This window comes from Mesoplodon mirus (genome assembly GCF_964341445.2).
Source record: "Mesoplodon mirus genome assembly, chromosome: 3".
Taxonomy (NCBI): Eukaryota; Metazoa; Chordata; class Mammalia; order Artiodactyla; family Ziphiidae; genus Mesoplodon; species Mesoplodon mirus.
The window spans coordinates 124,981,349-125,125,527 of record NC_138978.1 but is presented as its reverse complement, the minus strand read 5'-3'; the positions used below and the strand labels follow the sequence as shown (position 1 = coordinate 125,125,527).

Here is a 144,179-nt window from a genome sequence, read left to right as displayed (position 1 = left end):
TCCTCAACTGTGAGGGAATGTATCAGTATCCAAAGAAGCCAATTCCATTTTTGGGCAGGAACATCCTCCTTGTATTTGGCAGGCACCACCTCTCCATACTTCATCCATCCGGAAAGCCCCTGACTGCAGCAACTTTTTTGGCAACCACATCATACTTTGACATTGTTTCCACTTGATGTCACTAAAGACCCTAAAACCGTTTTCACACCTGCCATCAAGCCAGGTCTCCCCTTTTACTCGTCCGACTAGTTTTGAGATGAAAGAGCCAACAGTCTTGAAGAAATATGTCATTTCTCTGGAATGGAGTTTCTCAGAAATGAGACCACTTACAGGTCAATGAGTTCTACTCCACAGTCAAAGGCATTAACTCCTTACCCTAGCTACGCCCGGGTCACCACGGAGGAGCTCACTGCAAAACCGTGCCCACCACTGGCTAGGCAACCCTGCCCTTTCCATTGGCTTCCACGTCCTCTCCTGTATTCTCTTTCTGTTCCCCAAACATACCAAGCCAGCTCCCACTACAGGACTTAATTTTCACTTGTTCCCTCTGTCTACTCAAGTCCTAACTAACCTCAGAGAAGCCCCCTGACCAGCCTAAAACAGCACCCAAGTCACACTCTTAAGACGTTCTGTGTCACATTGCCCAGTTTTATTTCCTCATCATTGCCTAGAAATATCTTGTTTACGGTCTGTCTCACCCCACTAGTTTTAAGTTGTTTAAGGACAAAAGAGTGTGTCTGTCTTGTTCACAACTGTATGCCTGGTGTCTGAAAAGTACCTGGCATGGAGTAGGTGCTCAATAAATATCTGTTAATTGAATGAGTTAATGAAAATCAGTGAATGAATCAATAGTTAGAGCAGGCCCTGGCATCAGACACATCTGGGTTCAAATCCTGGCTCAGCTCTTTAACAGTGCTGTGAACTTCGGAAAGTATTTAATCTTATCCAAGATCCCAAAGCTAGTAAAATTTTATTATGTATGCCACAGGGTTTGTATTAGAATTAAATTTTATTGTTTTTAAACATGAGGACTCCAGTTGCCAACCATGCCTGACACACAGTAAGTCCAAAATTGACTGTAGCAGTAATTATTACTCATTTAATAATGATGGTGGTGGTGGTGGTGGTGACAGTGACAGGAACAGCCTATGCCATAATAATGACAGGCCAATGGCATCATCTGACGATATCATACATTACTATTTTCAACTTTTGCCAAATGAAAAGGGCAGTGTGACAAAGAAGAGACAGCATGGAGTCTGGAGTCAGCAGACCCTGACTGCAGTCTCTGACTTGACAAGCCTTTCCATCACTGATAAGAGCAGGTGTGGTGAAGAGGAACAAATGAGATGGTGTATTTATGTGAAACACTTTCCAAACTCTAAAGCACTATATTTATGAGTACTATCAATATTAAAAATGTTCTTGTCCCCAGTTTAATATTCCTCAGACCCTGGAGACTGTGCTCATTTCCTTGGGCATGTTAAAAGTTATTTGGCTACTGAAAGGTACCCTGAAAGGCACAGTGGTCTATAAATTACTCAGGGCAAAACTGCTCTCAAACAGCACATTGGAGGTTCAGCAAAGAAGAATACAGGCACCCTTAATCACATGAGGAAACATGCAGAATTTAACCTACCAAATAAGAGCAAAGTATACAGTACAGGGCAGTGGGAGTCCAGAGACAGGTTCGAATCCCAGCTATCCTACTAATTGGCCAAGTGACATTGGGAGGTCACAGAACATCCCTAGGTTGCTGCGTTTTCAAAGGGCCCTTGAACACTTGGGACTAGGGAAACATTCTTTTCCATTCACAGAGATAGTACAGTCTGCAGGTGGCTGGAGGTGATGATGAGAGAAGACAGAGCCAGATTAAAGGAGAATCATAGTCCACACTAAGAAGTCTTCTTATGAACGGTCTTCCAAGGGAGCAAACGTGGGCTGTCTCCCTTAGCAATCATGGGCTTAGAGGGCTTGGTGAGCAGCTGAATCACTGAATTAAAACCAGAACTAATTCCAGATACCCAGTGTGTGTTCTGTTTCCCTCTAGGAATTTCTAATGTACAAAGACAAAATGAAAATGAGGTTTAACATAGAGTCCCATTTTACATAACTTTTCAGAAATTCACCTCTTCTGAGCCATATTTATGTTAAGAATTCTATTCATTTAAGGCTTTACCACTGAAAACCTTAAACATACACAAAAGTAGAGAGAATAGTACAATAATGAACCCCTATGAATCCCAGTTTCAATCACCACCAACTCAGGGCCATCCTGGTTTCATCCATACCCACCCACTTCCTTGTCAGCCTTTTATTTTAAAGCAAATCCCAGCCATCATATTATTTCGAAAGCAAATGATGCAGCAAAACCTGTTCTAAAGGGGAAGTTTATAGTGATACAAGCTTACCTCAGGAAATAAGAAAGATCTCAAATAAACAACCTAACCTTACACCTAAAGGAACCAGAGAAAGAAGAAGAAACAAAATCCAGAGTTAGTAGAAGGAAAGAAATTCTAAAGATCAGAGCAGATATAAATGAAATAGAGACTAAAAAAATGATAGAAAAGATCAATGAAACTAAAAGCTGGAAACTAAAGCTTGGAAAAGATAAGCACGTGATAAACCTTTAGCCAGACTCATCAAGAAAAAAAGGGAGAGAGCCCAAATCAATAAAGTCAGAAATAAAAAAGAAGTTACAGGGTTTCCCTGGTGGCGCAGTGGTTGAGAATCTGCCTGCTAATGCACAGGACATGGGTTCGAGCCCTGGTCTGGGAGGATCCCACGTGCCGCGGAGCAACTAGGCCCGTGAGCAACAACTACTGAGCCTGCGCGTCTGGAGCCTGTGCTCCGCAACAAGAGAGGCCACGACAGTGAGAGGCCTACGCACCGTGATGAAGAGTGGCCCCCTGCTTGCCACAACTAGAGAAAGCCCTCGCACAGAAACGAAGACCCAACACAGCCAAAATAAATAAATTAATAAACTCCTACCCCCAACATCTTCTTTGAAAAAAAAATAAAGGTTACAATTGACACCACAGAAATACAAAAGTATTGATCATAAGACACTAATGTGGACTCAGTATGAATTTTTAAAAGATAAAGACGTTTCTTCAAACATAACTGCAACAACATTATCTCACCTGAAAAGAATTAACCATTTCTTTCATTAAATAGCCAGTATTCAAGTTTTCCCTGGCTACCTCAAAAGTTTTTTGAAAAGTTTGTTCTAATTAAAATCCAAACAAGGTCTAAACACTGCAACTTGTTAATATGTCTATTCTAATCTACAGGTTTACCTAGCATTTTTTTTTCATAACTTAATATTGGTAATTATTTTAAAACCCAGATTATTTTCCTATGGCATTTCCAATAGTTTGGATTTTGCTGATTGCATTCCCATGGTACTGTTTAATACCTCTGCTCCTTGTGTATCGTTAAAAAACATTTGTTAAATCTAGAGGCTTGATCGTATTAGGGTTCAATTTTTTGGGCAAGGCTACATCAGAAGGCACATCATGTCTGGTTGTCTTTTATGCTGTCAGCAGTCCTTGTTCAATGCCTAGATCCATGAGTTTATTAGGTATTACAAAATGGTAATGATTTTATCATTCCCTCTATTTCTCGGCTGCACTACTTCTAAAGAGAAGCTTCCCTTTTCCCTTTATCAGCTCTTTGATCATCCTAAAGTACATTTGTAAAATGTTTCTTTTCCTTTGCTTACCAGTTTTCAAAATAACGAGTTAATTTCATCCTACAAAAGTGACTGATTTTCTTTTTTTGAATATCATTGTGAACTCAAGCATTTAAACCTGTGTAATGTTTCAAACCACTGTAGTAATATCCTTAATGATGCTCAAACTGTCAACTCTTTGGCCAACAGAAGCCTCTTCAAGTTGGTCCTTTTGGGACATGACCTTGGAAGTCCTTCCCTGCTTTCTCGTGTGCTATAATGCTCCAGGCACATTCTGTGTATCTCCTGCCCCATATCTGAGAGCAGACATTTCTCCAAAGAGCGCTGGTTCCTTTTATATGGAAATGGTATTTGGCAATCACTCTATGGACACTAGGAATACTCACTGTCATTGTTTCTGGGCCTTGCCAGTGAACAGAGCTAGAACATTTTTTTTTTAAATAATGAAATGCTTCATGAGTTCATACATATGTCCAATTCAAATTCATGACTGTGGGGATTTTGATCTCACTGTTCTTATGTTGGTTTTCCTTTCTCCTACGAGTGTAATTAGTTGTTTACTCTTTCCCACAATACACATAAGGATTTCAGAATAACAATACCAACACTACCAACAATATTAAAAAACAGTCTACAATTTTTCTGCATTTTTGATATCTTTATGGTATATGTCACCAGGAATATACAATCAAATCACTCTGTTTTAAAGCCAGTTGGCAAAATTCCTCCCTGTGGGTTATACCAACCAGCTCAATACACAGATTTACCTGGTTTTCTCAGGGATTGTTTGTTTCTTTATTTAGTTTTAAAATTATGTTTAAAATGTATGTTTCAAAGCCAAACTAACAAAACAAGGTATCTTCAGAGAAGATAAAGTTTTATTCCTTTTCCCTCCAGCCTACTACCTCTCTTCTCCTGAAGATAACCATTTTCTAAATAATTATTTTATGGCTTATTCTTTTTTTATGTAAAAACATATTCTTTCCTTTCTTAAATAAATATTATATTGCTCTTTCACTTAGTATATCCAAGCTATCACTCCATTACAGATATATCCTCCATTCCTTTTTTCAGCCTCATAGTTCTCCATCATGTGAAGGCACCAGAGATTATCCAATCAGTGCTCAAGTGAAGAATATGTGGGTCATGTTCAGCCTTTTGTTACTCCAGATCATGCTTCAATGAATAGCAAAATGCATACTTTCAAAAAATATTTTTGCCAGTAAGGCTTTGGAATAGAATTATAGAAGTAGGATTGCTAGATCAAAGAGTAAATGCATATGTAATTGTACTAGCTACTGCCCATTCCCCTTACAAAGATGGGTATTATATTATTTTGCATTCCCCCCGCCAGCAGGTGGGAATATATATTTCCTCCACGGCCTTATCAAGAGTATGTAGTCAAACTTTTGAAATTTTGCCAATCTTTTCAGTGAGAAATGCTATCTCAGTATAGTCTGCATTACTCTTACGAGTCAAGTTGAGCATTCTCTCATATGGTTATGAGCCATTTGGATTAATAATTCTTCCTATTTCTGATAAGCTCAAAGGTCTATTGTTGAACAGCCTAAGCAAGAGAAATCATAGACATGTGGTACAGAGAAGATGAGAAACACTTAAGGTGGCCTAGTGGGAAAAGAGCCATGAAATGCAAGCAAAGAATACAAGCCCCCAACCATTAGAAAATGTCTCTCTGCAACAGATATCACTTATTGCAGCAACCAAAACTATAAGACACCTGCAAACCAATAAAAGGTGGATAAAAATTTAAGAAACTATAAAATTTTATTGAAAGACATTAGTAATGTCTAAATAAAAGATATAAACCATATTCATCGATTGGAAGATTAAATATCATAAAGGTGTCAATTATCTACAAAATTATTCTATAAATTCAATGCAATTCTGATTAAAATTTTCAACCCAAAAAGACAAATCAGTAAAGAAACTGATAAACACAAAGGTCTCTATTTTAAAGAACTTACTAAACTGCTTCTAAAATGTTTATGAAAAATCAAAGGCCCGAGAATAATCAAGACCATAAGGTTGGGAATTGTCCTACTAAATCAAAAGACTTACAATAAAACTATAATTAAGACAGATGCTCTGAAGGAATGAGAGACAACAGACCAATGGAACAGAAAGCCCTGAAACAAACCTCCACATATACAGACAACTTGATATATGACAAAAGTGGCATAGAAAAAGTAGTGAATGGACAGATGAAAACAGTGCCAGGACAACTGGTTATCTACACAGAGGAAAAAATACAACTAGACTTCTATTTCAGACCATACATAAATATAAATTCCTGAGCTAAATGTGAAAAGCAAATCTTAAAAACTTTTAGAAGATTTTTTTTAAATCCCCTTTGTGATCTCAGATTACAGAAAAATTAAGAGGCAAAAACACCAAGGAAAAGGAAAAGAGTGATACATCTTATGTTAAAATCTAAAACTTTTATGTATCAGAAGATAAACCATAAAGATAGTGAAAAAACAGGCCCCAGAGTGGAAAAAGACAGTTGTAATACACACAACCAAACTCAGCATTCAGATAAAACTTCTATAAATCAACAAGGAAAAGACAAAAGACTCAATTGAAAAAAGGAGAAGAAATACAAACAATTCCCATATGAGGAAAAAAAACTAATAAGAAATAAAGAACTGACACTCTAACTCAGTAGTAATGAGGGAAATGCAAATTCTAAAAAAAAGATATTTCACATCCATCATTATTGGCAAAAAAAATGTTAAAGCTAACAAAACTAAGTATTAGCATGGGTATGGAGCAAAGGAACACGTAAGTACTGCTTATCAATTTACATCCCTCCAGCAACCTTACAGTATCTAAAAAGTGGAGGATATGCTCAGCCCTTCAAGTCTACCCTTAACAAATTTACAACTGTGCTCAAGGAGACGTGGAGATTTGTACAAGAATGTTCACTACAACACTGTCTATAATTTCAAAAACCTGGAACTAACCTAAATACCAATTAACAGAAGAACGGATAGATTGTGCTATATCCATAAAATGGAATACTACTACTTAGCAGTGAAAATTTAATAAACTAAAGCTACATGGCTATATCTCAGAAGCATAATGTTAAGTGGAGGGGGAAAAAAGCAAAGTGTAGAAAAATAAGCAAGGATGCCCTCTCTCACTACTTTTATTCAGCATAACATTGGAAGTCCTAGCCAGAGCAATCAGGCAAAAGAAATAAAGGCATCCCCATTGAAAAGGAAGACGTAAACTTTCACTATTTGCAGATGACAAGATATCGTATATAGAAAACCCTAAAGACACCACCAAAAACCTGTTAGAACTAGTAAATGAATTCAGTAAAGTTGCAGGATATAAAACCAATATACAAAAATGTACTTCATTTCTATACACTAACAATGAACTATCAGAAAGCAAAATTAAGAAAACAATCCCATTTACAACTGCATCAAAAATAAAAAAAGACGGCTTCTCTGGTGGTGCGGTGCTTGAGAGTCCACCAGCCGATGCAGGGGACACAGGTTCGTGCCCTGGTCCGGGAGGATCCCACATGCCACAGAGCGGCTGGATCCGTGAGCCAAGGTCACTGAGCCTGCGCATCCAGAGCCTGTGCTCCACAACGGGAGAGGCCACAGCAGTGAGAGGCCCGCATACCACAAAAAAAAAAAAAAAAGAAAAAAGAAAAGAAAACCCTAGGAATAAATTTAACCGAAGAGGTAAAAGCCCTATACATTGAAAACTATAAGATGTTGATGAAAGAAATTAAAGATGACACAAGTAAGTGGAAAGACATTCCATGCTCCTAGATCAGAAGAATATTGTTAAAATGTCCTTACTACTCAAAGCAATCCATAGATTCAATGCAATCCCTATCAAAATTCCAATGGCGGGCTTCCCTGGTGGTACAGTGGTTGAGAGCCTGCCTGCCAATGCAGGGGACGCGGGTTTGTGCCCCGGTCCAGGAAGATCCCACATGCCGCGGCGCGGCTAGGCCCATAAGCCATGGCCGCTGGGCCTGGGCGTCCAGAGCCTGTGCTCCGCAACGGGAGAGGCAACAACAGTGAGAGGCCCGTGTACCTCAAAAAAAAAAAAAAAAAAAAATTCCAATGGCATTTTTCACAGTAATAGAACAAACAATCCTAAAATTTGTATGGACCCACAAAAGATCCTGTATAGCCAAAGCAATATTGAGAAAGAACAAAGCTGGAGGCATCACACTTCCTGATTTCAAACTATATTAGAAAGCTACAGTAATCACAACAGTATGGTACTGGCATAAAACAGACACAGATCAATAGAATAGAGAGGCCAGGAGTATAACCATAGATATATGTTCAATTAGTTCACAATAAAAAAGCCAAAAATATACAATGGGGAAAGGACAGTCTATTCAATAAATGGTGTTGGAAAAACTGGACAGCCACATACAAAAGAATGAATCTGGACCACTATCTTACAACATACACAAAAAGTAACTCAAAATGGATTAAAGACTTGAGCATAAGACCTAAAACCCTAAAACTTCTAGAAGAAAACACAGACAGTAAGCTCCTTGACATCAGTCTTGGCTATGATTTTTTGGATCTGACACCAAAAGCAAAGGCAACAAAAGCAAAAAACAAGTGCAATTACATCAAACTAAAAAGCTTCTGCACAGCAAAGAAACCAACAAACTAAAAAGGCAACCTACTGAATGGGAGAAAATAGTTGCAAATCATATATCTGATAAGGGGTTAGTATCTAAAATATATACAAGAACTCAAACAATTCAACAGCAAAAAAATTAATCCAATTGAAAAATGGGCAGAAGATCTGAAAAGACATTTTTCCAAAGAAGATATACAGATGGCCAACAGATACTCAACATCTCTAATCATCAGGGAAATGCAAATCAAAACCACAGTGAGATCACTTCACACTTGTTAAAATGGCTATTATCAAAAAGACAAGAAATAAGTGTTCACCAGGATGTGGGGAAAAGGGAACACTTGTGCTGTTGGCAGGAATGTAAATTGGTACAGCCACTATAGAAAACAGTATGGAGGTTCTTCAAAAAAATTAAAACTAAAACTACCATATGATCCAGCAATTTCACTTCTGGTTATTTATCCTAAGGAAATGAAAACACTAATTTGAAAAGATATATGCACCCCCATGTTCACTGCATCATTATTTACAACCTAAGTGTCCATCAAAAAATGAATGGATAAAGAAAATATGGGGGGGTGTATACACAAACACACACACACAAGAATGTTACTCAGATGTAAAAAAGAATGAAATCTTGCCATTTTTGACAATATGGATGAAACTTGAGGGCATGACACTAAGTGAAGTAAGCAGAGAAAGACAAATACCTCATGATCTCAATTATATGTGGAATTTAAAAAACGAAAACACAAAACAAACAAAAAACAAACTCACAAGTACAGAGAACAGACTGGTGGTTGCCAGGGATGGGGGGAGAGGGGATGGGTTAAGAGGGTCAAAATGTACAAACTTCCAATTATAAATAAGTCATGGGGGTATAATATACAGCATGGTGACTACAGTTAATAATACTGTACTGCATATTTGAAAGTTGCTAAGAGAATAAATCTTAAAAGATCTCATCACAAGAAAAAAATCTTGTATGTATGTATCGTGACAGAAGTTAATCAGACTTATTGTGGTGGTAGCTTTGCAATACACACAAATATTGGATCATTATGTTGTATACCTGAAACTAATACTGTTATGTGTCAATTATACCTAAACTTTTTTAAAAGGCAAGGGAGGAAAAAAAATCTGGGTGGTGGATACCTACATGATCTTTATATTATCTATATTTTTGTATGCCTAAGGTACTTTATAATTTTTTTTTAAATTACATGAAGAGGCCTGATTATGGTTCAATTGAAAAGTTACACTGAAAGACACTGGTTCAATACCAATACAAGGGGAAGTCTTCTAAAATTCTGAGCCATCTCTACGTAAAATATGCTAACCTGGAAAGTGAATTTCCCATCACCAGAGCTATTGAAACAGAAGCAGATACCCTCCTGTGGAAGATGGCACAGAGGAAAGGACCATGAATATCTTATTTACCATTCTATCGCCACTGCAGAGCCTATGCTTAGAAGACACTTGATTAACATTTGTTGAATAAAGAAATTTTAAAAGCATTTCCTGAAAGTTTCCTTAAATGCTAGGGATGAAAATGGAAAAGAACAAAAGACAAGTCTAAAAACTAGTAGCAATTAAGAATATTAACTTACATTCACCAATGAGGATTAAACAGAATGAATAAGGAGACTGGAGAAGAGAGAAAGCAATGTCAGGTATAGTAATTAGAGAGACTCTATAGTGGATTCGAAAACGATTCTAATAAATTCTACATAATTAGCCTTTGAAGAGGGTTTTACAGCTTACTTGTGTTATTTAATACTCACAATAATCCTGTGAGGATAGTTTAACTCAATTCTATCAATTAAAAAATTGAAGATGAGAAAGGTTAAGGGACTAGGCCAAAATCTTATGACCAGTTAGTGTCAAGACTGGTCCTACAACACAGGTCTCCAGACACTGAGCTCCTCCACCTTTCAGCGGCACAAGTAACCATGCTCACAGGATAAGAGAACTCCATTTACAGACGGATTCATGGTCTAAAATGGTCCCTACAGAACTTGACATACAGACAGTATAAATGACAATTTAACATTCTCTCCCTGACTCCCAACTTTATCTTCTAATGTCATATAGTACCCACATACCCTGTCTCTATGCCAGTCAATAATCAATCCCCACTAAGAAACTTGAGTAAGTTATGACTCCAGAGTTCCTAGAATTGTTACCGATTGTCCACACTGAGCTACGAAAAAAAGAAATTTAGGTTTCTCACATTCATGACATAAAAATCCCTGCAGAATCCCACAGTGGAGCCTCAAATGGACTCGAGGAGAGCTGCTTCACACAACCACCATCATCACCACCACCACCACCACCACAGGTCCTACTTTACGGCAAAGAGGCCACGGTCCTAGAAGCACTATAAGGAGTGGAAGATGACACGTGGCTGACCAGTGCTGAACTCAGAGCTGGAACCACCAGTGACACCTGGCCCACCCACACCTTGACAACTGGACCACTCTGGAAGGACCATAACAGGACAGAAGTCAAGGCTCAATCCTCAACTAGCTGTGTGATCTTGGACACATCACCAAATTTATACAAGCCTGAGCTTCAACTAGTATCAAATCAAAAGACAGGAAGAGATGACCTCGAAATGCCCAATGACACATGTCCACATCCACCTCCCGGCCAGGTCCAGGACAGGCCCAGGGCATGCCTGCAGACTCAGCTCAGACACTCAGCAGATGTTTACTAAACCCTCCATCCGTCAGCAAGATTGTGTTTATGGTTAGCCCTAACCGGCATGATTAGGCACTGGTTCTCTAATTCTGTTCTACGGGTTTCGTGGGCTCCAGGGGACGAATAAATCAAGCGGGAGTTCCAAGTCTGACCTGGAACACGCCACCAACATTTCAATGAGATACCAAAATCTGCAAAAGAAGCTAAGATTACCCTCCCCACCAACCCCTCTGCTGTCCCAGTGGAAGATTAGAGTCAATGAAGTCACGAGCATAGAGAAGAGGGATCAGGGAACCAACCTATGTGTAAGATGCTATCAGGGCCACTCTATCAGAAGGCTAAGTCCACTTTCCAGGTGAGGCAAGAGTAGGCCAAGGTCTTCTCCCCCTCCTGAGGGGGTAACAACTCAGTCCCACCCATCAGCTGAGAGCTATGTACTCTGCCATTAGCACAGGTCTCTCTTACCTATGCACACAGACACAACTGGCTTTGAGGAAGGCTAGAAAGGTTATAGAGGAGCACTTTACACCTGCTAAGTTCTTCATCAGTCATAGGTAACTGGGCTGCCAGAGGACTCTTAGAACCCACCTTCCTGGTCACAATCAGCACAAGCACAAGTCCTAGAGGACAAAAAGTTATACTGTGGTCCCTGTTCGTATGGCCTAACTGCTTTGTACAGCTGCATTTTTTCAAGGATGTCCCCAGTACTTCCTCCACTAATCTATATGCAACCTGGGGAAGAGACAAAATCCCTACCACACACCTAATGCCCTCACCATCAAAAAAAAAAAAAAAAAAAAAAGTGCATGATAAAGCACTCTGTTCTGTTGCCTGTATAATTCTGAAGAGTCCACGGGATATGCCAACCTTGCATGACCTACATCACATGACCCTTGCAGCCAACAGTGTCTTCTTGTTCAAGGGCATAACCCTATAACCTAACACTGTACCTGGCTTGCCATGGTACTCAGGAAATGTTTGCTGACTTTAATCATGAAATTGTCTTCCATGATCCTCTTATCTTAGCACATTCCCACTGACCCTCTGCTCAGCGGAGCTCTGAGAGGTGGCATACAATACAGCAAGGGCTCTGGAGTCCTAGTTCCACTGGGAACTGGCTTTCACTAGCCAAGAGATGTTATGACACTCAGAGACTAGGACCTAAACTGTAAGTGAAAATACAGTCAGCCCTCCTCATGTGCAAACTGAACCAATAATGGAACGAAAATATTCAGGAAAAAAAATCCAGAAAGTTCCAAAAAGCAAAACTTGAATTTGCCACATGCCATCAACTATTTTCACAGTATTTACATTGTATTTACAACTATTTACAAAGCATTTACATTGTATTAGGTATTATAAGTAATCTAGAGATGATGAAAAATACACTGTAGGATGTGAGTAGGTTAAATGCAAATACTACGCCATTTCATATAAGAGACCTGAGCATCCTCAAATTCTGGTATCTGCAGGGGTCCTGGAACCAATCCCCAATGGATATCAGGGGACAACTATAATAACTACCTCAAATGAAGGATCTAAAGACCAAACACAGGAATTAAAATGCTTGAAAAGCTGCAAAAGATAACAGGCTGGGGTAAGAGTGAGAAAGTAGCAGCTGAACACCTACCTCTCTCTTCAAAAAATTATTTTCCTCTGATGGAAAATATACTTTTCCCTCATTTGATGCCATTATCATAGCACTGCAGTAGTAACAGTAAGTACTCAAATCCTCCTTACCATTTCATCCAGGAAGGCTTCCAATCCGGCACACCTTCTTCTCAGGATCTGTGGCGTATTATTTAGTAGTCAACTGTGCAAGGGAATTTGAGTTTGTTCATCTTGTCATGTGTTAGCCTCACTTCTCCAAACAGATTCATTCAATGCACATAATACATATGGAACACAAATCATGTGCCAGACAATGGGTACACAATTATGAATTACCATCTCCTTGGCCAAAGAAACAAGAAGACCATTAAGAAAATATATGTTGAGATGAATAAATATCAGCTCATTAAATCATCAGTCATAAACTATCATTCAGTGAATAGCACAGTTTTCAGACAGACACTGCCTTTTCTTGGAAGTGTCAAGACCAGATTTATCACCTCGTGGAGTGAAAAGTTCAGTGGGACGGACGCAGTCAGGCCTTAGAGGCCTCTCCCATTGCGGAGCACAGCCTCTGGACGCGCAGGCCCAGCAGCCATGGCTCACGGGCCCAGCCGCTCCGCGGCATGTGGGATCTTCCCGGACTGGGGCACGAACCTGTGTCCCCTGCATCGGCAGGCGGACCTTCAACCACTGCGCCACCAGGGAAGCCCCAGGTTCTGTCTTGATTCTACCATGGGAGAGCTGTGATACTGTTGAAATCCTCGGCTCCGCCCCTCATTTATTCCACACAAACAACCAATTATGTGTGCCTCTATTTTAAGAAAACCCACTAACTGAAACACTGAACTTCTTAAAACAAAAGAGTGAATACCCTTCAATTTACAAAAGGCCTCTTCGCTTCATAATAGTCTGTTTACTCATTACTCAACAGGGAGGCCAGGGGCTTCGAGACTAGAATGAGGCATGGAAGAGTTCTGCACTGGTTGCAATGCCAGTCCTACCCTTTGTTGGATCAAACAAGCTTTGAACAAGTCACTTTCATCTCTGTACTCCAGTCCCCTGGTTTGTAAAATAAGAGCTACTTAGAACCTAAATCTTAGATGATCTCTGAGATCCCTTCTAAACTGAACACTCCGTGATTTTCTGTTTTATTCTTCCCATATCTTCTGCAATCCCACCTCAATGACTGTATGCCCACATACTGGTTGACAGATCAATTAGAACAAACAGCCGGAACCCAGCAAGACTGCACGTGGGGCTCAACATGCTTCCCACTGTGAAAGTGCCCTCTCTCTCTTTGAGGCATGGGAGGCGGGAACCTGTGCTCTTTCTTCCCCCTAGCTGTTCATCAATACGTTGCTCAAGTGTAACTACATGTAAGCAGAATTTATTCATTACTCGTCTTCTGTCCTCAAATATTTACACCTTTTGCTGCTCCACAGGGGGAAAAAACTTTTAAAATCTCAGTCAGCAGTTTGCCCGACTGCAGTGAAAATAAAAAGTTGATATCCCAATTCTAGTTAAATGGCAGCAACGGTGGCGGTACAATTATTGGCTCTTCTGCATTCCTTACAAAAATAGAGCAATTAAATAGCAAAATTTAAAACTCATGGACAACATCCAACAAAATTTGGTGACAAGGTATCCCACAAGCCCCAAAGTGCACGCAGTTGGGCACAAATCACTAAGAGCTAGCATGATACTGGTGTCCATGTGGGAGAAAACAAAGGGAAGCAATGGGGCACATGAAGAACATGAATGAGGAGAACCCCAAAAGGGCCAACAGGTGTTCTTGAAGAGCACAGTGGGAAAACTGGAGAATTGCAGCTGAAACAAGGGGCTCAGGGGGCCCACAGTGAGGTCTGAAGGGCTGGAGCACCCCAGCCCCTATGCGCTCTCAAAACTGACTCTCCAGGCAGGATCCCACACCGAGGAGAAACCACTGGGAGTAGAATCAAAATTGAGGAGGACAGGCAACAAAGACAAAAGGGAAGGTTTGGATAAAAGTGGAAGAGGAAACAGGGCCGCCAGAGTTTCCTAATCTACATGAAAACAATGGAAGAGGAACTGTGATGTTAGAAACGCTACTGAACTTATCATCCTTCTAGAAATTGAGGAGAACAAGTTCAAAGAATAATTAACAGAGAAGTACCAAGGTCAATTCCATAGACATTTCTATAAGGAAAAGGGATTAAGCAGCAAAATGTTATCTCTGGAGATGTGTGACAATAAAAGCATGCCAAAATGACATATTCAAATAAAGATAAAAATATAATATTTCAAAATAAGCTTTAAAATATTTTAAATTATGCAAGACATGAAAGAACATCATAAATTTGAATTATGAAAATTCAGAAAATGAAGTGACTGAATTCAAGAAAGAATCAGAAATTTAAAAAAGAAAATCATTTTAGAAATGAAAACTAAACTAGAAGGAATATAAGAAAGAATAACCTTAAAATACCTGGAAAGTTGGGAAAGTTTTAAAATGAAGAAATATGAGTTGACTTGACTCCCACTTTAGTCCCAGATATTTAGTATAATCTGGACACTTATATCCGAAAACACTTTAGAAAACTTTTAACATACTTAAGGCCCACTATGTTTCACCATATTTCTGTCTCTCAAAACTTTTATTGCCAAAAAAGAAAAAAAAAAAACAACAATAAAAAGTTGTACTTCATCAAAAGCACGTTTGTACTTCAAAGACACCATCAAGAAAGTGAAAAAGCAACCCACAGAACAAGAGGAAATATTTACAAATCATATCCAATAAGGGACTTTATCCAGCATAAATAAAGAACATGTATAGCTCAGTAACAAAAAGACAACTCAATTTTAAAAATGGACAAAGGATCTTAATAGAGATTTCTCAAAAGAAAATATACAAATGGATAATAAACACATGAAAGACACTGAACGTCATTAAGGAAATGGATATCAAAATCACAATGAGAGACCACTTCACACACTTTAGGGTGGCTATAATCAAAAAGTCATAACAAGAAATGTTAAGAATATGGAGAAACTGGAACTCTGATGCATTGTTAATGGGAATGTAAAACAGTGCAGCTATTGGAATAGTCTGGCATGTCCTCATAAGGTTAAACATTAAGTTTCTATTTGATCTAGCAATTCCACTTCTAGGAATATACCTAAGAGAGAAATAAAACACATCTATCTACAAAAATTTGTACACAAAAGTTTCAGAGCAGCATTATTCATAATAACCACAAAAGGAAAACACCCCAAATATCCACTAAATGATGAAAAGATAAATAAAATGTAGTGTATCTATACAAAGGAATATTATTCAGCAATGAAAATGAATTAAGTACTGATACATACTACAACTGGATGAGTCTTGAAAACATTACATTAAGTGAAAGAAGTCAGTCACAAAAGACCACATATTGTAAGATTCTATTTATACAAAAGGTCCTGAGTAGGCAAGTTTATAGAGATAGGAAGTAGATTAGTGATTGCTTGGTGCTGAGACGGGGATGGAGGAGGGGGCTGGTTTGGAGGAAATGAGGAGTAACCATGTGACAGCTAATGAATGGGAGATTTTTGAAGTAATAAAGTTCTAAAATTGATTTGATTACAGTGATAGTTGTACAACCCTGAATACATTAAAGACCACTGAATTGTATACATCACACAGGTGGATTTTATGGTATGTGATTTATAGCTCAATAAAACTGTTTTTAGCTTTTTAAAAAAAGAAACATACAAAGAGATAAAAGGGATCTGAAAGTGACAGATACTGAAGATGGGCAAAGAAGAGCCAACATATGGTTAAGAGGGGTTCTTGAAAAACAAAACCAAAGCAACGGAACAGATTCTTTAAAAAGTTATTCACGAAAACGTTCCCAAAAAATATTTGAAACCTTATATTTAAAGAGATTATGTACCTGACAATACTAACTCAGAACAACTGATATCAAGCTATACTCTAGTAAAATTACAGGACTTTAAAGATCATTTGGGCATCTAAGGAGAAAAAGTACATGAATTGTAAGGGAGAGAAAATTAAGATTATCAGACTTACAAGACTTATGGAAGAAGAAAATGGAGTAATATTTAAGATAAAGAAAATGTGAATCAAGAATTTTGTATCCAGCAGTTTTCACAAAATTTTACCAACATTAAAAAAAAAAATCAGGAAATACTGTTCCCATGAGTCCTTCCTAAGGATATTAGAGAATGAATTTCAGAGAACCAAAATGACTAGACACGTGGAAGTAAGTACTGGTAGTAAGTATTAAATATGTAGTTATTAAGGAACTAATACTAAGAGAGGCTTAAAAAAAGATACACAGTGTGTAATGGCTATATGATTGTATTAGTTTCCTATGGCTGCTATTACAAATTATCACAAATTTGGCTTAAAATAACAGAAATTTATTCTCTCACCGTTCTGGAGCCCAGAAGTCCAAAATCAGTTTCACTTGACCAAAATCAAGGTACCAGCAGGCTGCCTTCCCTCCAGAGGTTCTAGGTGAGAATCTGTTGCTTGCTCTTCCAGCTTCTGGTGGTTGCCAGCCTTCCTTGGCTTGTGGCTGCAGCTCCAATCTCTGCCTCCAGGAGGATCACACTGCCATTTCCTCTTCTGTGTATAATCTCTCTCTGCTTCCTTCTTTGTGATGGCATTTAGGGCCCACCCAGATAATCCAGTAACCTCCCCATTTTAAGACCCTTAATCCCGTATGCAATGCCTTTGCAGTATAAAGTAACCTCACAGGTATTAGAGATTAGGAGCTGGACACTTTTTGAAGGGCCATTACTCAGTCCACCACAATGATCTAGTACAAACATTTTTTTTAAATGATGGAGGATAAGGATGGCATATGCAAAAAAAGTTTTGGATATTTTCAGTATCATAATTGATGCTGGCATTAGTATTGTTATTCCAAGATTGCTGATTGTATACTGTGGGATAAAGCAAATGAGTAATTATGGGGTATTCAATTCTGTCATTCCCTATGTACTTGAAAATCAGAATTCACAGTGTGGAAGAAAGACAGATGAAATACAGGAAAGACAAGGTAAAAACCTTGTAATCTTGAATTCTAATTGGAAATATCAGTATGAACTCTCAAGTACTGATATTATGTTCATATCTATTACATTCATTCTCACGCTCTCTCTTTATAGTTCCCCAACTGTGTCCACTGAAAAAGATCTAGAAACAATGGCCAACTCCATAAAAAACAAAGAAATCAGCATCCTGAGTGCCATATGGTGGTCTTGAGAAAAGATTTTCCATGAAAAGATACCAGGTCTTCCTGGAGAAATGCTAATTCGAGACTGAGGCAGAAAATATATGAGGAGTGGAGGAGAAGGAGGGCAAGAGAGAGCAGGGGGACACAGAGAGGATGAATCTCCCAAGCCCAAAAGAGGTGTCAGTTACCAGACTCTGTATTCACAAAGGTAAAGAAAGAAGGTATCACAGGGAGGGGAGGGAGGCATTGATTGGCCCTGGACATGGTCACGCACGACAGCACAACACGGAAAGGCAACTGCTGGTGGTATCCAGCCAAATATTTTGTAGGTGGGGGAGAGCTCTGACCTACAGACTTTGAATGTTCCAACTTCACCAGGGAAACCATCACCATCATGTGGGAGAACACCTCAAACCCTCTTGGCCTGCTGACATTAAACATCCCCAACCAACCCTCTGATGGAGACCTATGCCCCTCCAATCCCCATCCTCTTACCTGCAGGGAGCATCCTCTTACCTGCAGGGAGATAAGAGCTGGTTCTACATCCACAAGAATATCCAGTCACTCATTCAATTATGCATCTCATCGTAAATCCATCAAAAGGCATCCTGGCCTAATAAATCAGGCTTGTCGATCGGCATAACCCAGGTCTGCTCATAAATGCCCCTGTTCTGTGAATACATCAGCAGTTCCCCTGGCTGCACGCTGCAATCACCTGAGAGCTTTTAAAGTTACAGTGATGGTGGGACCCCAGCCCAGATATATGAAATAAGAATCCCTAAGGGTAGTGGGCATCTGTATGTAAGTTCTCCAGGTGATCCTGAGGTGCAGCTGGGTTGCAAAGCACTGTTGAAATACAAAACTAGGTTTCTGAGGCAGCAAGGCTGAGGGTTCACCCTTGAAAACTGGGCTGCTCTTTAAGGCTAAGACTGGCCCATGTGAAGCACACAGAGGCCTCTTCCTGCTTGAATTTCTACAAAATCCAAGATTACAGCTCAGTCTTTTTTCTCCTTTGCTTTTCTGCAGGATGTGACCCCATAGGGTTCTGCAGTTTTTCAAAATTCTTCTCTTCTGGCTGCAATAGGGAAAAATTGGTGACTAAGACTTGAAAGATGTTTTTTCACAGAGCAGCAAAAGGTATAAATATTTGAGGACAGAAGACGAGTAATGAACAAATTCTGCTTACGTGTAGTTACACGTGAGCAACGTATTGATGAACAGCTAGGGGGAAGAAAGAGTACAAGTTCCTGCCTCCCACACCTCAAAGAGAGAGAGGGCACTTCCACAGCGGGAAGCATGTTGAGCCCCACGTGCAGTCTTGCTGGGTTCCGGCTGTTTGTTCTAATTGATCTGTCAACCAGTATGTGGGCATTAAGTCATTGAGGTGGGATTGCAGAAGATATGGGAAGAATAAAACAGAAAATCACGGAGTGTTCAGTTTAGAAGGGATCTCAGAGATCATCTAAGATTTAGGTTCTAAGTAGCTCTTATTTTACAAACCAGGGGACTGGAGTACAGAGATGAAAGTGACTTGTTCAAAGCTTGTTTGATCCAACAAAGGGTAGGACTGGCATTGCAACCAGTGCAGAACTCTTCCATGCCTCATTCTAGTCTCACAGATCCTGGCCTGCCTGCTGAATAAATAGACTATTATGAGAAAAGAGTACGTTGGAATGGGGAGGTGAGAGGAGGGACCGCATCCCTCCCACATGACATAGCCAAGGCGTCAAGGCTTCTCCCTTAGAAGAGGTGAGTCAGCAGCCTCAAGTGTGTGCTTTACACATACTTTTTAATGAAAAACAACTTCAAGCTACTGCTGGAAAGAGGAAATAAAGAATCACTAAAAGGCAGCACTGTCATCAGGCACTTGATATCCACAAGACCCAAAGGATGTCGGCCTCACTCTCTGACAAACCAAACCCTTGCTGAATTCCACACACCCCACATAGGCTCACTGAACAGCTACTATGTGCCAGGCCCTCTGACAGTACTGCACAAAATACAAGAGTTTAACCACCTTTTATGGAGCCTGTGCTAAGACAAGTACACAAGTGACAGATTATAAACCAAATGGTGCTATAGTAATTTAAGGAAGAAGAATGTACATAGAGTTGGGAGGTGGGGAGAAACTAGTATCTGATGAGCTAAGCTTCATAAGATGAGAATGGAGTTGATGTATTCATCCCAGATCTACAACAACAAAGCCAGCTTCAGGCCACAGGCTAGATCACCTTCTGGAGAAGAAAAGTGAGACCCATACCATAAAAATCTTCACCATTTTGCCAAGAGAATGGCTGGGAGGGCACAGTCACCAAACACTGCATTCTTGCCCCCCAAAAATATTTTGAAAAATACAACCAACATGACTGGGATAACAATTGGGCTGGGCAGGAAAAGCAGAATTACTTTACTGGGTAAGAGCCATGTCTGGGATCCCACTCCTGGCAAAGGCACCCAGGTAAATGTGGTGAGGAGCAAACTCACCAGTGTATACTCAATGACACCAACTTCATTCATTCATTTGTTCATTCAAGATCAATGGTGCACCTATAATGTGTCAGGCGCTGTGCTAAACCCTGGAAATTCAAAACTGAATCAGACATGGTGCTTGTTTCAGCATCCACAGGCCAGGGAGTACCATCTGGAGGGGAGTTGGGAGTGGAGGGAGATTGTACAAGACAGAAATAATTGCAATATAGGAGTAATGATTAACAGAAAGCCTAGGGACACAAAAGGAGTTGCTATCTAATATCCCAGACAATTTAATTAGCCTCAGAAACCCATCATGGATTTGTCACCAGTGACTTACAGAATCCCTGTCTGAAGTTTTTATATTTCAGCAACTTCCACTTCCAACAAGAGGCTGGGAGGGAGAAAGAAACTTCCTAATCTTAACTTGCTGAGATTGTCAGCTAACTAGGGACTGTGTTTTTACAGCCTTTATTAGCATCCCACTCAACCCTTTTCTCATTTCTCAGAGGAGCTCATACAGACACAGTCTCATTCTCATCGTTTTGGCTTAAACTGCCACATCTCAGCAGCCTAATATGTTTCCTAAACTCTGAGATAGTATAAGATATCAGGACTACTCTAAAAAGAGAATTCCATACAGGATATTAGGACATAGTGTAGCTAAGGGCCCAACCCAGGAAGAACAGCTGAAGACCAAATACAGAAATGAGACAAGTTCAACCACCTTTCAAGCTCTTGCGGTTCAGATATTAGAGTGTCCTCCCAGTGGACAGCGTATAAAGGTTTGTCATGTGAATTGTAATGACTCATTTAGAGTAAGTCCCTTTGAAGGGAAGACTATTTAATTCTGTATCTTTTCTGCTTCTGACTCTCCTTCCCAAATACAGCCTGGCCCTAAGAACACAATACGTGTTGCTGTACCAAACCTTTCTTTGCAATTTCTCTTACACCTACCTCTTCAGTTCCATGCCTGCCATTGTCGTCCTGGTTCAGGTCCTCACACGTGGAGAAGTGCCCTTTTCTGTCTTTGGAGAAGTGCTCTTTTCTGTCTTTACAACTCTTATCCATTTCCTCTTCCTAATACATGACTCTATGTGTGTGTGCACACATCTACATACATATACATATATATATGTGCATATATATGTATATATATTTATATATATATGTGTGTACATATATATTTTATATATATACACACATATATATATCATCCCCTAGAGGCACACATTTTTGTTCCCCACCATTTACAAGATGAAGTCACATCTCTCAAGTCTGGTATTTAAAGCCTCCTGGGGTATGTATGGGTCTTCCTGCCTCTATCATTTCTTCATTATCTATGGTTTTCTTATTATCTCCTCCCCCCTCAAAAAGAAGGTAATAAACCTCCACATATAAACCATCCTTTCCCCCATTCACACCACAGAGCCACCCTTCCTCTCCTTTTCACTTACCTAAAAGCTGCCCATTCACTTCTTTACTTATACATGTGGTCATTCCAAACCAAAAGATGCCTTATACCTCTTGGCAACCTCCAGAGTAGAACATGTCCCCTCGTTCCAGCCACTGCCATCTCTAACCTGAAATACTGGATGAGCTTCCTGAACAGTCTCTCTGGGCCTATTATTGCCCCCTCCAACCCACTCTCCACAAAACTGCTTCAGTGATATTTTTAAACCTCAAGACTCATCATCTCATGCCCCTGCAAGACCCCTTCCAACATCACAGACTAAGCCACTAACAACAGCTGCCTCCAAAAACTGTCCTAGGTTTCAGGCAAGAATATAAATGGATGAGCTCTACCCCATCACAGCAGTACCCCCATGAACATGCTCATGAAGGCAGTGCAGTAGAACATCTCTGTGTGGAAAAAGCAAGGCCTCATTCCAGCAAAGCCTTGGTCCAATTTTGTCCCAGAATTGGATATGGAAAGACCTTGAAAAAGTCACTTAATACTTAGCCTTTGAAACTACAACGATAAAAGGGAGAGAATGACATCATGCAGCATAGTTGGAAGGATTAAATGAAAAAGTTTATGAAACAACCTGGCAGAAGGCCCAGCACATAGTATGTGCTCAATACATAATACCATCACTGTGCCTGTCTTTCCATATCTCCCCAGCTGGGCTGATTTCCTTCAAGTCACCACCTTGTCTCATGTATCTCTGACCTTCAACACCAAGTACTGTGCCCTAAACACAGTACAAGCACAATAAATACTTCCTATATGATTGGTTTTATTCCTACGCCTGCATTTGGAAATGTATATTCAGGGAACACAAGTCAGATTCAGAAAAAGCTATATGGCGAAAAAATCTCAATAAATCTATGGAAGGAAAGTGAAGATAAGTGGTAAGAATTTACGAGGTGGGGCTTCCCTGGTGGCGCAGTGGTTGAGAGTCCGCCTGCCGATGCAGGGGACGAGGGTTCGTGCCCCGGTCCGGGAAGATCCCACATGCCGCGGAGTGGCTGGGCCCGTGAGCCATGGCCGCTGAGCCTGCGCGTCCGGAGCCTGTGCTCCGCAACGAGAGAGCCACAACAGTGAGAGGCCCACACACCGCAAAAAAAAAAAAAAAGAATTTACAAGGCAGTACACAATGATTCATAAGGACCTCCACTTGGGAGAGACCCCAGGTCCTTTTGGTCTTTCCACCAAAACTAGCTTGGGCTGTTCCAGCACTCTAACGCTGAGATTCTCCAATTGTGCGCCTTGATTTGATTTGATTAGAATCACCTGGGAGAGCTTTTTAACCTCCCAACGTGCAGAACTCCCATTTCCAGAAAGATGGAGTAGACATACTTATCCCCATTCCTCCTGCTAACAACCTCTAAAACTCCAGGCATTATATATAAAACTAGTACAAGACAGCTCCAAAAGATGGAGAGAAGGCAGACCAGGCAGGGGCCTCAGCACCCAAGAAACGCCACAGTTGAGTTCCCTGGGTTCTTTTTGCCTCACTTCTCCCAGACCTGTTGCTGGAGAAGCCAGGGACCCAGAAATGCCAATGAACACATACCAAAAAAAAAAAAGTCCCAAGAGAAGCTCGCTTTCTCTATCCAAAGGACCAGGAAACGGGCAGCTTCACATGACAGAAAACTTTCAGACAATAACAGCTCCACTCCAGCCAAACATCACAGAAAAAACCTATTACCCTCATACTCATCCCACCAGCAGTGTCAGAAACTAGACTTCTGCCCTCCCCACGCTGTAAGGAGACGCTCCACCCTTACCTTCTTCCTGTCAGTATCAGAGAAGCCTGAACGGGGAAGCTGGGACGCCAGGAAGTCCACCTATGGGTGATAACAAGGCCTCCTGCTCTCCTCGCTGGGGTTTCAGAAGAGTCCCAGTGCTGAGTCAGAACTTTTACCACCACCCAGGGTTAGGAGGCGGAGCATCAGGGGAGATCACGTGAGCAACAGTAATGAGGCACTCCTGCCCCACGCCAGATTGGTATCAGCTGAAGCCAATAAATGATCTAGCCTTCCACCCACACCTAATGGTAGGGAGGCAGCGCTCCCCTCCCCCCACCAGCGCATCGGCAGAGAAGAGAAATCTTGCCAAAACAGACCTGATTAAGATCCAGAATATCATAACGTAATACCCAAACCATCCAGGTTTCAATAAAAAAATCACTTATCATTCCAGGAACCAAGAAAATCTCAACATGAATAAGAAAAGACAATGAAAAGATGCCAGTACCAGCACAAAAATAGAAATATAGATCAATGGAACAGGATAGAAAGCCTAGAGACAAACCCACGCACACATGGTCACCTTATCTTCGATAAAGGAGGCAAGAATATACAATGGAGAAAAGACAGCCTCTTTCTTCAATAAGTGGTGCTGGGAAAACCGGACAGCTACATGTAAAAGAAAGAAATTAGAAGACTCCCTAACACCATACACAAAAATAAACTCAAAATGGATTAAAGACCTAAATGTAAGGCCAGACACTATCAAACTCTTAGAGGAAAACATAGGCAGAACACTCTATGACATAAATCACAGCAAGATCCTTTTTGACCCACCTCCTAGAGAAATGGAAATAAAAACAAAAATAAACAAATGGGACCTAATGAAACTTAAAAACTTTTGCACAGCAAAGGAAACCATAAACAAGACAAAAAGGCAACCCTCAGAATGGGAGGAAATATTTGCAAACAGAGCAACTGACAAAGGATTAATTTCCAAAATATATAAGCAGCTCATGTAGCTCAATATCAAAATAACAACCCAATCCAAAAATGGGCAGAAGACCTAAATAGACATTTCTCCAAAGAAGATACACAGATTGTCAACAAACACATGAAAGGATGCTCAACATCATCAATCAATAGAGAAATGCAAATCAAAACTACAATGAGGTATCACCTCACACCAGTCAGAATGGCCATCATCAAAAATTCTATGAACAATAAATGCTGGAGAGGGTGTGGAGAAAAGGGAACACTCTTGCACTGTTAGTGGGAATGTAAATTGATACAGCCACTATGGAGAACAGTATGGAGGTTCCTTAAAAAACTAAAAATTGAACTACCATATGACCCAGCAATCCCACTACTGGGCATATACCCTGAGAAAACCATAATTCAAAGAGTCATGTACCACAATGTTCATTGCAGCTCTGTTTACAGTAGCCAGGACATGGAAGCAACCTAAGTGTCCATCAACAGATGAATAGATAAAGAAGATGTGGCACATATAGACAATGGAATATTAGCCATAAAAAGAAACGAAATTGAGTTATTTGTAGTGAGGTGGATGGACCCAGAGTCTGTCATACAGAATGAAGTAAGTCAGCAAGAGAAAAACAAATACCATATGCTAACACATATATATGGAATCTAAGAAAAAAAAATGGTTCTGATGAACCTAGGGACAGGACAGGAATAAAGACACAGACATAGAGAATGGACCTGAGGACATGGGGAGGGGGAAGGGTAAGCTGGGACGAAGTGAGAGAGAGGGATTGACATATATACACTACCATATGTAAAACAGATAGCTAATGGGAAGCAGCTGCATAGCACAGGGAGATCAGCTCAGTGCTTTGTGACCACCTAGAGGGGTGGGATGGGAGAGGCAAGCCGGAGTGGATATGGGGTATATGTATACATATAGCTGATTCACTTTGTTATACAGCAGAAACTAACACAGCATTGTAAAGCAATTATACTCCAATAAAGATGTTAAAAAAAAAGATGACAGATAGTTAGAATTATCTGACAAGGACTCTAAGTGGCCTTCATAAAAATGCTTCAACAAGCAATTATGAATATGCTTGAAACAAAGGAAAAAACTAAGTCTCAGCAAAGAAATAAAAGATATAATTGCAACACCCAGGCAACACCCATATTAACTGAATTAAAATTGCTGAGCGTTCGCAGCCAGCAGCAATTTTTTTTTAACTCCCCCAAGATTCCAAAGAGCAGCCAAGTTTGAGAACAAGTGCTCCAACTCATGGTTCTCATACAAAGGTATCTATCAGAATCACCTGGAAAACATGATAAAGGCACAGAGATCCAAGCCCTATGCTGCTTCAAGCCTGGGCCTCTATATTTTCATCAGTTTCCACATGATTCTAATAGACACCAAAGTTTGAGAACAGATGCCTTAACTAATCAAAGGAGTTTGCAGGTAATTCCTCTCACTTGAGGATGCTGCAAAATTCTTGACCTGAAGGAGGAAAGAGCAGCATTTAAGTGACCTTGAAGCAAGAGGTGAAGTTTCAATCATACTTAAAAAAAAGTTTCAATCATACTTTGGATATGGGTGCCCAGGATACAGTGTGTTTAACCTGGGCTGCCAAATTTAAGAGAAAAAAATCCACACATATTGAGGACCAGTTTGAAAATGTAGTTACAGTACAGGTTAAATCCGTTTATGGGAAATAGCATGGGAGCGAAATAATACGTTAGCTGTCACTTGGCCCATGGGAGACATTAATCTTCTTGGCAGAAAAATAAAACGCTTCCACATGAGTGCCTCTTCCCATCCAAAGAGACCAAAACAAAAAGGGAAGAGTTTATAATCAAGATAGAGAAAAAGGACACAACCAAGGAGCTTTTCCATTGTGCACTGTGGGCTAAGATTTCCAACCAAAAGGCAACATCTCCTGGGCTGGAAGTTTTTTGGCATTTATACTTTCCTAGAGGGACCCTGGAGGCTCCAAGTGGAGTTGAGAGAACCAGTCCTCAGAAACGGAGCTGAGAAATGCAAGGAAGAGGGCATGGAAGTTGACAGGAGGAAGAGGTGTGGTAAGGGTGGGTGGATCACCACCGTTAGACAGGAAGTGCACAGGCAGGAGCCCAGCAAAGAATAACTCTCCCCAGGAAGGAAGGGGCTCCCAAAGCCCCTCTCCTGCCCGTCTGGGCTTTTCCACTTACTCATTGATGCCTCATTTTCATATCTGGAGACCATCAACATGACCCACCAGAGAGGCCCACCAAAGGTGGCCTGTTGCCCACTGGCACACAGCAGCTGACCAGTCCCTTGGTCACAGGTTTAACCTCAATGGGAGGAGCTGAGACCACCACCTTTAATAGTCCATTTGCCCATTCAATCCAACCTAGAAAGATGGTCTCAGTTTCCTCATTGGAAGCAAAAACACCTACCCTCAGGGGGCCACTGTAAAGATTAAATTAGTTTGCATACGTAAAATTCTGAGAACCATGCACTGAAAGTGATGAGTACTGGATAAACATTAGTTCTTGGTATCCTGAAGCATATTCAGCACAGAAGTTAATAGTGCCAGACTGCCAGGGTTTGACTCAGGGATCTATCCATTACTAAATGTGGACTGTGAGCAAGTTACTCTGCCTCTCTATGCCTCAGCTTCCCCATCAGTAAAACTCAAATGATGAGAGTACCTTAACTCATAGGGCTGTTGGGGAAGATTAATCATTTCCTAGAAAGAGCTTGGCACAGTGCCTAGAACATAGTAAGTGCTTTGTAAATGATAGTGATTAATTATGTTAGCTTTCTATGATGTGAACAGCACGAGGCAGGTATGTGAGGAGTCCTCTTCATCCTTGAGGAGCTTACAGCCTAGATCAACAGATAAGAAATGCACACACAGGGCTTCCCTGGTGGCGCAGTGGTTGAGAGTCCGCCTGCCGATGCAGGGGACACGGATTCGTGCCCTGGTCCGGGAAGATCTCACATGCCGTGGAGCGGCTGGGCCCGTGAGCCGTGGCCACTGAGCCTGCGCATCTGGGGCCTGTGCTCCACAACGGGAGAGGCCACAACAGTGAGAGGCCCGCGTACCGCAAAAAAAAAAAAAAAAAAAAAAAAAAAGAAATGCACAAACAGAACCAGCAAGGAGGAGCAGCACAGAATAGGGGACACGTGATGATTCTGCAAGCATGCAAACAGTGTTTCTAACACGCTCACACACAGGCTAATGGAGTTCAGAACGTTCTGAATGCAGGGTGCATTGGGCAAGTGCCCTCCTTGGCTACCCCTCAGTAGGGAGTCCCAGGTCTCATTCACCTCTCAAGGCTGATCATTTCAACAGTTCTCCTGGAAAGCACTGCAGCTTCAAGAATAAATGGGGGAGGGGGGCTTCCCTGGTGGCGCAGTGGTTGAGAGTCCGCCTGCCAATGCAGGGGAAACGGGTTCGTGCCCTGGTCTGGGAAGATCCCACGTGCCGCAGAGCGGCTGGGCCCGTGAGCCGTGGCCGCTGGGCCTGTGCGTCCGGGGCCTGTGCTCCGCAGCGGGAGAGGCCACAACAGTGAGAGGCCCACATACCGCAAAAAAAAAAAAAAAAGAATAAATGGGGGGAGTAACCACTGTCCTCAGTTCTCATGGATGGAGCCATAAAAGTGTAAGACACACAAGTCTCGTTGAAGTGTTGCAGAAAACCAACTGGGTTACACGCCGTGGGTAGGGGACCAGGGGTTCTAAAGTGTTCCAACACTCTGGGCACAGAACTTACTGGAAGTGCCATTTTAAGTAACTTTTAAAGCTAGCTGCTCCAGTGTTTGAAAGGAAATATGATGCTGAATATAAAAATTGAAAAGGGAATTGTAAGCATCACAAGGTATTAATTAATCCCATGATGCAAGATTCCTTCTGCTTAAATTACCTCTGCTTAAAGACATATTTATCCAAGAAATTCAGAGAAAGATAGTGAATACAGACAACATACAGTACTTAACAAGATTCTGTGATTTTTAATCCGAACAAGGATTAAAAGACTGGAACAAATGTGATGGGGGCATGTACCAGAAGCTAGTTAACCCCTCCTTATTCCTTCCCAAGGAGGCTGACAGCTATTTTAAGCGCACAAAGTAGTCATGCTGTCTGATTTGCAACTTTGGGAATCAAGAAAAATATGGCAGCTAGATGCTTTAAGCAGGCATGTAAAATGAAGATAATACACTACTAGGCCTCTGACTTATTAAAAAAACAGAGTGGGGACTTCCCTGGAGGTAAAGAATCCACCTGTCAATACAGGGGACACGGGTTCGATCCCTGGTCCAGGAAGATCCCACATGCCGCAGAGCAACTAAGCCCATGCACCACAGCTACTGAGCCTGCGCTCTAGAGCCCACAAGCCACAACTACTGAGCCCACGTGCCACAACTACTGCAGTCTGCACACTATAGTATCTGCATGCCGCAACTACTGAGCCCGCATGCTGCAACTACTGAAGCCCGCACACCTAGAGCCCGTGCTCCACAAGAGAAGCCACCGCAGTGAGAAGCCCGCGCACCGCAACGAAGAGTAGCCCCCGCTCACCGCCATTAGAGAAAGCCCACGCACAGCAACGAAGACCCAACGCAGCCAAAAAATAAATACATAAAAATGTTTTAAAAAGAGTGTATGATAATTCCTAGATTAAAATCGTGCACAGATGAAATTTAAATTGCAATCTGCAGGACTAAACAACAACAATAATAAAAATAACGACCCATTCTGTGCCAGGCACTATGCTGTTTGCGTGCATAACTCATCTGCACTAACCCTATGAGGTATGTGATACCTGTATCCTCTTTTTACAGATGAGGATACTAAAAGAGAGATGCTAAGTAACTCGCACAAGTTCACACAGCAAGTGAGGGATAGAGCCAAGATTTGAACCCAAACACAGTTTGGCTCCTGGACCCATTTATGCTATGCTGCCAACCAAATTCATGTCATAAAAACTATAAAATAGAAAATTAAAGGAAATAAAGAATTGGGGGTAAAGGGTATTAGTTCATTAATAAGAACATAACAGGTTGAAAATATTTTTTTTACTAATAAATGACAATTATCTACTCCTAAACTTGGCCATGTGTTCTATAATCAAAGATTCTAATTCCATTGCATATCCATCACTGGAATTCCATTTAATTCAGGAAAAATGCTTACCTGGCATTTCCTTTGGAAGGCAGTGGCACTCTGTGAGGTGGGGGTGATGGGGATACCTCCTGGGATCGGGGACTAGTCTCACTAGGGACTGAGAGGTACAGGCCTGAAGCAAGAGAAAAAGCTGGGAGGAGACTAGAGCCAGCTGAGGCATCTCCCACTCTTGGGTGATATAGGAGGGTCCTGGCAGTCCTTGTAGGGAGCATCTTAAGAAATTATATTCATTGATTCAAAATACATTTTCTATATGCAAAACACTACAGTCAGCACTGCAGAAGACACAAGTGGGCAGAGGGACAGGGACCCTAATGATGACAATGGGGGGATGAAAATCAGACAAGGGCAAGCAGCTATAATCCATAGCAGGGTCTGGTCAGTCCCTTCCACATAGAGGAGGGACTGGTAACATCCACTTCACTGAGTGACAGTGGACTGGGCCTAAGAGATGGATGGGGAATCACAGGGAGGGTTGAGGGAATGGTAGGTACCCGAGATGGGCTGAAGTATAGGGTGATTAAAGGGAACTGTTCAAAACCAGAGAGCCCTGAATATCAGGCTAAGAATTTTTGGATCTAATATAGTAGGCTTATAAACTTTTAGTGTCTTTGAGTAGAAGGATATCATAATTATATTTCAGGATAATTAACAGAGCAAAAGTTTATAGGATAAAGTGGAGGCCTCCAGAAGGTAACTGAAACAGTATGGTGAGAGGTGATGAGCATCTGAACCAGCCAGAGGTGAGACAAGGAGGAACAGGCAGGATGCATGGATGGATATCACTGTGAAAATTCAAGGACACAACTCATTTGAAGTGGGGGGACGGTGGGGGGTGGGTGTCTGGGAAAAGGCTGGCCACAATAGGTACTCAATCAACAGCCAATGAGTCCACTGCTCCAAAGTGTCAAGCTTGGTGTCTGAGAAGATGGTGGGGTCATTTAAAGAAGTATGAAGTCATCAGAGAGATTTGAATTCAACCTTGTTGAGCAACGGGGTTAGCAACATGTTCATTGGGGTAGAGATAGCCAGCAGGAAGCTAGAAATAAAAATCTGGAGTCTGGACTAGAGTTAGAGATGTAGGAGCCAACATGCATAACAAGGCGGGAGGGGGAAGGATGAAACTGAGCACTTACCTTAGAGGTCAATGTGCAGCAAAGAAGAGAAGGTACAGACAGGGCGGCTATGCATGGCCAATCAAGAGCCTGCAGAGAGATGAGTGAGGCATCCCAAGGAAGACAAGGATAGGCTGTTCAGGGAGAAAACTCAAAATGAATGAGGACAGAGAAGGGTGACAGTAGAACAATTTCTACATGGCAACCAGGACAGAGGTGGGAAGGACACGGCCAGGGACTGAATGAATATTGAGAAACTGCAGAGAGTAGACCACTCTTTCATGAGGCTTAGCTGTAAAAGGAAGAGGACAACATATTAATGAAGAAAAAGGTGGAGAGTAGAGAGTTTTCACATAGAGAAGGTCACAGCACACTCCAGGGCAGAGGAGTGAGCCAGTAGGGGGAAAGATGGAACAATGCAAAGGTGGGGGTAGGGAGTGATGGGGTAATGAACAAAGACTCAGGAGAGGTGGGCTAGCAGCAGAGGGACGGCAGATGAATCTTAAAAAGAAAGAGGGAAAAAGAAAAAAACTAATCAGACTTCATAATTTAAAACTTTTGTGTTTCAGAAGACGATACCAAGAAAGTGAAAAGACCACCCACAGAATAGGTGAAAACACTTGCAAAGCTACATAATGGATTTGAATACAGAATATATAAAGAGCTCTTACAATTCAGTAATTTTTTTTAAAAAGACAATCCAATTTAAAAATGGGCAAAAGATCTGAATAGACATTTCTCCAAAGATGTGAAAATGGCCAATAAACACATGAAAAGATGTTCTATATCATTATTCATCAGGGAAATGCAAATCAAAACCACAATGAGATACCACTCCATACCCACTAGGCTGGCTAGAATCAAAAAGCCAGATTATAAGAAGTGTCGGTGAGGATGCAGAGAAATCAGAATCCTAACACACTGCTGGTGGAAAAGTAAAATGGTACAGCCACATCAGAAAACAATCTGGCAGTCCCACAATGGTTAAATATAGTTACCATGTGATCCAGCAATTTCACTCTTACCTACCTACCCATGAGAAATTTAAGCATATATCACACAAAAATTTGTGCACAAAATGTTTACAGCAGCATTATTCATAATAGCTAAAAAACAACCTTAATGTCCATCAACTGATAAATGGACAAACAAAATGTGATATACCCATACAATGGAATATTACTCAGCCATAAAAAGGAATGGAGTCCTGATACATGCTACAATATGGATGAACCCTGAAAACATCATGCAAAGTGAAAGAAGCCAATCACAAAAACCCACATACACCATGGTTCCATTTATATGAAATGTCCAGAATAGCCAAATCTAGAGACAGAAAGTAGATTAGTAGTTGCTTAGGGCTGGGGTGGATGAGGGTGGGGGGGATGATAGTTAAAGGGTACAGAGTTTCATTTTGAGGTGATGAAAATGTTCTAAAATTGACTGTGGGGATGATTGCACAACAGTATGAATATATTGAAAACTACTTAATGGTATATTTTAAATTAGTGAATTGTATGGTATGTGAATTATAGCTCAATAAAGCTATTAGGGAAAAGGGAGTGGAGGAAAGAAGGAAGTTCTTTATCCAAAAACAGGAAGGAAGGAGGAAAGTAGCAGAGACCAAGTCTGCAGTGAAGGGCAGGAAAGTGGGAAAGACGGAAAGCGGGGTGGGCCTGGCTCCAGGCTGCTGGGGGAGCAGGATAAGGGCAGCAGGAGGTCACTGAGGAGCTAAGGGCAGCCTCAAGGCAATGAGGTGAGAGGAAGCAGATAATGATGGTCAAAGAAAGCATTCTGAAGATTTGAGTTCTGGAAGTAGCAGCATTATGAGTAAGCGATAATAAACAATGAGTCTGATTAGGGTCTTGAACACGGATGATTGGCAAAGGTCAGCATGACGAATGAGTGTGAGATTCTGACCACTAAATGGACTGGGACATTTTGGGCAAAGGAGACATGGCAAAATCATGAAATGTACAGATAAGGTAGAAATACATTTGCCCATCAAATTCCAAAACACCAGCTCCAGAGGAACACCCTGGGGCACCTGAGAGCAAAATAAGGGTGAATAAAAACAGGTATTATTTCTGAGCAGTGCTGTATCTTTGAGACTCATCACCCCCCAAAGATTCATCTGGTCCAGGCAGAAGATAACAATGGATATTAAAGCATCTGGACAAATACCTAATAAGGTGAAATAACCTACACTTCAATGATGACATCAGCGAATACACCAGGGCCTCTATCTGAATCCCTACTTGTTCACAGTCCTGGAAGACAGGACCCTTTGGGGGGTGGGCGGGGGAGGGGAGAGTGCACACCCAGAATATAGCAGAGTTGTTTCTGAGAGCTTTTTACCACACACCACAGGTTAGGTTTGAGTTAGAGTACCCCATTTATGGTGGACCAACCTATGTAATGTCCTAATCTGGAAGCCCTCAAGATAGCGTGTTCAAGAGGCATCGCAGGTAGCCTGCTGTGTGGGGTTACTGTAATCTCTAAAATCTACATCATGGAAACCATCAGCCAGTGAAGCCATTTAGCAGGGAGGGAATAATGGCCAGAGAATTCAGTTCAGATTTGACCAAGGACTCCCAAATCCCCCAAATCACTCAGCAATAAGACAATATATTTACTGCTTTCAGACTTCCTACAACTGGAAATTTCTTCCACTTGATAAATAATTTGATGTTGCTGGCTATATATATATATATGTACCTGATGTTGGGGGAGGGGGTTACACACAGAAGCACAAGACAAGGTACTCAAAGAACATTCGACATCACTGGAGAAGCTATATGCAGAGGAGAAAGAACACAAAATTTTATGGTTGACCATGATCCAAGGATGGCTTTGGCAATATCTCTCATCCCACGTGCACTCTTGCACTGTGACCTTGACACTCCCCACCAAGAAGTGAAGAATACTTCTCCTCCCCTTGAATCTGAGCCAGCCTATGGTCCAATTTGACCAACAGAATGCAGCAGAAGTGACTCTGTGTAACTTCGGAGGCAAGGCCTTAAGAGCTTCCACCTTCCCTGCTTGGAACACTCCCTCTTGAAAGCCAGCTGCCAGATCAAAGGGCCACAATGCTATAAGGAAATCCAAGCTACCCAATGCAGAGAACCTGCACACAGAGGACTACCAAAGCACAACCATGAGAGTGAAGCCTTCTAGGACCTTCCAGCCCAGCCACAGCAGAATGAAGCCAAGTGAGTGATCCAGTCCACACCACATGCAGCAGAAGAACAGCCCAGCCGAGCCCTGCCTGAACTCCTGACCCACGAATCATGAGCAGATTAAACAGACATTGTTTTATGCCACTGAGTTTTGGGGTAGGCTGTTAAGCAGCAACAGATAACTGAAACCAACGTGAAGCCAGGAAACCAGGGATGAGTCCTGGTTCTGTTCTCACCTAGCTATGTGACCCTAGGTCGACGACTTCCCCTCTGGACCTCAACTTCCTCATCTGTAAAATGAGGAGGCTGTACGAGGTGAGCTAAGGTGCTTTCCAGTTCTGACAGGCTGTGCCACACATGCCCAGATCAGGCTAGGCAACGAGATCGGGCTAGGCAACGAGATCTAGGAATACAGCGGGAGCTACTACTTCAGGATGAAGTTAAGGAACCATGGACGAGGAATCAAAAGGACTGGAGTGTGAGGCTTAAATGAGGCAGCACCTAGAACAATACATGGTCCATAGTAAGTGCTCACTAAATATCAGCTATAATCATTATTCTTTCATCTTATCAGTTCTGGGACTCTGGACAAGTTATAATCTCTCTGAGCCCCAATTTTTTCATCTGAAAAACAGAGATAACACTAATGTCCCAATTTCCACATGAGGAAAAGTTTGTGTGTGTGAAAGTCGCATGCAAATCAAAAATCACCTACAAACGTAAGGCATAACTATGTTATTAATACTCTTATTCTTTGCACCACTGTCATGAGAAGTCTTCTTCTCACCCAGCAAGCAGAGACAGCTAGTTGATGGCACTGGCCACCAAGAAGGCATATCGGGAGAGGGAGAGGGAGAGACAAATACAAAGGAGCCACACAAGCTTTCAAGCTGAGAAGGATTTTACCGCCCACCCACCAGCAACGGTCAGTGAGCCAGGTGCCCTTTCTGACACGGAGGGCACTATCCCTTAAGAGCAGCTCCCAGACCAAGGTTATATCTTGAAAGAGCCTAGCACTAAAAGTTTGAATAATTTTCTACATCAGAGTCAGAGAGGCCAACAACCTAAGGATGCCCCACCAGTGAACCGTGAATCAGACCAACCGCCCAGCATAGAGTGAACATTCCATAAAAAATATTAAATGAATAAGCATTGCATTTGAGAGTCTGAAGCCAAAGCTCCCAGGTTTAGATCCTGTCTCTGCCATACCCAGCTATGTGCACTAAAGCAGGCAACATATCGTCATTTATAAGGTATAAGGAGATCCACCTCCGGGGAAGCAGTGAGAATTACATGAAGTACTGCAAGTGAAAAACCTCTAGGATCCTACTTGACAGTTAAATGCACGGTGTGTTTTTTAAGTGCACAGAACCTCTGACACCCAGATGCACTTCAACCCTAGCCATAACCTTTTCAATCTCCGCGGCACCCTGAAAATGAGCGGCATCCATCCAAAAAGTCATTCCATCCAGTGTTGATTCTGAAAAACTGCCAGCCCTTGGGAGTGAAAGACCTGGGCTCATTTTCCAAGAGTATCTGACAAGGCAGCACTAATACATTTACATTTTACAGCCTGTGCTTTTCCAAAACAAGGAATGAGTGTGTTGTGGATTTAACCCTGAACACCCAGTGATCGTGCAGTTCCACGGACACTGCTCGGAAGGGATGTGAAAACCAGCCAGATGAGGTGCTTGCCAGGTGCTCATGAGACAGAAAAGCTTCTGCTTCCACCTCTACTCCGGTCTTGGTTGACATGATTTGAATGTACTCGTGTCCAGCATCGATTACCAACAGCTGGGAGTTAGGACCCAGTTCTCAAGGTCAGCCCTGTCCTTTCTTCCCTACCTCACCATTCTCAAAGCAGAACCCATGGTTCACCATGTCCCACATCTGCATTGGGAACACAGCTGCGACCAACTGTGGTTCCCCTTCCTCTTATGGAGCACCACTGTGTGTGAATCCAGGCAAGTTACTATAGGAACTACACCACACAACCCCCAGACATTTGCTTAGAAAAGAAACTACATGTTGGGAAAGAGAGGGTAAGATCCAGCAAGCTGGAGGCAAGCCTGAAGCCAGTGTTTCTCAAAGTCTGGTCCCAACCACCTGCATTAAATCACCTGGAATGCTCCTTAGAGGTGCACAGTCCTGGGCTCTCCCCAGAGGTGTCAGATTAGAATTGGAGGTGGCAAGAATCCGACTCTAACAACCTCACCTGGTGATTATTATGCATGCTAGGTTATGAGTCCTAGCGAGGACCAAATGCAGAGACTGTGAGAAAAGAATTAAAAGGTTAAAAACACTTTATTTCTGATCTTTCTTCTTTTGTTCATTCTTGCAAAACAGAGCCCTGGTGAACCAAACAAGACAAAAGCCAATTTCCCAGTTTATGCATGTCCAAGAAAATTAAATCATGACGTGACAAAAACTCATACATACTTGAAAATTTTAAAACCTGCTCACCAAAGCAACAGGCCTGGACAAAAATTAACCCAAACATCCTATATTAGACCAACCAGCTCTATTCTGAGAGAAGCAAGATAAGATCTTGGCTACAGCCCCACTCTGGTCCCAGCCATACCCAGTAATTCAGCTCTGCATTCCACTGCAGGGTTTGATGTCTGGGGAAACATCCTAGCTCTCCTAGCTCTAGCAAATATGGCTGGGGGAAGGTTATTCAGGGAGAAAAAAAAAAAGGTAAGATTTAAGAACTCACACATCTCCATGAGAAGGAAGAATAATCGAAAGTAACTGACCACATTGGACTCATATCAGACACTCAAAAAGATGTCTCAAGAATTGAAGGAAATAGCCACCTGATGGAGTAACCCTTGCCTGAGATGCTAACACCCTGCCATCTACGAAGCCATAAAGGAGAAAAAGGGAATGAAGACTGTCTCCACATCGGAAGTACTACCTTTTCAAAACCAGAAGACACAACCTACTTGGAGGGGTAGTATTTTCTGTCACTTACCAGTGACAGGCACACAGTAGGTGCTGAGCATCCCTGAGTCTTGGGGGGAGGGCGTCAAGCTGCATGAAGGAAGAGCAGAAACACTCTTCCCCTGTGATGCGCAGCAGGAACCCCAGCTGTAATCTCAGAAACCAGAACTCCTCACTCTGGGAAGTGCATCACGGGGTGGGGGTGGGGGGGCAGCCTTATTCACACCTCATGGTGCAGTACAGAGGCTTCCGCCCCGCCCCCTCTCCCAAGGATGGACCTGGGGTTTTGAGCTGAAAATTCCAGTCACCCCCGATAAATTCTTCAGCAGCGGTCCCCTACTAGCTGCTGAAACTTAACATTAAGCCACAAAACTAGTAACCGGGCGGCTTTCACCACACCTCCCCCCCTTCAATGACTGGCACTTGCAAAGGAGCCGTGGCAAATAAGGCGTTTAGGAAGTGACTCTGACACCTGGCCGGGGTTACCTGGAATCTAAAAACGAAAACCACTCCTGTATTATTTTCTTCAATCAGGAAGCAGGTATTCCCCCTTTAAAAGACCTTCCTGAAAGCACCTCTCCCAAGGGATCCCAACAGGTAAATAACACCAAAGCTTCCCTAAATCGATTCTAAAGAACCACGTCCAGGCTGCGCTCACCCACTGGCTTCTCCTCAGAAGAAGAAGGGATCCGGGAAGTAACTCAATCAGTCCTGGATGGGTAAGGATGGGGGAGTCTGCAGGTGGGAGGAGGAGGGTGAAGCAACACGGCTCAAACTTTGCAGTTGCTCTTTAGCAGTTCTGGGCAGGAGCCCGCGGAACTCTATACAGAGAAGGGGAGTCACCCTCCCTAACAGAAAGGCCCCCAGATCAGCCTAACCCACCAGCTCTGCGTCCGGGATGGCTGCGCATCCCGTCCACTCACACATGCCCCTCCGGGGCAGTGCCCTCCCTGAGGCCCCCTCACCTTGGCCTCGAAGCAGATGCCGTGCTGGAAGGCGTCCTCGTTGTGCAAGGGGATCCGCAGGTCGTGCCCATCGTCCACAAGGTTGTACTTGGTTTTGCTGGGCATGGTGACCCGCGGTGGACCGGCTCCTCCAGAGGCGGCGGCGGCGGTGGCAGGAAGGGGCTGGCGAGACCCAGGAGAGGGGAGGCGAGAGCTGGGGGCGACGGCGCGCAGAGGGGGCGCAAGCGGAGGGGCGCCCTGGCCGCGCGGCGGCAGTGGAAGCCAGGACTCGGAGCGACGCCGAGGGCCGGGCTGCAGCGGGCGCGGATGCGGGCGACGCGAGCGGCGCTGTGGCCGCGCAATTCCTACCGGCGAGGAGGGTGGCGGGGGCGGCGGCGGGAGCTGGCGGCGCGACGACCGGGCTGGGGGAGGGGAGCAGTGGGCGCGCGGCCCGCGGCGGGACTGGGCGCGGCACTGGCCCGGGAGCAGTGGCGCGGACAGACCGGGACGAGGAAGAAAAGGCGGCAGCGGCAGCGGAGCGGGGTGCCTGTCACGGAGACGCCGGATCAGCCGCCGGCGAGCGGCTCCTCCTGCGGGGTGGGCCCGGGCCGGCTCCTCCCGCGGGGCGTCCAGGCCCCGCCCGCCGCCGGGTCCGCCCCCGCGCTGCCCGCCGAGCAGGTGAAAGTCCCCGAGAGCGCCGCGCCCGGCCCTGCCCGCGTCCAGCGGCCCGACCCGGGGAACTTCGCCCTGGCCCTAGGCAGCCGGGGTCTCAGGAACCCGGGCTCAGTCCTGTTTTTGTTTTTTGCAGTCAGAGTCTGAGCCAAGCTACTGATAGCAGCAGCGGCGCCTTGGATTTTCTGTTTTTGTTTTTTGTTTGGGGAGGGGGAGGGGCGGTGTTTATTGTTTTGTTTTTATGTTTTACCAGGAAGGCCCAAGTCCTGGCCCATATATATATATATTCAGATCTGCACTGAGAGTCCCCTTTTCTCTGGAGAATCAAGACTGCACCCAAATGGGAGAGTATCGCAAGTGCTTTCTGTTCGTTCCTTTGAGCAGTGATTTGTGACTTGTGTATTGGGGGGTTGTGGAGATGCCTTTGGGGATGGTTTTAGTATTTAAAAGCCATCAGCCTTGTGGAAATGGAGTAGGCCAAAAAAGAGTACTAAGGACAAAAGAATCCACCACCTTTTTATTTTCTTGAACAACCTATAACCGGGTATGGACAAAATGAGCTTCCAAGTTATTTCTGTCTTATATTATTCTTCCTATCTTAGTAAGTGCTTGAGTTCAGTTTGCCTATTGTTAAAAGGAGGCTCATTCACTTTTCTCCTTTACATCAAGAGTTTTTTGTCAGGCAAAAATGTGCAAAGGAGGAGGCCAAAGGGGCAGTTACTGACCAATTATTTAGTATCTATCAAACCCCATGGGTAGAGGTACATGATAACTATGATTTACATGGCTTAATATTACCCCAGAGTCACCAAAAGCAACCAAACAGCCCGGTGCCAAGGCCAGCCCAACCTGAGTTCCCTGAGACCAGATGGTCAGCTCCTCTGTTGAATTCATCAACTTAAACCGCTTTTAATACCTTGTGGACACATCCACCCAGGGCAACCTGAAATCCAAACGTCATTGACTGCTTGTTGTATAGCCAAGGTTTGGCGTCACCATAAAGCATCACAATGAAATTACTTGCAAAAGGCATGTCTTCCTATACTATTTCAATGATAAATTTATGTAGGAGAATGCCATAATATAATTATGGCCATAATTATATTTCTGATTTTGTCCCATAGTGCTAACATACAATTGCCCTTTCCTATATATTGCCTACTCCTTATCTGCTGAAATTACTGCTCAAGATGTAGCATCTTATGGGATATCTCCTTATATAAAATCAAGCTGATGACTAAAATTAATCACATATATTATGCTGTATAGATTTTATTCATAAATATTAGTAAGAACCAAAAATAATTTGCACTGAGGAAATGCACCACTAACCTTTTTATAAATACAGGACATGAAAGTCTAATCAGGCATGTTTGACTCTTTGAATGTCACCGTGGTTTTAATATGCATCATAATGCACTCTCTAAAACCTGGCACAGGAACTCAACAACTAAAAGGCAAGACCTTAAGTACTTCATTTACATCTCATATTCCCTCCTGAATTTAAAAAGTCTTCTGAACTCCAAATGGCCTTTTCTTCTAGATTAACTTGGGTCCCACTGGACTGCTACATTTACCAGAATTTCATATCTAACTCTGTAACACATTCTTTGTAGACCAGACACAAAAAACTAAAGCTCCAAAGATATTTCAGGATCTAGTATAGAGACTACTACATGGTAGACATCCAATAATTATTTATGGAATTGAATAATAATAATAGCTAATATTCATTGAGCTTTCTCTATGTGTCAGGCATTGTTCTTAGAGCCTTGCCTGTATTATCTCATGTATTATTCACAACAACCCTTAGGTAAAGCCCCATTGTATGAAGAAACTGAGGCAGAGAGGGCTACATAACTTGCCCAAGGTCACACACTTAAATTAGAAAGAAGCCAGAATTTGAATCCAATTCTTTGTTAAGAAGTGTTTCCATCGGCCTGGATTGTCATGAAAATCGTATTGCAAACGACATGCGTATCAAATGCAGGGTCCATGTTTTATTTAGGTGTATTTTGTTGCTAAGCTATATTTATTCCACTTCAGTTAGGTGAAATGTTCCCAAAAGAAGAGGACTGTCCTCTGCTTTGGCCTACACCTACTATAACGTCAGAGCCACACAGGCACAAAAACACCCTTCTTCCAGAAACAATGTGCATCCAAAGTAATTTCCTTTTTTTTAAGCAGTGATTTCAATCTTGTTTTTGCACCTTTAAATACAAGTGAATTTCACCCACAGCCTTTCCAAATTTTTTTTAAGGTTTATTTCTTAAAGTGAATGATAGGTACATGTATCACTTTCCATATCCGTCTGTATTGTAAACATTGCATAATACAATTTTAATCTGAAGTACATTTAATTAAAATATAAATTGCTAAAGCATACAATACTTCCTATGTTAAATTTTATTAAAACTTTGTTTAAAAATGAATTGGAAAAAATCCTAACACAGAACTTTAGAACTGGAAACTGCTCAGAGATCGTCTAATCCAGCTCCTTCATAAAGCCAAAGGAATAGAAACCCAGAGAGGTTAAGTAATTTGCCTAATCATCACTATAGACTAGATCTCCTAACTCAGTAATCTTTTCATCACACGAATATGGGTTAAAAATAAATTGCCAGCAAACTTTATTTGTAGCACACAGTTGGAACTGAGAAAATTAATTGGCTTTTGATCATAAAATACCTGCTTTTCTATGCTAAGCACTTCCTGTGCATTGTCTCACTTGACCGTAAGAAGTAGGTACTATATAAGTATCCACATTTTACAGATGAAGAAACTGAGGCTGGCAAGGGGAATAGCTTGTGTAGGTCATAGAGCGGTAAGTCCTAAGACTCCTTTCATGACTATAACCAACAAAGAATGAAGAGTATGTCAGCTTGCTCAGTACTGCTCAGATACACACACAGAACTCACAAAATCTTTGTATTAATAATAGTATTAAATATTAACAACATGTAATGATTTCTTTCCATTAGCTAACAGTTAACTCCAAAAAGCTCCAATTATTTTTTCATGGCACGATTTTTACCTGACACTGTTTCCCCAGGCGTATAGATTTAGAAATCATTAGCCCATTTTAACAGGTGGCAGTAAAAATGTTAAGTGATTTCTCTGCCACCCCCCCAAACATCCTCTATCACTAATAGTCTCTGATCCAAGTTTGGCTTATTATGATCTTTTCTTATGTAAGCAAAAATTTAGGATGTTTGCCCCATAAAAAAGATTATTCTAAAAGGTATCACATATTCTGATGCTGGCCTACATATTTTCCCCCTTAATTGAAACTGACTCCCCCACTTAACCCCCTTTATAAGGGCAAGCCGCATTTCCTATTGAGTCATTTATTTCTGTTTTAAAGGTAAATCTTTCTACAAAATTAAGCAAGTTATATTTTTATAAATTGAATACTCTTTCTAATCAACTCCCAGACAGGGATAACTTTTGGGTTCCAAGCTTTCCTCAACAGCTCACTAGTGCAGGCAAAATTAGAGGAAGAGGGAATACACGATGAGTGGGAAGAAGTGGCAGGAGGTCCCTCCCTCCGTAGCACTTTCCTCACACACCCCTGGACCAGAAAGGCATAAAACAAACAGATCGAAGGGTATGGCTATTTTCAGAGGGCCTGCAGACTGCTTAACAGCCTTCTTCCTCTTGGAACACTTGTGGAGAATTAAGAGATCTAGAGAAAGGAGCAAGATCTGACGAATTTTGAGGTGAAGAAAGAAGGTTGGGTTTCCCTTTTTCTTATACATTCTTCTAAGAATCTCTCTTGGATGGTGTACCCATTCCCTGCTTCTAATTCAAAAGATTCTTTTTCAGGTTAAAGTTAATAGCTGGGCTTCTTAGCCTTGCTTAATATTTCAGGTGAGAAATATTTATTGATTCGACAGCTTTTGGTCAAAAAGCCTTTCCATCAAAGGCAATAAAATAATATCTAACAAATATTCCTGCTATAATAGTTTCCTAGGGGTAGCAGGGGTTATAAGAGAGGTATATACACCCTTAGTGCAACAGACACTTTTAAGTGCAGAAGGTAATCTAAGTATGATCAAAGTAAAAAGTGAGAGGCACAATTTCTAAGTGTCATGGGACGGAAGGGAAGGAGAAAACTCACTGGGACCAGCATGGTCAGGAAAGACTTCAAGAAAAAGGTGAGGCTAATTATTAGAAAAATGTGAATCAAAACTACAATGAGGCACCACCTCACACCGGTCAGAATGGCCATCATTAAAAAGTCTACCAGCGTACACGCCTGTCAAGCCCAGGCAGAGTCCCTGATGCACTGGGTGGCGCAGGTGGCGCAGATGGCCTGGCTCTGACCCGGAGGACACCAGGCCACCCTGTGCATCTCAGGCCACCGCCCTGCCCCTCCAGCAGCTCCAGGTCCCCATTGCTGCACACCAGCTGAGCGGTTCCAGGGATTTCAATGTCCATGTCTTTAGGAGACCATTAGTTCATCTGCCGCATGCTTGTGGGATCTTGGTTCCCAGGCCGGAGGTTGGGCTCAAGATCCTGTGGTGGGAACTCCAAGTCCAAACCGCTGGACTAACAGAGAACCTCAGACCCCAGGGAATATCAGTCAGACTGAGGCCTCCCAGAGGTCATCTCAGCACCAAGACCCAGCTCTATCCAACTGCCTCCAAACTCGATTGCTGGACGTCTCAGGCCAAACAACCAGTAAGACACCACCCATCAAAAAAAAAAATTAAATGACAAAAAAATATGTTACAGATGAAGGAGCAAGGTAAAAAACCTACAAGACCAAATAAATGAAGACAAAATAGGCAACCTACCTGAAAAAGAATTCAGAGTAATGATACTAAACATGATCCAAAATCTCGGAAACAGAATGGAGAAAATACAAGAAACATTTAACAAGGGTCTAGAAGAACTAAAGAGCAAACAGTGATGAACAACACAATAACTGAAATTAAAACTACTCTAGAAGGAATCAATGACAGAATAACTGAGGCAGAAGAATGGATAAGTGAGCTGGAAGATAAAATGGTGAAAATAACTGCCAGGGAGCAGAATAAAGAAAGAAGAATGAAAATAATTGAGGACACTCTCAGAGACCTCTGGGACAACATTAAATGCACCAACATTCAAATTATAGGGGTCCCAGAAGAAGAAGAGTAAAAGAAAGGGTCTGAGAAAATATTTGAAGAGATTATAGTCAAAAACTTCCCTAACATGGGAAAGGAAATAGTCAATCAAGTCCAGGAAGAACAGAGAGTACCATACAGGATAAAGCCAAAGAGAAACACGCTGAGACACATATTAATCAAACTATCAAAAATTAAATACAAAGAAAAAATATTAAAAGCAACAAGTAACATACAAAGGAATCCCCATAAGGTTAAGAGCTGATTTTTCAGCAGAAACTCTGCAAGCCAGAAGGCAGTGGCAGGACATATTTAAAGTGATGAAAGGGAAAAACCTACAAACAAAATTACTCTACTGAGCAAGGATCTCATTAAGATTTGATGGAGTAAATAAAACCTTCACAAATAAGCAAAAGTTAAGAGAATTCAGCACCACCAAACCAGCTTTACAACAAATGCTAAAGGAACTTCTCTAGGCAGGAAACATAAGAGAAGGAAAAGACCTACAAAAACAAACACAAAAGAATTAAGAAAATGGTAATACAAACATACATACTGATAATTACCTTAAATATAAATGGATTAAATGCTCCAACCAGAAGTTATAGACTGGCTGAACAAGACTCGTATATATGCTGTCTACAAGAGACCCACTTCAGACCTAGGGACACATACACACTGAAAGTGAGAGGATGGAAAAAGATATTCCACACAAATGGAAATCTAAAGAAAGCTGGAGTAGCAATTCTCATATCAGATAAAATAGACTTTAAAATAAAGACTATTACAAGAGACAAAGAAGGACACTACATAATGATCAAGGGATCAATCCAAGAAAAAGATATAACAATTGTAAATATTTATGCACCCAACATAGGAGCACCTCAATACATAAGCCAAATGCTAGCAGCCATAAAAGGGGAAATTGACAGTAACACAATAATAATAGGGAACTTTAAAACCCCGTTTTCACCACTGGACAAATTATCCAAAATGAAAATAAATACAGAAACACAAGTTTTAAATGACACATGATAAGATGAACTTAATTGATATTTGTAGGACATTCCATCCAAAACAACAGAATACACTTTCTTCTCAAGTGCTCATGGAACATTCTCCAGGATAGACCATATCTTGGGTCACAAATCAAGCCTTGGTAAATTTAAGAAAATTGAAATCATATCAAGTATCTTTTCTGACCACAACACTATGAGACTAGATATCGATTACAGAAGAAAAACCTGTAAAAAATAGAAACACATGGAGGCTAAACAATACGTTACTAAATAACTAAGAGATCACTGAAGAAACCAAAAAATACCTAGAAACAAATGACAGTGAAAACACGACAGTGGGCTTCCCTGGTGGCGCAGTGGTTAAGAATCCACCTGCCAATGCAGGGGACATGGGTTCGAGCCCTGGTCCGGGATGATCCCACAGGCCGCGGAGCAACTGAGCCCGTGCACCACAACTACTGACCCTGCTATCTAGGGCCTGCGAGCCACAACTACTGAAGCCTGTATGCCTAAATCCCATGCTCTACAACAAGAGAAGCCACCACAATGAGAAGCCCGTGCACCGCAATGAGGAGTAGCCCCCACTCAACACAACTAGAGAAAGCTCGTGCACAGCAATGAAGATCCAATTCAGCCAAAAATAAATAAATAAATAAATAAAATAAAATGAAATAAAAAAAGAAAGAAAACACAACAACCCAAAACCTATGGGATGCATCAAAAGCAGTTCTGAGAGGGAAGTTTATAGCAATACAGTCCTACCTCAAGAAACAAGAAAAATCTCAAATAAACACCCTAACCTTACACCTAAAGCAATCAGAGAAAGAAGAACAACAACAACAAAAAAAAAAACCCCAAAAGTTAGCAGAAGGAAAAAAATCATAAAGATCAGATCAGAAATAAATGAAAAAGAAATGATGGAAACAATAGCAAAGATCAATAACACTAAACGCTGGCTGTTTGAAGAGATAAACAAAATTGATAAACCACTAGCCAGACTCATCAAGAAGAAAACAGAGAAGACTCAAATCAACAGAATTACAAATGAAAAAAGAGAAGTAACAACTGACACGGCAGACATACAAAGGGTCATGAGAGATTACTACAAGCAACTACATGCCAATAAAACGGACAACCTGGAAGAAATGCACAAATTCCTAGAAAAACACAACTTTCTGAGACTGAACCAGGAAGAAATAGAAAATATAAACAGACCAATCAGAAGCACTGAAATTGAAACTGTGATTAAAAATCTTCCAACAAACAAAAGCCCAGGACCAGATGGCTTCACAGGTGAACTCTATCAAACATTTAGAGAAGAGCGAACACCTATCCTTCTCAAACTGTTCCAAAATATAGCAGAGGGAGGAACACTCCCAAACTCATTCTACGAGACCACCATCACCCTGATACCAAAACCAGACAAAGAGGTCACAAAAAAAGAAAACTACAGGCTAATATCACTGATGAACATAGATGCAAAAATCCTCAGCAAAATACTAACAAACAAAAACCAACAGCACATTAAAAGGATCATAGGGCCTCCCTGGTGGCGCAGTGGTTGGGAGTCCGCCTGCCGATGCAGGGGATACGGGTTCGTGCCCCAGTCTGGGAGGATCCCATATGCCGCGGAGCGGCTGGGCCCGTGAGCCATGGCCGCTGGGCCTGCGCGTCCGGAGCCTGTGCTCCGCAACGGGGGAGGCCACAGCAGTGAGAGGCCCGCATACCGCAAAAAAAAAAAAAAAAAAAAAAAAAAAAAAAAAAAGGATCATACACCATGATCAAGTGGGGTTTATCCCAGGAATTCAAGGATTCTTCAATATATGCAAATGAATCAACATTATAAACCATATTAACAAATTGAAGGAGAAAAACCATATGATCATCTCAATAGATGCTGAAAAAGCTTTTGACAAAATTCAACACCCGTTTATGATAAAAAAAAAAACTCTCCAGAAAGTAGGCATAGAGGGAAACTACCTCAGCATAATAAAGGCCACATATGACAAATCCACAGCCAACATTGTTCTCAATGGTGAAAAACTGAAACCATTTCCACTAAGATCAGGAACAAAACAAGGTTGCCCACTCTCACCACTATTATTCAACATAGTTTTGGAAGTTTTAGCCACAGTAATCAGAGAACAAAAAGAAATACAAGAAATCCAAATAGGAAAACAAGAAGTAAAACTATCACTGTTTGCAGATGACATAATACTATACATACAGAAGCCTAAAGATGCTACCAGAAAACTACTAGAACTATTCAACGAATTTAGTAGAGTAACAGGATACAAAATTCATGCACAGAAATCTCTTGCATTCCTATACACTAATGATGAAAAATCTGAAAGAGAAATTAAGGAAACACTCCCATTTACCACTGCAACAAAAAGAATAAAATATCTAGGAATAAACCTACCTGAGGAGTTAAAAGACCTGTATGCAGAAAACTATAAGACACTGATGAAAGAAATTAAAGATGATACAAAGAGATGGAGAGATACACCATGTTCTTAGATTGGAAGAATCAACATTGTGAAAATGACTATACTACCCAAAGCGATCTACAGATTCAATGCAATCCCTATCAAACTACCACTGGCATTTTTCACAGAACTAGAACAAAAAATTTCACAATTTGTATAGAAACACAAAAGACCCCAAATAGCCAAAGCAATCTTGAGAAAGAAAAATGGAGCTGGAGGATTCAGTTTCCTGGGCTTCAGACTATACTACAAAGCTACAGGAATCAAGACAGTATTGACAGTAATCAAGATGGGCACAAAAACAGAAATATAGATCAATGGAGCAGGATAGAAAGCCCAGAGACAAACCCACACACGTATGATCACCTTATTTTTGATAAAGAAGGCAAGAATATATAATGGAGAATAGACAGCCTCTTCAATAAGTGGTGCTAGGGCCTCCCTGGTGGCACAGTGGTTGAGAGTCCGCCTGCCGATGCAGGGGATACGGGTTCGTGCCCCGGTCTGGGAGGATCCCATATGCCGCGGAGCGGCTGGGCCCGTGAGCCATGGCCGCTGGGCCTGCGCATCCGGAGCCTGTGCTCCGCAACGGGAGAGGCCACAACAGTGAGAGGCCCGCATACCGCAAAAAAATAAAAAATAAAAAAAAATAAGTGGTGCTGGGAAAACTGGACAAGTACATGTAAAAGAATGAAATTAGAAGACTCCCTAACACCATACACAAAAATAAACTCAAAATGGATTAAAGACCTAAATGTAAGGCCAGACACTATCAAACTCTTAGAGGAAAACATAGGCAGAAAACTCTGTGAGATAAATCACAGCAAGATCCTTTTTGACCCATCTCCTAGAGAAATGGAAATAAAAACAAAAATAAACAAATGGGACCTAATGAAACTTAAAAGCTTTTGCACAGCAAAGGAAACCACAAACAAGATGAAAAGACAACCCTCAGAATGGGAGGAAATATTTGCCAACGAAGCAACTGACAAAGGATTAATCTCCAAAATTTACAAGCAGCACATGCAGCTCAATAACAAAAAAACAAACAACCGAATCCAAAAATGGGCAGAAGACCTAAATAGACATTTCTCCAAAGAAGATATACAGATTGCCAACAAACACATGAAAGAATGCTCAACATCATTAATCATTAGAGAAATGCAAATCAAAACTACAATGAGATATCATCTCATATCAATCAGAATGGCCATCATCAAAAAATCTACAAACAATAAATGCTGAAGAGGGTGTGGAGAAAAGGGAACACTCTTGCACTGTTGGTGGGAATGTAAATTGATACAGCCACTATGGAGATCAGTATGGAGGCTCCTTAAAAAACTAAAAATTGAACTACCATATGACCCAGCAATCCCACTACTGGGCATATACCCTGAGAAAACCATAATTCAAAAAGAGTCATGGAGCTTCCCTGGTGGCACAGTGGTTAATAATACACCTGCCAATGCAGGGGACACAGGTTCAAGCCCTGGTCTGGGAGGATACCACATGCCACGGAGCAAATAAGTCCTTGCACCACAACTACAGAGCCTGCGCTCTACAGCCCGTGTGCCACAATGACTGAGCCTGCATGCCACAGCTACTGAAGCCCACACACCTAGAGCCCATGCTCTGCAACAAAAGAAGCCACCACAGTAAGAAGCCCGTGCACCGCAAGAAGGAGTAGCCCCCACTCCCCACAACTAGAGAAAGCCCACGCAGCAACAAAGACCCAATGCAGACAAAAATAAATAAATAAATAATTTAAAAATATAACAAAAAGAGTCATGTACCACAATGTTCATTGCAGCTCTATTTACAATAACCAGGACATGGAAGCAAACTAAGTGTCCATCGACAGATGAATGGATAATGAAGATGTGGCACATGTATACAATGGACTATTACTCAACCATAAAAAGAAATGAAATTGAGTTATTTGTAGTAAGGTGGATGGACCTAGCGTCTGTCATACAGAGTGAAGTAAGTCAGAAAGAGAAAAAGAAATATGGCATGTAACACATATATATGGAATCTAAAAAAAAAAAAAAAGGTTCTGATGAACCTAAGGGCCAGACAGGAATAACGACACAGATGTAGAGAATGGACTTGAAGACATGGGGATTGGGAAGGGTAAGCTGGGGTGAAGTGAGAGAGTAGCACTGACATATACACACTACCAAATGTAAAATGGATGGCTAGTGGGAAGCAGCTGCATAGCACAGGGAGATTAGCTCGGTTCTTTGTGACCACCTAGATGGATGGGATAAGGAGGGTGGGGAGGCAGACGCAAGAGGGTGGGGATATGGGGATATATGTATGCATATCGCTGATTCACTTTGTTATACAGCAGAAACTAACACAACACTTTAAAGCAACTATACTCCAATAAAGATGTTTAAAAAAAAAGTCTACTGGGAATTCTGTGGCAGTCCAGTGGTTAGGACTCCACACTTTCACTGCCGAGGGCACGGGTTCAATCCCTGGTCAGGGAACTAAGATCTCACAAGCCACACAGTCAAAAAATAAATAAAATTTAAAAAATAATAAAATGTCTACAAATAACAAATGCTGGAGAGGGTATGGAGAAAAAAGAACGTCCTACACTGTTGGTGGGAATGTAAATTGGTGCAGCCACAATGGAAAACATCATGGAGGTTCCTCAGAGAACTAAATATAGAATTACCATATAGTCCAGCAATCCCAATCCTGAGCATATACCTGGACAAAGCTATAGTTCAAAAGGATACATGCACCCCTATGTTCATAGCAGCACTGTTCACAATAGCCAAAACATGGAACCAACCTAAGTGTCCATCGGCAGATGAACGGATACAGACGTGGTAAATATATACAATGGAATACTACTCAGTCATTAAAAAGGAACAAAATAATGCCATTTGAAACAACATGGATGGAACTAGAGATTATCATACTAAGTGAAGTATGTCAGAAGGAGAAAGACAAATACCATATGATATCACTTACATATGGAATCTAAAATATGGCACCAATGAACCTATCTACAAAACAGAACCAGACTCACAGACACAGAAATCAGACTTGTGGTTGCCAAGGGGAAGGGGGGAGGGAGAGGGATGGACTGGGAGTTTGGGGATGGTAGAGGCAAACTATTACATTTAGGATGGATAAACAACAAGGTCCTACTGTATAGCACAGAGAATTATATCCAGTCTCCTGGGATAAACCATAATGAAAAAGAATATTTTAAAAAGCATGTCTATATGTATAAAACTGAGTCACTTTGCTACACAGCAGAGATTGGCACAACACTGTAAATCAACTCGATTTTTTTTTAACATCTTTATTAGAGTATAATTGCTTTACAATGGTGTGTTAGTTTCTGTTTTGTAACAAAGTGAATCACTTATACATATACATGTGTTCCCATATCTCTTCCCTCTTGCATCTCCCTCACTCCCACCCTCCCTATCCCACCCCTCTAGGCGGTCACAAAGCACTGAGCTGATCTCCCTGTGCTATGCGGCTGCTTCCCACTAGCTATCTATTTTACTTTTGGTAGTGTACATATGTCCATGCCACTCTCTCACTTTGTCACAGCTTACCCTTCCCCCTCCCCATATCCTCAAGTCCATTCTCTAGTAGGTCTGTGTCTTTATTCCCCTCTTGCCCCTAGGTTTTTCATGACCTTTTTTTTTTCTTACATTCCATGTATATGTGTTAGCATACGGTATTTGTCTTTCTCTTTCTGACTTACTTCACTCTGTATGACAGACTCTAGGTCCATCCACCTCACTACAAATAACTCAATTTCATTTCTTTTTATGGCTGAGTAATATTCCAGTGTATATATGTGCCACGTCTTCTTTATCCATTCATCTGTTGATGGACACTTAGGTCGCTTCCATGTCCTGGCTATTGTAAATAGAGCTGCAATGAACATTTTGGTACATGACTCTTTTTGAATTATGGTTTTCTCAGGGTTTATGCCCAGTAGTGGGATCGCTGGGTCATATGGTAGTTCTATTTGTAGTTTTTTAAGGAACCTCCATGCTGTTCTCCATAGTGGCTGTACCAATTCACATTCCCACCAACAGTGCAAGAGTGTTCCCTTTTCTCCACACCCTATCCAGCATATATTCTTTCTAGATTTTTTGATGATGGCCATTCTGACAGGTGTGAGATGATATCTCATTGTAGTTTTGATTTGCATTTCTCTAATGATTAATGATGTTGAGCATTCTTTCATGTGTTTGTTGGCAATCTGTATATCTTCTTTGGAGAAATGTCTATTTAGGTCTTCTGCCCATTTTTGGCTTGGGTTGTTTGTTTTTTTGTTATTGAGCTGCATGAGCTGCTTGTAAATTTTGGAGATTAATCCTTTGTCATTTGCTTCATTTGCAAATATTTTCTCAAACGTGCAAAAGCTTTTAAGTTTCATTAGGTCCCATTTGTTTATTTTTGTTTTTATTTCCATTTCTCTAGGAGGTGGGTCAAAAAGGATCTTGCTGTGATTTATGTCATAGAGTGTTCTCCCTATGTTTTCCTCTAAGAGTTTGATAGTGTCTGGCCTTACATTTAGGTCTTTAATCCATTTTGAGTTTATTTTTGTGTATGGTGTTAGGGAGTGTTCTAATTTCATACTTTTATATGTACCTGGCCAGTTTTCCCAGCACCACTTATTGAAGATGCTGTCTTTTCTCCACTGTATATTCTTGCCTCCTTTATCAAAGATAAGTTGACCATATGTGCGTGGGTTTATCTCTGGGCTTTCTGTCCTGTTCCATTGATCTATATTTCTGTTTTTGTGCCCGTACCATACTGTCTTGATTACTGTAGCTTTGTAGTATAGTCTGAAGTCAGGGAGCCTGATTCCTCCAGCTCCTTTTTGTTCTCAAGATTGCTTTGGCTATTCGGGGTCTTTTGTGTTTCCATACAAATTTTGAAATTTTTTGTTCTAGTTCTGTGAAAAATGACAGTGGTAGTTTGATAGGGATTGCATTGAATCTGTAGATTGCTTTGGGTAGTAGAGTCATTTTCACAACGTTGATTCTTCCAATCCAAGAACATGGTATATCTCTCCATCTGTTTGCATCATCTTTAATTTCTTTCATCAGTGTCTTATAATGTTCTGCATAGAGGTCTTTTGTCTCCTTAGGTAGGTTTATTCCTAGATATTTTATTCTTTTTGTTGCAGTGGTAAATGGGAGTGTTTTCTTAATTTCACTTTCAGATTTTTCATCATTACTGTATAGGAATGCAAGAGATTTCTGTGCATTAATTTTTTATCCTGCTACTTAACCAAATTCATTGATTAGCTCTAGTAGTTTTCTGGTAGCATCTTTAGGATTCTCTATGTATAGTATCATGTCATCTGCAGACAGTGACAGCTTTACTTATTCTTTTCCAATTTGGATTCCTTTTATTTCTTTTTGTTCTCTGATTGCTGTGGCTAAAACTTCCAAAACTATGTTGAATAAGAGTGGTGAGAGTGGACAACCTTGTCTTGTTCCTGGTCTTAGTGGAAATGGTTTCAGTTTTTCACCACTGAGGATGATGTTGGCTGTGGGTTTGTCATATATGGCCTTCACTATGTCGAGGAAAGTTCCCTCTATGCCTACTTTCTGCAGGGTTTTTATCATACATGGGTGTTGAAGTTTGTCAAAAGCTTTCTCTGCGTCAATTGAGATGATCATATAGTTTTTCTCCTTTAATTTGTTAATATGGTGTATCACATTGATTGATTTGCATATATTGAAGAATCCTTGCATTCTTGGAATAAACCCCTCTTGATCATGGTGTATGATCCTTTTAATGTACTGTCGGATTCTATTTGCTAGTATTTTGTTGAGGATTTTTGCATCTATGTTCATCAGTGATTTTGGCCTGTAGTTTTCTTTCTTTGTGACATCTTTGTCTCGTTTTGGTATCAGGGTGATGCTCTCCTCATAGAATGAGTTTGGGAGTGTTCCTCCCTCTGCTATATTTTGGAAGAGTTTGAGAAGGGTAGGTGTTCACTCTTCTCTAAATGTTTGATAGAATTCGCCTGTGAAGCCATCTGGTCCTGGGCTTTTGTTTGTTGGAAGATTTTTAATCACAGTTTCAATTTCAGTGCTTCTGATTGGTCTGTTCATATTTTCTATTTCTTCCTGGTTTAGTCTCGGCAGGTTGTGCATTTCTAAGAATTTGTCCATTTCTTCCAGGTTGTCCATTTTATTGGCATAGATTAGCTTGTAGTAATCTCTCATAATCCTTTGTATTTCTGCAGTGTCAGTTGTTACTTCTCCCTTATCATTTCTAATTCTATTGATTTGAGTCTTCCTTTTTCTCTTGATGAGTCTGGCTAATGGTTTATCAATTTTGTTTATCTTCTCAAAGAACCAGCTTTTAGTTTTATTGATCTTTGCTATCGTTTCCTTCATTTCTTTTTCTTTTATTTCTGATCTGATCTTTATGATTTCTTTCCTTCTGCTAACTTTGGGGGGTTTTTTTTGTTCTTCTTTCTCTAATTGCTTTAGGTGCAAGGTTACATTCTTTATTTGAGATGTTTCCTGTTTCTTAAGGTAGGATTGTATTGCTATAAACTTCCCTCGTAGAACTGCTTTTGCTGAATCCCAAAAGTTTTGGGTTGTCGTGGCTCCATTTTGATTTGTTTCTGGGAATTTTTTGATTTCCTCTTTGATTTCTTCAGTGATCTCTTGGTTATTAAGTAGTGTATTGTTAACCTCCACGTGTTTGTATTTTTTACAGATCTTTTCCTGTAATTGATATCTAGGCTCATAGCACTGTGGTCGGAAAAGATACTTGACACGATTTCTTTTTTTTTTTTATTTACCAAGGCTTGATTTGTGACCCAAGATATGATCTATACTGGAGAGTGTTCCATGAACACTTGAGAATAATGTGTATTCTGTTGTTTTCGAATGGAATGTCCTATCAATATCAATTAAGTCCATCTTGTTTAATGTATAATGTAAAGCTTGTGTTTCCTTATCTATTTTCATTTTGGATGATGTGTCCATTGGTGAAAGTGGGGTGTTAAATTCCCCTACTATGATTGTGTTGCTGTCGATTTCCCCTTTTATGGCTGTTAGTATTTGCCTTATGTATTGAGGTGCTCCTATGTTGGGTGCATAAATATTTACAATTGTTATATCTTCTTCTTGGATCAATCCCTTGATAATTCTGTAGTGTCCTTCTTTGTCTCTTGTAATAGTCTTTATTTTAAAGTCTATTTTGTCTGATATGAGAATTGCTACTCCAGCTTTCTTTTGGTTTCCATTTGCATGGAATATTTTTTCCATCCCCTCACTTTCAGTCTGTATATGTCCCTAGGTCTGAAGTAGGTCTCTTGTAGACAGCATGTAGATGGGTCTTGTTTTTGTATCCATTCAGCAAGTCTGTGTCTTTTGGTGGGAGCATTTAATCCATTTACATTTAAGGTAATTATCGATATGTATGTTCCTATTCCCATTTTCTTAATTGTTTTGGGTTTGTTATTGTCAGTCTTTTCCTTCTCTTGTGTTTCCTGCCTAGAGAAGTTCCTTTAGCATTTGTTTTAAAGCTGGTTTGGTGGTGCTGAACTCTCAGCTTTTGCTTGTCTGTAAAGGTTTTAATTTCTCCATCAAATCTGAATGAGATCCTTACTGGGTAGAGTAATCTTGGTTGTAGGTTTTTCTCCTTCATCACTTTAAATATGTCCTGCCACTCCCTTCTGGCTTGCAGAGTTTCTGCTGAAAGATCAGCTTTTAGCCTCATGGGGATTCCCTTGTGTGTTTTTGTTGTTTTCCCCTTGCTGCTTTTAATATGTTTTCTTTGTATTTAATTTTTGATAGTTTGATTAATATGTGTCTTGGCATGTTTCTCCTTGGATTTATCCTTTATGGGACTCTCTGTGCTTCCTGGGCTTGATTAACTATTTCCTTTCCCATATTAGGGAAGTTTTCAACTATAATCTCTTCAAATATTTTCTCAGTCCCTTTCTTTTGCTCTTCTTCTTCTGGGACCCCTATAATTCGAATGTTGGTGCTTTTAATGTTGTCCCAGAGGTCTCTGAGACTGTCCTCACTTCTTTTCATTCTTTTTTCTTTATTCTGCTCTGCAGTAGTTATTTCCACTATTTTATCTTCCAGGTCACTTATCCGTTCTTCTGCCTCAGTTATTCTGCTATTGATCCCTTGTAGAGAATTTTTAATTTCATTTATTGTGTTGTTCATCATTGTTTGTTTGCTCTTTAGTTCTTCTAGGTCCTTGTTAAACGTTTCTTGTATTTTGTCTATTCTATTTCCAACATTTTGGGTTGTCCTTACTATCATTATTCTGAATTATTTTTCAGGTAGACTGCCTATTTCCTCTTCATTTATTAGGTCTGGTGGGTTTTTACCTTGCTCCTTCATCTGCTGTGTGTTTTTCTGTCTTCTCATTTTGCTTACCTTAATGTGTTTCGGGTCTCCTTTTTGCAGGCTGCAGGTTCATAGTTCCCGTTGTTTTTGGTGTCTGTCCCCAGTGGCTAAGGTTGGTTCAGAGGGTTGTGTAGGCTTCCTGGTGGAGGGGACTAGTGCCTGTGTTCTGGTGGATGAGGCTGGATCTTGTCTTTCTGGTGGGTAGGTCCATGTCTCGTGGTATGTTTTGTGGTGTCTGTGGCCTTATTATGATTTTAGGCAGCCTCTCTGCTAATGGATGGGGCTGTGTTCCTGTCTTGCTAGTTGTTTGGCATAGGGTGTCCAGCACTGTAGCTTGCTGGTTGTTGAGTGAAGCTGGGTCTTGGCGTTGAGATGGAGATCTCTGGAGATTTTCACCATTTGATATTATGTGGAGCTGGCATGTCTCTTGTGGACCAGTGTCCTGAAGTTGGCTCTCCCACCTCAGAGGCACAGCACTGACTCCTGGCTGGAGCACCAAGAGCCTTTCATCCACACGGCTCAGAATAAAAGGGAGAAAAAATAGAAAGAAAGAAAGAGGATAAAATAAAATAAAGTAAAATAAAATAAAGTTATTAAAATAAAAAATTATTTTTACAAAAAAAATTTTTTTAAGTAAAAAAAAAAACAAAGAAAAAATGGATGGACAGACCCCTAGGACAAATCGTGAAAGCAAAGTTATACAGACAAAATCACACACAGAAGCATACACATATACATTCACAAAAAGAGAAAAAGGGGGAAAAAATAATATATCTTTGCTCCCAAAGTCCACCTCCTCAATTTGGGATGATTCGTTGTCTATTCAGGTATTCCACCAATGCAGGGTACATCAAGTTGATAGTGGAGATTTAATCCGCTGCTCCTGAGGCTGCTGGGAGAGATTTCCCTTTCTCTTCTTGGTTCGCACAGCTCCCGGGGCTCAGCTTTGGATTTGGCCCCGCCTCTGCGTGTAGGTCGCCTGAGGGCGTCTGTTCTTCGCTCAGACAGGATGGGGTTAAAGGAGCCGCTGATTCGGGGACTCTGGCTCACTTAGGCCGGGGGGAGGGAGGGGCACGGAGTGTGGGGCGAGCCTGCGGCGTCAGAGGCCGTCGGGACATTGCACCAGCCTGCGGCTCGCCATGTGTTCTCCCGGGTAAGTTGTCCCTGGATCATGGAACCCTGGCAGTGGCAGGCTGCACAGGCTCCCCAGGAGGGGAGGTGTGGAGAGTGACCTGTGCTCACACACAGGCTTCTTGGTGGCGGCAGCAGCAGCCTTAGCGTCTCATGCCCGTCTCTGGGGTCCGCGCTGATACCGCGGCTCACGCCCGTCTCTGGAGCTCCTTTAAGTGGCGCTTTGAATCCCCTCTCCTCGCGCACCTTTTGGGAGGTCTGAGGTCTTCTGCCAGCGTTCAGTAGGTGTTCTATAGGAGCAGTTCCATGTGTACGTGTATCTGTGGGGAGGAAGGTGATCTCCGCATCTTACTCTTCCGCCATCTTGAAGCTGCTCCAACTCTATTTCAATGAAGGAAGGAAAGAAAGAAAGAGAGAAAGAGTGAAAGAGAGAGAGAGAGAAGGAGGGAGAGAGGGAGGGAGGGAGGAAGGAAGGAAGGAAGGAAGGAAGAAAAGGCATCCAGATTGGAAAAGAAGGAGGAGGAAGAGGAAGAAGAGGAGAGGCTTGACTCCGGCTTGAAAAAGGGAAAGTAGTTAATAAAGAGCAGAGCAGGAGGAGAGCATAAGACATGGAAACAGAGTGTGAAGAGACATTAGTCTGCAAAGTGTCTTCAGGGAACAGTGAGGAGATAAACTTGCAGGATGGAGTCCCTACTGGAGCACAGGGGTGATAAGACTACCAGCAAATCTGGAGGCAGCAGAGGAGGCCTTGACACGTGGCTGAGATGACCGACCTCTGTGGGAAATGTTTGAACTGGGATATGACCCGGGGTGCTAATTCAGCAAGATTACCCTCCTCCCCCCAACCCCCCCCCCCAAAAAAAGAAAAGAAAACAATATATGTTTCCTGACCCTTCTATTTAAGCTACAATTGAAAAATGGCACTTAAAGCAAATGATTGGATTTTCCATATTATAAGAGTGTGTGGAGAGTTGACCAGACAGTCCTTGCGCTGTTCTCCTATACCCACAAATAAAGGATGAGGAACACAGATAAAGCTGCAACCAGTTATGCCTCAGGATCGTGGGTTCCGAAGTACCTCCACCCTGCTCACTTCCAGATGCTAGTTTCTAATTCTTGCTTCTATTCCACTTTAGCTTTAGGCCTTCTCATTGGCTGACAATTTGAGTATTATTTATGTGGGCCATTAGTTTTGTTTGGTTTATTTGTTTGTTTGGTCATTGGTTTGTTTTAGTGCTCCATAATGGCAAAGAGAATTTAGTTTAGCTGCTCTACTGGAAATTGATTTTGGGACCTTCACTTTTACCCTTCCAAACTTAGATCTCTATTCCTAAATCTGGGACGACTTTTCGTTAGCTATCTATTTAAAACACCAAGTAAGCCCAACTGTTAAAGTTAGAGATTGTCTGCTCAACTAAGTCTACCCTGTCATTGTAAATGATCTTGGTTCCTCCTTATAAAAGCCACATTCTTAAGATAAGATGACACAAGGGTTGTAAAAAGACTATGGAAACACTTGGAAATGCAATATAAGTAAATATTTTATTTTCAGATCTCTCTTTGGAGGTGTAAAGCTTTTAAGCAGCTTTGTAGCTGCTTAAAAAATAAAGCTTCCTCCAGACCCCCCAGTAGTGTGCTTAAAAAAAAAAAGGAAGAAAGAAAAATACAGATGTGCAGTGCACCCAGGTGCCTTTGGGCATTTAATTCTTCTTCCCAGGTCCTGGATTGCCCACTTGGGGCTTTATGTGTGAGATCTCAGTTTCAGTTACCCCAGACTTTGATTAGCATAACAGGTTCTTCCCTCCACACTCTGATGTTGCCTTTTGAAGTACACACAAAGGGAGTGGCACGATATGTTTTTTAAAAATTACAAGCATTTCAGGATAACTAGCAAATTAAATGTTCAGGCCTTATCCAGATCCAGCTTTAGCAGTTTTCCATCATTAGCAACTGCCTCATTCCCTTAAAAGGTCTTGTAATCTCTTTTATAAATCCTTTGACATCACCAGCTGGCCCCTCTCCACACCACTCAGAGCATTTTTCCTGAAACAGTGCTGGAGGGGCCTCAGAATTTTCCACCTCTCTGAGCAGCCGGGCTGTGCCATTTACTGGCCAAAGGCAGCCTCTGTAATTTGAGCTCCACAGACATGATAACACTTTAACTGCAGCCAAGCTTAATTCAGAACAAATGTGCCTCAAGTCCATACCTTTTTGGAAAAGCAGCCCAGTCTAAGATCTAGAGCAGTGACAGGGTTGAGGTGGTGGTGGGGTGGGATTGGCTGATGCAAATCTGACTGTCCAGATGGATGTGCTGGGCACATTACTAATGTGTACTGTGGCCCAGTCACCTGCCTCCTGGTGGCCCCGTGTCCATTCCTGAGACAGAGGCATCCTTCCCTATCACTGTCTAGTGTCCATCCACCCAATATTCCAAGAAAGGTCCTTAGCAAACCTAATGGTGGAATGGAGTATTCTAATTACTCAAATTTTCTGGTTAGTGGGAAGTTACCGTGGATCTAGGGTTTACCAGTGAGAATAAGTCTATGATTTAAAAAATGACATATTTCTGAACAGATATTTGTACACCTTGTTCATAGCAGCGTTATTCACAATAGCCAAACGGTGAAAACAACTCAAATGTCCATCAGAGATGAAGGGATAAACAAAATGTGGTGTATACATACAATGGAATATTATTATTCAGCCTTAAAAAGAATGAGACTGTGAGGCATGCCACAACATGGGTGAACCTGAGTACAAAATCCTAAGTAAGCCAGTCACAAAAGGACAAGTAGTGTATAATTCCATTATATGGGGTGCCTAGAATAGGCAAATTCATGGAGACAGAAAGTACAATAGAGATTCCCAGGGACTGAGTGGGGGGGAGAATGGGGAGTTGTAGTTTAGTGGGTATTGAGTTTCTGTTTGGAATGATGTAAAAGTTCTGGAGATGGATAGTGGTGATGGTTGTACAACAATATAAATGTGCTTAATGCTGCTGAATTGTATATTTTTAAATGGCTTAAGTGGTTTTTTAAAAGCATGTTTCTGAAGATATTGTATCCTTAAACAAGGTATTTGGGTTTCTTGACTACAGGGTCACTGCTGCAAGTATCAGTGACCATTCTGCTGATGAGCAGAAGAGTTCTGATTAAGCAGATGTTCTAATTCAGATGATCTTAAATCATCACACATGCACTCTACTTTGTGACACTTCAAGTTCTGGAGACTAGTTGGGATATTAAACAGACAAAGAAAATGACACATTTTGAAATATTAAAATACTTGAAACACCTTGAGACCATCTCATACCCTACCTCAAGTCAGTCTTTACAGTTATTTCCATGGAAGTTTTGACAGATTTTAGAACTCAAAGGGTTGTGTGTAACTGGTTTCCACCTAAACATCAAGGGTAGGGTAAAAAGTCTCTTGCATTTCCCAGCCATGGGAGATGGATGTGATTGCATTCAGGATGCATTTGCTGAGTGCCTACTATATGCCATTGTCATGAAATACATCATTTATTCAACAGATATTTATTGGTTGCTAATTGTGTGCCCTGTGAAGAGCTCTGAACAGTAAGAAGAATAGATGGAACGATTTCTGTTCTCGAGGAACTCACTCTGATCTATCAAAGAGCTAAGACGGGTATTCAGATAGTACAGACACAAAGCAGCAAAAGTAGGTACACAGGTGACGTCATAGGGTTCAGCGTGCGAGAAATCACTCTGTATGGCAGGGGTGGGTGGTAGTGGGTGGTAGGGTGTGACGTAGGGAAAACTTCATGGAGGCGGCAGGATGTGAGCTTGGCATTGAAGGCTTATATTAAGTCCATGGGCACGATCAGCAAAGGGCTTTCCAGGCAGAAGAAACAGCCAGTCAGACTTGCTAACCATCGCTTAATGTACCTGAGGCTGCAGTGCCCCACCTCCCAAGCCTCCCCGGCAGATGCATCTTGAGGTTACCTGAGACTTCTCTGTGGTCAACCAGTGAGTCTTGCTCAATTGTCCACTGAGCTGTGCAGTCCCTTCCCAAATTAACTCCAGGGGACTGGCCACGGAAATTCCAAAGAGGATGAACAGGACTTGCCAAGACCTATCTGAGCTCAGACCTCCATCCTGTGGCTTTGTGTCCTTGGACCAGAAAATGACAAGGGTCCCAACAAAGGGCTTTTCCTCCTGCTTTAGCCAAGAAGAGGGAAAGGAGATAGAACAAGTAGTTGCTTGTTTCAGGACACAATTCTTTATAGAAAAGAAAGTAATGTTATGCTCTGGGCAGAGAATGAAGCCTGAACTTATCTACAGGCCAGTCTTACACACTTGTGCACGCACATGCATACACACACATACATGATTTCAGGGGCAAGAAGGAATTGCAACACCTCTGTTCTGCACTCACCCACAGCCCACACCACAAAGCCAAAGGATAAAATCCTTTATTTCACAACACAAATCCCCCAGAGGGATTACACATTGACCTCTGAGAGTCATACTCTTGATAGAGCATGTTTTCTTGACGTTTGCTTCTGTGGAGAGAAGGTGGGCCTGGACCCCCAAGGAGGGGAGGGGAAAGCACACATAATGCTCTCCTGCCACATGCTAGGAGGTGCCTGGCACTTTCACTGACTTTATCTCATTTAATCCTCACAACAACTCTGCAGGTTGGGGATCACTGACTCCAGTTGCAACTAAGAACTAAGGCTTCAAAGCCATGCCTATCTGTTTTAAATTCCAGGCAGCATCCAAGAGTGGGAAAAAATGTAGGAAGAGGCAAACTTTTCCAAATGCACTTTTCCAACTTGCCCAAATTTGACCTGATGTGTGTGTGTGTGTGTGTGGATGTGTATGCAAACACACACAGGTGTAGCAAAGACACAAGTATGGGCTCAGCCATCACGCTGCCTGAGTTTAAATCCCGGCTCCATCACTTAGGAGCTCTGTAATCTTGGTAAGATAACGTCTCTGTGCCTTTCCATCTGTAAAATGGAAACAAGAGTGGCATTTACGATATTTGAGATATTCTTCAAAATAATATGGGACGGAGAATTAAGTATGGATATAGATAAAACAAGAATGCCTGTGAAGGGAGTTCCTTAGCGGTCCAGTGGTTAAGACTCTGCACTTCCAATGCAGGGGGCACGGGTTTGATCCCTGGTCGGGGAGCCAAGATCCCACATGCCCTGTGGCATGACCAAAAAATTAAAAAAAAAAAGATTGGCTATGAGTTGATAATTATTGTACATGGGGGTTTATCACATTCTTTTGGTCTACTTTTGTATATGTTTGGCATTTTCCATTAAAAAAGTTTTAAGCAGTATTACTCACAAGAGCCCAAAGGTGGAAACAACTCAGATGTCCATCAACAGATGAATGGATAAACAAAATATAATATGTATAATACATACGTATGGAATACGTATGGAATATCATTTGGCTTTGAAAAGGAATGAGGGACTTCCCTGGTTGTCCAGTGGTTGACTCCGTGCTCCCAGTGCAGGGGCCCTGAGTTCGATCCCTAGATCCCGCATGCTGCAACTAAGAGCCTGCGTGCCGCAACTAAAATAAGATCCTGTGTGCCACAACTAAGGCCCAGTGCAGCCAAATCAATCAATAAATAAATATTTTAAAAAAAGAAAAGAATGAAATTCCCCTTGGGGGCCCAATGTGCAATGGCTGCAAATAGCAGCCTCCTCAGTAGTGTACGCAGCCTATTGCCTGTACGGGTTGCCCTAAGGGACCTTGGAGACAACCCTTTCCAGTGGACATTCATGACTGGCATGGTGTCCCCAATCTAGACTCCAGACAGGTATGCGCAGTGCCTTTGGAAAGCTCCAGGGCACAGTGGCCAGGGTTCACACTGGCCAAGTCACAATGTCCATCTGCACCAAGCTGCAGAACAAGGATCATGTGATTGAGGCCCTATGTAGGGCCAAGTTCAAGTTCCCTAGCCGCCAAAAGGTCCACATCTCCAAGAAGTGGGAATTTACTAAGTTTAATGCAGATGAATTTGAAAACATGATGGCAGAAAAGCAGCTCATCCTGGATGGCTATGGGGTCAAATACATCCCTAATCACGGCCCCCAGACCAATGGCGAGCCCTGCACTCATGAGAGACTTGGCACTGTCCCCTCCTTACTCACGCCCACCAATAAATCCTACTTTCCTGTCAAAAAAAAAAAAAAAAGAATGAAATACTGACACATGCTACAATGTGCGTGAACTTTAAAGAATTATGCTAAGTGAAATAAGCCAGTCACAAAAGGACAAATATTGTACGATGCCACTTATATAAGATACCTAGAATAGACAGTTTCATAGAGACAGAAAGTAGAATAGAGATTGCCAGAGCCTGGGAAGAGGGAGGTAATGGGGAGTTACAGTTATTGGGTACAGAGTTTTTGTTTGGGATGATGAAAAATTTCTGGAGATGGGTAATGGTGATGGTTACACAGCACTGTGAATGTACTTAATACCACTGAATTGTACACTTAACGTGATTAAGATAGTAAGTTTTATGTATATTTTGCCACAATAAAAAAAAATGAGATCATGCATGTAAAGTACTTAGAGTTTTGAGTACATTGTAAACTCTCAATATTAGTTAGTATTATCAGATGCACATCCAGTCTCTGAGAAACATGTTTTGGGAATATGTTGCATTGTCTGGCCCCCAGGATTTCTCTTCCCAGACCCTGTGTCCAAACCTGTGCATGTCTGTATTACCTGGGTTTGTCTAGCTTGCAAAGCCCTCTTGTAGTTATTCTCTCACCGAATCTATGAGAACCTTCTGAGAGAAGTGTGAGTATGGTTCCCATTGTGCAGATAAGAAAACTAAGGATCAGTCAGGGAGGTTATGGGGTTTTTCCAACAGCAGGTAGGCAGAAGCCAGGTCTAGAAGGCAAGCCCTCCACTCCTCCTCCACACCTTCTGTGCATTCCTTCTCTTTAGTCCTTGACTCCCATACCCCACTCCACTGTAAACGTGTCTGCCTGTGGCTCCTTTGATGGGAGGGGGCTTCTGGAAAGAGGCACTCCTGCAAAGCCAAGACCGAAGACTTGGTTCTTTGCCTTCATTATGGCTCCTCAGGGGGTGTGAAGAACTCTGTAAACTGGGAGGGCAATGCCCTCCCTGAAAGGTTTCCAGGGATCCCCCTGCCCTAATGCCCCTCTCGAAGCAATCGCAATCTCCTTCCCCACACTTCTATCTTGCTTTACTGACCCAGTCCCACGTGACACCCCTGCAAGCCGAGAAGTGAAATGTCTGATACTGCCCCCAACAGAGTGATAGTGCGTTCAGAACATCTCAGGCTGCCTCGACCTCTACCTCTGGCATTTACAACATAGGAGACCACTTTTCCCCATCTACCACACAGTCTCTTTACAGTCCTTGTGACACCTTGGTCTCTGGGTTTACCCTACATACAAGCACCACTGGGACAATGGGCTAGACCCCATTGACCGGCCACCATGCTCTGTCTGCTCGGGAGCCAGAGACTAACACTCGGAACAATTGTGCCTGAATCAGAATTGCCTTCACTATCCTCACAGCCAAGACTCTTCCCCTCAGTGCTCACTCTCTTTCAGTCATTGATTCGTTCATTCATTTCTTCAGGAGTGATGCTACCTGCACGCATTTCTTCTCCCTACCCCAATGACTTGTGAACCAAAATATCACGCACAGCTTGGGTGTGGAAATGAATTGTCAGGGAAAGCTCTTCTGTACCTGAGAATACTATTGAGACGACCGCCCATGTTTCAACGGGGCTCATGAGTGATACTCAACATTCCTGAGTAGGTCTGGGTTATACTGTGCTTCATAGCTGTTATTTCACACACAGCTAGACTGCTTGGGATAGTTACAAAAAAAGGTTATCCAATCTTTCTCCAGATACTGCTCCTAATGTTGTCTAGGATCATGGATTAAGGAGAGCTTGTGAGATTTCCACCTCCAGTTTATCTCTTGAGCTTCATTCTCCTCTGTGGTCATTCACAGCTCTGATATCACCCCCATCCCAGCCGTCTTGCCGTACTTGCTCCTGGCCATGCTAAGGTCTATGCCCAGGACAGGGACACTCTTAAAGGTTCCAGGAAATAAGAATCTATGCTGTTCTATCATTTCCCATTTTCCTTATTATTTAGAGCAATTTTAATAAGCTGGAAGAACCTGTCTGGTTTCCATCTAGGCCCCATTCTCTACAGCAAGCGGTCTTTGGTGCCCTCAAGGGGCAGAACTGAGCAGTGGCAAACCTCTCCACTGACGGGACAAAGCCAGCAGGCAGCCTGAGAAATGAACCCTCTGATTCACCTCCACCCCAGTTTTACAGAATACTTTGGATTCACCTTTTCATTTTAAAGATCATGAAACACTTTTAAGAATATCAAAATATGTTTGAAATGCAAACTTCCCCCAATGCTCTCAAAAGCGTAGACCAGACCCAGCCCTGACCCCATGTGAGAACTGGGGAGCCCACAGGGCCATGCCAAATGCCTGCTCCCCAAAGAATCTGAACTTGAAATGTGTGAGCATAAGGGAAGAGTGATGAGATGACTCTCAGCTGGAGAAAGAGGTGCTCATTTCCTCTCTCTTGGTCCTCTGAGCCACAGTGCTGCCCTCTCATTAAGGATGGGAGGAGATGAATGTTCAGGGCACAGAGTGCTTGGTGAGCAGGGGAGGCTGATCATCAAGCAGGGAAATAGGCAACAACATCCCCCCGGTGGAGGCTAGAAACCCTGACCTCCTTGAGCAGAGATGCTGGGAGGGCAAGCGTGAGGATACTGCAGGGATGTGGACGGAGAGGAGGAAGGAGGAAAGGGGACCAGCAAAGCAGTGACCTGGATGGGAAAGACCACTAAAGTAAGCGTCAGGAGTCCTGGGAGCTCCCAGAGCAGCAGTGACGGGAGGTAAGACCCAAGCTGTGGGCTTCATTTCTAAGAGCTGTAAGGAACCCAGTGCTGTCTCTGTGTGTGCTTGTTCTGTGAGAGACATCCAGAAACTGTGGCCTTTTCTCTACTAACCACTGACATAGACTGTATGTAAGCAAAATTAGTTGTTCTATCATCTGTTCCTATAGCCCTGTTTGGGCACGTTATCTTGTGTTGTATCTTGTTTCATCTCTGACTCTCACACTATCCAATTCAACAAACATTAATCAAGTGCTTCTATTTGGCAGGCACTGTGCTGCCACAAGAGGCTTAAGGAACTCTGATTTGTCTCTGAACCTTGTACATGGCCAGCACAATGCAGCTTGGTAAGTATTAGATTTGCGTACTGTTTTTTAGGCAGGATGATTAGAGATACGGATTCCCCATGTCAAGTATGGAATTCTTGGTACCTGGCTTTCTAGTTATGTGTGTTGTTCTTACAAATGTGACCAGTGGGGGCTTGTCCCCTTCTTCACCCCCTTTTGTGGTTGATGGTTGTATGAGTCAGGGTAATTGACTCTAGCTGCTATAACAAATCATCCCAAATCTCAGTAATGTAGCACACAATAAAAGTTTATTCCTCATTCACACTAATGTGAAGTGGATGTTGCTAGTCAAGCAGCTCTTCTGGGCAGCTGTAGTCTAAGGTGGTGACTTGAGATCCAGGCTCCTTCTGTCTTGGGTCCACCTTGTCATCTCCATCAGATTCTCTACATGCAGCCGGATGATGAAGAGAGAGATGAAAGGCCATGTACCTGGAACTTAACCAGCTCTGCCAGAGATGACACACATCACTTCTGCTCAAGATCTTTTGGAGAAGAATAGTCACGTGGTTCCTGCCACATGCACTAGAAGCAGAGACCTGGGGGCTCTGCTGGACAGCTTCTTGGCAACAGTTACTCTTCATCTTGGAAGTGAGCATGAATTTTTGGGCTAGTCATCCCTGCCAAAACAGCACTTTAGGATAATTAGGCATTAAAGTTATCCTCTGAGAGACAGAGAAATAAAAAGAAGGATTGTTTGACTTATAAGCACTTTATTCTGAAAAATCTAGAAGACAACCTGTTCCTGGGAAGATTTGTAAAAAAAAAAAAAAAGCAATTTTAAACCCAAGGATCCTCTGTAGCCCTCCCAAGATCTCCACAGTTGCTTGTCTGGATCACCACCATTGGAGCTGGAACTAGAGGGTACAAATAGAGAAGAGGGGAAAGACCCACGTGCCTTTCAAGGCTGTAAGAGAGCTTGATGGAAAGACAAAGAAACTTTTTGTGTTATCCTCTGGGAAGAAGATTATCTTCTTTCTGGTAATGGTTCTGTTTCTTTATACACTTCTAGGCATAACAGGGCATAAAGACAGGTCACAGATAAAAGTGTGCTCCCTGTACCAGAAATTCTGAGCTGAGAAAGACAGATGACTGTATGAAACCTTTGGCACTAAAGGAAGAAACAGTTTGAAGCATCAGCTAGAGATGAAAAGGAAGGCCTGGCCTCCTCTGGGTTCTTTCACTAGCCCAGGAAGAACTGGATTTGAGGCCTCTGGTGTCTACATCTCTTTCTTTAAAACATGAGACCTAAACATCAAAGGGTTTCTGGTCTGAGATGTAGGTTTGGCATAGCTTAGAAGTGATGACTTGTCAATGATACATGTTAAATTAAATGGCGATTAGGCTACAGGGAAGAGTGTAATTAAAACTTACAGATAGTCCTAAGACCTGTGTGAAGACCTGAAACAGTCTGTTTTGGATAAAAATGAATATTATTTCACTATCCCCTCAAAACATAGATATAAATATTCCCCAAGTCTCAAATCCTGCCCAACCAGCCCCTTTGTGTGGACCTAGGGGAGAGGGGGCAGGGGAAGGTTCAGTCTGAAGACTGTATGATAAGTTTTGTGGGATGAACCAATGAACTAGTGAGAAGTGAGCACCCTAGAGGTGAGGGGGATCCTACAGTATGCACCCTCTACCTTCCCTGGAGCTACCACAAACAGAGAGAAAAAGGGAGGGGCCAAAATAGATATTGATGTCACAGCATCATCACCCTCAGTGCTGAACCCTGGACCACTGACCTGTAGATCCTGAAATTCTCCCTGAGCAAGTACAAGAGTGATCCGAGAACCTGGGGATTGACCTGTAAGTAGGAGTTGGGAATCTGTAGCTATAAAGGGTATAGAGCAGGAACTTAGTAAGCATTACATTACCATCATCAGAGAATGCAGTGTCAAGAACGCTGTGTGGTTAGTGATGTTTAAACTAAGGTTACTAAACTGTCTTCTAGGACAGTGATGCAAACTTAGCGCACATAAGAATCATTCTGGGAGTGGGGAGGACAGTGTATTAAAATGCAAAGTCTCAGGGAGCAAACTAGAAAAGAGGTTTGGGAGGGGACCAGAAGTCCTCATTTTTAAATCAGCATGACCAGGTAATTCTCAAATAGGTGCTGAGACACAGCTGAAAACAGCTGTTGGCTAAGAGGCTGCAGTGGATTTGACAGAAATAAAAGATTTCTATCACCATCCAAGAAAAATTAAAATATTGTTTTTTCTAAAAGAAAAACATTCTTGTTACTTGATATAATCTTATCATAGAGCTTTCAAAAATTGAATATACATATTTCATTTATTGGCAGTGAACACTTTACATTTTAAAGCAGTGATCTATTTTTTTACTTTTTCAGGCTGATTTTGTGTCTTGAGAAAGCTGAATATCAAGTTGTTCATTTAGGTGCAGGAGTCACTGCAGGTGAATGTTTCCAACATGGCAGGGGAATCGTGAGCCTTTTTTGAAACAGGTGGTAAAAGGTCAACCACTGATCCTATAAAACGCAGTTATACAGAATTGTTCTGTTTAACTAAAATGTATATGAATTCAAAGGTGGTAGTGATTCTAGTTAAATTGGCCTACAGTCAACTTTTTTAAATCTCTTGTTTTTAATTTTAAATGTTTCTTTATGCAGGGAGAATAGCATGAAATACTTCAAATGTTAGTTTTTGTAGGAATAATAAAGTTCTACATATAATAGAATAAAATAACAAAAGACTCTCTGAGTTGAAAAAGACCTTGAAAGTAAACTGTTCCAGCCACTCATCTGATGCTTATCAGCCTGTGGAAATGGAAATAATACAGGCCTTGGGAACATGAGACCTGAGTTTGAAATCATCTTTGCCACTTGGACAGTAGCTGTATAATCTTAAACATGTAGCTTAAGTTTTCTAGGCCTCAATTTCCCCATCTGTAAAATGGAATGTTGACCACCACGCTCTCTTTCAGTCCTAATATTCTGTGATTCTCTTCTACAATTTCACCTTCCTCTTCATGTTTATTCATAATCTGAAGAAGAAATATGAGCTGTTTTTCACTTTGCAAATTATCCTTCAATTTAGAATGAATTAGAATATATGTACAAAGATTTTTTTAAAAACTAGACCTAAAATTAAAATTTTCTCAATTAAAATATGAATAAATTAACTCCCAATAAAATCAGAAAGAACATTCTCCAATATGATGCTTAAAGTAGATGGTGGCAATTACCAAATCAGTGATGCTGCTCCATAGGTACAGCCTATATTTGAAGTGGAATTCTTCAACACAGATAAATAGAGCCATCAAGTGGCATAGTTGTTATCGCAAATTATCTCTGGAGACACAAACCCATGCTTTAAGAACCAAAACTCAGCATCTTTCTGATGTGTAATGGGATGTGCCATCCTGATTGAACATTATTTCCCATCAGTAAAGGGACTTCCTCTTACCTTTCTAAGTGATCTGTACAAGATCCTTTTGCAAACCTTTCTTAAAAGATAACATGGGTATCATCTTAATTTTAAAACTATTATTAATACAAATAAATAATTTTATTTCAGTGCGTTGCACTTTCAAAACACAGCACACGGTATGAACTCAATAATTGTTTACTACATGAATAATTTAAATTGAATAAAGCACTATGCACTTGACAAAGTGGATCATTGGTACAGTTGAAATAGCACTGGCATTGGGGTCTTGACCACCTCTTGCTAGCTGCATAATTGTAGGCAATTTACACAACTTCTTTGAGCCTCAATATTCTCATCTGTAAATGAGAGATGAGAGATGAGAATTCTCTTCCCAAACACTAAGCTTAATGGGAGAATTAAAATAGATAATACCAGAAAAGGGAATCCCTGAAAAACTTCAGCTCGCATTATTCTTTTTTTTTTTTTTTTTTTTTTTTTGCAGTACACGGGCCTCTCACTGTTGTGGCCTCTCCCGTTGCAGAGCACAGGCTCCGGATGCACAGGCTCAGCGGCCATGGCTCATGGGCCCAGCCGCTCCGCGGCATGGGGGATCTTCCCGGACTGGGGCACGAACCCGTGTCCCCTGCATCAGCAGGCGGATTCTCAACCACTGTGCCACCAGGGAAGCCCAGCTCACATTATTCTTATGGTGAATGTCTGATTATTTTTCTCCTAAAGCTTTCTAATCATCAATTCTAATGTGTGGGATTTTCTCCCCTCACACCAAGCAATTCTTGGCCACTAGCTGAGTGTCTAAAAGTCAACTCAATTCTGACACTATCTGCCTGGAGATAACAGTAGATTCCACAGGTTAAGGGTTAAGTTCCACAGGACTGCTCCCCAACCCCTACCCCACTTCAGACACCAATCACAAGTCCAGGTTATCACTTGTGCTTCTGACCAGTTGGCTGTAAATCAGAGGTTCCCACACCCACTCCTTGGGTTTGATTAATTTGCTAGAGCAGCTCACAGAACTCAGAGAAACACTTTACTTACTAGATTACCAGTTCATTGTAGAAGGACATCACTCAGGAACAGCTAATTGGAAAAGATGCATAGGACAAGGTATGGGAACAGAACATAGAGCTTCCATGCTCTCTCTGAGAGGACCACTCCTCTCAAATCTCCACATATTCACAAACCCAGAGGCTCTACAAACCCTGTCCTTTTGGGTTTTAATGGAGGCTTCATTACATAAGCATGACTAATTAAATAATTGGCCATTGGTGATTGATTCAACCTCCAATCCCCCCCCCCATCCCCAGAGGTCAGGAGAGTAGGTGTAAAAGTTCAAAGTCTCTAATCTCATGGTTGGCTCCACTGACAACCAGCCCCATCCTTAGGTAGGGTCTAAAAATCACCTCATTAATATAACAAAAGACCCCTTTAATGCGTTCATCACTTAGGAAATTCCAAGGGTTTTAGGAGTTTTGTGCCAGAAATGGAGATGAAGACCAAATATATCTTTCTTATGATAAATCACATTATCACACCTCCTAAGACTGGGAATAAGTCTTCTCTCACATCTATTCAACACCATACTGGAAGTCCTAGAAATAAGGCAAGAGAAAGAAATAAAAGGCATACAGATTGGAAAGGAAGAGATACTGTCTTGATTCTCAGAAATATGATCATCTACATAGAAAGTCCTGAAGAATCTATTTTAAAAAATGAACTACAATTTGTATGGAAACACAAAAGACCCCAAATAGCCAGAGCAATCTTGAGAAAGAAAAATGGAGCTGGAGGAATCAGGCTCCCAGACTTCAGACTATACTACAAGGCTACACTAATCAAGACAGTATTGACAGTAATCAAGACTGGCACAAAAACAGAAATATAGATCAATGGAACAGGATCGAGAGCCCAGAGGTAAACCCATGCACATATGGTGACCTTATTTTTGATAAAGGAGGCAAGAATATACAATGGAGAATAGACAGACTCTTCAATAAGTGGTGCGGGGAAAACTGAACAGCTACATGTAAAAGAATGTAATTAGAACACTCCCTAACACCATACACAAAAATAAACCCAAAATGGATTAAAGACCTAAATGTAAGGCCAGACCCTATCAAACTCTTAGAGGAAAACATAGGCAAAACACTCTACGACATAAATCACAGCAAGATCCTTTTTGACCCACCTCCTAGAGACATGGAAATAAAAACAAAAATAAACAAATGGAACCCAATGAAACTTAAAAGCTTTTGCACAGCAAAGGAAACCATAAACAAGACCAAAAGACAACCCTCAGAATGGGAGAAAATATTTGCAAATGAAGCAACTGACAAAGGATTAATCTCCAAAATTTACAAGTAGCTCGTGCAGCTCAATATCTAAAAAACAAACAACCCAATCCAAAAATGGGCAGAAGAACTAAATAGACATTTCTCCAAAGAAGATGTACAGACTGCCAACAAACACATGAAAGGATGCTCAACATCACTAATCATTAGAGAAATGCAAATCAAAACTACAATGAGGTATCACCTCACACCAGTCAGAATGGCCATCATCAAAAAATCTACAAACAATAAATGCTGGAGAGGGTGTGGAGAAAAGGGAACCCTCCTGCACTGTTGGTGGGAATGTAAATTGATACAGCCACTATGGAGAACGGTATGAAGGTTCCTTAAAAAACTACAAATAGAACTACCATATGACCCAGCAATCCCACTACTGGGCATATACCCTGAGAAAACCATAATTCAAAAGGAGTCATGTACCACAATGTTCATTGCAGCTCTATTTACAATAGCCAGGACATGGAGGCAACCTAAGTGTCCACCGACAGATGAATGGATAAAGAAGACGTGGCACATATATACACTGGAATATTACTCAGCCATAAAAAGAAATGAAATTGAGTTATTTGTAGTGAGGTGGATGGACCTAGAGTCTGTCACACAGAGTGAAGTAAGTCAGAAAGAGAAAAACAAATACTGTATGCTAACACATATATATGGAGTCTAAAAAAAAAAAGGTTCTGAGGAACCTAGGGACAGGACAGGAATAAAGACACAGACATAGAGAATGGACCTGAGGACATGGGGAGGGGGAAGGGTAAGCTGGGACGAAGTGAGAGAGTGGCATGGACATATATATATACTACCAAATGTAAAATAGATAGCTAGTGGGAAGCAGCCGTGTAGCACAGGGAGATCAGCTCAGTGCTTTGTGTCCACCTAGAGGGGTGGGATAGGGAGGGTAGGAGGGAGATGGAAGAGTGATGGGTTATGGGGATATATGTATATACGTATAGCTGATTCACTTTGTTATAAAGCAGAAACTAACACAACATTGTAAAGCAATTATACTTCCAATAAAGATGTTAAAAAAAATGAACTGGAACTAATAAGTGGGTAAAGCAAGTCACATAGAGAACATGCAGGAGGAGAGGGTGTTATTGGGAAACTCAGAAATCTAAACAATAGGTGGGTAGTTTAGACAATAAAAGGAAGCTAGGCCCACCCAGTCATGGCATGTTCCCCACACCCCAGTTTCATGAGAATTGTGTACACCTGGTATATTTTCATAAGCTTGCTTTGAAAGGAAAAATTTAAGCTTTCTGAATGAGCAAATATATCTGTGAGATAAGCTAGTTTGCAAAGTCAGTCTCAATAATGTCCACAATTTTACAGAGTGATGGGCTCCTTCTGGAAGTCCTGAAGTTCTTCTTGCAAATTGAATAGACAAGAGAGGGCTTTTTTCTCGTGAAAGCCACTGAACTTCAGTATGAAACAAATGTTGCTTATGGACACCACCTATCTGAGAAAAAAGTCAAGAATGTATTGCCTTGCTCTTAACGTGACTGACAATTTAAACAGATTTGTTAAATCTTCATGCAGTTCTCTAGTGGGAAAGACTTCCCTGTGTTTACATCAGTAAGAAAATTTTCCTATTGCTGCAACAGATTATAGATGAGAAACAAGTCTTCTTATTGATTTTGCAAATAACTGCGAGTTTATGGAAGAAAGACTTCACTATTTTCCTGAAAAGCATGCAAGAGCTCAATATATGAGAAGCCATATAAGTAGTCTATATCATTGCTAACATCAATAATTTTACATAACAGAAGATTTGGTTACTGGAATTTGGAAACATCCATATACTTGCTTGAGCATATCCTATGTTTTCTGACTAAAATACAATTTCATGGTTCTAACTGCCTTAACCCTGTCCTATGCAAAAGCCTGAGAAATCAAAGTCTTGATGCATAATTAATTATATTTTTAAGTACACATTTAATTAATACAACTGTTAAAAATGTTTTCTCATTTATCACCTAAGATAACCAGACATATCACCAGCGGTTTGCATACCAACTTGGGAAACACTGGTATAGTAAGAAAAGCACTATAATTAGAGGCAAAATACTTACATTCAAATTATGGTTCCTTTGCTTAGTAGTTCTGCAACACTTAAGAGTCACTTAACATTTCTGAGCTTCAGTCATTTTAAAAGGAAGAAATGCGGGCTTCCTTGGTGGTGCAGTGGTTGAGAGTCCGCCTGCCGATGCAGGGGACACGGGTTCGTGCCCCGGTCCGGGAAGATCCCACATGCCGCAGAGTGGCTGGACCCGTGAGCCATGGCCGCTGAGCCTGCGCGTCCGGAGCCTATGCTCCGCAACGGGAGAGACCACAACAGTGACAGGCCCGCGTACTGCAAAAAAAAAAAAAAAAAAAAAAAGGAAGAAATGCAATAAAAAGTATACTGGGGGATCATCTGGAATGTGATCGTATAACCAAATACTACCACATATTTCAAGGCCTGTGTTTGCATTTGCATTTGCACAAAGTGGACTGCAATGCAGTCACAGTGAATAAAACCTTGCTAGTAGTTCAAACAGAGAAAAATGAGGGGAGGACTGAGTCACAGAGCACAGGCATGCTGAACTCAAAATAATCTTCACTTTAGGCATCAACACTATACTCAAGTGATTTACTTCTTTAGAAATATGAAATGCATTCGTGGCAAGGGTAGGCTAGTTGATGTAGCATGAATTACCATTGCAGAAGAAAAATTTTGTTCTTAAACTGTTAAAAGAATTCAACATGGTAATAATAATGGGTCAGTGATCATTTTGACATCAGAACGTATCAGATTTTATTACAACACATTAAAAATCAAGCACTGTCACTTAGGGGATCACCAGTTGACAACACGATCATAAACACCAGTGTAAATGTGAGCCCTGTTCTAGAATATCCTTATATCTGACTTTTAAAATATTTTCAAAACGAAAATATAAGATTAAAAATTGTGATGGGGAGGGAATTCCCTGGCGGTCCAGTGGTTAGGCCTCGGTGCTCTCACTGCCAAGGGCACGGGTTCAATCCCTGGTTGGGGAACTAAGATCCCACAAGCCGTGCGGAAAAAAAAAATTGTGATGGGAAGATTTAAATACCACCAGGTTTTCCCTCATCATGACATCAGACCATCATCATGTCAGCTTTACTCTCATCTTACTCTTACATTTATACAAGCATCTATGCACAGGGTGTTTTGATAAAACATTTATATATGAGCATATGGATTGATACAATCACCAGTACAGATACAATCACCAGGCTAATTATGTGATGAAGAAAATAAATTAATATAGAAAATTACAATGGGGTATCGGGTCTTTAAGATAGTATCAGTTAAAATAGGCAATCTTCATCTTTATTTTGGTAGGAGTTTGCTGATTCATTCTTGACCCTCAAAAGATACATGAATATAGCCCAAGGAAGGGAAGTATGTCCCATTCCTACAGCTGTGACGAGTGAAAATCTGGGCTTATTCACCTAAGCCTTGTGCAGAACCATTCTATTAGTTAGAATGCTTATAGCGGCAGGAATAGAAATCCTCATTCATTTTGACTTTAACAAAGAGGACTTGTACTTTTCCCTATAATAAGCTGTTCAGTGGTTGGGAAATTCTGTGTATGATTCACCAGGCTCCAACTCTTTTTCTTTGTGATTCTCCTGGTAGCAAGATGGCTGCAACAGTTCTAAACATGGTAGTTAAACACAACATTCAGAGATAGAAAAGGGATTGTCTCTCCTAGTGTGTCCTCCTTAGGAGTGAGAATAACTTTCCCCAGAAAAGTCTTGGTTGCACCCACCACATTTCAAGGGCAGAAACGTGTCACATGCTCACCCTTAAATAAGAGATTTGCAAAGGAAATGGGACTAACATGAGTGACTTAAACTAATCAGGACTTAACCCTGAGCAGGGGGTGGGGTTACTTTCTGATGAGTCACTTGGGTAAAAGATGGATCACTGTGAGCAAGAAAAAGGAAGGAAATTGGTACTAAAGGGGCACAAATATATTAACAAACAAACCATGTCTTCCATTCACCAAAGTGCCTGAACTGGACATGAAAAGAGTAGCTGGCCAGTTTATCTGTATAGAGATTTAACTATACTGTTTTTCGTACCTGGGGAGGTGGTCTACTTTCTGTTCAATCTCCACTTTTGGTTTTTTAGCTGTACTGGGTTGAATAGTGTCCCCCAGAATTCATGTTCACTGAAACATCAGAATGAAACCCTATTTGGAAATAGTATTTGCAAATATAATTATAGTTATGATTAGGTCATACTAGATTAGGCTGGACCTTCGCACCATGACTGGTGTCCTTATAAGAAAGGAAAACAGAGACACACAGACACACAGGAGAATGCCCACTGATGGAAACAGAGATTGGAATGATGCATCTACAAACCAAGGAATGCCAAAGATTACCAGCAACCACCAGAAGCTAGAAAGAGGCTAAAAAGGATTCTTCCCCACTGCCTTCAGTCACCTTGACCCTGCTGACACCTTGATTTCAGACTTCTAGCCTTTAGAACTATGAGAAAATAAATTTTAGCTCTTTTAAGCCACTCAGCTTGTAGTACTTTGTTATGGCAGCCCTAGAAAACTAATACGTTAGCTATGTACCTCTTAATCTTATTTTTTAGGTGTTGCTTTAGAGTTTCCAATATTTTTAATTCATCATAGTCTACTTTCAAAATATTACACAATCTCAGCTATAATTTAAGAACAACAGTACACTTAAAATTTCCCCTTCCCATCCTTTGTGCTGTTCTCGTATTTCATTTCTATTTACATTATAAACTTCAGAATACATTGTGTTTTTTAAAGATTTGCTTTAAACAATTACATTTAAAGATATTTTAAATTAGGAAAAGTCTCTTCTATATATACACATATCTCTTAATTCCTTTTTGTATATCTGGCTTTCCATCTGGTATTGTTTTTCTTCACTCTGAAGAGCTTTCTTTAGCATGTATTTTAACACAGGTCTGCTGGTGACAAATTTTCTCAGCTTCTGCTTCTCTAAAGATGTCTTGATTTTGCCTTCATCTTTGAAGGATATTTTTGCTAGATATAAAATTCTAGGTTGATGGGCTATTTGTAAAACTTTCAACACTTAAAATAGGTCATTCCATTGTCTCCTGGCTTGGATTATTTATGGTAAGAAGTCATTAAATTCTTATTTTTGTATTCCTGCATGTAGTGTCTTTTTTTCCTGGTTGCTTCTAGGATTTTTCTCTTTACTACTGGTTTCCAACAATTTTTCTATGATGTTCTTTTGTGGTTTTTGTTTGTGGGTGTGTGTGTTTATTCTGCTTGAGTTTCATTTAGCTCCTTAGATAATTAGGTTTCTAGTTTTCATCAAAATGGAAATTTTTCAGTTATTGCATTTTAAAATATTTTTCTTCCCCACCCTGTGACTCCAATTACACATTTATTATGCCACTTGATATTGTCCCACAGGTCACTGTGGCTGCTTGTTGTGGGGTTTTGTTTCCAGCTTTTTCCCCCTCTGAGGTTCAATTCAGATAGTTTCTACTGCTGTCTTCAAGTTTACTAATCTTTTTTTGTATAGTTTCTAATATGCTATTAAGTTCATCCAGTGAATTTTTCACTTTAGATATTGTATTTTTCAGCTTCAGAGAGTCCATTTGATTCTTTTTTCATATCTTTCACTTCTCATATTCATATGTTACAGTAAATCTTTTTTAAGGCTTGCTTTATTTATTTGTTTGTTGTAAAATCTATATATTTTTTCCATTCTGTCTTGAACATATTTATAGTACCTGTTTTAAAATTTTGTCTACTAATTTCATCTGGGTCTCTTTCTATTGACTGATTTTGCTCTTGGTGATAGATCACACCTTCTTGCATCTTTGTGTGTTTAGTCATTTTTATTAGATGCTGGGTATTTAAAATATTACATTGTTGATTGTATTTTGATGCCTTTCTTTAAAGAAAATTTAATTTTGTTTTGAGAGGCAGTTAAAATAATTGCAGACCACTTTGAGACTTAAAAAAAAAACTTTCATAGGGTAGACTTTGAATAGGTTTTACTCAGTGGTATTGAGAGGCTTTTTTTTCTCCTGACACCAACCAATTCTGACTTCAACTGGGTATCCTACAATGCAATTCAATTCTGACACTAACTACCTGCAGTTTGTATCAGACTCCACAGGTTTCATTGCTTAGTCTCACGAGATTGTTCTCACTTCAGACACCAGTTGCAAGTATTGGGTCCCCAGGTTACCTACACTTATGTTCATTTTGGCTACAAAGTTGAGGGTTCCCATGACTTCTCTCCCTTCAGGTTCAATAATTTGCTAGAACATCTCACAAAACCTAGGAAAGCACTTTACTTACTATTACTGGCTTATTATAAATGATACAACTCAGGAACAATCAAATGGGAAAGATAGTGGGGCCCAGTGTGGGGCACACCACCCCCTAGCACATTAATATGTTCACCAACCCAGAAAGTGCTTCAAACCCCATTATCTGGGGCTTTTATGTAGGCATGACTGATTAAATCACTGACCATTGATGATTAACTCAATCTCAAGCCCTTCTTACTTCCCCAGATGTTGGGTAGGGGGGCTAAAAGTTTCAAGCTTCTAATCAAAGCTTGGTCTTTCTGGCAACTAGCTCCCATCCTGAAGCTATCTAGGGCCCTGTCAAGAGTTGCCTCATTAGAACAAAAGACACTCCTAGTATTCTTAACACTTAGGAAATTCCAAGGATTTTAGGAGCTCTGGGCTAGGAACCAGAGACAAAAACTAAATGTCTTTCTATGACACCACAGGTATGCTGGTAAATGTTTAACAACCAGTTTTCCAGGGGAAAATAAAACAACAATCCAGATTTGTAGTGTATGCTGATTTCCTTGATGTAAATATTCCACAATGGCTCATGACCACCTACCAGCATGATGTCACTGAAGGTGGAGTTGGGAGGAGATATGAACAATTGGCTCCACAAACTAGTTTGAGCCAGCTGCAACACACCACTGCCTTCGTCCAGTTTAGCTCTAATACTAAAGGATAACTATCTTGGGGTCTCTACTGAATGCATAGGTGTTGGAAGAGGACTACTCTGAATGGTCAGAAATTAAACATCTGCCCAACCTGTGTGAGCTCTAGGAAATCACTCGTCTTATCTCTCCAGTAATTGTTCCTTCTCTCACAATTTTATTTGGAGAGGCTTCATGAAGTTTCGTGTTTTGTTTTGTTTTTTTGGGGGCTGCATTGGGTCTTCATTGCTGCGTGCGGGCTTTCTCTAGTTGTGGCGAGCAGGGGGCTACTCTTTGTTGTGGTGCACAGTCTTCTCATTGCGGTGGCTTCTCTGGTTGCGGAGCACGAGCTCTAGGTGCGAGGGCTTCAGTAGTTGTGGCTAGCAGACTTCAGTAGTTGTGGCTCACAGGCTCTAGAGCACAGGCTCAGTAGTTGTGGTGCACGGGCTTAGTTGCTCCATGCATATGGGATCTTCCCGGACCAGGGCTCGAACCTGTGTCCCCTGCATTGGCAGGTAGATTCATAACCACTGTGCCACCAGGGAAGTCCTCTTCATGAAGTTTTATTCTATGTATGTAGATCTTAATGTTCAGCCAAGAATTCAAGAGGAGCCCTTATGCAGATTTCTGAATCTCTTTGTCTATATAGCTCCCTTCTTTCTGGTACTCTGCCTTGCATATTCAAGCTGCCTTGGCCTCTCTGAACTCTGTCTCCTCAACGCAGGCTGCTGTGATCTTCTTGGGTTTCCCACCTCTGCATCACATTCCAGAAAGTGCCTCCAGGCAGGAGACTGTGTTAATTGTAGGTTTCACCTTATTTGTTTCCTTTCTCGCAGGGATCACAGTTCTGTGCTGCCTGTTGTACAATGTCTGTAGCAGTTGTTTCACACATTTTGTCCAATTTCCTAGTTGTTCACAGTGGAAATACAAGTCTGTTATCCGTTACTCCATTGCAGCCAGAAGAGGGAGTCATTCTGCTTCTATTTCAGTGAAGCGAATTCCTTTCTTATAGGGAGATATTACATTTCTGATTTCATACTTTCCTTTTATGAAAAAAGGGAGCTTATCTTATTTCTATTTTCACAGAAACTATCAGCTTGATACTCTTTTACACTACCTTGCTTTAGTGAATGGATTGTCCACGCACCCTGGAATATAAGCCTTGGGAAGGCAGCATTCTGAAAGAGGCACCACTCATCCGGCTTATACTCTCTGAGTGACAGACTGACTGCTGTACTCAGGTGGGGACCCTTGGGTCCAGAATTATCCATAACAATATCGGAAGAGTTCTTTACTTTAGGAGATTATGAAAATGGCATGAGGACTAATTGAAAGTAACTGAACTCATATCAACAAAAGAGAATCAGGTACAATTTGTTACAATTAGTTCAGGATAAAATAATCACTTAACATTTGATGTATTTTTTTTATATTAACTTCAAATTTCTCCTTTGAGGAAAGTAGGAAAAAATCTCTAGCCAGGTATGCCTAAGAAGTTTGTGTCTGTCCTGGTGTAATCTGGATTTCTCCTTTCTAGCATTGCCCAGGCTCAGCTGATTCTCTTCTGAGTGTCCCATACTGTTCTTACTCCATTTGAGTCTGTGCTGGAAGGAGGGTTCTTTTTATCTGTGCCTTTCTTGCCAGATGCACAACTGTTTTTCAGTCTCTACCTAAAATTGTCAAGGTCTTGAAAACCAAAACCATAATGAGATTTTTCTTTCTTCCAATGTGATCTGCAAAATGTCCCCGTTGGTTATTTGTCATCGGGGAATGGCTTGTCTTTTTAGCGGTGTGGTGTATTACTTTCCTGTAGCTGCCATAACAAATTACCACAAACTCAGTGGCTTAAAATAATAGAAATTTATTCTCTCATAGTTCTGGAGGCCAGAGGCCTGAAATCAGTTTCACTGGATCAACATCAAGGTGTTGATAGGGCTGTACTCCTTCCAGAGGCTTAGGAGAGAGTCTGTTCCTTTTCTCTTTCAACTTTTAGTGGATGCCGGTATCCATTGCCTTGGGGCCACATTACTCCAATTTTGAAGGCCAGCATCTTCAAATCTCTCTCTGCTACTTCCTCACATTGCTTTCTCTTCTGTGTGTATCAACTCTCCCTCTGCCTCTCTCCTTTAAGGACATTTGGGATGATATTTAGGGCCTACCCAGATAATCCAGGATAATCTCCCCATCTCAAGATCCTTAATAACATCTGCAAAGATGCTCTTTCAAATAAGGAAACATTTACAGTTTCCAAAGATTAAGATGTGGTTATCTTTTTTTGTGCAGGGGGTGGGGGTGGATTTTTCAGCCTACTGTGTGGGGAGTTCTGCTTCATGGCTAAGTGTATTACCTCAGTTGCTGTTGAATTCTGTGAGACAAGTCTTCTGGCCATGCTGTGGTAATTTGGGAACAACATCTAAAGAAAGAAAAAACTGGAAAAAATGAACTGAGTAGAAATATGGATGCTATGGGGTCCCTGTGTAACACCATTAAGTTAAGTACTCTTTCTAGGGCTTCCCTGGTGGCGAAGTGGTTAAGAATCCACCTGCCAATGCAGCGGACACGGGTTCGAGCCCTGGTCCAGGAAGATCCCACATGCCGTGGTGCAACTAAGCCCGTGTGCCACAACTACTGAGCCTGTGGCGCCCAGAGTCCGTGCTCTGCAACAAGAGAAGCCACCACAATGACAAGCCCGCACACCACCACGAAGAGTAGCCCCTGCTCGCCACAACTAGAGAAAGCCCGCGTGCAGCAGCAAAGACCCAAAGCAGCCAAAAAAAAAAAAAAAAAATTCTGTCTGCAGTAACAAAAGATTTTTCTTTTTACCCATTTTGGGCCAACTCTAGTCAGGGTCCCCCTACATCTATAAGAAGTACAGTGACATAGCCCAGAGAGTGTTCAGATGACACTACTATCTCCTCTTGTTACATGATCTTCATTTATTCTAGAATTGTTCTGCACAATTAACCTCAAGAGAACCTAGATCAGCCAGGCAGTGCTCACGGCCACCATTAGTCACCCAAGAGTTTAAATGGAGAGAAAAAATAAAAAAAGAAACAGTTAAAAGAAAGATCTGGGGTACAGCTAGAAAGAGATGAAAAATAATAAAGGAGGAAAAATAAAGGAAAGAGGTAGCGCCATCTGGAGAGGAACAGTCAAGCAATACGTGAACAAGCATTTAATGAGCAACCATAATGCAATAGAATGTACTTGGCCCTGTTGAGGGAAAGAAAGCAGGTATGACATCATCCTTGCCATCAGAGATCTGTCACTCTAGGAAGACAGAAATGTACAAATCTAACTATAATATAAGGTGTATTAATATAAGGACCATACGAAAGAGTCAAAGTAATGTGGGAAAGTTCACACAGCTATAGTACCTACTTTGTAAGGTTGCTGAGAAGACTGAATTAATTATTCTTTATTAAACAGAGTCAAGACTCTGGCCCTAGGAGGTGTTCAGAGGGTGCCTATATATATATATATATATATATATATATATATATATATATATATATATATATATATATATATATATAATATATATATATATCTTTAACCTCCCCGTCAGTGAGTTCTTTAATCTCTGCCTTAAATTATGTTCAAGTCATTGCTGCTTATCGGAATAAAACTCCCTCTCTGAACATCTCTTTTACCATTTGCTCTATCTCTCTACTTCTCTTTATAACCAGCCCTCTTGAAAGAGTGGTTCATATAGGTGGAAGCAGTGACTTGAGCTGCAGAAAGCCTGGAGCATGTCTGAAGAGCACAGAAATAGTGGAAAATGCCAGGGGGTAGCCTGGGGCCAAGTCATGAACAGGCTGAGGTGTTGAGCTTTATCCTGCAGGTCATGGGGAACTATTGGCAGAGGAGTGATCCGATGGAACTATACTTTAAGAATATTAATCAGGCAGTGCTGTGTAGGTGAGAACTCTTAAGAAAGTTATTGCACTGGGAGAGATGAATTTATGAGCCAAAAAGAGACAGTGACAAGAAGGGGCAAGACACATAAAATCAACACAAGTCAAACTGAGAGACCTTGGCTATGGATAGGATGTGGGAGGAGAGAGGGAAGAAATGACTTGTGATGACTGTGAAGTTTTCAACCTGATACCAAGACTGTCTGCACCCAAACAGGGGATTGAAGGGAAGGAGGAGAAATGGTTTGGGGATGGAGATGAAGAACTCAGACTGGGATTTGCTGGGTTTGAAGAATGACACCAGACACCAGGTGTCACTCTACTCCTAGCCTGAAAATCGCAAAACAGCCACGGAGCTAACAAAGGGCCATAAAACACTGTAACGATTGCCACCTCCTGGCTCAGGCTCCTGTCCTGACTTCCCCTCCTGCAGGCCTGGTACAGAAACTCCACATGCATTAGAGATTCACGGTGCGTTACAAACATCCACACCACTGATGGGTCCTTGGGAACGCTATGCTCTGAAATCCCACTTTTGAATAACCAGTCCGTTGGGCCTTTAAGGATTTTGACCTTGGGGAAGATAAAACCTCAAGCCAAGGCTCACAGCCTCATATGCCTTCAGGGGCCTGGAGTTAAGAAGGATGATGTTATGTGAAGTGAAGTCTGAGAAAACTAGAGTGTGTCCTCCCTAAAGACATTCAAATTCAGAAATTAAAAACAATCACTGTGCTGGCCTAACTAAATACATCTGCCTCCAATCCCTTTGCAACCTATGCCTTAGGCTTCTCCCTCGAGATACCTAACAGCAAAGCTTTAGATGCATAGGAGACAGGATGGTGGGAGTGGGTTAGATGTTAAAAGTGGGGTAAGTTGAGCTTTGGCCTTGTAAGTCTTCTGTATACACAATTTGTTTCTCTCCATTCAGAGGGATCCAAATGCCCAAGCATTGGAGACACAGTGCCAGAGGCTCAGGGTGGCCATGGTCTTGCTCTGTCCTCATGGAACCAGTGAACATTATATGATTCAGCAGTCCTCAAGCCTCAGGCATTTGCGAAGTTCCCGCCTTCACAATTTTTGCCACATCACCTGGACTGACTTAACCCTTTTCTTAAATCAACTCACTTTTTAATTTGGACTCTTCCTAAACAATATTTAATAAATAGCAAGTTTTATGTGTGTGATTCTTTTTCTAACACACTTGAAAATAAAAAACATAACACTTAGGGCTTCCCTGGTGGCGCAGTGGTTGAGAGTCCGCCTGCCGATGCAGGGGACACGGGTTCGTGCCCCGGTCCGGGAAGATCCCACATGCCGCCGAGCGGCTGGGCCTGTGAGCCATGGCCGCTGAGCCTGCACGTCCGGAGCCTGTGCTCCGCAGCAGGAGAGGCCACAACAGTGAGAGGCCCGCGTACTACACACAAAAAAAATAATAAATAACAGTTAGAATTAATGAATAACTGGGTACCATCTAAAATATCCTCAAGTACCCCTAGCAGTATGCATGTCACATGCCGGGAAGCAGTGGTTCAAGCCCTTCAGCCCACAGATGAGGATTGTAGCACTGGTTCTGAATAAATAAGCCCAAGTTCCAATCCACGGTCTGTAATCTTGGTTGTATCACTTGTACTTTCTGAGTTTCTGTTTTCTCATCCATAAAGTGGAGAAGACTACAGCTGTCTCCCAGCAATGCTTTGCGAATTAGTGACAGTATGCGTAAAACCATGAAGAATTGGTACTATCGTGAATGCTGCTATTGTTACTGACTCTCTCAAGTTAGGACCCCAACAATGGTCCTTGTGCTCGTGTCATTTGAGCCAGTAGAATGAGACTGAGTTCGGCTGAGAAGCAAAGAAAAGCTTTACTCTTTGATCAGAGAATGGAATGGTGTGAGCTCGTGCTATAGAGTCCACCCAACAGGCTGACAGACCATGGGCAGGGCTGCTTTATAGGGATTGCCAGGAGGGAAGGGGAGGGGTCCTCATGGGCACATAGGCGTGTGCAGGCATGTTGCTCACCCTCCAGATGGCAGTGCCGAGTGCAGCGTCTCTGCACACAGACCACAACCGCCATCTCGAATTGCAGTGTCGTGGGCATTGCTTCTGCACACGGTTCCTGAGCTGAGGTGCCAGGCACAGCCATTAGATGCTAAGCACCCTGGTCTGAAGCGCTGGGTGCAAGGCCTCTGCACTTGGACTCATATGATCAAGTGAAACTAGACTAAGCACAAAAGGAAAGAAAAAAAAAAAGGTTAGACTTTATTTTATTACCCAGATTCTTTTTATTTTCCAGGAATTGTTAATAAGCTTTGCTAGTGACAAATCCCTCCTCTGTCTTTTGTCCTGCTCCTCATTCTTGAAGGGCACAGGTCTGTCTTCTGTAACTGCTTCCTGCTGAATCTGTGCGTGGTCATAGCCCTGGGTGCCTGGGTGGAGGAGCAGAGCTTCTCCCCAGCTGCCTTTAGACGTGTCTGGCTGTCACCAGGCCTCAGCCCTAACTGTTCCTCTCCTTGAGCGACCACCATCTGTCTAACCATTTGTTAGACAAAAGACACCAGACAATTTAGGATGCATGGAGCAAATGTTAGCAAGAGATTAATGGTTACATGTCAATTTTTTCCTAAAAATGCAGGTATCTAGGTCTTTTACCTGTAGGCACAAGTGTGCCCTGATGTTGAGGCTCTGCGTGGCCTGAATACCCCTGGTCACACTTTGTTGTTTTTCGGAAGAGAAGCTTCAGGTCAGAGAGAGGTTCACACGAGTAGTCAAGAGGGTCCATTGCCCCAGGTTGTCTCTCCCGAGGTTGAGGCTCTGGGGCCACTTCACTTGAGTGTGATGTCTCCATGGAGTGACACCTGTAACTTCAGGGCAGAGTGGGTGGTTAGGATCACCAAGTGGGGTCTCTTCCCCTTAGGACTGAGCTGATCTTGCAGGCTGCTGGTTTTCCAGGTTTTCAGATACACCCAGTCTCCTGACCGGAAGCAGTGGAGGGTCAAGTCAGTGGGTGCAGGCAGCACCTGGTACCATATTCTGTAAGGGCTTTCATGGTTTCTCCTACCTGGAGGGCATACGTGAGTTGGTCCATTTCAGGAGGGTTAAGAGTTCCCTTCTTCGGGCTCGGGGAATGGGTCTACGTATATGAACTTATCCCTTGGGGCTAACTGCATGCAAAGCAGGGCAATTGGAAGCAATTTAATCCAGTTTCCTTGAGTTTCCTAACATAGCTTGGCTAAGGCCCATTTCTAGGTCTGTTTGGATCTCTCTACTTTCCCTGACAATTGGGGTCTCCAGGCTGACTGAAAGGTCCGTTTTATGCCCAGGGAACTCATTATACCCTTTGTTACTTGAGACACAAATGCTGGACCGTTATTGCTTTGTAGGGATCCCAGGAGCCCAAACCTGGGGGTTATTTCTTTTAGTAATGCTTCTATCCACCAGAAAACGTGTCTACTAGCACCAAGAGATACCTGAAATCGCCCAGAACTCTCGGCATGACAGTGACATCAATCTGCCAGTCTTCCCCAGGATATGTCCCTCTGGTCTGAATGGACCTTACCTGGGGGCCTCTGGGGGGTCTGGTGCTGGGGTTGTTCATTGTGCAGATGGGGAAGGTCTCAACTATCCAACTGATTATACTTTTCATGCCAGGAGTTACCATCACCTCAACTAACAAGTTATATATGACTTCCCTCCCATACTGAGTTCTTTGATGAGCCTCCCTGATGGCTTGACCAAGGTACAGTCTGGCGAAAGAAGTACTGCCCGTGTTTATTAACTAGCCACACATGGCCTCCTAGATCTCTACTAAAGCCCCATTTTCAGGCTTTGTCTAATTCTTCCTTTGTGTAGATTGCAGAATAATTGTATAAATCTGGCCTTTGAGGCGTGAGGGGTAGTTGTCTAGTTACTGGTTCTAGGGCAGTTGCGTCTACCCTGTTTCCTTTTATTACCTCCACATCCCCCTTTCAGTGACCCCCTGCAATGAATCATTGCCACCTTTTTTGGAAGATGTACTGATTCTGTTACCGAATGAATCAGGTCTCTCTGCTCACTGCTTACAAAATCAATTACATACTCACAAATGGTAGAAGGGAAAGGTGCCTTTAATCAGGATGCTGGCAATCTGGGGAGATGGTAGACTCAGTGTCCCCCCAAAAAACACCTCCGAAGATTCCGCTCAGCCATGAAAGTTTTAGAGGAAAGGAGGGAAGTAATCTGAGTTAATCACTGAGATAGGAGGTCAGAGTCGTCACCATCCTGCACTGCGTGCAGGCTCGTTGACCCCCGTGATCTTCCACTAGACGCTATCTTGTTCACACAGTTTGGTCACACAGTTTGTTCGGGAGATTACTGAAGGGGAAACTAGGGAAGAGATCTGGTCATATGTTAATTATTTATTCTTCAATTTTACTTCTTTGATCTGCAGAAAGAACCAAGTTAGGCAAGGTATTGTGTGACTGAAAGATTTGAAAGGTGTGCTTGGGTGGGAGATGGGGGTGCCTGGTATAAAAGCTGGTTACAATATAGCTTTGCACAAGCGACAAGAAAAAGGGCTTCCTGCTGAGGGTGGTTTCTTGCAAAGAGCTGCTTACACGTCTAAGAGCTTCAGTATGCTTAAGCCATGGTTTACCTGTTTCTTCTCTGCAGTAAGCATACCTCTTTCCTTTCAAGTATCCATGTGCATGTAGAATGGCATACACGTATCGGGAATCTGTGTAAACATTTAAGATCTTCCCCATTCTGAGCTCTAAGGCTCCGGTGAGAGCTATCAGCTCAGCCTTTTGGGCAGAAGTCCCTGAAGGTAGGCTTTGTGCCTCTGTCACTTAGGTCTGGGAAGTTACTGCATACCCCACCAGGTTTTTTCCCTCTCTCATAAAACGGCTCCTGTCTGTAAACCAGTCCTCTTCGGCGTTCAGGAGAGGCTCACCTCCTAGGTTGGGGCAACTGGAATAGATTGTGTCTATTGTTTCTGTACAATCATGTTTCGAGGGCCGTGTTTCTTGAGGTAGTAAGAGGGCAGGATTTAGTGTTTGACAGGTTTTGTGGTAACCACTGGTTTCTTTTAATGCCCGTTCTTAGACCTTCCCTTGATACCCCCATAATTTTATAATGCTTGTGACCAAGTTTGCCTGATCTGGCATTCAGAGCCAAGAAAGTGGCACCGGTGTTGACTAAGCATTAGACTGGCTTTCCCCCTTTGTCCAATGTCAGCCAGGGCTTCTCGGGGACAACTGGAGTGCCAGCTTAGGAGCCCCTGGGCCCATCATTCTTCATATATTTGGACCATCTGCCTTCCAGGGGAGAGGCCAGGATCTGCCATTTCCATCCCCTTTCAGGGGCAGTGAGGGCATTCTCCCTTGCAGTGACCCTCTTGTTTACATATGGTGCACTGATTGGGTCCTAGGTTCCTTGGCTTGCTATCCCTCCTTGGGGGCTGGGGGTCACTCACCAGAATCAAGAGTCTCCATGGGCACTTAGTCCAGATTCCCGTGACCCATTGACATTGGAGGGCAACAGTCAGTAGGTAGGCTTGTCTCTGGGCCTTTTTATCCTCTGGCTTTTCCTCCTCTATACCTCGGTTATTAAGCACCCAGTAGGCAACCTCGACCAGGCCAGAGGTAGGGGTATCTGACTCTGTTTCCAGTTTCCAAAGTTTATGCCTAATGTGGGGGGGCACTTTGGGAAATGAAATATGACCTCTGGACTGCATTCCCTTCCAATGACTCAGGGTGAGTGGTGGTATAGATTCAGAGGCACTCTAGGAATGCTGAAGGGTTTTCTGATGGCTACCAATTGATTTCCTTTGTTTTATCTAACTGACAGGTAGGTGAGGGTAGTGGGTGTTTCCTTTTCTTGCCAGGAGCTCAAGGGCTTCCCAATAATGGGGTTCCTAGTCTTGTGAGTGGCTCATGGGGCTCCCCAGCCCACTTAGCCTGGATTCCCTTTAGGACCATATTTTTATAATGAGCCAGCCTCTGTCCTCCACCCCATTCCTCCATTATATTGGTGGTCCCAGTTAGGTTTGTTATCTGGGACCATTTGATTCCCTGCATGACCTGCATTGTTTTTCTTCTCTTTGTCTGCTTCCTTTTGGGCTTTTGAAAAGACCATGGCCTTTTCTTCCCCAGTTAGGAGTACATTGAGGCTGGATGTTAGCCCATGTCGGGTCATGGGTCTGAAAGATTCCCTAATCAGATTCAGGAACCCCTCTGGATTTTCCCTCAACCCCTTACTATGACTTTTCCCAACTACCGAGGAGGCAGTTGGAGTGATTTGCATTTCTGGTTTGGGAAATTTGGAATGTTAATAGACTCCTCAAGGGACCTAAAGAGGCAGCGTCCAAATGGTGTGGACTCTGATATAACTGGGGGTCCCCCTTGAATTTATAAGGATGTGTGCTTGAGAGAGTTAGTCCCTCCTGTCAGAATATCCCACAGGAGTTTAGACAGGACTGTCTCTGGGCCAGAGCAGTTTAGCCACGTTAGTTCCTGACCACCTTGGTCCCTTAGGGAGTAGCACAGCTGCCTGAGGCAGGGGTCTTCCCTTTCTCCCTTTCAGCTGAAAAGGAGTTTTTAGACTTCTCACTGGGTGAGAGCTAAAAGCAATAGGAGAATTCCCACAGGGTACTACTCACTAGACCGCTGGGGCAGCTAGTATTCTGTGCCGATACCAGGAGGAGAACCCGTGGAACCTTGGTCAACAAAGAATCACCCAAGTTTCACCTCACAAGTAGAGGGGGAGGAGAGGTCAGGCAGTGGGTGTTTCCTGTTCTCACCAGCGGCTCACAGGGCCCCTCAGCCCACTAGCACTCCCCAGAGAAACTAGTGCTGACCGGAAGAGGTCAAGTCACCGGTCAAGTACCTACCTTGAGACCCTTTCACACTCAGGTGTCCCTGGTGCCTTTTCCTTAGCTTGGGTTGAGCATCCTTGCTCCATTTTGTCAGGTGGTCCTTATTACCTGGGTCTTTTCCCGATCGTGCCTTTTGGCTCAGGGGGCTGGCCACTTTCCTTTAACAAACTGAAAGTGACTACGGAAAATGCTACCATTGACTCCTGGAGATCAGTGAGGAGGGCAAAATGTCCTGGTGTGGCTGCTCCTGCCTTGTACAGGGGTCAAAAGGACAGCACTACTAGCAAGACAGTGGGCAGGACTGCCTTGGGTCCCTCTCGTCCACAGGTGCCCACTGTCCCCAGGGTGCCCGGCATTGCAGGAAGGCCAGCCAGACACAGTGGGCAGTCATGTGAATTTCAGTCCCCGATCCCCAGTGGTGCCACAGTGTGATCCCCTCAAGGGGGTGCAGTCCAGATGATTCTGGGGCCACCGCTGTGTGCACACCACACCAGGGTTCAGGCTGCTGGTCAGGGTCGCTCTGGACCTGGCCAAGGCTGCCGCCATTCTACCTCGTCAGAGTGAACTCAAAGACCAGAGTCAGTCATTCTCAGGCAAACCTCCAAAGCCTTCACTGTCCTCCCACTGGAGCATAGTGGATACGTGCCGGTGAAAAGGCCACGGTCCGTACCTTCGTGGTCATCAAAATTTTGTTACCGACCTTCCTGGGTTGGTTCCCAGCAAGGTTCCTTCTGCCCAGTGTCATCCAAGCCAATAGAATGAGATTGAGTTCAGTTCAGGAGGAAAGAAAAGCTTTAGTCTTTGATCAAAGAATGGAGAGGGGCAAGCTCATACTCTAGAGTACATACTCTCCCCAAAAGGCCTTTGGTGGGGCTGCTTTATAGGGTTCTCATCAGTAGGGAGGGGAGAGGGGTGGAGTTCTCGCCGGTCAGGCACAGCTGCGCTGCTCATAGCTCCAGATCGCAGCGTCAGGCACAGCATCTCTGCACACAGCCTGCCATCACTATCTTGAACTGAGGTGTTGTGCACAGTGCTTCTGCACGTGGTCCCTGAGCTGAAGTGCAGGGTGCAGCCATTTCCCACTAGGAACTCTGGTCTGAAGTGCTGGGTGCAAGGCCTCTGCACGTGGTACCCTATGAGCAAGTGAAACTAGACTAAGCACAAAGGAAAAGGAAAAGGAAAAAAAAGGTAGACTTTATTTTATTACCCGGATTCTACTTCTATTTCCTGGGAATTGTTAATGGGCTTTGGCCACTACTGCTATCACTATCACTGCTTAGCTTGTCCCCATCCCAGAGTGAGCCGATCTGGAACCAGACTGTTTCTCCTGCTGCCCAGGCCAGGACACATGCTCCACAGGGAGTGACCCACCACTTCTGACCAGACCAGCCAAATTCCCAGCAGCACACCCTGGGGCAGCCCTGATGTTCCTCCCTCCTCTCCCACCTGTCTTCAGATACAGACTGCACACCATGGCTATGCAATCACCATGCTACAATTTGAGGAAACCCAGAATGCACACATGTTGTGGAATGTGTCATGGAAAACACGGGATGTCTACCCTTCTCACAACTCAAATATTCAACACTTTCTAGAGTAACTGATGGCCTTACAGAAACATACAAAACAACTATTTTTCTGTGGGTAGCTACATTCAAGCCAACTGTTCAGAACACAGTAAAGAAGTATCATAAATCAAGCTGCTTGGACCGAAGAATTCAGAATGTTAGGGCTGAAAGGGGCCACCTTGGAAATCGCTCAGTCCGACCAATTCTCTTGGAAAACAGACCAAACTAAAGCCCATGACTTCCCAAGTTCACACACACAACTGGAGTGGCAGCATTGGGACTAGAAGCCAGGTCTCCCAGATGGGACATCTCACTGCCCACTGCTTCTGCAGTCGGTTGTTTTAACATAGATGCGCCACTTTGCCCCTAAGAGGTTGGAGAACCTTAAGTATGGAATTCTAGAAGGGGAGATGACACGTGGGTGAGGAGATGAATTTGGGTTTTAAAAGTTAAATGTTGTAGGATGGGATGTGATGAATAGCATGAGCCTGGAGTCAGACAGACCTGAGATCAAAGCTAGCTTACCACTTATAAGCTGTGTATTTTTGTCCTCTGGCACGTTTAATCAATCTCTCTGCTTCAGTTTCCTCACCTGCAGCCTGTGGGTAGTAACACCTCCACTGCAGGATAGTTGTGGTAATGAAATGAGATGCTTGCACCTGGCCATATTAGGTGCTCAAACTGTCCTTCTCCCCAGAGGACACCATTTACACTGTATGGTTCCCCTGGAGTTATACAAAGGTAGTGTGTTACTGGACATACGATTCTAGGTCTAAAAGCAGTGAAGCTCAGACACTGAAAATCTTCTGTGAAGGAATGGAAAACTTCAGCAGCACATGGTTGTTCAGGAACCACTCTTATCACTTTCAGATAACAGAGCTCTGAATGGTTTTTTCATTGCAAGAAGGGAGGAAGTAGGAATAAGAGGAAAACAGCAATATCAGCAAGATGAAGGAAGGTTGAGAATGATGCGGGCAGGAGGGAAGATCCCAAGAGTAACTGGAATGAACTTGGATTGGGTTTTCAAAAGAGAGTATTTTTTAGAGGAAGGGGAGAAAGAATGTTGGCAGGAGTTGGAACTCTGGGGTGGCACCACCCTGACTCAGTCATGATGCTGCTATTTTAGGTGCCTCTCTCCTTGCATGGGAGTGTTGGCTTTCAGAGTGCAGAGCTGGGTTTCCTCTGGTCGGAGTGAGGTGTCCCTTGGTTTTCACTCAGAACTGAGTGTCAGGCCAGGGATGCTTGTGACAGTCTTGCTTTGCTCACCACCTTGCTCTGGGTGATGCTGTATGTCCCCCCAGACAAGCCCCCTGCCCTACCCACCTCCACCCCCATCCCTATTTCCCCATTGGAGGTAGCATCTCCCTGGGCAGCTGCAGCTGCCAGATATGCCTGGGCTGCCCTGCCAACAAAAGCAAGGGGCTGGCAGCTGGCTCCAAACACCTCAGGAATTGCCCAAACTTTAGAAAGTTACCTTGTTAAAGTTTAGTTCCTAGAATGAAGCAAACCCAAAAAAGGGAAAAATTTGTTTACGTAAGTCACAATCACCAAATGGAAGGAACAAAGAATCGAAAACGATAGTTTACTTTTTCAGAGAAGTAAACTGAGGCACAGAGAGAGTTCTAAGTTCACATAGTGAGTTAGAGACAGGAGTAATAATATCCCCATTTAATAAATGGTTATTATTTTATCATTCATTCGACATTCAACAAATATTTGTGAATGTGGCAAGCTATGAGTCAGGGCTATTTTTATATCTCTAATCTCCACAACGATCTAGCAATGTTAGAAAACTAAGGCTTAGAAGACAAAAACTTGCCCAAGATCACCCGCCAGATCGGTGGCAGGATTAAGATTTGAGCCTAGCAGAATATTTGCAACATCTCAGAAAGTTCCCTCATGCCCCTTCCTAGTCAATACCTTCCACCCTCAGGGGCAACCACTGTTCTGATTTCCACCACGTTACTTTGGTCCGTTCTAGAACTTTATATGAGTGGAATCCGACAGCATGTACTGTTTGCTGTGTTTGGTTTCTTTAGCTCAGAGTAAAGTTTTTGAGGTTTATCCATGTTGGTGCATGGATGGGTAGTATGCTTCACAGAATTTGTATACTACTCAGCAGAGTGGTATTATGCTGTATGGATGTACCACAGGCCATGGCTCATGGGCCCAGCCGCTCCGCGGCATGTGGGATCTTCCCGGACCGGGGCACGAACCCGTGTCCTCTGCATCGGCAGGCGGACTCTCAACCACTGCACCACCAGGGAAGCCCTCTTTTCTTTTTTTAAACCCATATCCTTTATTTTTTAAAATTTATTTATTTATTTTTGGCTGCACTGAGTCTTCATTGCTGCATGTGGGCTTTCTCTAGCTGTGGCGAGTGACGGCTACTCTTAGTTGTGGTGCGCAGGCTTCTTGTTGCAGAGCATGGGTTCTAGGTGCGCAGGCTTCAGTGGTTGTGGCACGCAGCCTCAGTAGTTGCAGCTCTCGGGCTCTAGAGCACAGGCTCAGTAGTTGCGGCGCACGGGCTTAGTTGCTCCGCGGCATGTGGGATCTTTCCAGACCAGGGCTCGAACCTGTGTCCCCTGCATTGGCAGGCAGATTCTTAACCACTGCACCACCAGGGAAGTCCCTATGCATTTTCTTGTTGATGAAATATGGTCATTTTCAGTCTTCAGCTATTGTAAATAAAGCTGCTGTGAACATTCTGTACAAAGAAAAGAAAAAAGATTTGAGCCCAGGTCTGTGGTTCTAAAGCCCCCACAAAGCTCAGACTAGAATCATCTCTCCTGCTTACAAGCAAACCTTCACCTTTGTATCAGTGTCTGGCTTTCCTCTCGATGCCAAATGTAAGACTTACCCTTTCGGTAAGTCTTCTGTGATCTTGATAGTCCTCATGATTTTTAGCCTTAGAATTGGGGCTGGAGTTCATTCCTGCCCGGCTCAAAAAAGGAACACGTGGTGAGTGCATAGTAAGCAGTAGAGGATGCTTACATGACTCCCAGGTTAGAATGAGGAGACCGAGGCTCACAGAGGTGAAGTGACTGTCCCAAAGTCCATAGTAAGTGTGGTAAATCCTGGATTCCACAGACCATCTGTCTGACCTGAAGCCCAGGCTCCTGCACGGCTCCAGGCTGCCTGACATGGCTAAGATTAAATGACATTCATGCACCCCAGTGAACAGAAGGGAGTATCCTGAAAAGCAAATATATGGATTACTGTTTTCAGTGGCTAATCTACCAAGTGAAATGTCTACACTGAGCTGAGAGCTACTGTACATACATATACCAGCTTAAATTTATCATTGAATCTGGTGGCTGTAGGATGGTGAGAAGTCACATCTGGACTAGATTCAAGCCATGCTGGAAAAGGTATCACCTGGAGATGTGGACACATAGAAGAGTTGTCATTCCTAGATACTAATTTGGCTTGTCTCCTCTGGGGATACATTTTTGCTTTTATCTAAGATGATTAATTTATGTTAAGTAAGTTCATCTTGGAAGCAGAGGGGAGACAGAGAACCAGCCAGCCATGGGTTAGAATACAGTGGATACCTGTCTATTTGCCTGGTCTATTAGTCCCTCCCTTCTTCCCACTTCTACACAGTGACCTGACCTCCTGCACACACACCTTAGGTGATCAGTTCAGGACTGGGCACCTGATGCATGTTGCACCAGAGTCCCTTCCCTGGGCATTTGGAATTGGGCCCGAGAAGGAGAAAGCCTCACACTCTCTTCATGTAGCTATGACCTGGACACCTTCTGTCTATTGTGTGGAGAAGTCCTTAATGACCCCAGTGACACTGGAGCCCTTGGGTTCTGTGAGACAATCCTATATGCTTATAATAAAGTCCCCTTCCTCACCCTTTTTCTTTGAGTAATCTGTATAAAATTGCTTTATTACTTACAACCAAGAATTCTTAATAATACTTTCACCCTGCTCTGTCCCCCTTATCTAGAGAGTCACCGAGTCCTATTATTTCTACCTCTTTCTGAATCTCCTACCCACCCCTTTCTCTCTATGCCACTACCTTCATCAGAGCCTTCCCATCTCATGCCTGGATTTCAACAACAGCCTCCAAACAGGTCTCCCTACTTTAGTCTGACCCTCCAACCCACTCTACTGCCAGGACCCTCTACCAGAACTCAAGTTTAATTATTTCACTCCCTTGCTTACAGCAATTTTGGGGTCTCCCTCCCACAGCCTTTGGCTCAAAATCCAAACTCCCAGCACAGTACACAGGCCTGGGGTGATCTGCCCACCATTCTCACCTCTGGACCTCCCATGCTACGTCCCCTTCTCTTCTGTCTATTGTAACCCCCGTGCTTCAGCTTTGCTTGCATTTCCCAATAACTCACCGCAGTTTTACCATCTCTAGGCTTCTACCTGGAGTGCTGTCTCCCAGTCTTCACTGAACCAGCTTCTATGCATCTTTAATAATCAAGAATGAGTCCTTACACCTCATTTCTAGGCTAGGTGGTAAAGCATGGACCAGGCCTTTCCTTTCTCCACATTCTCCTCTCTGGCATTGTCCCATAATGCGTCCTTTTGACTTTGCAGTGTTTTCCCACTGCCGCTCCCCTAGCAAAATCTGTTATCAGTTATTTATTCCCTGGTATAGATTTAAAGCAATGCATTGCCTCTACCAGAAGTATTCATGTGTAAAGACTCATCACTGAAGGCAGAACTTATTAAAGGGACATCAGACATCTATGAAAAGGCAGGGAAGGCATGTGAATGCCCTGAAAAAGCACACCACAGGACAGCACATAATCTGTGCCAGTGCTGCTCTCTGCTTTTAAGCATGGAGGTCTCCTGGAACCAGGAGAGAGGGAGAGGGAGTGAAGGAAGAGAGAGGGGTAGGGAAGAGAGAGAGAGAGAGAGAGAGAGAGAGAGAGAGAGAGAGAGATCATGGTGTGTAGAAGCCACAGGCTGTATGCAGTGTTCCTGGCCTGCCCCAGGAGAGTGTTTGGTGGTTGCCGGTCGTGCCTTCACAATTTTAGGGGGCTCCACTCACGTAAGCTATGATGGGAATTGTATCTCTTGGAGTTCTGCCATGTAGCAGCCATGGAAAATTCCTTGCGAAGGCAAAGGGCCTCTGCCTACCTATCCCTCCTTGGGTCAGCACAAGCCATAGAGGACAGGGGAGCTTCCCTCTGAGTCAGAGCAATGACCCATCCAGCACAGGACTCTGGCTTGGGCAGAGCCAACCCAGGAGGCCAGGTGGTCTGCAAACAGAGAAGTATAGTTATTGTATTGCCTTTCCCTCTGCTTTCTACTCTTCACCACATGAGTGATTCATGTAATCTGCAGATCTGACTATGGCCATTCTCCTGGCCCAAATCTTTTAATGGCTCCTCACTGCCTACCTCTCTTGCAGTTATGAACAACTTTGTTTTTACTAAAATACCTTCAGAGGGAAAAAAAGCCTTTTGTATGCCTCCCCAGGATTACATGTAATCTTTATAACATGAGCTCATAAAGGCAGAGCTTTTGTCTTCTTCATCTTTTGTGCTCAGCAGGCCATAGAGCACCCGGCCCATAATATACATTCAATACATGAGTTAAACTGAATTTAAAAAGGGAGAAAACCTAGAAGATCAAAGGCAAAATAAGAAGCTGAGAAAGCAGCAAAGCAGAGTGAACAGGGGAAAAAAGACTTCATTTTCGGCCAGGCTTTCCATCATCCCTTTCCAGCATTTTATGGCAGTTCCCTGGCAGGGCTCCCACCCTGCAGTGAGCCAGGGAAGGGAGATGGCAGAATGATGGTGCTCGTGGGATTTTGCCCTGCTCTTTGATTCTGATGCTGTGGGGCAGGTGCCTTTTCTAAATTACACACTAAGGTGGCAGGTCATTTCTAGCCACCCCAGCCCCACCTGGCAAATGAAGCCTTGATTTTCAACAGACAGGCATTTCAGAGCAAAGTCCAGAGGCTCCCAGGTAAACTGGAAAACAGATGCTCTTGCCAGAAGGAAACTTGGCCGGGGAGGCCTGGTGGATACAGCAGCTGAGGAATCCCCAGAGCCTGGCAACCTGCCAGCTGGCCAAAACCTATAAAGGTCCTGGGTCTCAGGTTGCTGAAGTGGCATGCTCAGGGCTTTCTGGGACCCTGTTCTTTGAACATTTCCACAGTAAGTATGCCCCTCTTGGAGGCTGTTTCCTCATTTGTAAAAGGGGATGATACTACCTAGCTCAGGGGGTTTTTTTTTGAACATCAAATGACGCGTGCACACAGTAAGCACTCAGTACAGAGTGGTCGTCATACAGCTCATTGTCTTGGTGGCTCAATGACTTCATCTGCAAACAGGGAGAGCAGTACTTACTTTACATGAATACGCTGAGGATCAAGTGAAGTGAGATCTGTAGGCACTTACCAAAGACTGCACAGAGTTTATGTCAACTTGGATGCTCTAAAGCCAAACCGAGCTCATCTCAGGATCTTCAGATCGGGTTATCCGACTGGCAGGTGGGAGGAGTGCCACAGTATATCTGGATTTCTAAAAGGTAGGTGACAAAAGTCTGTCAGAAAATGCTTCTAGACATGATGAAAACACATGGCCTAAGCACTGATGCCTCTGACTGCCTGAGCAATCACCAGAAAAGTTAATATCAATAAAGAAAGATTCTTCCTATTATGGGTAGGGTTCTAGAATATGAATGAATATGACTTTTTTAAATTACTGATTTGCATTAAGACAGAAACTAGGCTTATTGAATTTGGAAATTATCCCAAACTGGGACAAGGGCAAAAACAGCAAGATTTCAACAGAATGAAAAGATGGGCCAAAACCATCATAATATTCAATGGGAAAAAATGTAAAGGCTGGCATTTGGGTTAAAAAAAATCGCTGGAGAGCACAAGATGGAGAAAACAAGTATAAAATTCATGTAAAAGAAAAAAGAACAGGAAAAAACTACATTTAAAAAATAAATCAATGTGAATCATTGGTGTAATGTAACTGCCAAAAAAACAAAGGCAATCTTTGGCTGTATTAATAAAACAACAGTGCCCAGAAAAAGAGAAGAAATAGTTTCAATATGCTCTAACAGATACTCAAACTGGAGCCTTTCTAGAGGAAAAATAAGCAGAATAATAGAAGGTCTAGAAGGTCATGTGGTCTGAGAAACAGGTGAATAAAAAGGAAATAAAAGGTGAAGAAGGGACTTCCCTGGTGGCGCAGTGGTTAAGAATCCGCCTGCCAATGCAGGGGACACGGGTTCGAGCCCTGGTCCGGGAGGATCCCACACGCCGCGGAGCAACTAAGCCTGTGTGCCACAACTACTGAGCCCGCATGCCACAACTACTGAAGCCCACGTGCCTAGAGCCCATGCTCCGCAACAAAGGGAGGCCACCGCAATGAGAAGCCTGTGCACTGCAACGAAGAGTAGCCCGCGCTCGCTGCAACTAGAGAAAGCCCACGAACAGCAATGAAGACCCAACGCAGCCAAAATAAATAAATAAAATAAATTTTTTTAAAAAAAGGTGAAGAAAGTGGGGGACTTCCCTGGTGGCGCAGTGGTTAAGAATCCACCTGCCACTATATGCCAATAAAATGGACAACCTGGAAGAAATGGAAAAATTATTAGAAAAGCACAACCTTTCGAGATTGAACCAGGAAGAAATAGAAAATATAAACAGACCAATCACAAGCACTGAAATTGAGACTGTGATTAAAAATCTTCCAACAAACAAAAGCCCAGGACCAGATGGCTTCACAGGAGAATTCTATCAAACATTTAGAGAAGAGCTAACACCTCTCCTTCTCAAACACTTCCAAACTCATTCTACGAGGCAACCATCACCATGATACCAAAATCAGAAAAAGATGTCACAAAGAAAGAAAACGAAAGGCCAGTATCACTGATGAACATAGATGCAAAAATCCTCAACAAAATACTAGCAAACAGAATGCAACAGCACATTAAAAGGATCATACACCATGATCAAGTGGGGTTTATCCCAGGAATGCAAGGATTCTTCAATGTACACAAATCAGTCAATGTGATAAACCATATTAACAAATTGAAGGAGAAAAACCATATGATCATTTAAATAGATGCAGAAAAAGCTTCTGAAAAAATTCAACACCCGTTTATGATAAAAAACCATCCAAAAGGTAGGCATAGAGGGAACTTACCTCAACATAATAAAGGCCATATATGACAAACCCACAGCCAACATTGTCCTCAATGGTGAAAAACTGAAACCATTTCCTCTAAGGTCAGGAACAACCCAAGGTTGTCCACTCTCACCACTATTATTCAACATAGTTTTGGAAGTTTTAGCCACAGCAATCAGGGAAGAAAAAGAAATAAAAGGAATCCAAATAGGAAATGAAGATGTAAAGCTGTCACTGTTTGCAGATGACATGATACTATACATAGAGAATCCGAAAGCTGTTACCAGAAAACTACTAGAGCTAATCAATGAATTTGGTAAAGTAGCAAGATAAAAAATTAATGCACAGAAATCTCTTGCATTCCTATACACTAATGATGAAAAATCTGAAAGAGAAATTAAGGAAACACTCCCATTTAACACTGCAACAAAAAGAAAAAATACCTAGGAATAAACCTACCTGAGAAGTTAAAAGACCTGTATGCAGAAAACTATAAGACACTGATGAAAGAAATTAAAGATGACACAAACAGATGGAGAGATATACCATGTTCTTGGATTGGAAGAATCAACATTGTGACAATGACTCTACTACCCATAGCAATCTACAGGTTCAATGCAATCCCTATCAAACTACCACTGGCATTTTTCACAGAACTAGAACAAAAAATTTCACAATTTGTATGGAAACACAAAAGACCCCGAATAGCCAAAGCAATCTTGAGAATGAAAAATGGAGCTGGAGGAATCAGACTCCCTGACTATACTACAAAGCTACAGTAATCAAGACAGTATGGTACTGGCACAAAAACAGAAATATAGATCAATGGAACAGGATAGAAAGCCCAGAAATAAACCCATGCACATATGGTCACCTTATTTTTTATAAAGGAGGCAAGAATGTACAATGGAGAAAAGACAGACTCTTCAATAAGTGGTACTGGGAAAACTGGACAGTTACATGTGAAAGAATGAAATTAGAACACTCCCTAACACCATACACAAAAATAAACTCAAAATGGATTAAAGCCATAAATGTAAGGCCAGACACTATCAAACTCTTAGAGGAAAACATAGGCAGAACACTCTATGACGTAAATCACAGCAAGATCCTTTTTGAGCCACCTCCTAGAAAAATGGAAATAAAAACAAAAATAAACAAGTGGGACCTAATGAAACTGAAAAGCTTTTGCACAGCAGAGGAAACCATAAACAAGACTAAAAGACAACCCTCAGAATGGGAGAAAATATTTGCAAATGAAGAAACTGACAAAGGATTAATCCTCAAAATTCACAAGCAGCTCATGCAGCTCAATATCAAAAAAACAAAAAACCCAATCCAAAAATGGGCAGAAGACCTAAATAGACATTTCTGCAAAGAAGATATACAGATTGCCAACAAACACATGAAAGGATGCTCAACATCACTAATCATTAGAGAAATGCAAACCAAAACTACAATGAGGTATCACCTCACACCGGTCAGAATGGCCATCATCAAAAAATCTACAAACAATAAATGCTGGAGAGGGTGTGGAGAAAAGGGAACCCTCTTGCACTGTTGGTGGGAATGTAAATTGATACAGCCACTATGGAGAACAGTATGGAGGTTCCTTAAAAAACTAAAAATAGAACTACCAAACGACCCAGCAATCCCACTCCTGGGCATGTACCCTGAGAAATCCATAATTCAAAAGGAGTCATGTACCACAATGTTCATTGCAACTCTATTTACAATAGCCAGGGCATGGAAGCAACCTAACTGTCCATTGACAGATGAATGGATAAAGAAGATGTGGCACATACATACAATGGAATGTTACTCAGCCATAAAAAGAAGCGAAATTGAGCTATTTGTAGTGAGGCGGATGGACCTAGAGTCTGTCATACAGAGTAAAGTAAGTCAGAAAGAGAAAAACAAATACTGTATGCTAACACATATATATGGAATCTTAAAAAAAAAAAAAAGGTTCTGAAGAACCTAGGAGCAGGACAGGAATAAAGACTCAGACGCAATTATACTCCAATAAAGATGTTAAAAAAAAAAAAGAGAGAGACGTAGAGAATGGACTTGAGGACACGGGGAGGAGGAAGGGTAAGCTAGGACGAAGTGAGAGAGTGGCATGTACCTATATACACTACCAAATGTAAAATAGATAGCTAGTGGGAAGCAGCTGCATAGCACAAGGAGATCAGCCTGGTGCTTTGTGTCCACCTAGAGGGTTCGGATAGGGAGGGTGGGAGGGAGACACAAGAAGGAGGAGATATGGGGATATATATACATATAGCTGATTCACTTTGTTACAAAGCAGAAACTAACACACCATTGTAAAGCAATTATACTCCAATAAAGATGTTTAAAAAAAAAGCTATCCTCTGGTTGGAGGTATTACCAGGTTCTAAAGCTGCCGCAGGCAAGCAAACTACCGACGGCGCTAAGTTCAAAGCTGCCAAATATCTTTCCCAAAGTCAAGGAGGGAAAAGAAACGTCCAACAGCAAATGTTCCTTCTCTCCTCCAGATGCAATGAAAGGAGGATGCTGAGGATCCATCCATACTTGCTCGTGCTTGGAGAGAGTTCTCGGTGCCTACCTCCCATCCCAGAGGAAACTCGCTCCTCTCCGCGAGAATGGGCACAAGAGATCTCCAAATTTCAGGGATCCCGCTCGGGGTAATTTCTCTCCCTTTATAATTTGCGGTCAGATGAAGGAAAGGGGCGACCTTCCGACGTCACACCTCCGCCCCGGAGGGCGTGCGCAGCAGCTGAGGTCGAGTGGGGGGGCGGGGTCGGCCGGGACCCCCTCCGCCGGAGCCCCGGGCGCTTCCCGGTCCTCCTCCGCGCCGTAACTTGCTGCATCCCCGCTGCCCGGCACAATAGAGGCTCCGCCCTCCCTCCGCGCCAGCGCTCCGCGGCGCAGTCGCCCAGCAGCCCTCGCAACTGCCCGCCCCACACCCCCACCGGGTCCCCTTTTGCGCCCCCAGGCTCCCAGCCGCCCGCCCCCGCGCGCCCCGCCCCGCCCGCCTCCGCCTGGACCCCTTCCTTCCACCTGAGCCCTCTCCAGAGGACGGCGCGCTCGGCTAGCCTTACCACCTCCACCTTCCCCATCACCTCCTCCTACCCTGCGCCCCACTCTCTCCCGGGGCCGCACGGTCGGGGCTGATCGCGTTGGGAAGGAGATGACCAGGGTCTCTAGGGAGCATCTTCCCGCCCCGCTCAGCCGCACCCAGCTTTAGAAGGCGCTGTGAGAAGCCACTCTCGGGCTCCAGCCAGACACCCTCTCGCCTTAGTCCTTGCCGAGACACCCCCCTCCACCCCACCGGACCCCAGCCATTCTCCGAAGGGGCCGAGCTCCCTCTTGTCGCGTCCCTCATGGCCAAGTCTTTGCTGCTAGTTCTCTGCTTCGCTCTGGTTATGGCTCTGGGCTGGGGGTACAGCACTCCCCCGACTGGGACGACCGAGCCCCCAGATGTGCAGACGGTGGCGCCCACGGAGGACGAGACTCTGCAAAACGAAGCGGACAACCAGGAGAACGTTCTATCTCAGGTAGGCTGCGAGTCCTATGCCCCCGCCTCTTGCCCTGGGTGGTGGCAAGAGCCTTAAGATGATCCTCACTGAAGCGTTCGGAAGCAGCCGTTTCTCCCTCCATTACCAAAGGGGAGGGCACTTGCTTTTCATTTATCAGAATATTTTCTTAAGCAAAGGGACATGGGTCCTCCTCTCAAAATCATAGGGTCTTTCAAGGTTACAGAATCAGGAGAAAGGAGAGGAGAAGGAAGGGAAGACACCACACAACTCCCTGAGAAGAAGAAAAAAAAATCAAAACCTTTTGGTTGAAGGGGTGTAGAAAGTATGGCCATCTCTTGTCTATGTGGCTGGTTGTCAGAATTGGAATGTGAAAACAGGCGGGCATGCTGGACAGGAGGCAGATGGCGTAACCCATGGGGAGATGTTTCATTGCTCGGAGTGAGACACCCAGGGAGAAAACAGAACAGCAACAAGTGTGATGAATATGAGATGACCCCCAAACAGAGGGACTGATGATAAGTCCCCCCCATATTGAGGAGGTAAAATGGGAATGCACATCCACTCAGGTCTGGCAGATGGTAGTGGGGAGGGGAGGGAGTGACAGCTGATAGGGACAGGATCTGTAACATATCCTTTTACAAAGTACTTTCACTTGTTTTATTTGACTCAATCCCCACACAATCCTTATTCCCGTTCTATAGTTAAGGACCATAAGGCTTAGAACAGTAAAGGTCCCTAGAGATGGGTAGAGCCAGGTCTTCTGACAATCTCATGGTTGTCCCAACCCAGATTTCATGACTGTAAAAGACAGTTCTCTCTAGAGTGTTTATTTCATGCTTTCCAGAGCCTGCATGATGATTGTGTGGTGGGTGTCGTCATAATCCTAAGGATGAGGGATGGCTGAGAAAGGGTTCCTACAGTGCTGTCTGGACCTCCACTAAGCCTTGGGACTGGGGTCCTTGGCTCCTTCCTGTAGAAACACTTGGCATTTATCAAACACTAGTCTCCTCACCCTTCCTTTCATAATTATGCTAATACATTCCCTATACTCACCCATAACCTCACACTGACCCCCAAATCGAAAAGACATAAAAATCCTTCACATTGGGGCTCTGGAGGACCATCAACAAAAGCTTTCCTGAAACCGGAGCCTCCTGAAAGGAGGGAATCCATCCAAGCTCTCAGAGCAGGGATATGTAGGAATCTAGGCAGAGTTTCAGAGAGCAGACAGCTACGATTTACTATCAGCACATAAAGACTGGCCAATTAAGTCACCCTGAACTACAGCTCCTTCTTCGACTGCTCCATTCTGCACTTGACAACAGTCCTAAGACAAATATTAGTATCAGCAGAAACCCAGCCCTTGTAAGAAAAACATAACAAGACTTCTTCCCACCTCCGACAGCATCCCAGGAACATATCCACTCCAACAAGCTCAAAGCTTGCCTGACAGGGTCATTAGTCAAATGAAGGGAACCCTTCTCTGTGCCCACAAAGAGAGCCCTAACTTAAGGGATGTAGGATGTCTTGGAGAGGAGCTGGGGAGGAGCCTTTTCCCCAGCAAGTGCCTAGGATCGTGGTTCCAGAAAGCCTGCTGTTGCGTGTTTTCCTGCCTGGGGAGGCCGGCAGGGGCAAGCACTCAGAAGGAAATGTTTAGCACCGTAGAAGCCGCCAAGTGCTGCCAGTTTGCTCTCCTGGCTTTGTCTTGGGGTTTGGGTGCAGAAGCTATTCTAGGATCCAAATGAACCCTTGGGCTGAGTAAACCTTACTGACATTTGGATCTGTCTCTCTCCTCCCAGTTTCTTTTCTCCAAATCTAACCCATCCTTTGAGACCAGATCAGATACCATTTCCTCCAAGAAGTCTTCCCTGGTGCCCGGCTAGAGACACTCTCTGTGGCCCTCTGTTTGAGCTCCCGTTGCACTCCCACTTCAGGGGGACTTAACACTCCCTAATTGGTGTGACTGTTATTTATATATCTCCTGCACTGTAAGCTCCTTGAGAGCAGTCTCTCTGTCTGGCCCATTGCTTCACCTCTCACAGCACCTAGCTCAGTCCCAAGGTGGCACTTAATAAATGGTGAATGAATGAAGGAGGACAGAAGCCAGTAGTCTTGAAATTGGAATGTCAGTTTTCCAATCCCTCTATCAATCCCTTCTCCTTTCCTTTTTGAATCTAAATCTGGATTCTAGCTAAGGCAAGGACTACCGGAAGAATGATGGGGCTCATTTGTTTTTTTCCTTTAAATGATGAAAGGCTAAGGCCCCCTGAGAAATGCACAGCTTTCCAAGATAAACAAAGAGAGCTGAACTCTGAGTGCCTCCCAGGAAATGCTAGAGTCAGCAAATTGTGTTGCGATGACCTTTTCAACTCCACACCAGAGCTGTCTGAGGTCTCTGGCTAGCAGGACATCTGACAAAGTGAACGGAGAGCCTTCTTCAGGACCCTAACTGATGCCTGTGTCTGCACACCCCCAACCTGTTCTCTGTCTCTTTGTCTAGTTGCTCGGAGACTATGACAAAGTCAAGGCCGTGTCTGAGGGCTCGGACTGTCAGTGCAAGTGTGTAGTGCGACCCCTGGGCCGAGACGCCTGCCAGAGGGTCAATGAGGGGACCTCCAGGAAGGAAGACTTCTACACTGTGGAAACCATTACCTCAGGCTCATCCTGCAAGTGTGCCTGTGTCGCACCGCCATCTGCCCTCAATCCCTGTGAGGGAGACTTCAGGCTCCAGAAGCTTCGGGAGGCAGACAGCCGGGACTTGAAGGTAGGACCTGGTGTGGGTTGATGCCTGGGTGAGAGGGTGCCTTAGGGACCCAGGAGTCTGGCAAGGCTGTTGCTGGGGATTGTAGGCCTTTGAGTAAGTGGGCCCTGTTTTAGCCTTTAAAGGAGGTCAGGCCCTGGCCTGAGAGTGTTGCGTGTGGACCCAAAGCTGATGATCTGACAAACTGGTCATTTGCAACTCTAACATCTGAGGGAGATGCCTAGAGCAAAGTGTGCCCATCTCTCTTAATGGAGCCAAGGAGGCTGGGCCTGGTAGCAGCTGCCAGACCCAGCCGGCCAAAAGAACTCAGCATTCTTCTCCAGGAGAGTTACTGCCACGATTTGCTGTCAGCACAGGAGGCACCCCAAAGACACACCAGACACACAGGGAGAAGTGAGCCTTTAGTCCTCAGTGCAAGGGCTGGGTGACCCAGAGAAGAAGAGGCCTGGGGCCTGCTCTAGGTCCAATCATCAAACTTCAATCCTGTAATTCTGGTCCACAGGGTGGGGAAGCTCAGACCCTACCTGGGGCAGCCCAGTGGGTCAGCTGAGGGCTTCATCTGATCCCTGCCCTCCCCTCTTCATCTGCAGCGTGGAGTCGTGGGATGAGCTTGGTTTGGAGTCAGACTTGGGTTCAAATCAGTGCTCTGCTACTGCTTGCTGCGTGATGCTACTCAAGTTACTCACCTGATCTGACCTCAGTCTCCTTGAGTTAAAAAGCAGGAAGAGGGTTTCCCTGGTGGCGCAGTGGTTGAGAGTCCACCTGCCAATGCAGGGGACATGGGTTCGTGCCCCGGTCTGGAAAGATCCCACATGCCGCGGAGCGGCTGGGTCCGTGAGCCATGGCCGCTGGGCCTGCGCGTCCGGAGGCTGTGCTCCACAATGGGAGAGGCCACAACAGTGAGAGGCCTGTGTACAGCAAAAAAAAAAAAAAAAAAAAGGAGAAAGAATAACATCTACCTTTGGGGGTTGTTTTGAGAATCGATGAGGTGACAACTATTGAGTACTTGGCACAATACCTGACATATAGTTGAGGCTCAGTAGACACTAGTTCCATTAATGAAAGACCATGTAAAGTGCTACTGCTGTGCCGGCAGCTGGTACACACTCGGTAACTGGTCATCATTGATATTCCTTTAAGCAGAGTAGGGTTTACCAATAAAATGAGTGTCCCAGGATTCAGCCACATCACTCAGAACTACAGCTCTGCCGTGAAACAATCTCTGAACCAAAGGCACAGTTACCCAGTTATAGGATTGGATTCTTGGGGGATTCTGAAACAACATTAAGCAAAATTTTAGGAATCAGAAAATCAACACAGTACATATTAATCAGCTACCCTCCCTTGGCCTTTTCCCGGGATTCAGCTATCTTCCTCTCAGGGGGAGGAAGGAGATCTTCTAAACATGAGCATTTCATACGTTGAATTCTTCATCTAATAGAAAAGCTGTTATTGGAGGAGCAGAGATTGCACAATAGTGTCCAACAAACTCTTCAGGGATGGTCCTTGGCAGGGAGGCTCAGTTTAAGCATCTCTCATCTGCTTCCTTAACCTGCACTTTGCATGCCCTGGATGTCACCAGCGCCTCAGCCACCTTCCTCCCAGTGGCTCTGTACTGGCAGGAAGGACAGTGTTGAAAAAACTGAGAGAGCTGGGTGCCCTATGACAACTTGCTGCCTCAAAGATGGGCCACTGGGTCTCTTTTACCCCAGGGGCAGTTTTGCTTTTAGTGCTAAGGAAAAGCTTGTTGGTGTCTTCCAGGGACTTCAGCAGACAATGCATGTGAGTGTTTCAGATCACTTGTTATGGGCCAAGTACTGTACTAGGTATCATGGGTAATCAAAGATGAAGATGACATAGCACTAATTCCAAGGAGCTCACAGTCTAGTATGAAAGACAGACATGCATGCAACTGATGGACTTAGTAAAAGAAGTATAAACAGTTTGGTGAAGCTGTCCAGACCTCGGTTGACTTGTTCTTGTATGATTCTCCCATTTTCTTACCCACGTATTCCAATAGACAGAATACATCTATGCCACTGGGTCTGCTTATGTGCCCACCCACACAAGTGCTGGTTTCTGAGGGCCACCTCTCAACTTCTGGCTAGTGGCTTCCCTGTCCAGCCTCCAACATGGAGATCTAAAAGGAAATGTCTCCCTCTGGACCTGTCTGCCCCAGCCTTGGACTAACGCCTGCCCTTGTTTCATAGCTCTCCACCATCATAGACATGCTGGAAGGAGCTTTCTATGGCTTGGATCTCCTGAAACTGCATTCAGTTACCACCAAACTGGTGGGGAGAGTGGACAAACTAGAGGAGGTAAGGAAGAGTCTGGATTTCCATATCTTTCTCTTGATCAGGCCCCAAAGTGCATCAAACTTACCATACTCTTTTCTTCAGAAAGCATGTACCCTGGCTGTGTTTAACCCATTCTTCTTTGGAAAGAAAAAAATATACACAAAACATAAAACACTCATGCAAAATCATGCCAAATTGTTGATGACAAAGAGAAATAGTGAAATATAAATGTAAATACCTTCATTTTTCATATATAAGAACTATATAACCAATGTATATCTATTTTCCCCTTGACTTCCAGGAGACTCAGAGTTAAATAAAATGTAAAAGTGCAATAAGCATCTTACTTCCAGTTTTAAGATGGAGTCATGTCTCTTCTGGGTATATGTTTGTTAATTTCTCTTTTTAAAAACTGTTCTGGTGCATGCCTCTGTGTGTGTGTGTTGGGGGAGGTAGTCCATCTCAAATCCATTTTAGAGAAAGAAGACATAAAAATGATTACTAATAAATAATATTCATTATTGCAAGACATTCAGGCTGATCACCTACAGGAAGAATAGTAATTTAATTTTCATAGACAGAGATACCTCATTTGTATGACTGAGTTCTAGAGAGATGCATAGCTGGAGCTATGGTTTTCACCTGGTGTGTGATATGATGATGGGAGATAAAAGTCATTATAGACAATCATGTTGACATTGTTTTGTTGCTGTAATGCTTTAACATATAAATAAGAAGTCATTTAGTTATCAGAAAAAGAATGATCATCATTCAACCTGATTGGTAAGAAGCTTATGGGTGTTTCTTCGACTGGCATCCAGTTCTGGAATGGATACTTGAAACAGTGACTCAAAGAGCTGCTGCTTCAAGTAGAAAACGATTTAATTTTTAGAATTTTTAAAAACATTTTTTATTGGGGTATAGTTGCTTTACAATGTTGTGTTAGTTCCTACTGTACAGCAAAGTGAATCAGCTATATGTATACATATATCCCCTCTTTTTTGGATTTCCTTCCCATTTAGGTCACCACAGAGCATTGAGGAGAGTTCCCTGTGCCATACAGTAGGTTCTCATTAGTTACCTACATTATACATAGTATCAAGAGTGTATGTATGTCAATCCCCGTCTGCCAATTCATCCCACCCACTCCCCTTCCCCCTTGGCATCCATACGTTTGTGCTCTATGTTAGAATGTTAATATAAGAGGTAAATTTAGGGCTTCCCTGGTGGCGCAGTGGTTGAGAGTCCGCCTGCTGTTGCAGGGGACACAGGTTTGTGCCCCGGTCCGGGAAGATCCCACATGCCGCGTACCGCAAAAAAAAAAACAACAAAACAAGAGGTAAATTTAACAATGGGATGAATGTCAACATATTAATATATTCCTCCTGAAAAAGTGGGCTTTTGTGGGTCTCTCATGGAGGAGCTGAGGTTCCCTGATGGGTGATTAGTAGGTAGGATGAGAAAAAACTAAGGATCTTTAGTGTGGCAGAAAGGGAACTCACTGGACTAGGAGTCAAGAGGGAGGAGATATGGGGATATATGTATATGTATAACTAATTCACTTTCTTATAAAGCAGAAACTAACACACCATTGTAAAGCAATTATACTCCAATAAAGATGTAATAAATAAATAAATAAATAAATACCAACCTCTATAGATTAAGAAATAAGCTATGAAGTTTTTTATAAAAAATTGATTATGAAATAAACTTTCACTTTTATTAATATAAAAAAAGGAAAAAAAAAAAAAGACAGAGTGAATTACTCTTTGTTTGCCACTACCAAGCAGCCATATCTCACTTTCTCCATCTGTGAAGTGGGAAAGATCCCCTACCTACTTTGTACAATTGCTGAGGAGATAAAAGTTGAGCTAATCATTTTGTAAACACTTTGAAATGCTAAATAAAACAAAGCACTCAGGTTATGACCAAGGAGTGAATGTGGGCAACTGTCCCTCTGTTGCTCTGCCAAGAGAACTGGGACAAGGCTGATGAAACGCTGTGGTTTCAAGGGTTGATTTCAGCACACTCCCTACACTCCTAAAAACATTCCCAGAAAGTGAACGCCAGATTTTTCTCAACCCACTCTTAGCCTTAGCTCCCCCGGTGCTGGGATGAAGTGTTTTCTGAACATGGCCATTTGCTCTGGGAGGGTTGGTAGGTCCACAGTCATTTCAGTTATGAGGTCTAATGAGCGGGGTCAGGACATTGGAGCCCAAGCTTGTAGACAGATCAAGGTGGCCAATGGGATCATGGCAGTCCGCTCTTATCACCCCAGTCTTCCTGGAGGGGCTCCCTAAGAGAATCAGGCCACTTGGCATCTCGAGTCTCTCCTTTCCTGATGTTGACAGCTGGAATGACGGGATTCGGAATGGTCAACACCATCCTACTACCAATGGACTTCACGTGGGCTTGGGATTCTTTCTGCTATTTAAAACCACCTTCTGGTTCTTTCAGATGGGTTCAAAAGGAATTAAACCGAGATCCCATTGGACCTTCAAAGTTGGAAAGTGCCTCTCTTTCTCTTGGCCCCTAGAACCATCCAAATGTGCAAGGCCCCTTTAAAAAAAAATTGATTTTCTACAGGAACAGGGGTGACAGCCACCTCTTCTGCCTTTACCTGACCTTGGCAGCCACATGTTTTTCATTCTGTCTGGAGAACACAGCCTGGGAAAGATAGCTCTGGGGGTAGAACACAGTATACATGAGACCAAGGTCAGGCACTCAGCCTCCGAGAAGGCCAGTGGGCTGAGCTTTGTTCAAGGGCTATAATGTTTCCAGCCTTGTCTAGCAGCTGAGCCCTCCCTGCTGGCAAAGGGTAGGAGTGTGGATGAATTTGGTGCAGTGCCACTACCCAGCAGGATGTATCTTCTGTGCAGTCATACAGTCACTGGGTTTTTGCCCAAACCAACCTTAATTATATCGATGACAGTTACCTCTTTTTCAAAACTGTGGAATGATTAGTAGCAAAAACTGGACCTTTATAATCATCATCATCATCATCCCTTATATTTGTATAGCATTTGTGGTTTTAAAGCATCCCATATACATTTCGCTTATTAGTTCCTGTGAGCTGGACAGGATATGAGACCGAAGGAAATTAGATGACTTTCCTTCAGTCACAGTGCTAGCGAAGTATAGGCTGGAGCTCAGGCCTTCTGGTTCCTGGTTCCTCAGGGCTCTTTCTAATCAACCTCATAAGTTTCTTCAAATCATTGCTGGCTTCCCTGGGAGCATCAGTTTTTCCTAACCAGAACTTACAGCAATAGCTCTTCCAAGGGAATTTCTAGGCAGAACCATGGCCATATCCCATAAATCCTGGTAAATAGGATTAAAGTTAAGTTAGAGAAGGTCCCATCCAGTGAAAGTTTCCCCAAACAGGCTGCCCAAGATGACAGGGTGCTTTGGTGTGACAATAGATACAGATGGGTCTGGGCCCTGGGCCCACAGACCAGAGCAATGTCTCTCAGCTTCAAGTCCAGCCACTCGTCTCCTGGCTCTTGCTGGCTGACTCTGTCTGCAGTGTGCATGCAGTGAAAAGGCAGAATGTTGGGTAAATGGAAAAAACACTCCTTCTCCAGCCTGGCTCTGCAGAAGGAATGGGAGTGAAACTCTGCTCCTGGTCTTTGAATATTCTTGAATCCCAAAGAGAGCTCTTTGGAGGTCAGACCAGACAAAAGGGTCAAATTGTAGGGACATTTTGCCCAGAGTAAGATCAGTACTTGGCAGAAGAAGTAGGCACGCACATGTGTATACATTCACCTCAGCTATGTAGGAGGATGTAAGAATGGAAACTCCATTTGTAGATGAAAGAGGAAGAAAGGAGAGAGAAATGGAATCTGAACTGTTGAGAATCTTAACCTCTTGGTAAAATCAGCTCCGGAAGCTCTTGTTGGTGGAGTGATTTTGGTTGAGCTTCTATTTTAAATCATGAAAAATAACACATGTATAGAAAAGTGCATAAACAATGAATGTACAGCTTAGCAAATTATCATAAAGCAAATACCCATGTAACCAGCACTGAGTTCAAGAAACACCCCAGAAACACCCCAAAAGCCCCCCACATGCCTTCTCCCATTCACTTCCCCCCCCCCGAAGGGAACCTCTATCCTTACTTTATGTTAATCATCTTCTTGCTTTTCTTTGCAGTTTCATCACCTAAGGATGCATCCCTAAATACAACAGTTCTGTCTGTTTTTGAACTTTAAATATGTAGAATCCTACAGAAGTGTGTGTTTATGTGTGTGCATGTTGGGCTTCTTCCACTCAACTTAATGTTTTTAATACTCACCTATGTCATTTTTTGGCTTGTAGTTCATTGATTTTTATTCCTGTGTAGTATTCTAGTGTGAGATTATACCACAGTTTATTGATCTGTTCCACTGATGGCAGATATGGGGGTTATTTTTAGTTCTGTAATTCATAGTAACCCCAGGGGCATCCCTCTATATGCACATCCCATACATGCATACATTTCTGTATGATATGTAAGTAGGAATGGAACTACTGGGCTATTAGTTATGCTTATCGACAACTTTAGGGGATACAGCCGGCCTTGCACGTCCACATGTTTCTCATCTGTGGATTCAACCAATTTGAATTCACATGGAATTCAACATTTATAATTACTTGGATGTGACCGTGTACACATGTGCCTTTGTATATGTGTGGGTGTATATCCCAGGCTCTTAAAATAGATGCATGCCTACAGTTTGATTCAACCACAGAAATTTTGGGGGGATTGAAAATATCCCTCCCAAGTTCCAGAAAGCACCAAAAAGCACAACTTGAATTTGCTATATGCCAGCAACTATTTACATAACATTTACATTGTATTAGGTATCATAGGTAATCTAGAGATGATTTAAAGTATACAGGAGGATGTCTGCAGGTTTTATGCAAATCCTACACCATTCTATATAGAGGACTTGAGTGGATTCTGGTATCTGTGGAGAGTCCTGGAACTAATCGCCTGCAGAGACCAAGGGGCAACTGTATTGCCAGGCTGTTCTCCCACGTGGTAGTACGAGTTCATGTTGCCTTCAGCAGGGTGTGAACGCTCTGCACACATTCTTACCGAAACTTGGTATTGGCAGACTTTCTAATTTTTATCAATTTGGAGCATGTATCTTAGTGGGACCCTTTCACTGTGTGCCACAAACTTAACCCCCCAAACCTCTTTCCTGTTCCCCTAGTGGAGTCCTGAAACTGCATGGGCATTCCTGTAGAACTTGTCCAAGTAGAAGTAACATCCAAGGTAGTCAGTGGTCCAAGAACCTTCTATGTGGTAGATCCAGGCTGACACTCTTCTGAAAGTGGCTGGGAAGGGAAAAGGGATGCAGGAAGGACCGGTATGTATTGGAGCTGGGGTGGGTGTAGGCACAGAATATAGGTGCCAGGAGAGATAGGAACTAGAAGTCTAGAAGGAAAATCTGTAGCTTCCAAAGGCAAAGGCCGACCCTATTCATTACATGTAGACCTGTCGTTGGCACAGATTCAGCTCAGAAGACTTTTGCTCTGAGCGCTGAGTGCACCCAGAGACACAAAGACTTGTAGGCTGCCCAGGCCTAAAAATGGTTTCTGATGACATCAGGACAAGAGGCAGAGGTACAGGCCTAGTACTGTGTACTGCTTCCAGGAGTAGATTTATTATCCAAGTAAAGAAAAAGACAGAGGGACAGGTCGTTAAAATAATTTATTCTAGCATCAAGGCTTTAGTTGAATTAAGTCATGCCCATAAAAATTGCAAATCTTTGTGAAGAAATGCCCTACCTCCACTTAGCTACAGTACAACTGGCAACGTTTATAATTACTTGGATGTGACTGTATACACATGTGCCTTTGTATATATGTGGGTGCATATCCCAGGCTCTTAAAATAGATGCATGCCTACAAGCTTCCCAAAGTGTGATTTCTGTTGCCCAAGTGTGTGTGTGACTCCTTGTCTCTCACATCTACCCGCTGGGGTTTGCAAACCCCGTCCATGAGTACAGATGGCATTGTGGAACCTTGTGTGTCATCTGAAGCTTTTTCTTCTGATAATGCTGTGTCCAAGTGGGATTTAAAGTCTACAATGGATTTGCCAGACCCAGAACTGGCCCTCTCCCCAGAATGTGCTGGCACAAGCGTTACTGAGGGCTTCTCCCCCAGACGTAAGGATTTGGTGGCCTTTGTGTTTCTGGTCTGGAAGGCAAGATCAAAGGATCATTCCTGACTCTGGGGGATATATGTTTTTACCAGCTAATAGGAAAATGTAATTTTTGTCTGTGCAGGCCTGGCCATGAGTTAGGGGAACTGTCTCTTTCCAAGCCTCTCCTCTCTGCCCTCCCTCCACTCACATCAAGACACCCCAAGTGCTCACTCTCTCTCCTGATCAAATCTGCACTCACAGAAGGGTTTGCTGTAAATCATTTCACTCTTCTCCTTACTCAAGTGCAGCCTTGGAGAGGAGTGTCACTCACCCTGTCTGACCATAGTGTCCTCATCTGTGAAAAGGGAAAGGGTTGGAGATAATATTTCTAAGATACATTTCAGCTCTAATGTTATTTAATTCAGTTTACATCTTAGTATGGGTTCAGGTCAATATATAACCTCTCCTGGGTTTTATATATACTTCAAATCTAATCTGTCACTGTGGCATGAAAGGTTTTCTTCTTGGCTAAAGGGAATTAAGGTGTGAGCCTCAGCCCTCCATCCGCTGGCCTAGGAATAGCTTGCAGCTGCCAGGATGTGAGAGAGCGTGTGGCTGTATTTCTGGAGTTCATCATCAGAGGCCTGGGACTTCTTGCTCTTTACTTGTTTGACTATTTTCCAGGCTCTGGACTTCTTGAGGACAACCCGGGTCTAAGTTATCTTTGTTTGCCAAAGTTTAGCCCAACGTGGATGTGGACTAGATGCTCAACAGCTGTTTGGTTGGGGGAGTGATTGAGCACATCAGCTGGCCGCCCCCTGCAGCCAGGCTGGCCTGCCCTGTGGTCAGGGATTGTGCTGCGTCCTGCCTGTCCTGTCAGCTGGAGCACCAGCTGTTTCTAGCTGCTCTCCCCATCCAGCTGTCTTATAGGGGCCGGAGACAGCTGTCGCCTAGGGTGTCTGTCCCAGGCCACCTGGTCCTAGTCGTATCTTGGAGTGTTCTGAAGGGGGAAGGGCAGGGCGAGCTATGGGAACTCCGAGCCCTCCCACCAGGTCCGGTGACTCCCACACTATCTCACTTCACTCCCACAAGGAACCGTGCTCCCTCTGTCCTCAGGCTTGCCATCTGCCTCTGAGCCTTGTGCATATCCAGCCATCTACTAGTGGGGGCACATGCCTGCTGCATGACTTGGGGCCATGGTTTGGCTCAGCTGCAATCTTGCTTAGTCCCCTCTACAGGAGTCTCTTTACGACACACCAGCTTTGGGTCCTCGCCTTCTTCCCCGTCCCACCCACACCAAACCTTAGCTCCCCTCCCCTTTTCCACCTGTGTACCTGCTACTGAGATCCCATGCGTCCGTCCCACTCCACCTTCGGTGATGAGTGTCAAGCCCTGTTTTGTGTGCTGTGCCACATACAGCTCTTCATTCGTTCTCCAAACCAAGCCTGGTGAGGTAGGTATCATTATTCCTTCCTCCTCTAACTGATGGGGCCTGGAGAGGTCCCATCACTTGCCTTATGTAGTTACATAAAACCAGGTAGTGACTGTGGTGTGGGTTTCATACCTGGTCTCCAGAGCCAGCGCTTTGCCCACCACCCTCGTCCCTGGTTCTGGTTGGGAAAACAAGACCACAGAGAGCTGGTAGAGCTTTGCACTCTGGTTGTCTTTCCCTCGGGTCCCAACAGTTTTGGCTTAAGCTGCCCCGTGGTCTCACCCAGGCATGCACACACTTGTCCAATAGCTGGACAAGGTCAGGACACAGTCTGTGCCCATGGAACAGCCTTTCTGCACATGCCCATTGCACCAGTCTGCACATCTGCTTGTGTTGTCCCTCCATATGGCTCGTTAAAGCTGTCCTCTGACCAACTGTGCTGCCCAGTGCTGACTGCCAGCTGTACCCTCAATTCTACCTACATCCAGTTCCCCTTTTCCCAGGGACTTGCCGAGTTTGCACACTTCCTCCCCTCTGGCACCTGTGCATCTGACTGTGGTCAGCACAGGACCCCTGTGCCCAACTGGCAATGCGGGCTTGCTCTCAGTAGGTACCCTCCAATGCCTTACTACATGCCCCCAGCACTTGGCACTTGTTCTGTGAATACCTCTCAGTTCCTTGGCTCTGTCTAGCCCCAGGACCATGACACAGTTCGCAGATCTTTAATTGCCCTGGCTGGCTGTGTCCTGCCTTCTATGCCAGCCCTCTATCTACCTGCTCTTCTTCCCTCCTGCTTTCCCTCCTCACAGCACCAGGATCCTTGGCAGGGACCACGTGGTGTGCTCACCCCTGGCAGACAGGCACCCGTCCCACTTCCTCCACCACATTGCCAGTGCCAGGCACAAGCCAAGTTGCACACACCATAAATGTCACAGTTGCAGCTGTCCCAGAGGGGAAGAGCCAGAGGCATGAGGTCATGGAGTTCACCCTTCTCTCAGGGCAGGATCGAGAGTGTCTTGTGTGGGCACCATCCTCGGTGCCTCCTGAGGTGTACCCCACAAAAGACCCTTCGTGTGAGGAAGGCAGAGCCCCAGGGAGGAGTGGGGAGCCCTGCAAGGCCAGCACGCCTGGGGAAGAGGTGGCTGAGTGGGAGGGGTGGCTGGCTGCTGCTCTGCCGCACTGGGGGACATCAGCTGGCTTGGCCCAGCAGGCCGATGGGGTGATGCCACCACCAGCCTGGTGTTTATTCAGGTGGCTGGAGAGCTTTGCTGTTCCCATGAGGGGAATAACGAATATTGCTCCTCCGGGGTCTCAGGGCCAGGCCTGTCTCAAACCCTCCTCTGTGGAAACTCAGAATAATAGCTCCTCACTAAAACCAGAAAGGGTATTGGCATTTCTAAATCAATTAGCGGGGAGCCTTCCAGGGGCCTAGAAAACCCAAAATCTGGAGGGCAGGGGCTAAATCTGTGGGGTTGCCCCTTTGCCTCACAGCGAGTGCAAGGACCAATGCTGACTCTTTTGAGGTGTTCAGGAATTGGGTGGGATCTTGTTTTAGGCTACTTAGGCCAAACCATTGGGTCCACCCAGAGAGGGGTCCTAGGGCCATGGCTGGGCAGCAGTTGTGGACACGCCTCAGTCTCCACCTTAGACAAGTGTCGTCGATCTTGCCGAGGAGCTAGAATCTGCATCTGTCACATCACTCTGACTTGCTTTCCTTCATTGCACTTTTCACTAGTTGATGTTTCCTTGTTTATTTCTTATTGATTGTTTACTTCCCCTCATGGAGGGTGGTCTTCATCAGAACAGGATCCTCACTGGCCTGGCTTACCCTCAGTGCCCAGGGCTGAACTTACGAGTGCATTAATGAAGAAGTACTATATCGAACCCCTGAACCTTCTGGGGCTTCATTACCTGTCACAGGATGTGAGAGTTACAGGAGAAGATGCACAGGTGCAGCTCTTAGCAGGTGCTTATAGATGTACAGAAATGCTGGAATCCCACTCAGGCACCAGGAACTTTTCCTGTCAGCCCCAGAAAGAACCTGGTTCCTGTAAAACAGTCTTTCTCACACATTTGGGCCCCCTTTCCATTAGCTTTACCCCAAGCTTCCTACATTTAAGACAGTGCTTCTCAAGCTTTAATGTGTATGCAGATTGCCTGGGCATCTTGTTAAAATGCAGATTCTGATTCAGCGGGTCTGGTTGGACCTTCTGCATTTTTTTTTTTTTTTTTTTTTTTTTGCGGTACGCAGGCCTCTCACTGCTGTGGCCTCTCCTGTTGCAGAGCACAGGCTCCAGACGCGCAGGCTCAGCGGCCATGGCTCACGGGCCCAGCCGCTCCACGGCATGTGGGATCTTCCCAGACCAATGCACGAACCTGCATCCCCTGCATTGGCAGGCGGACTCTCAACCACTGCACCACCAGGGAAGCCCGGAGCTTCTGCATTTTAACAAGCTCCTGAGTGATGGAGTGATGCCTATGCTGCTGGTCTCTTTGAGTAGCAAGGATTTATGGGAATCCAACATTTTTGTATTTCTCTGTATATGCATATCCTATTGTATATCCTGAAACCAAACTGACAGCGTTCACTGGCCCCTGTGAGGTGCTCAGTGCTGCTTGAGAGCTGGCTGAGTGCCAGGAACCTCTCCTGGGGTTCTTAGTGATCCAGAAAGTGAACTGAAGAAGCAAGGGCCAAGAGGCTGGGTGCTGGATTCAGTTCTGCCACTTTTAAAAATGATCATGGGAAAAATCACATCCTTACTCTGGGCCTCAGTTTCCTCATTTGTGAAATGAAGGGTTAGGCTTGAGTTCTGGGGTCCATTCCAGCTGTAACATTCTATGAAAAATAACAACCACTTAGTACGTCCCATGCACTTCCACATATAGTTTAACTCATTTAATCCTCATAACAACCCAATAGCAAGTGCTAGTATTAACCCCATTTTACACATGGGCAAAACGAAGCACAGGGAGCTTAAGTAATTTGCCCAAGATAACAGATCTAGCATTAGCACCATTGAGATGTAAACCAGACAGCTTCCTCCAGAATCCACGCTCTTAACCACTGTACTTGACTGACCCTGATAACACTTACCAGGAATGACTACACCCCCAGTAAAACCACCTCTTCTGGGTATTCTTGAAACAAGACCTCTTCTCAAGGGCTTTAGCTCTCATAGTTAATTCTGTGCAGTTTAGAGAGGTTGGCTTGGCCTTAGCCCCACAGACACACTGAGCCTTTCCAGTGCTCAAAATCTGGCGTGCACTGAAGTGCTGTAAGAATAGCATGGCCAGTGGTCTAGAGCCTGGTTAGTTATAACAATCACGTCATGGGCTCCTTTGGGCAGCCCACGTAGGGCCACTGGAGCCACAGTGTCTGGGTGTCACCATCTGCCTACACACCCCCTAACTCGGAGCCACCGTGGCTTCCCTCTGGGCCATGAGTAGCATCTTACCAGGCTGCAGACCGTGCCTGGCAATGTCTGAGCTTTTGCACTTCTCGTGTCTGTCTGTCAAAGAAAGATGAAAAGTAAATGCATCTTCTATTCTTCCATGTTTGCTTCCTCTATCGCCCTCATAAACAGGGCTCAAAGGAGAATATGACATTTAAAAATTCAGATGCTCATGGAAACCTTAGAATGGGGGCCAACGCTGGACAATGTTAGATCTCAGTGCAGTAAACTTCTCTAAGAATAACTAGAGGAGAAAGGATACCTCTAAGCCTGTTGACAGCTGTCCAAGGTTCAAATCCCAGTCGGCTTCATCTTCTCCAGGATGCTGCCTCTCATGCCTCTAGTCCACTCCATCCCTTTGAACCCATGTTTGGCACTTACAGAACCTGACATGGTTGGTCCTCTTCTTTCTGCAGTGTGGACCCTGTCTCCCACATTACAGTTGTCCTCCCACCGCACCCGCCTCTGTCTCAGGACAAGAACCCCAGGGGAATTAGAGGCTTCCTTTCTGCCATACTGTACCCTAGACACACAGGAGGTACTCACCAGTGTTGGTTGACTGAAATGTAGCTTTAGTCCTTTCTGGTGTGAACTACGTCTGGAACATGCCTAATTCGCCAAGCCATTTAGGGAAACTTTTTATATGTGAATAGGAAAGTTTAAAGCCAGCCTATCAATTTCCTATATAGATGATGCTTTTAAGGTGCTGGGGAGCCATAAAAAGAGAGTGAAATATTGCCATTAGCAGCAACATGGACGGACCTAGAGAATATCATACTAAGTGAAGTAAGTCAGAGAAAGATAAATATGATATCATATCACTTATATGTATAATCTAAAAAATAATACAAAGGAATCTATATATAAAACAGAAACAGACTCACAGACATATTAAACAAACTTATGTTTACCCAAGGGGCAAGGGAGGGGGATAAATTAGGAATATGGGATTAACAGATGCAAACTACTATACATGAGGTAGATAAGCAATAAGGATTTATTTATTGTATAGCACAGGGTACTATATTCAATATCTTGTAATAACCTATAATGGAAAATAATCTGAAAAATGTATACGTGTGTGTGTGTGTGTGTGTATAACTGAATCACTTTGCTGTAGACCTGAAACTAACACAATATTGTAAATCAACTATATCTCAATTGAAAAAAAGACTTTTAAAAAGTGCTGGGGAGGGCTTCCCTGGTGGCGCAGTGGTTGAGAGTCCGCCTGCCGATGCAGGGGACGCGTGTTCGTGCCCCGGTCCGGGAAGATCCCACATGCCGCAGACTGGCTGGGCCCCTGAACCATGGCCACTGGGCCTGCGCGTCTGGAGCCTGTGCTCCGCAATGGGAGAGGCCACAACAGTGAGAGGCCCGCGTACAGCAAAAGAAATAATAATAAAAAGTGCTGGGGAATAGTTTGTGCTCATTAGAAGAGCATACTATGTAGATTTCTTTGGCCACCTCTTTTAAAATTGCTCAGAAAATCTTTCATTAACCGAGACACTGGTTCACGTGTGTAGAGGTGCAAGCGAATGGAATTTTTCTGTAATGTTACTCGTCACTGGATAAGAGCGTACTGTGCACAAAGGGTGGATAAATGACAGGTGTCCCAGTAGCCCAGGGGCACGGCAGTGTTATTGTTAGGAAAGCCGTGGTGGTATTGGGAAGCATTTCCAGCAGAGGACGTACCGGAGCCAAGCTGCCCTGGAAATGCCGCCTGGGACCGAGCTCCGGTCCTCAGCACAGGGCCGGACACACTCGAGGGCCCCAGTTGTTTCTGGCTGATTTCTCAGCCTGTCTGTTGAGTCTCTGTGCTCTAAGCAGAAGCTGGCTGCCAGCTCCCTCCTGTTTGTCTTCAAAGCACTTTAAAGCACTCTCTTTTAAAAATTTTCTCTCTTCTTAGGAAGTTTCTAAAAACCTCACCAAGGAAAATGAACAAATCGAAGAGCACGTGGAAGAAATTCAAACTGAGATGAACAAGCAAGGCGAAGAGAACAGCTCCAGTAACATCCTAGACAGCATGCCGGACATCCGCTCGGCCCTGCAGAGGGACACGGCTGCAGCCTACACCCACCCCGAGGTACAACCCAGCCTCCAGGGGCTCTGACCACAGACCCCCAGAAAGCATACTCCCAGCACCTCCCATGTGCATAGAGCTTGCAGGCTTCAGTCCTTCCATGGGCATGGTCTCGTTTCATCTACACAACAGTTCTGTAGGTCTGATGCGGCAGGGGTTGACCCTACTGGACTTAATTAACGTTGAAGCCCAGAGAAGTTCAGTGAGTACTGAAGCCAGGACTCAAATCTGGGTCTTCTGAGTTTCAGGCCCCATTCTTTCTATTATACTCCATCCTGCCTTTTCGAGTACTACGTCTTTCATCATCATACCATGTGGTCTTCACCACAGCTCTGGAAGGCAGGCTGGGGCAGAGATCAATATCCTCACTTTGCAGATGAGAAAACAGATCCAGGAATGCTCACAGTCTCCCTTGCTCAGCTGGGAAGTGGTGACAGGGGTCTCACATCTCTATCTCTTCCCCCTCAGTATTGTCTGGAACACAAAGTCACCTGTGCAATGAAATGAAACACCATCTAATGTGATTTGAGTGATGCCAAAGGACCTATTTGCTTAAAAATACCTCCTCATTTGATACCTGTTTCTTTTGGCTCTAGTTACTAAGTTATGTGTGTGTGCTAATACTCAATAGTTACGTGTGTTATTTTATTTAATGTATTGGACTGTCTTGTAAATCGATACCTGAAAAACAGGAGCTAACCCCAAAAAAGTGGAAGAGGAAACGGGTAAATTCTGGCATCAGGACTTGAAGAGTGTGGATGCTATTAGCAAGGCAGGTCTGGATGAAGTATCGTAAGAGGGGTCCCTGGCAACCATGGGATAGCAGCAGTTAAGAGGGGTCTTGCTCACTTTTACTGGGCCAAGGGTTGGTGGTGGACGGCAGAGCGTGGATTCCAGGTGAACCACTGAGGGATCCCCTCAGCCTGGGGCAGGCGGGCAGGGTGTGGGTGAAGCAGAGCCTGGGACAGGGACTGTCAGAGCCCCTGAGCTGTTGTATGTGCTGTGACGTTGAAAAGGGCTGGGAAGCATTGCTACCAAGGATCCTGTTGCCTGCGTCATTAAGAATTGGGGTAAGAAAGGAAGTAAGGCTGACTAGGCATGTGGGCTTGGAACTCTTGAGCAAAGAAATTCCCCAACGTGGCGCCAAGAGACAGCAGCTGTGGGTTTGGGGAACCTTGGGCTCATGTGTTCCGAAGGCAGGAGAGCAGGCAGATTACGACTTTGGAGGCAAGAGGCCCTGAAGAGAGTATGGTGCCTGCACCCTGCCCCATCTGTAACTCAAAACCAATTCCAACCCAGAAAATAAGTACAAGGAGGGCCAATTTTCTGGCTTAGCCCATGATGACTACTTTGATGGGGTTTTTTGGGAAATATCATATTCCTTCAAAAATTATTTTTATTCTCATTTTTGGGTGTCCCCGACATGCCAGCTACTGAGTGTGTGTTTAGTCTGCTTGGTGGGTCATCCCTGAGCAGATCTGAGTTTGTAAACCAAAGAGCCAGAAGACATTTGGGCTGGAAGGGAACTTGGAGACACCCTTGCATCACACCTGGGGCCCTGCGGCTCCCATCGCAGCCCATATGGCATCCTCTGCTGGCCCAGCAGCCCAGCAGAGTTAGGCGCTCCCTGTCCTCTCTGGCTTCCAATTTCCCAGTCGGCTGAGCTTGAGAATTCCATCTGTTGTCTTGATGACACATTATGTGGTATGTTCAGGAACCCAGCTCAGATTTTCCTGAAGGCAAATCAACCACACCAAACTCTTTTTCTCCTTGCTCAGCAAAACTTTCTCCCTCCTGAAATCTCCATTCACACATTGTGGAAGTTAGCACAATCCACCCAAACCAAGGGTGTGTGGGCAGAGCCAGGGCCAGGGTGGGACTGGAAAGGGGGAAGTGGTGAAGGAGGCAAGGCTAGGATCTTCCTCCCCCTTTGCATCCATCTGTCTCTTTAGTGAACCCGTGCTGAAAAAGGGGGTGAGTGGGGCATCTGGGTTTGGCTGTTATTTTCAGGGTTCTTACAGATGATGTCAGGGTTTCTTGGAATGGTGAATGGCACTTTGTTGGAGGCCTCTTTCCAGGAAGGTCCTTGCCTGGAAGGGGCTCTGGGGGGTGGGTTGGGAGTAGAGAGGGCAGGGTGGGATTGGGAAAATCGGGACACCAGCAGTTGAAGTCATACAACAGTTTAACAGAGAGAGAAAATCAAAGCTTGCAGGGACCACTGCCTCCCAGTGCAGCCAGCGAATCCAAGGAAATTATATGTTCTCTGGCAGAGGCTGTCCATGGTCTTGCTCCATCTTCTTGGCTGGGAGGAGAAACTGCAGTTCCCGCTCGTCCCTAAGAGCTTGGATTAAAGACAGTTCCTAGGGTTTGCCACGAAGAAATGACAACTTGCTTTTGCAATGCAGAGGGAAACCAGAGTCTGGCAATTAGATGGCCCGCGACGTCTGAGTCAAGGGCTGGGGCCTCTTGTCAGCCTCCCAGGCAGCTCTTTCCTATGGGAAATGAGGGATCCCCAAGTGTGCTGGGCACTAGCCAGACCATGGCCCTCAGGACTTGGGGATGTAGACAAGTTTTTGGATGGCAAATGAGTTAGTCCTGTGGTCACAGCTGAGGACAATGTGGCTTTAATGTAAGGTAGAGCACAGGCTCTGAAGGCAGGCAGCCCTGGGCCTATTTAATAGCCGAATGACTTAATAAGTGCCCCTCTCAGCCACTTAATTGACTGACCTTCAACCAAGTTGCTAAATGACTCTGAGCCTCTCCTTCCTCATCTGTAAAATGTAGATAATAATATCTACCTTGCCCCATTATCTTAAGGGTTGAAAATAATATAAAGGGACATGCCTGGCCATAATAGATGCTCTGTAAAACGTCATCAGCACCAGCCAAGTATTCCCTGCACTTCTGATGGAGGTCACCTCACCAGCAAAGAATGGGAAGTGAGAGAGGGGCAGGTAGCAGGAGTAGGGGCTGCCCGGGGCACAAATCTGCCAGTTTCTTCTGGGCAGCACTCTGGCCCCAGTCAGGGGAGGCTGGCAGAAAGTGTCCCCTGTCTTCCAGGAGTCGGTCAGCTCAGGGGAGCAAGGAACACATATTCAGGAACTTCCATGTCTGCTGTGCCATCTGGATAAACTCTCTTGTCACGGGAAAACCAGTACAGACTTGGGGTGTCGTTGGCAATGAGGACTCTAGGTTTTCTCCAGGCCAGATTTTAAAGGTCAAAACAAGAGCCTGATTTGCTTCTTCCCGTGCAAAGTGAGAAAGTTGGCCGTGATAGCTGGATCCCTGCCAGCTAATGTTCAGTGAACCTGAAGGTCCTGCTCTACCCCTCAGGACACTGGGCATCAAGGGACAGAGGTTTTGTTTCCAAGTGGACTCTGCTCTCTGGGTGGATTTCACCAAGGATTTAAGGGAGCTCGCCCACCTCCTCATGGTGAAAAGGGGGAGCTTTCATGGCTTAGATGGCTACAGGGAACAACCCCTTCATCATTCAGCCATTGGAGACCTCATGAGAGCAGCGCTGGGCCACTCCCACTTAGGTCGCTGCATGCTTTACTGATGGAGCCACTGCCCCTCAGGATCTGGAGCCCCTGTCCAGTGGCTCTGACTTTCAGCACAGCTAGCTCACAGGCCCAGTGCCCAAGGCCCTCTGCTTTCAAAGGTGGGCGATTGTGATCCTGGATGAGGGGACATGACTAGATGGACCAAGGCAGGACCCAGAGACTCTGCCACACTGTGGACACAAGAGCTCAGTCCCCAGGCAGCAGTTTTGTGGAGAACAGGGTGGTCCTTCCATGTGATCAGAACCATCACAGAGGACTTCTGTGGTACCATCAAGATGCCCATGTCATCGGCTACCTACTTTAAAGCATCATTTGATTTGACAAAAATCCCAGTGCTAGTCACAAATGTAGATGGTTGCTTGGGATTTGTTATGATTCAGAAATTCAATTTAACAAGCATTTACTCAGGGGAATTAAAGATGAACAAGAGGTGGTCTCTGCTCTTCCAGTTGCTCCGTCAACAGAGGCAACATCCTTAAATAATGCCTGTGGAAGGCAGGCTGAGAAAGGTGTTACAATAGAAGTACAGACTTGTCTCCATTAGGAGTTGTGTTCCGCTTTGAGTAAGAGACTGAAATACAGTGCATTAAACAGTAGAGCGGTTGGTTGTTCTTTCATGTAGAAGAGCTCTGGAGGCAGGTGGCCCAGGGCTGGTATAGTCAGCTGCAAGATGTCATTAGTGATGTCCATCCTCAAAGTCCCCTCATGATCCACAAGATGGCTGCTCAGCTCCAGCCGTCCTGTCCATATTCTCCTGGCCAGAGAAATGAGGAAGAGTGCAAAAGATGCCTTCCAGCTGAGTCAGCCCCAAGTCTTAAGAAACTTTTCCAAAAGCTCTTCCCACCAACTTCTACTTATACCCTACCAACCAGAACTTAGTCCCATGACCACTCCCACAAAACCAGTTTCTCATTAAGTCAGGAACGAGGAGACAGGGGATTTGGGTGGTCACTTGGAAGTCTCTGCCACAAAGTGCAAAGGGATGATTGGGAAAGAAAGATTAATTCTGAATGAAAAGGTCTGGGAGTATTTCCTTGGGGTCCTGAGATTTTAGCCAGGCCTTGAAAAATGGGTTGATTTCAAGAAATAGTTATATAGGGGCAAGAGAATGGTCTTCCAGACAGAGAAAACAGTCTGAGCAAAGACCCAGAAGCTCAGCAGAGCCAAGAAGTTCAGGAGTCAACCAAGTGCCTGGAGTACCGGGGGTGTCGGCGCTGGAGGGTGGAGCAAGAGAGAAGAATGCTGAGCTGGGTCAAGTCGATTTGAGTTCTCAGTGCCAGGCCAAGGACTTGGGACTTTATTCTGGATTCGTTAGGGAGGGCTTGGGGCAGTTTGCTAACAGCATAAGTAAAAGCAGTCATGATTCATCCTGAGGTATGCATCTTGGTCCTCAGCCTTCATGTCCCAGCCACATGGACCTCACTAGAAACAACTGATACCAGATCTAAGTCACCCAGCATCCCCAGGCCAGAGTGGAGAGGACAACTGCACTCTCTGAGAAGAATAGCATGGAGGTTAGAGACAGAGTCTGGAGCCAGACTGCCTGGGTTCAAATCCTGCCTCTACCACTTACCTGCTGTGGCACCTTGGGCAATTTATATAACCTCTCTGTGCCTCAGTTTCCCAATCTGTAAATGGAAATGATTAAAAATGGTTCCTACCTCATAGGGCTGATGAGAAGATGAACAATGCCTGGCTCTTAGGAAGTGCTTTTAGGATTAGCTGTTGTTATTTGTATGGCCTTGGCTCCAGCATTGTCTCTGCCTGACCACTGCCCCTCTGACCAGTGACCTGACCTTCCCTTGTGTCCCCTCTGAGGAGCAGTATGAAGAGAGGTTTCTGCAGGAAGAAACCGTGTCCCAGCAGATCAACTCCATCAAGCTCCTGCAGACGCGGCCACTGGCTCCACCAGAGGTGATGAAGCCTCAGCGGCCCCTGCAGAGGCAGGTCCACCTGAGGGGCCGGCCGGCCTCCAAGCCCACCGTCATTCGGGGCATCACCTACTACAAAGCCAAGGACCCTGAGGAGGAGAATGACATCGAAGAGCATCGTGAGTTGGGGTCAGCAGGGCCGCCCCCCCCCAGAGGCAGGGCAAGGGACGGAGTCACCACCTGGACCCTGTGGAGGTGCACTTCCCGTGAGGCACACACCCTTTTTGCAGTTTGATTACTACTGTGGCCCCACAGAGCCAGCTCAGTTACCTGAGAATTCCCTGCAGTTACAAATTATCCAGAGTTCTTATGGCCTTTCCTCACAACTTGCTGAGTGCCCTGGGGCAAGTCACTTGCCTTCTCTGGGCTTGCAGAGGACCACAAGGCAGAACGTGGCTGAGCCAGAAGGGACTTCAGTGCCCTGGAGTCCAGTCCTCCCCATTCGCAGATGAGGACCCTGAGGCATAGAGGCGAATGACTCACTCACAGCCACACAGTGGGCTTCTCCCACCTGTTCCTTCTCCAGGGGCCCTGGGCTACCTGACAGACTCCAGCACATGCTGGACCCCTTTTATCTCTGTCCCTCTTATTTTTTCACAGAAAACAGATATTCCCTTTCACCTCATCTTTATCTTGTTTCCCTAACACTTCCTCTTCCTGTGCTCCTCCCTGCCACAGGCCCCTCCTTTTTCTTCTCTCTCCCTGCCCAGCACCCCAGCAGGCCCCACCCCTCCTCTCTCTCCACTCTGCCAGAGCGAATGCCAGTTCCTCCCATCAGGTCCTGCTCAGCAGCCTCCTGACTCATCCACCTGCTCTGCCTCTACCTCCTTACAGTTTCTGCTCACCCAGTCGCTGGCATAATCATTTTCCCTTTCTTTTTTTTTTTTTTTTCTGGTACACGGGCCTCTCACTGCTGTGGCCTCTCCCGTTGCAGAGCACAGCCTCTGGATGCGCAGGCTCAGCGGCCATGGCTCACGGGCCCAGCCGCTCCGCGGCATGTGGGATCTTCCCGGACCGGGGCACGAACCTGTGTCCCCTGCATCGGCAGGCGTACTCTCAACCACTGCGCCACCAGGGAAGCCCATTTTCCCATTTTTAACTGTTTGTAGCCTTTATAAATTATTAATTTGTGGGAGTTCCCTGGCGGTCTAGTGGTTAGGATTCGGCGCTTTCACTGCCATGGCCCGGGTTCAGTCTCTGGTCCGGGAACTGAGATCCCACAAGCTGCACATTGTGGCCAAAATAAATAAATAAATAATTGGTTTGTGGGGTTTTTATATTCTGGAACAAGTCCTCTGTCAGTCATACATATTGCAGATATCTTCTTCCTGCCCATGGCTTGTATTTTCGGTTCCTTAATGGTGTTTCTGATGAGCAGATAAAATCCAATTGACCAATTATGTCTTTTGTGGTTAGACCTCTTTGTGTCCTTCCTAAGAAATCTCTGCCTCCTCATATTCCCTCTCTGCTCAAAACCCTGCAGACTGCCCCATTTCACTTGGAATTAAAAACTGAAGTCCAAACACAACAGCCAAACGCCACATGACTTGGCTCCCGTGTTCTCTCTGACCTCTGTCCACCTCACTTCTCCTCAGCCTCGGCAGACATGTTCTGGCCCCAGAGCCTTTGCACTGCTGCTATTTCCCCCCTAGTATACTGTTCCCCTGATAGCTGCTTGGCTAACTCCCTCACTCCTTCAAGCCCCTGCTCATCTCTCCATCCCACTGAGTCCCATCTTGACTACTTTATCCATTACTGCAAGTTTCTCTTCCCTTCTCCTCACCCTACTAGACTTTTTTTCATAGCACCTTCAAATGTACAATCTATATATTGTTTGGTGTCTCCACCACTAGATAGAAGCTTTGCGAGGGCAGGATCTTTTTTTTTTACTCATTGTTCTTGTGCGTGCTCCATAGATACCTACGGAATGAATGAATAACTTCCTCCCAGGTCTCGTAGCCCTTGGCTGTGCGTCCTCTAGGTGGCCCCTGGGTCGCAGGTGGAGGATAGCAGTAGACTATTCAGAGAGACCCTCCAGGAAATGCTTCCATCTGTGCTCCTTTTCACCTGCTTCTTCTAAATCCCACCTGGGCTCTATCTCTAAATCAGGGCATCATGTTGAGGAAAGAAACCCTCATTAATCTGCCACCTACCTCATGCTCCCAGTTCCTCTCCCCCAGTCACAAATGCACCTGTGTTTGTTTCCCAGAAGACGAGTTTTTCAGCGGTGAACACGGAATGGATTTGCTGATTGAAGATCAGCTTCTGAGACACAACCACCTGCTGACCAGTGCCACCCGGAGGCCAGTAGCCACCCATCAGAATGCTGCTGTGACCACTGATGCTGGCACTCAGACCACAGCCCTGCTTTCTGCACAGCCTCAGGCCTCGACCTCAGCTGCCAGCGTCCCTGACCCTACTCTCTCTGCCTCAGTTGAAAAATTCTCAACACCACTCCAAACCACCTCAGTGTTTCCAGATCCCACAGGGGAGACAGTCCTTAAACCTTTTACTCAGGTACCAGCCACGACCGTGGCCCACACAGCCACCCAGCAACCTCCAGCCTCAGCGCCTCCATCAGTGGCTCCCGAGGATGCATTTGTAGAGGCTATGCACACAACCCCGGTGCCTCCCCCGCCAGTCAGGACAGACTCACTGGGGAAAGATGCTACTGCTGGGCAGGGCACAGCCCCCCTTAGCCCCACCCTGAGCCCCGAGGAAGAAGATGACATACGGAATGTCATAGGTGAGTTCATTCTACCTGGCTTGGGTCTCCTGCTCAAGTGAAGGGCAGAGCCTGGAAATGGCTTGAAAGGAGAGGGAGGATTCAGATGGTCCAGCTGCTTCATAAAGAAAGGCAGGTGGAGTTACGCCTTGGCCAATGATCAGTTTTAACATCTAGGGTCTATGTATTCAAAATGTGCCAGTGATAGGAGTGGGAAACTCCTTTCTAAAATATAAGTAAATTAATGGAGCCAAGATCTCAGCTTCATTAATAAATTTTATAGATGTTTGTCAAGTGCTGGTGTACTAGGCTTTGTGGTGGGTATTGGGTATTTGGTTATTTAATGATGGCTAAGTTTTCTGCAGTATGTTTACCAGGCCATGAACTAACAATTGATTCTTATGTGGGCAGAGGGATCCCAGAATAATAAGAATGGGAACAGGGGAATAACCAGTGCAGTGGGCCCCAGGGGAAAATCTCATGAGCCCTCAGCCTTAGAAAGCAGGGAAACATTGTAGCATCATGTGATAAATGCTGTAACAGAGGAATGCAGAAACAGAGACATGAAAGAGGGAGCAGCAGCTTGGCCTGGCTGCTAAGAAGGCTGGGGAAGCTTTTCTAAGGAGGTATCCTTTGAACTGGGTTTTGAAGGATGAACAGGAGTTTTCTTATTTATTTATTTATTTATTTATTTATTTATTTATTTATTTATGGCTGTGTTGGGTCTTCATTTCTGTGCGAGGGCTTTCTCTAGTTGCAGCGAGCAGGGGCCACTCTTCATCGCAGTGCGCGGGCCTCTCACTGTCGCAGCCTCTCTTGTTGCGGAGCACAAGCTCCAGATGCGCAGGCTCAGTAGCTGTGGCTCATGGGCCTAGTTGCTTCACGGCCTGTGGGATCTTCCCAGACCAGGGCTCGAACCTGTGTCCCCTGCATTGGCAGGCAGATTCTCAACCACTGCGTCACCAGGGAAGCCCAAACTGGAGTTTTCTAAGTAGAGAAATCTTCTATTAGGTCTAAAGGAGCAGGGTATGTTCCAGAAGCACAGAGAACACAGCCCTGTTCTGTGCCTGGGAGTTCCATGTCCACGAGATGACTCTGAGAACAGTAAACTGAGAGTGTGTGTGTGTGATGTCGGGGGGCAGTGGGGGGCGAGGAACAACTAGAAAAGGAAATGAGACCTGGCTACAGAGGTCTCTTCCAAAAAGAGCTAAACCAAACATTCATTACGTCACCATCCATAGTGATTGAGAAATAACATTATTGAATAATAATTTCATTAAAAATATACTTGATTTGACGGAAGACGTGATTTGCCTTATACCTGTCTTTCCCTTCCCATTTTCTGCTCCCTTGGCAACCTCTTTCCAAATTCCTCCTCAGAATAAGGTGCCAGCTACGCCATACAGATGGTGGAAGGAGCCAAACACATTGTTATAGCCTGGTCTCTGCCGCTGACAGCTGTGTGACCTGGGCCAAATCTCTGCCCGTCGATGGGTCTCAGAAATTAGAAATTTGCTAAAGACTGTTTTCTCCATTATATTTGGCGGTTTTCTGCAGTAAGTTTATCAGGCCATGGTACAGCAAGGGATTCCTATTGGGTGAAAAATCCCAGAATAATGGCAAGGAAACAACCAAATGGACCCCAGGGCAAAATCTCATGAACCTTGGCCTGGAGGAAGCTAAGCAAGAAGACAGTTCTTGAGCCACAGAGGTTGGGGTAGGAGGAGAGAATGTTTTTCTTTTCCTTTCTTTTGCTTCCATGGGAGCAAGCTGACCATAGAATAGAAAAGGTCCATTCCTCACTGCCTGGATAATCAATTCTGAAGCTGCGGGTCCTGCTCAATTTCTGCAGAATGCCCCAGGGTCTGAGCAGAGGTTCCCAGTTCCAAACTGGCTCTGGGCAGCCTTGACCATGCTCATGGGCCCAGCACTCCATCTCCTCTTCTGCCATGGGAATCAGCTCCCCGGGGGGCCCCCATACCACCACCAATTGGGTAGGAGGGATGGTTCCTCCAGAAACTTAGACAGCTGCCCACCACTGTCCCTCCACAGGTGCATAGAACACTAACAGTGAAGACAGGCTACGGGTACATCTGCACACCTTGTATGTCCTCAGCGATGGTGTTTGCCAGCCTGGAAGCCTCTTCCCTTGGCGACTTCCTAGCCAGGGGTGGAACTCTCTACTGTCTCCACAATCCACCTACCAACCTGGGTGTTGCCACCAGTGGGCTTTTCTGATGTAACTCCCGACATGCACCTTTCTGGGATTCTTAGGACACCACCCCCTGCATTAGCCTGACTGAGATGCTGATGCCCAGACAGGAGAAACCCTGTGTCCTAGCCACTATTTACCTGGTGGTAGGAATGGGAGACAGGGATACATTTTCTCTTGTTGTTCAATATTCTATTCAACCAGAATAACATCGTCACAGAGGATGTAAGCTTCTGCTTAAAGACTGGCCTGTAGGATTTTTCAGAAGAGCTGGGGTTCTTTTTTTTTGAATTTTTATTTTATATTGGACTATAGTTGATTAACAATGTTGTGTTAGTTTCGGGTGTACAGCAAAGTGATTTTGTTATACATATACATGTATCTATTCTTTTTCAAATTCTTTTCCCGTTTAGGTTATTACAGGACATTGAGCAGAGTTCCCTCTGCTATACTGTAGGTCATTGTTGGTTATCTATTTTATTTTACTTTATATTTATTTATTTATTTATTTATTTATTTAACATCTTTATTGGAGTATAATTGCTTTACAATGATGTGTTAGTTTCTGCTTTATAACAAAGTGAATCAGTTATACATATACCTATGTTCTCATATCTCTTCCCTCTTGCGTCTCCCTCCCTCCCACCCTCCCTATCCCACCCCTCTAGGTGGTCACAAAGCACCGAGTTGATCTCCCTGTGCTATGCGGCTGCTTCCCACTAGCTATCTATTTTACGTTTGGTAGTGTATATATGTCCATGCCACTCTCTCACTTTGTCACAGCTTACCCTTCCCCCTCCCCGTATCCTCAAGTCCATTCTCTAGTAGGTCTGTGTCTTTATTCCCATCTTACCCCTAGGTTCTTCAAGACATTTTTTTTTCTTAGATTCCATATATATGTGTTAGCATACGGTATTTGTCTTTCTCTTTCTGACTTACTTCACTCTGTATGACCGTCTCTAGGTCCATCCACCTCACTACAAATAACTCAATTTCATTTCTTTTTATGGCTGAGTAATATTCCATTGTATATATGTGTCACATCTTCTTTATCCATTCATCCAATGATGGTCACTTAGGTTGTTTCCATCCCCTGGCTATTGTAAATAGAGCTGCAATGAACATTTTGGTACATGACTCTTTTTGAATTACAGTTTTCTCAGGGTATGTGCCCAGTAGTGGGATTGCTGGGTCATATGGTAGTTCTATTTGTAGTTTTTTAAGGAACCTCCATACTGTTCTCCATAGTGGCTGTACCAATTCACATTCCCACCAGCAGTGCAAGAGTGTTCCCTTTTCTCCACACCCTCTCCAGCATTTATTGTTTCTAGATTTTTTGATGACGGCCATTCTGACTGGTGTGAGATGATATCTCATTGTAGTTTTGATTTGCATTTCTCTAATGATGAATGATGTTGAGCATTCTTTCATGTGTTTGTTGGCAATCTATATATCTTCTTTGGAGAAATGTCTATTTAGGTTTTCTGGCTATTTTTGGATTGGGTTGTTTGTTTTTTTGTTATTGAGCTGCATGATCTGCTTGTAAATTTTGGAGATTAATCCTTTGTCAGTTGCTTCATTTGCAAATATTTTCTCCCATTCTGAGGGTTGTCTTTTGGTCTTGTTTATGGTTTCCTTTGCTGTGCAAAAGCTTTGAAGTTTCATTAGGTCCCATTTGTTTATTTTTGTTTTTATTTCCATTTCTCTAGGAGGTGGGTCAAAAAGAATCTTGCTGTGATTTATGTCATAGAGTGTTCTGCCTATGTTTTCCTCTAAGAGTTTGATACTTTCTGGCCTTACATTTAGGTCTTTAATCCATTTTGAGCTTATTTTTGTGTGTGGTGTTAGGGAGTGTTCTAATCTCATACTTTTACATGTACCTGTCCAGTTTTTCCAGCACCACTTATTGAAGAGGCTGTCCTTTCTCCACTGTACATTCCTCCCTCCTTTATCAAAGATAAGGTGACCGTATGTGCGTGGGTTTATCTCTGGGCTTTCTGTCCTGTTCCATTGATCTATATTTCTGTTTTTGTGCCCGTACCATACTGTCTTGATTACTGTAGCTTTGTAGTATAGTCTGAAGTCAGGGAGTCTCATTCCTCCAGCTCCATTTTTCATTCTCAAGATTGCTTTGGCTGTTCGGGGTCTTTTGTGTTTCCATACAAATTGTGAAATTTTTTGTTCTAGCTCTGTGAAAAATGCCAGTGGTAGTTTGATAGGGATTGCATTGAATCTGTAGATTGCTTTGGGTAGTAGAGTCATTTTCACAATGTTGATTCCTCCAATCCAAGAACATGGTATATCTCTCCATCTATTTGTATCATCTTTAATTTCTTTCATCAGTGTCTTATAATTTTCTGCATACAGGTCTTTTGTCTCCTTAGGTAGGTTTATTCCTAGATATTTTATTCTTTTTGTTGCAATGGTAAATGGGAGTGTTTTCTTGATTTCACTTTCAGATTTTTCATCATTAGTGTATAGGAATGCCGGAGATTTTTGTGCATTAATTTTGTATCCTGCCACTTTACCAAATTCATTGATTAGCTCTAGTAGTTTTCTGGTAGCATCTTTAGGAATCTCTATGTATAGTATCATGTCATCTGCAAACAATGACAGCTTTACTTCTTCTTTTCCAATCTGGATTCCTTTTATTTCCTTTTCTTCTCTGACTGCTGTGGCTAAAACTTCCAAAGCTATGTTGAATAAGAGTGGTGAGAGTGGGCAACCTTGTCTTGTTCCTGATCTTAGTGGAAATGCTTTCAGGTTTTCACCATTCAGGATGATGTTGGCTGTGGGTTTGTCATATATGGTTATCTATTTTAAGTAGAGTAGTGTGTACACGTCAATCCCAAACTCCGAATTTATCTCTTCCCCCACCCTTCCCCCCGATAACCATAAGTTCATTCTCTGTGAGTCTGTTTCTATTTTGTAAATAAGTTCATTTGTATCCTTTTTTTTTTTTAGATTCCGCATATAAGCGATATCATATGATATTTGTCTTTCTCTGTCTGACTTATTTCACTTAGCATGATAATCTCCAGGTTCATCCATGTTGCTGCAGATGGCATTATTTCATTCTTTTTAGCGGCTGAGTAATATTCCATTGTCTGTACATATCACATCTTCTTTATCCATTCATCTGTCTTACACAGAGGATGTAAGCTTCTGCTTAAAGACTGGCCTGTAGGATTTTTCAAAAGAGCTGAAGTTCTTGCCTTTTATGTCTACTGCAGAAAAAAAAAACACAGGGACATGGACACAGATATAAGTGCTTCTTCAAATACCAAGGGATGAAAAGAGGGGGTGGCACAGAGAGACGGGTGGCTGTTTAGGCAATGTGGAATCTTGGCAAGTTTTTTCAGGAATCGCTTTTAATCATGTATCACTGTCAAGTGCTTCTCTCAGGCTGCTGTTAGTGTGGGTGAGATTTCTTTTCTGGAACCTTCTCTGCAGACTTCCTGCCTGCCTGTGCCTGGCCGAGTAGGACTACATGTAGTCATCATTTAAATAAAAATCATTTGGCTGAAACCAACACAGACCACTGATTTGTTGCCTGTGAAAGGTTGCTTGCTGTTTACTGAGCCTGGCAATTTTGACTTTGAGCTGTCTGAGTGCTTTTAAATGGGGCTGCTTTTAAAAGGAACATCCTATCCCATGGTTTCTAAACCTGGTTTTGTAATACCCTAAAAGGTCCACCATATTCCTCAGGGGAATTGTAAAACTCTCAGAAAAATTCCCAAAACAAGCAAATTGGAATTAACTTTTGGCCAAAGCATAGTAGCTCTAGGACAGGAGAGGAAAAATGCCGTCAGTGATGAGAGCCAGGGCTCGGGAAGGGAAGGGGCGGGACAGGAGCGGTCACCATCCTTAGTGTCTCGGAGAGGTCTGCTCAGGCTACCGCAGAGGAAGAGGATGCTTGTGCCACGTTGCCAAGGCTTTGCAGAGTCCCATACTTTAAGGACTGCAACTCCTGTGTCATGTTTTAGAAGAGGCTGCTTTGGGGCGGGGGTGGGGAGTGGGAAGGAGCAGACAAAGAGGACAGTCAGGATGACAGCACTACCAGAGAGCCTGCCTCATGGTCGAACCTAGGCAATATGATTGGCTAAAGACTGTCTCCTTCACAAAGTAAACCACCTGAACAGTCCCCGAGGCCTGGCCAGCCACTGGCTGTGGTCACGAGATGGCCAGCCAGCCTGCCACATGTCAGCGGGCCTGGTCTGAGGCAGCCTGGTGCTGACACGGGCAGGGGCAGGGCTAGCCAGATCCTCCACGGCACCCAGCCTCGGGACCAAGAAGTGTCCCAGTTGGCTGCCCTGAGTCACTTGACAGGCAGCTTTCCCGACCCCCAACTCCACACACACACTCTGCTCTCAGTCTCTTTGCTGGGGCACCTCACCAGCCCCCTGCAACCACGAGGAACTTCAGTCAGAACACAGAGGCCCCTAGCCCTAGAAACAAGGCGAGAAAGTGGAGACATTCCTTGTAAATGGATAAGGAATAAAGTCTGTGCCTCTCTACAAGGATGAAGCATCCACTCCTAATTCACTCAGCCCCACGCCGTGCTGGCTGTGAAAGGGAGTGAGCTCTGATCACTTCCACAGAGGGGTCACCGTGAGGGGGATACGGGTGACTAAAGTGGCCAGGGCTGGCAAGCGGCAAGGTATGCAGTCCAGTGGAGACTGTCTTTGGTTCTGAGGGTTGAGCTCCATTTCTGAGTGTGGTCCCCAGGGCAGAGCTGACAGCGTGAGCCTGTGCGGGCATGGGGGGTGGGAGGTCAGGGGGATTAAAGAACGCCCATCGTCCTGGCATACACAGGGCAACATAAGGGAGAGGAGCCTGCTGATGAAGGGAGTGGGACGTTGGGACTTATATCTAAAAGTGGTACAGAGGGTTCTAAGCGGGGGGACTATATTCAGATTTGTCAATTTAAGGAAAGTACTGGGTGCTGCTGATGCACAGGTTCTGTAGGTGTTGGTCATGCAAAGGCAGATAAGGCAGCATCCCTGACCTGGAGTTGCCACAAGCTTGTATATGAGACGCATAAACACCATTTCAACTCAGGGTGGTGAGTGAATGCATAGGGTGCTTTGGGGTCAGAGACACTCTCTTCTGAAAAAAGACGCTGACCTAGCTGTCTTGAGTGATGAGGAGAAAACAGCCAGGAAGGAAGGTAGCACTGCAGTGAGAAGGACCAGAGCCTGGCAAGAGCCCCAGGAGTGAACCAGTTTGGTCAGGGCCAACTATATTTTGTATAGCCTAGGGCAAAATGAAAACATAGAGCCCCTCGTTCAAAGAGCAGGAGAAAAGTACCATTGAAGGTAGTCAGTATAAAGCTGTTTCCTTTCTTCTCTGGCCTCTCTCACTTGTTTTTTTTCTTTGGATTTCATGCGATTGTAAGTAAAGGAATATTAAAAACTTGAGGACTTCCCTGGTGGCACAGTGGTTGGGAGTCCGCCTGCCGATGTGGGGGACATGGGTTCGTGCCCTGGTCCGGGAAGATCCCACATGCCGCGGGGCGGCTGGGCCCGTGGGCCGTGGCCGCTGGGCCTGCACGTCCGGAGCCTGTGCTCCGCAGCGGGAGAGGCCGCAGCGGTGAGAGGCCTGCGTACCACAAAAAAGAAAAAAAAAAACCAAACTTGAATAGCATGAATTTTATCATATTGTGCACTGCCAGTTTTCAATGCAAAGGTCAGATTATTTAACTCATGTGGAATCCACCAAAATGACAGTGGGTATGTATGTATGGCTCCTACATGCGTATGCATTTTGTGCCTAGCAGACCAGTGGAAACACTTACACAAAACTTAACTCATCTGTTTCTGTTTCACTTCTTAATATGGGTACACTTTACCAGCTTTTGTACACTCCCTACTTTTGGCTTACTGAGTAAGGAAGACTAAAAAGAAAAGGAACTATGAGTTGCCCTATCTTTCCCTTTTCTATGTCATTTTCAGCATGAGTTGTTGGCTAATATGAGGAAATAACACAAGTATGAAAGAATATGATAGGGTTATTTGGTTATTTATGCTTCTTAGAATACCACTGCCTTCTTTCTGTGTTCAAAACAAGTTCTGTTTCAAATGGAAATTGTGGCCTCTGGGGCTGTCGGACCCCACTTACTTAGTCATAGGGACAACACACCTGCCTTGTCTTCACTTTGAGTCTTGCTGGACTCCCATGCACAGTGGGTCCACCTGTGTTCACTGGGCATAGCAAATGCTGCAGAGGTGGAGGGAAAGGGCAGAGAGATGAAGAGGTGGGAGACAGCGACCAATGGGTATGTGGTGGAGGAGAGGGGGACACCAGGGAGGACCACAAGGCTCCTGGCTTGGTTAACGGTGTGCCACGCCTTTCTCCAGGACAGGAAGTACAGGAGGAAGAGGCTGTGAATTGAAGCAGATGAATTCCATTTTTTTATTTTTATTTTTTTTGCGGTATGCGGGCCTCTCACCGTTGTGGCCTCTCCCGTTGCGGAGCACAGGCTCCGGACGCGCAGGCTCAGCAGCCATGGCTCACGGGCCCAGCCACTCCGCGGCATGTGGGATCCTCCCGGACCGGGGCACGAACCCACATCCCCTGCATCGGCAGGTGGACCCTCAACCACTGCACCACCAGGGAAGGCCTGAATTCCATTTTTAATCCATTAAGTCTGAGGAATCAGGAGGACACACAGGAGAGAAATGTCTAGTAGGGGTTGGATGTCTGGTGCTCAGAAACAAACGCCGGGCTGTATGAGAGCTGAGTGTGCCCAGGGAACACAGGAAGAACAAGAAGATAAGGGGCTAAAAGTGGGGCTCTAAGGGGTAACATCTGAAAGGTGGGCAGAAAAGAGAACCAGCCAAAAGTAGCATGACCAGGGTGGTGAGCGGGGACCAGGAGAGCGGGGTGTGAAAGCCCAGTGAGCGAGGGAGATGGGGGGAGGTGGGTGGGGGTTTCAGACAAAAGACAGGCTTGACTAGAATAAAAAGACCAGTGAGGGCTTCCGTGGTGGCGCAGTGGCTGAGAGTCTGCCTGCCGATGCAGGTCACACGGGTTCGTGCCCCGGTCTGGGAAGATCCCACATGCTGCGGAGATGCTGGGCCCGTGAGCCATGGCCGCTGAGCCTGTGCGTCCGGAGCCTGTGCTCCACAACAGGAGAGGCCACAACAGTGAGAGGCCCGTGTACTGCAAAAAAAAAAAAAAAAAAAATGACCAGAGAGCATCCCTGATGGACAGTGTGTAAGCATTTAAGGCAGCCCTCAGGGGAGGAGTTGAGGAGTGTGTGGGCTCCCCTGCACCCTGCAGGAAAGACCTGCTGCGTGAACACTGGAGAGCCCCAGAGGGCACGGGAGCCTCTTGTTTGCTGATTTCTTTGTATTAGATGGCAAGGTTTGAGCAGGTTTATATGCTGAGAAGAAGAGCCCCTACTTTTCAGACCCCGGGGACCTTTGATGCAGGGCCAACTGTCTCCCAGGACTATCGATGACTAAATGAGTTAATACATAGAGATGGCTTAGGAAGTGTTCCCTGTCACCATGCTTCGGGGGAACACTTCTAAGATGAGTTGCAGGCAGCACTCTCTTTTCTCTTCAGTGCCTTCAAACTATCTCCCTCCCTTCTCTCATTATCCTCGAAAAGGATTAGACATGCTGCGTCTTCTCTCCAAGGCTGACAGTTTGCTGCCAAGGGTGGGAGCCTCTGAATGGCCCCAGATTCTCAGACCTGGGTCTGGGCCTCGTGGTTTACTGATCTCCCTTGAACCTGTCTTCAAATGCTCTCAAACCACACTTGTCTGTCCCACTGTTCCTGCCTGTGCTGGACCACCCTGTGGGCTGCCGGCATTTGCTCTGAGGGCATGTGGAGATACAGCCTGAGGTCCTGGGTATCGGGACTTTGAAGCTGTAAGCTGGGACTCCCCTCCTCCTACAGAAATAAAGATGCCAGAAGCTGACTCCATCTGTATTAGTTTCCTATGCCTCCTGTAACAAATTACTACAAACTTAATGGCTTAAACAATAGAAATTTATTCTCTAACAGTTCTGGAGGCCTGAAGGCTGAAATGAGTCTTACAGGACTAAAATCAAGGTGTCAGAAGGCTGGTTCCTTCCTGAAGCTCCAAAGGATAGTCCATTTCTTGGCCTTTTCTAGCTTCAGCTGGCTGCCAGCATTCCTTGGCTTGTGGCCTCATCACTCCAATCTTTGCTTCCATCATCAGGTTGCCTCCTCTTCTGTAGTTAAATCTCCCTCTGCCTCCCTGTCATGAGGATACTTGTGATTGCAGTTAGGACCCACCTGGATAATACAAGATAGTCCCCCTATCGCAACATAGTCTCTTTTGCCATATAAGGTCACCTTCACAGGTTCCAGGGATTAGGACCTGGTTACCTTTGGAAGCCATTATTCAGCCTACCATACCATCATCAGAGTGCATTCTCCAAGCGCTCTTGTCAAGTAGGTAGGGCATATATTATACTTGTTTTACTGTGGAAGAAATTAAAGCTCTGTGACCTTTTAAAAGAAACACAGACTTTGGAGTCAGGGCCAAGACCAATGTCAGGCCTCTGTCTGCAAACCCGGGGCACATTCCATAGCCTCACGTTAAGCCCCTCTCATTGCAGAGCCTTAGTGCTGAGACAGGACCCTGCAGGGATTTGGGGGGCTGCCTGGGGCAATGCGGTACATCGAAACTTAGATGAGTCTTGGCTTCCAGGAGCTCATCTGCAGTTTCCATATCTGGGCAGGGAGGTGGCATAGCCATGGCAGAAACCCCTGGCCTCCCACAGCCATTTGTGGGGCTCTGGGCATGGGTTGGGGGCTGCCTCTCAGACAGGGAGTTGATGTCCTCCCTGGGCTTTTCCAGGGGAAGGGGGCACATAAAAATGCCCCTCCCTGGGGATGGCATGCTAGGGCTTACCTTAGTTCTAAGGAAGCACAGCTTCTCCACTGGCAAGCCAGGGCCCTGCTCAGCGCCAGGGAATGAGATATTTTCCATCAGACCTCTGTTGCCTGGGCTCAGCCAGAGCCATCTATTTTATTGTCTTGAGCAGATGAACTCAGATGTGGGGGAATGAGGCTTTGGCTGGTAGGCTCTGTTGTTTGTCTTACAGAGGCCAAAACCCTCTCCTCTCTGTCGGACCAGGACCTAATAAACCCCACACAGAGATGCCTGAACCCTGCCAATTGCACCCAACTGTGGGCCCTGCCTGAGAAACAATGTTTATCCTACTTTCAGACGCCTGGCTGCCCCAGGCCCGGGGCCAAGGGCACAGCGCCTGCCCTGTCCTGCCAGCTCAGACCGCTATGGGGGAGCAGAACGGATAAAACAGACTGCAACAATTTGGAAGTGGGCGTGGCCTGGAGTTTAGAGAACCCTGAATCTGAATTGTAGCCCCTTACTCTTTGGTTCCACATGAATGTCAGGGATAAGTTACTCTCATCACCGTTGCCCATCTGTGCACCAGTCTTGATGGCAGTTGGGGGGTATTCTGCTGGTCCCAGCTGCCAGGAGGAGGAAGAGGAAGTTGTAAAGCCTGGATTAATCTGCGTCTCCCACTGCCCCCTCTGTTGTCCTCTTCCCATCTCCTTCATAACCCACTATGGCAGAGACAAAAAGAGCATGTGTTTGCTGCAGTCACATGTTATTTCAGTATCATTCAGGGCCATGTTCAATAATAATACTGCATATTAAGCATGCAGGCAGGCTTTCAACTTGATTTAGAACCCAGCATGGTTCTAGTGGTCTTTTAGGACCTCTCATGGGCACCAGGTCTCTCCAAAGAGTCACTCAGGATGGCATTGCAGAGTTCTTGTCCCCTTAAAGCAGACTTGACCTTTCAAGGAGTCTCCTACAGCCAGAGTAAGCTCCTTATGTGGGAACTTGGTCCCTGGCCCCTCCAGTTTCCCAGAAGGGGGCCCTGGCATCCTACCCACAGAGGCATAGGCTTGAGGACAGCTCTCTAGGACCCAGAAGTTGGGCCTCAGGGACATGACATACACTGCACAGTCAGGGCTGGTCTCTGCTGGTGACCTGGGCCAAGCCCCTTGGGGTAGCTCAGTGGCTGGTGAAGCTCCATGTTCCTGGTCATACCTGTAAAGTCCTCTCCTCTGGTCACACTTCTCATGCTGCTGTGTATTCATCCAAGTTTCAGAACATCTGCTCAGTGCCTGTGGCCTGCCATACACTGTGTATTCTGAGGACTGAGGACACAAAGGGGAAAGCCACAGACCCTGCTCCCTGGGGCTTATGCTCTGGATGGGGGTGGGCTTTGAATCAGGAGAGAGATGTACAAACACTGTTGAGGCATAAGATGACATGTCCTGTAAGAGAGGTGCATTCACAGTACTATGGGAGCAGGATGGAATCCAATAAAAGGCTAGAATGGTTTTTCAGAGGAGGATGTGGTGTCAGAAAAGGGCATTGGAGCTTAGATCCTTGAGGGATGAGTTTGTAGGTTTGAGAAGTAAGAGGACAGCAGGAGCAAAGCATGGTGGCATGAAAGTGGCCCAGGATGGTGACAGTAGATGGCTTCATAGGAGTAGAATATAGGAGCGATGAGAGGAATAGCAGGGGATGATGCTGAGAAAATGTCTGGCGTCAGGTTGGCTATACAGGGCCGTAGAAGCCTGCCGAGGAGTTCAGACTCCAGGTGGCGGAGCCAGCAAGGGTTTTAGGGGTGGGGCATTCTTCAATCATCCCAACCTCTCCATCCACCTCTCCTCCATCAGGAAGGTGCAAGGACACCCTCTCCACAATCACGGGGCCAACCACGCAGAACACATACGGGCGGAATGAAGGGGCCTGGATGAAGGACCCCCTGGCCAAAGATGAGCGGATTTACGTAACCAATTATTACTATGGCAACACCCTGGTAGAGTTCCGGAACCTGGAGAACTTCAAACAAGGTACGTGATATGGGTCCACCTTAGGGGGGTTCCTCCTTCCCCACTGTCCTCTGTTTTAATCATGGCCAGATCTCTTAGGGTGGAGACAGTGGACAGGAAGAGCAACGCCTTCTTCTGATGGTAAAAGGACCTTCTCTGGTAGCGGGATGTCCCTCTTTCACACTCCCTCACATTCCCTGCTCTCTCATCTCTCAGCCCTGCCCCTCCTTCCCAGTCCCTGGGACATGGGACAACCTGGAGTCTGGTCCAGAAAACAGTAGTGATACATCCTCCCTTTCCCATGGCCCTTGACAGTTTACAGACCACGCTCACGTACATTAGCACTCTGGATCCTTGAAACAGCTCAGTGAGGGGAGTGGAAATCGTTATTTCTAAATGACAGATGAGGATGCTATACAGAACTAGAAAGTGGCAGAACCAAGACACAAACTGTGGGCTCCAGACCTCAAGCCGATGGCACGTCCCATCTCTCTGGGCTGCCCCCTCCCTGCCTGGCAGGTTGTCTCTGCACCGTTGCCCTCAAGCCTTCTGCCTTCTCACTGCCCACAGGTCGCTGGAGCAACTCCTACAAGCTCCCCTACAGCTGGATCGGCACAGGCCACGTGGTGTACAACGGTGCCTTCTACTACAACCGGGCCTTCACCCGCAACATCATCAAGTATGACCTGAAGCAGCGCTATGTGGCTGCCTGGGCCATGCTCCATGACGTGGCCTATGAGGAGGCCACGCCCTGGAGGTGGCAGGGCCACTCGGACGTGGACTTTGCTGTGGATGAGAATGGCCTGTGGCTCATCTACCCGGCCCTGGACGACGAGGGCTTCAGCCAGGAGGTCATCGTCCTGAGCAAGCTCAATGCCGTGGACCTGAGCACACACAAGGAGACCACATGGCGCACAGGGCTCCGGCGGAACTTCTACGGCAACTGCTTCGTCATCTGTGGGGTGCTGTACGCCGTGGACAGCTACAACCAGCGCAATGCCAACATCTCCTACGCCTTTGACACCCACACCAACACGCAGATCATCCCCAGGCTGCTGTTTGAGAATGAGTATTCCTACACCACCCAGATAGACTACAACCCCAAGGACCGCCTGCTCTACGCCTGGGACAATGGCCACCAGGTCACCTACCATGTCATCTTTGCCTACTGACACTGCTGTTCCCAGAAGCAGAAGTGCAGACGGGCTACTGGCACCTTGTGTGTGTGTGTGTGTGCATGGGTGTGTGTATGTGGATGTGTGTTGTTTAAAAAATATATATTATTTTGTATAATATTGCCAATGTAAAATGACAATTTGGGTCTATTTTTTTTATACGGATTGTAGATCAATCCATACGTGTATGTGCTGGTCTCATCCTCCATGGTTTATATTTTTGTGCGAATGAACTTCTCCTTTTGACCAGTAACCACCTTCCTTCAAACCCTCAACCCCCTCCAGCTCCCACATCTCAATCTGAGAAGGTTTCTTCATCTGGGTCTTGCAGGCAGCTGGCACCAGAAGCAGGAGTGAAGGAGGCAAGAAAGAAGTGCTAAGGGGCGGGAAAAACTGTTTTATGTATTAGAGAAGTTTTTTCAAAAACCCAGAAAAAAATGCTTTTTTTTTAATAAAGAAGAAATTTAAAATCACCCCCCAGTGCGTTTTTGTTTAGCACTGATATGACTGCAGGGTTAGATCCCTCCCCCAGAAGGAGATGAGATCTGTGTTCCATAGAAATATCCTCATCCTGAGCTGCCCCAGGCAGCTCCTCTCCCCTCCTAGTGAGGGGCTTCCTTGTAGCAGCAGGAAAGGGGGTGTTAGAGATTTGGAATGAGCTGACCCCTACACTCGCTTTAATCTGGGGGCATTGATCCCTTCCCGTCTCTTCCACTGTCACACGAGCTTCCTTGCGCTGTTCTGCTTTTTTCTAGTCATTAACCAAGATATGGGAACCTGTTCATTCCTTAGTCCTCCTCCGTGTGGTCTGGTGGTTGGCACTGTTGAAAATACAAAGCTGAGTGTGACCTTGACCCTATACTTCTTAAAAAGCTTA

At 44.1% G+C, this 144,179-nt stretch overlaps 2 protein-coding genes and 1 long non-coding RNA gene across 9 annotated transcripts in view; 1 reads left to right on the top strand and 2 right to left on the bottom strand.

Annotated features, from left to right (window-relative positions):
• LOC309799486 (uncharacterized protein C1orf226 homolog) overlaps positions 1–38,192 on the bottom strand; it is a 315,687-nt gene extending 277,495 nt beyond the window's left edge. For all 3 annotated transcript variants that reach the window (XM_082612703.1, XM_082612704.1, XM_082612705.1), the window contains exon 1: positions 37,910–38,192. In XM_082612703.1, coding sequence (XP_082468829.1) covers positions 37,910–38,014 — 105 coding nt within the window. In that variant the 5' untranslated portion in view covers positions 38,015–38,192. The remainder of the gene's footprint in view (positions 1–37,909) is intronic.
• A 54,531-nt stretch (positions 38,193–92,723) lies between these two features.
• Positions 92,724–101,965, bottom strand: LOC309801307. Of its 2 annotated transcripts, XR_014293559.1 has the most exons (4): positions 101,553–101,965; positions 97,415–97,537; positions 94,035–94,235; positions 92,724–93,747 (listed from the first exon to the last, which is right to left on the bottom strand). It is a non-coding gene; the product is annotated as an uncharacterized lncRNA (long non-coding RNA). The 2 variants fall into 2 exon arrangements; XR_014293560.1 differs by lacking the exon at positions 94,035–94,235.
• A 119-nt stretch (positions 101,966–102,084) lies between these two features.
• Positions 102,085–143,756, top strand: OLFML2B (olfactomedin like 2B). Of its 4 annotated transcripts, none has more exons than XM_082615990.1 (8): positions 102,085–102,702; positions 105,185–105,448; positions 107,656–107,763; positions 120,663–120,839; positions 126,218–126,449; positions 128,543–129,076; positions 141,972–142,148; positions 142,698–143,756. In XM_082615990.1, exons 1-8 carry the CDS (start codon positions 102,529–102,531, stop codon positions 143,297–143,299), a joined length of 2,268 nt encoding a protein of 755 aa, XP_082472116.1. In that variant the 5' UTR covers positions 102,085–102,528; the 3' UTR covers positions 143,300–143,756. The 4 variants fall into 4 exon arrangements, with proteins under 4 accessions (XP_082472116.1, XP_082472115.1, XP_082472114.1 ...); XM_082615989.1 differs by having other exon boundaries at positions 102,086–102,702; positions 126,221–126,449; positions 128,540–129,076; XM_082615988.1 differs by having other exon boundaries at positions 102,086–102,702; positions 128,540–129,076.
• The last annotated feature ends 423 nt before the right edge of the window (positions 143,757–144,179 follow it).

What these genes read in the sequence shown, in the direction of transcription:
- OLFML2B (XM_082615988.1), top strand. Translation starts at nt 102,529, where the DNA reads ATGGCCAAGTCTTTGCTGCTAGTTCTCTGCTTCGCTCTGGTTATGGCT. An exon ending in CAGACAGCCGGGACTTGAAG is followed by an intron (nt 105,449 to 107,655) that starts GTAGGACCTGGT and finishes CTTGTTTCATAG; the next exon opens with CTCTCCACCATCATAGACAT. An exon ending in GAGTGGACAAACTAGAGGAG is followed by an intron (nt 107,764 to 120,662) that starts GTAAGGAAGAGT and finishes CTCTCTTCTTAG; the next exon opens with GAAGTTTCTAAAAACCTCAC.